General features: G+C 33.0%; 16 protein-coding genes, 1 non-coding gene and 2 pseudogenes across 23 annotated transcripts; 5 read left to right on the forward strand and 14 right to left on the reverse strand.

The window, feature by feature from the left end:
- The window catches only part of LOC107029709, a 3,651-nt pseudogene extending 2,894 nt beyond the window's left edge, over positions 1-757 (reverse strand).
- A 4,142-nt stretch (positions 758-4,899) lies between these two features.
- LOC107015142 (probable 2-oxoglutarate-dependent dioxygenase AOP1) lies at positions 4,900-7,701 on the reverse strand. Its single transcript, XM_015215325.1, has 3 exons — positions 7,325-7,701; positions 6,625-6,955; positions 4,900-5,516 (listed from the first exon to the last, which is right to left on the reverse strand). The coding sequence occupies exons 1-3, from the start codon at positions 7,699-7,701 to the stop codon at positions 5,274-5,276; spliced, it is 951 nt and encodes a 316-aa protein (XP_015070811.1). The 3' UTR covers positions 4,900-5,273.
- Positions 7,702-11,667: 3,966 nt separating this feature from the next.
- LOC107015151 lies at positions 11,668-16,652 on the reverse strand (annotated as a pseudogene).
- Positions 16,653-20,335: 3,683 nt separating this feature from the next.
- Positions 20,336-28,215, reverse strand: LOC107008601 (uncharacterized oxidoreductase C26H5.09c). Its single transcript, XM_015207707.2, has 12 exons — positions 27,945-28,215; positions 25,729-25,869; positions 24,858-24,906; positions 24,540-24,557; positions 22,976-23,091; positions 22,792-22,905; positions 22,075-22,125; positions 21,914-22,002; positions 21,766-21,826; positions 21,582-21,659; positions 21,389-21,499; positions 20,336-20,934 (listed from the first exon to the last, which is right to left on the reverse strand). The coding sequence occupies exons 1-12, from the start codon at positions 28,065-28,067 to the stop codon at positions 20,806-20,808; spliced, it is 1,080 nt and encodes a 359-aa protein (XP_015063193.1). The 5' UTR covers positions 28,068-28,215; the 3' UTR covers positions 20,336-20,805.
- A 5,969-nt stretch (positions 28,216-34,184) lies between these two features.
- On the forward strand, positions 34,185-37,386 carry LOC107016453. Its single transcript, XM_027917749.1, has 3 exons — positions 34,185-34,386; positions 36,608-36,967; positions 37,157-37,386. Exons 1-3 carry the CDS (start codon positions 34,185-34,187, stop codon positions 37,372-37,374), a joined length of 780 nt encoding a protein of 259 aa, XP_027773550.1. The 3' UTR covers positions 37,375-37,386.
- A 277-nt stretch (positions 37,387-37,663) lies between these two features.
- LOC114077574 lies at positions 37,664-43,075 on the forward strand. The gene is made up of 2 exons (XM_027917750.1): positions 37,664-40,414; positions 40,485-43,075. Exons 1-2 carry the CDS (start codon positions 37,691-37,693, stop codon positions 43,071-43,073), a joined length of 5,313 nt encoding a protein of 1,770 aa, XP_027773551.1. The 5' UTR covers positions 37,664-37,690; the 3' UTR covers positions 43,074-43,075.
- Positions 43,076-44,565: 1,490 nt separating this feature from the next.
- Positions 44,566-48,138, forward strand: LOC107014258 (ETHYLENE INSENSITIVE 3-like 3 protein). 2 transcript variants are annotated; one of them, XM_015214112.2, is made up of 3 exons: positions 44,566-44,820; positions 45,730-47,690; positions 47,784-48,138. In XM_015214112.2, the coding sequence occupies exons 1-2, from the start codon at positions 44,786-44,788 to the stop codon at positions 47,675-47,677; spliced, it is 1,983 nt and encodes a 660-aa protein (XP_015069598.1). In that variant the 5' UTR covers positions 44,566-44,785; the 3' UTR covers positions 47,678-47,690; positions 47,784-48,138. The 2 variants fall into 2 exon arrangements, with proteins under 2 accessions (XP_015069598.1, XP_015069608.1); XM_015214122.2 differs by having other exon boundaries at positions 47,789-48,138.
- A 1,907-nt stretch (positions 48,139-50,045) lies between these two features.
- Positions 50,046-54,354, reverse strand: LOC107009696 (CO(2)-response secreted protease-like). Of its 2 annotated transcripts, none has more exons than XM_015209055.2 (9): positions 54,182-54,354; positions 53,238-53,497; positions 53,045-53,156; positions 52,032-52,485; positions 51,832-51,938; positions 51,491-51,736; positions 51,299-51,413; positions 50,824-51,037; positions 50,046-50,721 (listed from the first exon to the last, which is right to left on the reverse strand). In XM_015209055.2, the coding sequence occupies exons 1-9, from the start codon at positions 54,337-54,339 to the stop codon at positions 50,162-50,164; spliced, it is 2,226 nt and encodes a 741-aa protein (XP_015064541.1). In that variant the 5' UTR covers positions 54,340-54,354; the 3' UTR covers positions 50,046-50,161. The 2 variants fall into 2 exon arrangements, with proteins under 2 accessions (XP_015064541.1, XP_015064533.1); XM_015209047.2 differs by having other exon boundaries at positions 52,032-52,554.
- A 2,146-nt stretch (positions 54,355-56,500) lies between these two features.
- LOC107003092 (UDP-glycosyltransferase 92A1-like) lies at positions 56,501-58,879 on the reverse strand. Its single transcript, XM_015201348.2, has one exon. The coding sequence runs from the start codon at positions 58,440-58,442 to the stop codon at positions 56,976-56,978; it is 1,467 nt and encodes a 488-aa protein (XP_015056834.1). The 5' UTR covers positions 58,443-58,879; the 3' UTR covers positions 56,501-56,975.
- A 129-nt stretch (positions 58,880-59,008) lies between these two features.
- LOC107003102 (lysine-specific demethylase JMJ30) lies at positions 59,009-63,438 on the reverse strand. 2 transcript variants are annotated; one of them, XM_015201368.2, is made up of 7 exons: positions 62,875-63,438; positions 61,419-61,628; positions 60,890-61,024; positions 60,642-60,785; positions 60,381-60,473; positions 59,374-59,452; positions 59,009-59,307 (listed from the first exon to the last, which is right to left on the reverse strand). In XM_015201368.2, the coding sequence occupies exons 1-7, from the start codon at positions 63,358-63,360 to the stop codon at positions 59,267-59,269; spliced, it is 1,188 nt and encodes a 395-aa protein (XP_015056854.1). In that variant the 5' UTR covers positions 63,361-63,438; the 3' UTR covers positions 59,009-59,266. The 2 variants fall into 2 exon arrangements, with proteins under 2 accessions (XP_015056854.1, XP_015056846.1); XM_015201360.2 differs by having other exon boundaries at positions 59,009-59,452.
- A 2,772-nt stretch (positions 63,439-66,210) lies between these two features.
- Positions 66,211-69,705, reverse strand: LOC107003084 (IRK-interacting protein). The gene is made up of 2 exons (XM_015201336.2): positions 69,320-69,705; positions 66,211-67,888 (listed from the first exon to the last, which is right to left on the reverse strand). The coding sequence occupies exons 1-2, from the start codon at positions 69,593-69,595 to the stop codon at positions 66,317-66,319; spliced, it is 1,848 nt and encodes a 615-aa protein (XP_015056822.1). The 5' UTR covers positions 69,596-69,705; the 3' UTR covers positions 66,211-66,316.
- Positions 69,706-76,646: 6,941 nt separating this feature from the next.
- Positions 76,647-84,625, reverse strand: LOC107008364 (protein downstream neighbor of son homolog). The gene is made up of 14 exons (XM_015207373.2): positions 84,279-84,625; positions 83,442-83,515; positions 83,231-83,366; positions 82,704-82,792; positions 82,451-82,604; positions 82,163-82,356; positions 81,205-81,413; positions 81,027-81,125; positions 79,817-79,935; positions 79,106-79,207; positions 78,355-78,464; positions 78,164-78,251; positions 77,549-77,745; positions 76,647-77,150 (listed from the first exon to the last, which is right to left on the reverse strand). Exons 1-14 carry the CDS (start codon positions 84,405-84,407, stop codon positions 76,934-76,936), a joined length of 1,917 nt encoding a protein of 638 aa, XP_015062859.1. The 5' UTR covers positions 84,408-84,625; the 3' UTR covers positions 76,647-76,933.
- An 878-nt stretch (positions 84,626-85,503) lies between these two features.
- Positions 85,504-99,978, forward strand: LOC107008265 (DExH-box ATP-dependent RNA helicase DExH3). Its single transcript, XM_015207225.2, has 19 exons — positions 85,504-85,785; positions 88,354-88,508; positions 88,599-88,686; positions 88,951-89,187; positions 90,774-90,869; positions 91,401-91,589; positions 91,753-91,912; positions 91,995-92,125; positions 92,553-92,723; positions 93,787-94,059; positions 94,339-94,533; positions 94,983-95,186; positions 95,331-95,400; positions 95,539-95,687; positions 96,580-96,888; positions 96,983-97,042; positions 98,074-98,226; positions 98,320-98,430; positions 99,357-99,978. The coding sequence occupies exons 1-19, from the start codon at positions 85,504-85,506 to the stop codon at positions 99,816-99,818; spliced, it is 3,495 nt and encodes a 1,164-aa protein (XP_015062711.1). The 3' UTR covers positions 99,819-99,978.
- A 2,118-nt stretch (positions 99,979-102,096) lies between these two features.
- On the reverse strand, positions 102,097-111,108 carry LOC107005982 (ABC transporter G family member 22-like). 3 transcript variants are annotated; one of them, XM_015204623.2, is made up of 11 exons: positions 110,966-111,108; positions 110,104-110,506; positions 107,937-108,007; positions 106,674-106,906; positions 105,901-106,056; positions 105,556-105,739; positions 105,170-105,478; positions 104,208-104,495; positions 103,754-104,038; positions 103,545-103,652; positions 102,097-103,092 (listed from the first exon to the last, which is right to left on the reverse strand). In XM_015204623.2, exons 2-11 carry the CDS (start codon positions 110,495-110,497, stop codon positions 102,871-102,873), a joined length of 2,250 nt encoding a protein of 749 aa, XP_015060109.1. In that variant the 5' UTR covers positions 110,498-110,506; positions 110,966-111,108; the 3' UTR covers positions 102,097-102,870. The 3 variants fall into 3 exon arrangements, with proteins under 3 accessions (XP_015060109.1, XP_027768118.1, XP_027768120.1); XM_027912317.1 differs by lacking the exon at positions 110,966-111,108 and adding an exon at positions 107,458-107,504 and having other exon boundaries at positions 110,104-110,174; XM_027912319.1 differs by lacking the exons at positions 107,937-108,007; positions 110,104-110,506; positions 110,966-111,108 and adding an exon at positions 106,990-107,451.
- Positions 111,109-124,393: 13,285 nt separating this feature from the next.
- On the reverse strand, positions 124,394-128,507 carry LOC107014935 (calcium-dependent protein kinase 20-like). The gene is made up of 8 exons (XM_015215063.2): positions 128,049-128,507; positions 127,207-127,609; positions 126,486-126,629; positions 126,233-126,385; positions 125,939-126,054; positions 125,551-125,718; positions 124,938-125,162; positions 124,394-124,795 (listed from the first exon to the last, which is right to left on the reverse strand). The coding sequence occupies exons 1-8, from the start codon at positions 128,505-128,507 to the stop codon at positions 124,715-124,717; spliced, it is 1,749 nt and encodes a 582-aa protein (XP_015070549.1). The 3' UTR covers positions 124,394-124,714.
- A 1,921-nt stretch (positions 128,508-130,428) lies between these two features.
- LOC107016005 lies at positions 130,429-131,286 on the forward strand. Its single transcript, XM_015216480.2, has one exon. The coding sequence runs from the start codon at positions 130,504-130,506 to the stop codon at positions 131,056-131,058; it is 555 nt and encodes a 184-aa protein (XP_015071966.1). The 5' UTR covers positions 130,429-130,503; the 3' UTR covers positions 131,059-131,286.
- A 533-nt stretch (positions 131,287-131,819) lies between these two features.
- On the reverse strand, positions 131,820-136,390 carry LOC107009907 (sucrose-phosphatase 1). Of its 2 annotated transcripts, XM_015209210.2 has the most exons (9): positions 136,220-136,388; positions 135,013-135,096; positions 134,546-134,845; positions 134,033-134,134; positions 133,715-133,909; positions 133,152-133,442; positions 132,855-133,041; positions 132,313-132,359; positions 131,820-132,232 (listed from the first exon to the last, which is right to left on the reverse strand). In XM_015209210.2, the coding sequence occupies exons 1-9, from the start codon at positions 136,313-136,315 to the stop codon at positions 132,134-132,136; spliced, it is 1,401 nt and encodes a 466-aa protein (XP_015064696.1). In that variant the 5' UTR covers positions 136,316-136,388; the 3' UTR covers positions 131,820-132,133. The 2 variants fall into 2 exon arrangements, with proteins under 2 accessions (XP_015064696.1, XP_015064702.1); XM_015209216.2 differs by lacking the exon at positions 134,033-134,134 and having other exon boundaries at positions 132,134-132,232; positions 136,220-136,390.
- Positions 136,391-139,029: 2,639 nt separating this feature from the next.
- On the reverse strand, positions 139,030-139,692 carry LOC107029775 (pectinesterase inhibitor-like). The gene has a single exon (XM_015231222.2). It carries the CDS (start codon positions 139,602-139,604, stop codon positions 139,134-139,136), a length of 471 nt encoding a protein of 156 aa, XP_015086708.1. The 5' UTR covers positions 139,605-139,692; the 3' UTR covers positions 139,030-139,133.
- A 1,354-nt stretch (positions 139,693-141,046) lies between these two features.
- Positions 141,047-141,118, reverse strand: TRNAC-GCA. The gene has a single exon. It is a non-coding gene; the product is annotated as a tRNA-Cys (tRNA).
- Positions 141,119-141,976: the final 858 nt, after the last annotated feature.

Here is a 141,976-nt window from a genome sequence, read left to right on the forward strand (position 1 = left end):
CTCCCCCCCCCCCCCCAAATCCTCAATTTATGTTGATAAAAAATGGACCTTGGGTCTAACTCAATTTCAAAAGACGAAATTTGTCAAAGAATCATATAAGAGGACAAACTGCCTCCGCGCACCTATTTGGGACAATTCAACACCCCCACACGCCCATAAACGACATCGAGTCGAGTGAAATAAGAATTGGTTAGGCACGACTCTGATACCATGATAAGAAGATGGATCTCACCATCGCAGGTCCGTCTCAATGTCAAAAGCTAACTCAAGAGCTGAGGATTGGACAGGACCTTTTATGGAGACAAGTTTCCTCACGGCCACCGATTTGGGATAATTCAACATATGTGAGCGTGTATAACCAGGCACGGAGTTCAAGAATAAAAAAATATTCAAACTTGTAGTCTAAAACAAGCTATACACAAATATGTCATTAAAAATAAGAATTTTAAAGTTAAATTGTTTCTAAATAAGAAAGCAAGACATCTTTCTACGAACAGACTAAAAAGGAACGTATACCACATAAATTGAAACGAAGGGAGTAAATAGCATAGATACCTTCAATATCAACTGATTCACACATGCCACCAACAGAATGATACTTCTCAAGAATAGTGATATTTGTATAACCAAGTTTTACCAATGCATAAGCAGCTGATATTCCACTAGGTCCACCTCCTATTATTCCTATCTTTGTGTTTGTAGCAAAACAAGGATGCAATTTTAAGAACAATTCATCTATTGCTTTTCTTGGCTCCATTTCTCTACCAAAAAATTAAAAAAAAATTCAACAATTAGTAACATACTTAGTATAATTATACACAAGTGGGGTCTGGGAACGAAAAGATGTTCGCAGATTTTACCGCTATCTTTGTAAGATAGAGGTTTAACAATAATAACATGCAGTGTAATTCCACAAGCAAGCTCTGAGAAAGAGAGAAAATGAATGTAGACTTTACCGCTACTTTATGGGGTAGGGAAGTTTAACAACAATAACATGCTCAAAAAAGGAGAAATGTATGTAGACTTTACCGCTTCCTTTACGGAATAGGAAGGTTTGACAATAATAATATGCTCAGTTTAATTCCATAGGTGGCGTCTGAGGAGGACAGATGTTGGTGTACATGGACTTTAATGCTATCTTTGCAGGAAAGAGAGGTTTTACAACAATAATATGTGGTGTAATTTCATTAGTAGGATCTAAGGAGGAAAAGATGTACACAGACTTTAATTATTGTTATCTTAAATTGTAGGGAAAAGAGGTTTAACAACAATAACATGCAGTGTAATTTCACAATATGGTCTTAAGGCGACGCAAATTTTATCGATATCTTAATTTGTAGCGAAAAAAGAGATTTAATGGTAATAACATATAGTTTAATTCCGCAAATAGGGTCTGAGCAAGAAAAATTCATTTATACCTTATTATTGCTACCTTTGTGATGTACAAAAATTATTTTATTAAAAAAAAATAAATTTTCAAACTATTAGTCAATCTAGTATTATTAAATGGTCTATAGTCTTTTACTATTAATTTTCTATTTGCAAAATTTGTTGGAAAAAAGTCATATAGTCATGGTTGGAATATCTATACTATTTTTATAAGGATATAAAATAAAGAAAGGAAAATGTACAAGTACCCCTTAATCTATGTTCGAAATTTCAGAGATACATTTATACTATATTAAGGTCATATTACTCCCTTAAACTTATTTTATAAGTAATGTTATACCTTTTTCGATCTGCGTGGTACTAACTTGAAAAAAAAGTTAACTAGGGTTGAACCCACAAAATAGTGACACGTAGACCGAAAAGGGGTAGAAAATTATTAATAAAATAAATTTAGGGAGGTAATAGAACCTTAGTATAGTATAAGTGCGTCTCTGAGATTTCATGCATAGGTTGAGCAGATACTTATGCATTATCCCAATAAAGAAATATATTTATAAAGAAGGCGAATATTTTTATGATCATGTGAAACTAGATATGCTTTATATATTATGTAGAATATAAAGGGATTATTCTTGTTTTCTTAAATATTAGAATGAGGAAAAAAGAATAATTTATTTGGATGTGCTTATGAGTGTTTGGTAAAAAAACAAAAATTTAGAAAATACTTATTTTTTAATTTTTTTCATATTTTGAATCGTCAAAATAAATTCTTCTCGATCGAGGAAAATGGTCAATATTTCAACTTAGTCAATTCAAAAAAAAAAGCTCCCTCTATTCCATTTTATGCGACATTTTTCATTTTTTTAGAGTCAAACAATTTAACTTTGACCAGACATTTGTGTATTGAATTTTTCAAATTATTTGAAATGAAATTTATATATTTGTAAACTACGTAATAGTACTATAAATCACAATAATTGATTGTTTAAAATATTAAAAGAATCTATGAAAAACTTACGATCAAAGATAGACTTATTTGAATCCCAAAATGCAAAAAATGTCATATAAAATGAGACGAAGGAAATCGTACATTTTTTTTTTCAATATAAAGAGTATTAGCTTGACTCCTTCTACAAAGTATTAGCAATAAACATCAAAAAGAAAAATTAAATGTACACTATATAACAGTATTCATCGATCTATTTTAATCATCGACCTCCATCGATATAACAACAAAATGAAAATATTAATGTTAATTCTATATCACATACCTTTGTGTAATGGAAATGCTACTTGATAAAAATCTATGAGGAAACAAAGAAGGAAAATTAGTACACTTTTATGTTTTATTTTTTTTTATTTCTTTTTTTTTTAAGAATCCATGCAACTTCTTTTGAAATCAACAAATGAACATTTAAAAGAAAAATTTAATTTTTTTTTTCTGAATTTTGAAATCAAGAGGTGATTCTCTTTATAGACATTATATTTAATATGCATGTGACATGCAACATGCCAAATGGAAGTATGCATGCAGGTCTATACGTTACAGATTTATGAACTCAATTTATGGGGGGTACGCGGCACTACTAGAAATAGAGGTTTTTTTATCGCGAATAAAAAAAATTATGTCATAAAATATAATTAATTTATTTAATTATTTTTTATCGAAATATTAAAAAGCTTTCTAATTTCTCTACGTATAAATATATTTTTTCACCTATTCAATTAAAATATACGTAAAAATAGTGGCTCAACATTTTTCACATGAAAGTTTCAAGGAAAAAATTGTTTTTTTTTTAAAAAAAATAGTAACAAAATATCCCGTGAGACTATTTTATCCCATTTTATATGAAAATAATAATTTCATCATTCTAATACAAAGTAGAAACGATAGAAACAAAATAGTCTCAAAATAAACTAATAGTTTAATACATTAACATCATAAATTTTAATTTTAACTCAAAATTGTTATACTTATCTCTTATATACTTAACAATCTCTTGAAATATGATAAAAACATATTTTCGTTTTAAATTTTTAAAATAACACTTATTTTTGGAAAAAAAATATATTGCACACAATTTTAATTATTATTTTTTATTATTACATATATTTTGTTTATTTTGTAGTGACGAAGAAGTCATGAAGAAAAAACAAAAGGTTCTCAGCTCATTCATTACCTCAACTTATGTGTCACTTTGCTGACGTTTATTTTGTGTTTTATATATTAACGATATAAATTAATATGGATATTATTAAACATGTGACAAGTATTTTTTATTTAATAGTAATATTTTTTATTGAAAACTTATGTTATATATATATATATATATATATAATTTTATTTTATTTGAAAATGTAATTAGCAGATTTTTATTGAGTCAAACCAGGACAGACACGTGCAGGCTAACTCATCTCTCATTATTTTTTCATTAAAAAATTATGTTATATAAATAGGTTAATTATTTGTGTTAAAGTGTTGTTGTTTTGAAGTATGACAAAGTTAAGGAATTGTAGAAGTAACATGGCATAATTAAGGAGTTTTGGCAGTAACATGACAAAGTTAAGGAATTGTAGCAGTAACACCACTTTTCAGCTAATCCAAGTCGCTTTTGGAAATAAAAGATTACCTAAACTAAGTCGAAGAAGAAGTTCGAGTAGGAGTTGGGTTAAAGAAGTTTTCTTTCTAGCGGCAAAGGCAAATAGGAGTCCAAGTTGAGTTCTACAAGGCGAGGCGGCAAAAAACAAGTTTTTGTATCTAATTAAGGAACATCACGTAAGAAGTTTTCCTGTCAACGCAAGTTGCTGGGATTTCAAGTTCGAGTCGAGTTTGGTTTAAAGAAGTTAAGTTCGAGTTGAAGATGCGGCAGAAGTTAAGTTCGAGTTGAACAAGGAGTTGAAGATGCGACAAAGTAAAGTTCGAGTTGGACAAAACTTTGAGAGGTTTATTCTATAAATATGGCAATAACTTCTTCAATGAAGCGCCCACTTACATAGAGAGAAGATCAAAACACGATCAAGAGTTTGAGAGAGTTTTGAGATTTATTGGAGAATGTTGTCAGTTTGTGACGAAAAAGTTGTAAGATTGTAATTAATAGTTTTGGTTACAATCAAGTGTGTGTGTAGGATTCTCTAACAAGTTTATTAAGAAACTTGAGGACGGTAGAAGACTTAAACCTGGGGATTTTTGTCTTGGGTAGCTAGAAATTAGAGTTTATAATTTCTTAGCTAGGAATTAGAGTTTATAAATCATTAGGTTACATAGGTTTGTAATCTTTTGTTGAGGCTCAAAGTTTAATGAAGTGAAGTTAAGTCCTGATAAGGTGTCGATCGTGATTTTTACCCTTTTTGAATTGGGGGTTTCCGCGATAAAATATTGTGTCATTATTTTATTTGCTTTACAAAACGTAGATGTTGTAATTTGCAAAGAAACATATAAAATATACTTGTTCCTCAGACGAATTTGAGGGTTAAAATTCCAACAATTTGCATAAAAAAACATGAATTTCGATAGAAATTACATATACATAATACATAGAATGTCAAGCTTAATAACTACAACAATTCAAAATAAGATACACACTATTAAAAAATACAAATTTTTGACAAATATTCTATCAGAGATCCCATATATATTAATGGTATTCGGACAGGAACATTCATCAGAAATTCACATTTTTTTATTTCATTATACATAAAACATAGAACGCAAAAGTTAAAGAACGACAACAATTCAAACATAAGATACACACTAGAAAGAAAACACAAACTCCAAACGAAATGATGGCTTGTTCAAGACATCTTCGACGAATCTTTTATCAGAAATTCCATATATGCTAGAGATACTCCGATAAAAATGTTCGTCAAAAATTGACTTTATAATATCAAACACCACAATAAGCCTGGAAAGCATTAGGAGTGCCAGCGTTTGAAGCAACATAATTTAATAATCCAAGCATTTCATATGGCTTGAAGAGTAAAGGGTGTTTCTCATCCACAAGTTCTTTTGGAGCCTCTATGAAGTGACCTGGTTTTGATAATGTATTAAACTGAAGGGAGAGTCTATCACCTTCTCTAGGCATTGCTACCCTGTGGAGGGGAGAATGCAATCGACCATTTGTCCATGCCTGTATAAATTCGCTTATCATCCGTGCATAAAACTTAAAAAAATATTTATTTTTAACTATAAATACGTGTTTTTTCTACATACGTTATTGTAGACATTGAAATTCTATGGGATTCTGCAAGATGTGTTCAATTCGAGTTAGGACTCTACAAATTGTGTTCAACTCAAATTAGGATTCTTGGACTCAACCCTAAACCCTAGTTTATACGTATATAAAGGATACTAAATTCTCTTAAAAGACATCTCAAAAATTTCATAAAGAGATCAACATTTCGAATGCTTCCCAAATTGATGGATTATTCATATAGAGGGTCAAATCTAAATCATCCTAGTTCGAGAAATAAGTCACTAACGACCCTCGAATCATGGATAAATCTTAGGAGAGTAGAATCAAAGAATCAACAGAATTACCCGCAATCTTTATTAATAAAATTATGTTTCTTCGTATTTTATTCGTAATAGCAATTTATTTTCTTTAAAATTATTCAAACTACAAAACATGGATACATATAACTCAAACATTTTTGAAAAATAAGGCAACATAAGTTCCAAAGAAATATCTAAATTTATTTTTAGTTTTTCACGAAATGTTGCTTTAAATCTTTGAAAATACCACTAAAAGTGTCAAAGATTCATTTTCATTATTTCTAGGAAATTTTAAATATGCAGTCCTAATTATAAACTATCATGCTTTGAACTCTTTACACAATGTGTCCGATCCTTCTACAATATGTATTTTTGAGAACAATTCAGCACGAGTAGGACAATATTTTTAAATATTCGAGAAACATAGGATCCACCAAATATCAACATACATTTTCAGTCTAAACATGTAGTTTCAATTGTAACCTATGTTGCTTCGACTTATCAAATATTATTTAGGGTATCAAATCCTTCTACGATATGCATTTTGGAAAATAATCAAACATGAGCGTAGGTCGGATCCTCAAAAATTAAACATGTAGCTAGTTCAATTGATGTCGCTTAGATATATATTCTACACATATATTGTCTAGTGTAGGTTAAGATCCTCTAAAAGCTATGTCTTCTTAAAAGTTTTAATATGATTCCAAAAAAGTAATAACACTAAAAAAATGAGTAACACTTACTTTGAAGGAATCACAAGACAGAACAATAAAAGAATTTGGTGAAATACTGGCATTAATCCACTCTCCATTTTTGTTGATTTGCAATCCATTGACTTGATTTTGTGCTATAAAAGTCAAGAAGTTATTATCTGTATGGGCACCCAATCCATCATATTTATCGTTTTCATCTTTATTAATAGATAATGATCCCTTGTAATGGGAAAATCTAAATAGGGCAAAATTATCCAACAATTCATTAATGTGCTTTTCTAATCCCAAATTCTCCAAGATCATCCTTTTGATGATTTGATCCAATTTCAGAAGTGAATTTGCATAAGATTTGACCAAATTGCTGCAAAAATTAATGCACATGTAATGTTAGTATAAAGTATAAACATAAACATATGAAGAAGGGTAAATAAGGAAGGAGAATCGAACGTAAAGATGGATCTTGGGACCTAACTCAACCCCAAAAGGTAGCTCACGAGGGGAGGTTTGTCCAAGTCCATATAAGGAGGTTTGTTCCAAAAATATGATGAAGAATAGACTCGAGAAATAAAAATTTTATATTCATCCTACCCTAATATGATTGTATACACATCTTATATTTGTGATTTTATAGACTTTATTGTTGTTGAAGTATATAATCTATAACTTATACAAAAACAATTATATCGTTGCTTTAAGGCTCTCATCGATGCATAAATTAAATTATACATACCAGAATTCAGGATTACCATGAGGCCAAAATATATTAGCAAAATTTTCAACACTTTGAGGAGCAAGAAAATCAGGAATACCCAAACTCTCATAAAATGGCAAGTGTGGAATTTGCCCTATGTAGCCAATATGATATTGTACTTCTGAAATATTTTTCATTTTGGTCTCTAAGGGAAATTCAAATAACTTTTTTGAAAAATCAAATAAACCCTCTCTTATTTCATTTAGATTTTTATCATATAATATTGCTTCAATACAACCATATTCTTGTAAAGCATCAAAAAGTTGAATTTTTGTGGATTCCCATAATGGAGTGTTTGGTTTTAGTTCTTGATTAGAAAAATCTATGGTGGGAATTTTAACTTTTGTAGATGCCATAAAGAAAGAAGGAATTAAAGACTTCACAATGTGAATAATTAAAGGGGGGGGATAGAGAGTATATATAGACAAATAATAAGGTAGCACTTTGTATTTTAAAAGTTGTACAATACAAGTTATAAGAGCTTAACACCTTGTTTGGATGGTTTGTTACTCATTGCACTGTATGGTTAATTTAAATATAATGTTTAATTTATTCAGATTGTTATTAAAATTTAGTGTATCGTATAGTTTGAATTCATTATTAAGTAACGACGATAAATTTCACTTTATGTAATGATTGATTTTGTGTTGATCGTGATGTTATCTTAATTTTTTTTTCCAAATTTTGAAATCAAGAGGTGATCCTTTTTATATACAAACTAGGTATTTGCCCGCACTCCACTTAGGTAATTGCATTGAACTTGATAGATTCTTATAAAAAATATTAGCAATATTTTAACATGAACTTGATTATTTATCATTATCATATAACTCAAGAACCTTTAATGAATAAATTATTGAGAAAATAGTAAATTATTGTGACATATGTCTCAGGGAAAAATTCAAAGATTTGTTAATATATGTAAAAAAGAAATTACGCTTGAACATGAAAATAATTATAATTTTTGTACTTGCATAATAAATTTCTTCACTTGACAAGTGAGAAACTTTATATGTATATAAAAATAGATAATATGTAAGTTTATACGTAGTAATTTTAAGTTACAGAATTTTATATAGAATATCAAAACATGAATTCTTTGAACTAACAATAATTATTTTCTGCAATGAATATACCTGATATACGTGTGTATATTCAATATAACTAGAGACAATAACTTTACAGAAACATAAACAACAGAGTTTAAAATATGTACTAAAAATAATAATTTATATCACAAACATAAATTAATGACTTTAAAAAAATTACTAGAATATGTAAAAATAGAATGAAATAAAAGGAAAAACTCAAGTCCACTGAATCCATATAATTCCCTTAAAAAATTATTCGTCTCTAACACCTGATATTTAAAGAATTAAATCAAGATATAACAATTTTATTCATCAATATATTGGTACAAAAATAATAATGTCAGTAAGTCACTCAAGCAGAGCAACGTATACGAATATTAATTGTATAAAAAAGGATAAGTAGTTCAAGATTTTCATTACTCTGAAATCAGAGGAAATCACTCTATCTATAAATAAAAACAGCAGTGTGAACAAATATTTATTGTGTCTTATCGAAAAGATCATCACTCTTTAAAAAGATCATAATCTTTTACAAAATCACAAATAAAAATCACACAATTTTATAAAAATAAAATACTAATTATCAAAATAAATAAATTAAAATTCTAATTTATGATAATACCACGTTAACATTAAAGGACCTAAAACTTTAAAATTAAATAATATGCATGTGACATGCAGCATGCCAAATGTAAGTTTGCATGCAAGTCTAAGAAATAGAGGGGTTTTTTTGCATTGGGAATCGAAGATTATAATAATATGATATGATTCTTTTACTTATTTTCTATCAAATCAAACAATTAAAAATGATATAATAAATAAATTATCATTAAAATTTTAAAAAGCTTTCTAATTTATTTATGTGAAGATACTACTTTTACTTATTTCACTGGAAAATTTCAAGGGAAAATAGTCTCAGAATAAATTAATTGTCTAATATCTTAAATCGAATATGAGGTAAAGATAATTTTAAATTTTTATCTCGAAATTATAATATTTATCTCAAATACCAAACAACCTATAAAATATATAATAAAAGCACATATAATTTCCATTTCTAAATTTTTCTAGAGTAAGACTTATTTTTGGGACAATATTGTACACCTTTTTTTTAATTATTTTATTATTATTATTATTATTATTATTATATATAGTTTATTTTATTTTGTAGTGACGAAGAGGTCAATTTAATTTTAGAATAAAGAAGTAACAAAAAACAAAAAGCCCTCGACAACTCATTAATTGTCTCTAGTTATGTGTCACTTTAATGATAAGTGACAGTCAACAAAGTTATATCAGCGGATCTAAAATTTTCAATGAAAAGATTTAAAATTTGAAGAAATAGACATGTTTCATATTTACTATATATATCTAAAAAAAAGTTTAGTTATATAAAAATAATATAATTTTTCGTTAAAGGAGATTCGAATGAACCGTCTCTAAACATATGGTGGTACCGCTACTCGTTATATACATTGATAATATAAATAATATCAACATAATTAAATTGTGAATTCAATGTTGATATTTTTGTCGTTGAAAATTATGGCATATTAAAAATAAAGTTATTCTTATATTTTTAACTTTATGCGAAAAATATTATTATTAAGTCGGGTTAGGATTAATGGCGGAGTCAGACATTTTATAAAAAGTGTGTAAAATTTTAAAAATAACTCATAAAATATTTAGTAAGTTTTGACTAATAAAAAATAATGTTAAAAACTTAATGTTAGTAAGAATTAAACCTTCGACCTCGTGCCTCAAAGCTTCTTACTCGCTCTTTACCACTGAGCCAGAGGCTCAAATTACATCAAAGTGTGTGCAAAATTGTCTATATATTATGTATTTCATTAATTTGATCTATATATACGATATAATTTTCCGGTGAAAGGTGTTCACATACACACCCATCACGGGTCGTAGTTTCGCCCCTGATTAGGACAGGCACGTGTAAGCTTACCTGTCTCTATTAACAAGTTTATATCGAGTTAGAATAATTCTTGATAGAAAATATTATTATTAAGTCGGATTAAAATAATTCTTGATAGAAAATGTTTTCTCTTCGAATAAGTTTTTACATAGTATGAATCTGACTAATTAAACAAGTGTGTTCTAAACATGAAATGGTTAGAAATAACAATATAACTCAAATAATTAAAAAAGAAAAAATCGTACAAGATACAAGTATTTTTCATAGTTCAATCATTTATGTTATAGTAGTGTGACAATGGTCATATTATTTAAACTTATATATAATAAAGAGACCGATAATGTTTTATGATAATGTTATATTAAAAGGGGATCGAGTAGACGTAAAATTATATCAAAGAAAGTTGACTTGAAAGACCTACAAATCCGATGAAATCAATGCAGACTTAACTAAAAATAGAACAGAATGAAAGAAAAAGATCCACATTGATGATATCGATTAGCTAGTTGGAAATAGGTTTTATAGACTTGTTAGAAAACTTTTAATATAAGTTATTACCGAGATTGAGATGTAATTATTGTTGTATAAAAACAAAAGGAATAATATATTCTTTTATAAGGTAAAGAATACGATCAACTTACACTCTCCCTTTCCAGACTCTATTTATGAGATTTCAATGGCATTTTAAGGTAAGGGATACGATCTACTTACACTCTTCCTCTCCTGACTCTACTTGTGAGACTGTAGTGGTATAAGGTAAGGATACGATCTACTTACACTCTTTCTCTCCAGACTCCACTTGTGAGATTTCAGTGGCATTATAAGGTAAGAGATACGATTTATTTACACTCTCCTCTTTCGACTCTACTTATGAGATTTCGGTGGGTGTTATAAGGTAAGGGATGAGATCTACTTACACTCTCTTTCTCCAGGCTCTACTTGTGAGATTTGAGTGACATTATAAGGTAAGGAATACAATCTACTTACACTCTCGGAGACTCTACTTGTGAGATTTCAATGGTCGTTATAAGATAAAGGATACGATCTATTTACATTCTCCCTCTCTAGACTCTACTTGTGAGATTTCAATAGGCGTTATTAGACTCTACTCGTGAGATTTCAATAGGCGTACTTGTAGTTTATTTCATTTTCTAAAAGATCAATAATATAGGTTAATCAAATTTAACAAATACATTAAACATTAGTATCTTCAAAGAAGTCAAATTATAGAAAAATTACTAAGGTAGAAATAACAGAACTTTGTGATCTCAAGTTCATTTTCTACATACTTAAACCAAATATTTACTCAACTTTAAGTCTTATAACATGCAATCTGCTCTTGCAGGCAGCCTCTTGAAGAAACTAGTAGACAATGAAGGAACTTTATGGCGAAATCTCGGGTGCCTTAACACGTAGATTCCAATGAGAATCGCGATAACTTGGAATGGTGTGACGTACATGACTATTGCAGCAAACAAACAGAATGTCACGAACAAAGCTGATGCCCTTGGATCTCTCCAACTTAACAATGAATGAAACCTTTCCCCTTGAGTCGCTAAGTCCCCTACCACGGTCTGAATCCTGCCTCCAATGCTCCTCAAACGATCATATCTCATCTTCACCTTATCCGAGCCTCTTGATGTTGGGAATGTATCGAATTCTTCATCCAAATCATCGGGGAAAACACCGTGAGCATGTGAAATATGGATGTCCATATGAGGTGGATGTCTTGGTTTCAATCTATAGTGCCAAATACCAATCAAGAATAGGTAAAGAAAGAATGTAGGAACAATCAATCCAGGGTAAAGGACTAATATAACAAAGAGTACATGGATTAGAATTGTTGTGAGTGGATTCTTCCAATGACATATTTGATCAAACCATTTTCCAATAGCCAATATTGGACTCACAACATACATTAATCTGAAAAAGTTAGCCTTAGCCCTCCTTACGCTCCATATATGCGAACCAACGTCTAGCATGTAGTCCACGACCTCTTTTTTCAAAGGTGGCTCTGCTCGTCCTAGCCTCGTTGAAAGTATTTGGATAGTTTGGAACCTGAGGAAATCTTGCTGAGTGATAGACATTGGATGAGCGTAATGCATCTTTGGAAACAACGGTTGAGTGTATTTAGACAACATATTGACATAAGACGTACACGAAAACCTCACAGCTAGTTGAACTTCTCCCATCTTTTTAACGCCCGATGGATGCAGGTCAATAAGAGGGTAGGAATGTGTGTATACCTTCTCTGTTTCAAGTGTCGAGAGCCTAATCCTCACCTTCCCAATGCTCGTACATTTCCCCCCTTGTAGGTATCCGTTATCAAACACTCCTACTGTGATTACAGTACAAGGATCATGTACTTCCCAAGTGTACTGCTCATTCCATTGTGGTGACAAGCTATCGATGATTGTCCTTGTACGAACCCATTTTGGCCCGTACTTAGCTACACAATAGGCATCTGTCGTCCCTCGTCCATCCTTGGACTTCATAGCTGACAAGCCTGTTGCACTTATTATCCCCAATTCAAGTAGTCCAATGCTGGATTTCCATAAAAGCTTCGACGTTGGCTTGAAATCACTACTGTAGTGTATCGATTCATCCAACACGTGATATCCTCCATCCAAACTAAGCCTCATATGAATCTTACTAGCAAATTTAGTCTCCTTTTTTTCCCCTTCTACAACTGTATGCTTCTCAAGATTGTGCCATTTAGAAGGAACAGGTTTGTTGTCAAGCCTTTTCGGAACAATGCTTAAAGGAAGCACACATTTTCCCAAAAACTCGAAATTTGATCCAACTTTATCCTCCACAGTTATAACCAAAGGCTCTTCAAATGGTTCAGCTACAACAAAAACCAAGTCCTCATTCCACGTTGGACTGCAACTTCTTATCGATGAAATCTTCGTTTTCAAGACCTGATTCCCACACATAACCTTCACACAACACTCGGGTTGTCGATTCTTTTCACTTGGAACCAAATCTTGACATTCGATGACATTAACTCTGACATACCAAAGTCTAGGAGAAAGATATACCTTTCCTCTAATTCTTGAAATCCCCTCACTTCCCACAGCTGCTGCATCCGAATGCCACGCATCACAAAACGCCTCGTCTGCTTGAGTTCCTCTCCAAACAGCAAGCATGATTTCCCCTTTTTTCAACTTTTCACCTCTTTTATCCTCTAACCTATACCATTGTGGGGCTAATGAACTATCCGGTGGTACTCTTCTCGGTACATCAACGAGATCAAACACGACTCTTCCTATCATATCATCCAACAGAACATCCTTATCTTTCACACATACTTCAATGTAAGAGGCCTGAATCCTATCCTGAGAGAACGCGAACACATAATTCCATTCTGTTGGGAATTAAACACACAACACACACAAATAATCTAGAGAAAAGAGAAACGGAACACAAACGGGACACACAAGAATTTAACGTGGTTCGGTTTCCCTACTCCACGACTGTAACAGGAGGATTTTTATTTCACTTGTGCTACTCTAGAATTACAAATACAAGGATCATATTTATAGGAAAGCCAAATGGTTAACCTAGGGTTTCAGTAATGGGTCGGGCCGGCTCACAAGCCTCCACAAAGCCCAACAATCTCCCACTTGGAGGCTTGAAGAATTTCAACTGCCATCCACTTAGAACACTTGTATGTCTAGTAATCTTTTTCAACTCTCTCCTGCTACAGCGGCCTTCTCATCAGTCAACTGAAAGGCCCGTTGAAGCTCCCCGAAGCTTCAACACATCAGTCACGGCTGAAACTGCCCTTGACTCGTCCTCGGTCCCTACCGGCTCCCACTTGAGACACGAACTGCCGGATCCTAGAACTCCCTGAGAACAAACACTCTCCATACTCAGCAAGAAATTTTCTGGAGACGTATCAACAGCTGGAATACTGGTTCTCTTGACCCACTGTCTTCTAGGAGCCTTGGCTGAAGCACGGCCGGTGCTCCCACTGCCACAAACGCCTCTGACTGGTCTTCCTGAACCTTTCCTTGCTCGTTCATCCTGAATCTGACCTGTGGCTCTGGGTTTCTTTCTTGCAAAGACAACCTTCTTCTGCCCACGAGATTCTGTGAACCGGACTTTGTTTTTCTTCTGAACTGGGACGGTCACTCCCTCAGACGGTAATCCGACAATATACAACGATCCTCTTTTTGTTCCACGAGCCATGACAAGATTGCCCCTCACGACCTTCCACTGCCCATTTCCGAACTTCACATGATGTCCCTGTTCATCCAACTGCCTAACAGAAATCAAACTTTTCGTCAAGCTTGGAACAACTCTGACATCCTTCAAGGTCCAGAAACCGACTGGCGTCTTCAGCACCATGTCACCCATGCCCGTAACATCAAGAGCTCTATCGTCTGCAAGCCTTACCTTTCCAAAGTCTCCAATAACCAGATTCTGCAATGCTTCACTGCTGTGGGTAGCGTGAAAAGAAGCACCAGAATCCATGACCCAGGAATCCACATTGCTCTCCGCGCAACAGATAAACAAATCCTCGTTGACGCTGTCTTCTGCAATGTTGACTTGTTTGTCTTTCTGGCATTGATTCCTGAAATGCCCCACCTCCTTGCAGTTCCAACATGTTACACCTGAGCCATCCCGAGCCTTTGACTGACTCCTTCTTCGGTTCCTGCTCCCACTACCTCTGTTATTTCCTCTGCCTCTGACGACGTTTAGCATATCACCTGATGATTCTCCAGAACTCCTTCTTCTGACATCCTCGCCAAGAACGAGATCACGAATCTTCTCAAAGGTGAATCCATTAGGTCCCACTGAACTGGCAACTGCTGTAACCGTTCCGGACCAACTGTCAGGCAATGATGATAACAGTAGTAAAGCTTGAACTTCATCATCGAACTTAATGCCAACTGACAAAAGTCTGGCTAAGATCGAATTCAATGAGTTGATGTGCTCGGTAACTGAACTGCCTTCCTTCATCTTTGTGTTCACCAACTCTCTAATCAGAAAAATTTTGTTTGCTGCAGATGGCTTCTCGTACATGTTAGACAAGGCTTCCAAGATGCCTTTCGCTGTCTTCTCCTTAAGAATGTTGAACGCAACATTCTTGGTCAACGAGAGTCGGATAACTGACATAGCTTTCCGATCCAAAACTGCCCACTCTGCATCAGACAATTTTCCTTGCTTGTCACCCAACACTACGTCCAAATCTTTCTGAACCAGCAAATCTTCAATCTGCATCTTCCACCAACTGAAATCTGTACCATCGAACTTCTCAATTCGGAACTTCCCATCTTCTGCCATCTCAAAGGACTTCGGCAATTCCCTTAACGGCGTCTACAGACAGCGGGCGGCGATTTGGACGATGCTCACGATCTGGACGCTCGCGGCTGGATCTGAGGCTCCTCGACGCGGCGGCCAACGGAACGGCGCGACGGACAGCACACGGACGACGGCTGTTCGCACCCTGCGCGGTTCTCCTAGCCGGCTGCTGCTTGAGGTTACCCACACGGTAACGGCGGCTACTCCTCCCTGCACACAGTTCTTCACACAAGAACCCTAGGTGACAATTTCTCACAGTTTGTGTTACAATGTTGTTGAAACCTCGCTCTGATACCAATTGTTGGGAATTAAACACACAACACACACAAATAATCTAGAGAAAAGAGAAACGGAACACAAACGGGACACACAAGAATTTAACGTGGTTCGGTTTCCCTACTCCACGACTGTAACAGGAGGATTTTTATTTCACTTGTGCTACTCTAGAATTACAAATACAAGGATCATATTTATAGGAAAGCCAAATGGTTAACCTAGGGTTTCAGTAATGGGTCGGGCCGGCTCACAAGCCTCCACAAAGCCCAACACATTCAGGGTTGATTTTCTTCTCGAAATGCTTCGTGACACCCTTGTAGTTCCCAACTTTTACTTCAACATAAGGATCACAGCTCCCTGTAACATCCTTTGTTAACTCTTTAGCCTTGACAACGCGAACATAGAGATATTCCATTTGCTCAACGAGGTCATAGGCAACGGTTACCTTATCTCCTCCTATCATCAACCCTGATCCAACAATTTTCGGAGCTGTTTGCTTTAAAGCAAACTCTTCATGTATTGAACCTTTCTGCATTTTTCCTTCTTATGATCAAACAATATTTGCTCCACGTTCCGTTTCCCCTCTAGCTTCAAGGCTCACCTTCTATAGGTTAATTTCCTCGAGACATCAGGCGATAAATAACTACTCTAATGAGCTCATTCACACCTATATCATGATGATATAGAACCTCGAGACATCTTTTTGACTCTGCGATCACATAAAGATATAAACTTTAGGCTCAAAAGCTATAAGTAAACACATTTTCTATGAAATGACACAAAACTTAGGTACCACAACTAAAAAAAATTAAGAAAAATTAGTAGGACAAGCTATCAAAAAGTGATCAAGAATAGCAAATTTTTTACCCTTTTTTTTTAATAGAAATAATATGAACAAATTTTATCTTCTAGCACAATAGTTAGGTTTTACATGTATTGACATCTTTTACAACTTCCCAATTAGAGATTTCAACAAATTCACAAGATATTTCCATACAAATGACACAAAATATGGTACGATAAGAACAACAACATACCGAATGAAATCCGACAAGTGGGCTCCCAAAGAGAATAGGGTGTACGTAAGAGGTTGTTTCTGAAAGACCCTCGTATCAAGTAACACGTATCAAAGAAGTTTGAAAAAATAATAATACAGAAGTAGAGAAGACCTAGCAAATGATAGACAAATAAAAAGATAGGAATAATAACAACAGCGAAATAATGTGATAACTGAAGCACAAGAAACTAGTATACCATTAGAAGAAATTCAAGAATAGCAAATGCTATTATATTATCAATACCTTTTTCAAGATCAAATTGCTTCAATAATAATTACTAGATAGAAAATTGAACAAAAATCTGCAAAAAGAAAAAATAAATAAAAGAAAGGGAAATTAAACATCAAGAACTATATAAAATATTTTTCTTCTACTTCAAATTATAGTAACAAACATCATATACCTTCTTTTTTTCAAATTTCTTGAAAACCAACAATTGCATAAAGTTCAGAAAATGGAAGAAAAATAATAAAAATATTTGTTTTTTAAAAGTAATGTATATAAAAAAATAATTTTTTCCACAATCTTATAGTGATTAGGAAAAGAAGAAAATTGAAGAATTGATAACTTACTTCAAGAAGCAGTTGAAGAAAACAAAGATTGAGTTGTTTTAGGTAGTTATAACTAAGGTAGTTATATTTTTATTGAGAAATGTGTAATTAACAGAAGTTTTGGGGTTGATATGTATTTTTTTAAATGTTTAAGTAAAATATTTGTTGTAGAATAAGTCTTGGATTTGCATTGTTCATATGATCTTTACAAGATACATAATTAAAAATAAATAAATAAATAACTTGATCCTTAATATTTTGCATATATATATATATATATATATATATATATATATGACATGTCCTATTTGGAAAAAAATGGATTGGTGGGTTTGGATCGGTGTTTTGAGTGTTTCAACAGGTTCGTAACGTATTTTTAGAGTGATTTACATATTTAATTTGTATCGCGAAGAAGATAATGAATTTGAATTTTACTAATTAATCAAGTCTGATATATAAAGGTCTTTTAGTGAATTAAGAGCACAGTAGCGTTTCTATTATCCATCGAGCATGAAAATGTAACTGTTTATCAAGAAATAATGATGAGATTGATGAAAAAGATATTGATAGACTCTTAAAAAATTGTGAATCAAAGATTATTTTTTTCAATGTACAAACTTAGATGTTATCTAACAGAAGTTCATCAAAAAATCTAGAAATTTTGATAAAAAATTCGTAATAAATAATTATGACGAGTATAATTTCGATGAAAAATCTATGAGAAATATTGTTGTCTCCTAGTAGTAATATTTTCTCTTTTTTCTTTAATATAGGATAAAATGACAAATTATTTAGACATAATAGGTTTGAACTAACATACATTGAATATGATTATAAATTCTATGAGTATGTTTAAGCTGATATTGGAATAATTATATGAAAGAATGTTTAAATTATGTTTAAAAGTCACCATCTTATTCAATGATTTAGACAACATTAAAATTGGACTAAAATGATGTTGACACATGCTTAATAATAAAGATATTATTAGTTGATTAGGTATACATATAACATATTTTTGAGTCAATGGTAAAAAAAATAAAAAAAAGCTAAAGTATTACTCTTTCGCAAGTTTCACATATCAATTATCGATTTATTTTTTTAAAAAAAAGAAGATAATAGCACAGTTGATAATTGAAATGTGAAATTCGCGAAAAAAAAATAGTTTAGATATGCCTTTCACCATTATCTCTCGTGTGATTAAAGAGATCCCTTAGGAAAATTACTTCATGCACATTGAGAAGTTAGACTATAAAAAGAAGAGTGAATGCTCAAAAACACATTCAAACTATTTTAATTTTTCGAGTTTCATATTTAAATTATTAGATGTGTGAGTTTTCTATCTGAACTATCACCAAATGTTTATCGAAACACACATCAACTATCAGTTGTTTCCTTTTTCTACCTGAATGGTGATGATATTCTAAGTAGGAGAAAAAATAATGGATAGTTAAGGTGTGTTTCGATAAACATTTGGACTTCGGTGTGATAGGGTAAGTAGAAAACTCACGAAATTCAAATAGAAAACTCAAAAAATCAAAATACTTAAAAAGGTTTTTTTTTTTTTAACCTTTTAACTCTATAAACAATTGAGTCTAAAACAAGAATCATCTTGTTCCTAACAACTTTTTTTTTTTCTCTATTTCTTATCTATCTTTTCTACCCACACAAAAAAAAAATTGTCCAAACTGAAATTACTATTATTTTCATGAAGGAATTCAATTGGTCCAATCTTTCAATTTTCAACCCCAATAAAATAAAATTTAATATAAGAGATTGCTTTCAAAATGGGTCCAAAATCATCTATCTACTTGACTCAATAAGTAATTTACTATTTTTGTCAATAATCTTCAATTTTCTTGGTAAGAAAATTGTCTTTTTTAAGTTTCTCTATAAGTTAGGTCTTAGGTGTGGTTTGGTTTAAAATATAAGTCATTTTCTTTCTATCTACTCTCCCCTTTTTCTATTTCGATGTTCGATATTCATATCAAAGGTTCGTTTAAATTCAAATTTTATGCATTGCAAAGCTTATTTCTTGAGGCAATACACATACTAAAAAAGATCCATTCCCATTGACTTGAACCTGTGATAGTTTTCATTTTCGAGAGACTCGAATTCAAAACCTCTGGTCAAATTTACGTATTGCGAATCTTATTTCTTGAGGTGATGCAAATAGTAAAAAATATCCATTCCCATTGGCTTAAACCTATGATAATTTTCATTTTCGAGAGACTCGAATTTAAAACCTCTGGTCAAGGATAGAGGGATTCATGACAATAACTCCCCTTTTATTTATCTTCTTCTGACAAGGAATCTTGTTTTGGTTTTCCTTTATTGGTTAATGCAATAAGATAGAGTTTTTTTTGTTTTGCATCTAGTGTTTAGGGCCCGATTAATCTAAATTTGCATCGTGTAAGACCTATTACCAGAAAAGCGCTTCCTTTCAAGATTTTTTCTATACACTATATTCAAATCCGAAATCTCTAGTTAAGAATGGAGAAATCATATCTCATCACAACCCTCTGCGATAATGTAATAAAACTTCAATTTTTCTACAAACAATAATTCAGAATCCGAAGCCAAAAGGGCCACTTTTTTCTACCAAAACGCATAAAGGGTCACTGTTTTTTTTAGTACCAAAACAGACAAATCGCGGCCCTTTTGACTCCGGACTCCAATTATTCACTCTTGTTGGTAAATATAAGCAATTCTAACTTGTTTGACCTCAGAGTAAAAGTGACCCAATGATGTAAAAATAATAATTATGCAGATGATGTACATAACTTAAACTCGATAAATAATAAGCAAGAAAAGATATCTATAGTTTAGAAGCTGCTACTTCTTTACATCAATGAAACATTTAGCCAAAGATGTTAAAATAGGGTCAAAAAGAGTACAATGACTCTAACCAAGGTATTGAAAACGCCCTTTTTAATGAAACTTTAGCCTTAGCTGGTCATGACCACGAAACTACATGTTTCGTTAGGTGGGCCAGGAATGCCCGACAAATCAATTTATCCGGTAAACTACTAGTCGAGTTTATAGACAACAAGATAATGAAACCAAGATGTAACTCACAGAAGAGAGAGAGAGAGAGAGTGATCTTCGATCGATCCTTCTTCTTCTTTTTGTTATGTAGCCTTGGATTATGAATCGTTTATTTCCAGTAGTGTATTCGCTTCATGGTACGAAGATCAAGAATCATGTGCATGACATATTTAAGGAGCGTAAGGCCTGCGTAAAGTTAGAACTTTTTTACTTGAATCAGAGCTCCTTGTCTCTTTCCTGATTCGAGCATCGCGTCCAAAACAGCAACATCACGAGCACCTTCAGCAAATGAGAGACGAGGATCGATGTGTGAACTATGGTCCTTCTGCACGAAAAAAGAAGTTGAATATAGCGAGAACGAAAGCAAAAGATCAATTATCTAGAATATCAGGTTAACACTGCAACAACAACTGTACTATTACTACTATTATGTCGCCTCTGATTGATACAAGCTAGGGTCGACTATATGAATCATTGACGACTCTGTCACTCCACTTAAGCTCATTTCGGATCAATATTATACAAAAACATACGACTTTTAGAAAGAGTAAAAAGGACAATATGGATGGGGAAAATGACTGTTCATTTCCATAGACAAATGCAGAACGTGAGATGTCTAGCTGTGCACACTCAGTGGGAGCGTTTACTTGCCAGTTGAGAATGTTTGTGTATGTATTATGCCTAGAATATATGTAACCTTCGCGAGGTAGAAATCTATCCGACTAATAATTTGTAGGTTACTAAAAAAATAAGGAAATGAGATCTTCAGGAAGCTTTACCTTCAGGTTGGCCGTCGATACATCTGATAGAAATGTTTTCAGTTCATCAGTGACACCGCTAAACGGATAAAAGAAGCTCTTGCTTTGACCATCAGCCATATGTAGGGAAACCTGGGACAGCAATTTAAAGACGAAAGATATGTGAATTGTCATCTGTGAAGGGGATGACATTATATAAGAGTTTCCCAATTACCGAGTAGCCATGCTTTCCATCCTTGTTACCACGGTCAACTTGCAGCACTCCGTTTAAACCCACAACTCGCCAGATTACCTAAATATGTTAAAAGCATATATTAATCAGCAATTACCGCTCTACAGATATGTTTGTCACGTAAAATATTTTCTGGAGAAAACAGTTAAGTTAGTATATTACTTGCCTTTGGTGACTTCGAAGATACCACCATCACAAAAACTCCTGAACACCCATTTTCCAGTTGACTACATAAAAGAAAAGTTCATCATGATTTCATTCAACTTCATTAAGTCCTATCCGTAGTATGACGAGGATATAAGTGTTGAACTCACAACATTGACGAGATGTTATCCGGAGGAGGCAAAGTCTTATCTACATGAGAATTCATGGATGACAATGATGCAATCTCACATCCAACAAGCTGTTCATTTGGAGAGGACATTAGTTCTTATTAATAATCGAAGATGCTTTGAGTTGTAAGAGAGAAGATTACCATCCTAAGTCCGGCTACAAAATGTACGCCCATGTCTAGAATGAAACCACCCTGAAGAAATTAAATGAGATTGTCACAGAGAAAATAATGATGTTAAACCAAAAGAGAGTAGACAATGCACAGAACGTACATGCTTCCATTGAACATAAAACTACACAAAAGATCTTTGAGTCCAGAACCGACATGACGCAAAAACACAACTTTTGTGATGAAATAAGAAAAATAATGTTAATGCATGACTTTCATGTGGTAAATGTGCCAAGTCTGACATTCCAGGCTAACGTCTGTTAGACCAAGTTTGACCAACTATATAACACATGAATTTTCAAGTTGTGTGTTCCAATTACGGGTAGCAGGATAATCTGGTCAATAACGCAGTCAGAAATAATTGAACGTAACACATGGTCAAACATGGCCTAACAGCTGTTAACTTGGAACGTCAGTTATGTTTAGTTTTTGGCACTCATTTTCTTCACACAAATAGTTCTGGCGTCATTTTGGTTCGGGACTCCAACTATTCAACACTATACTAATTTGTGCAAATATTAGATTTAAAGTTATTAGCATGTACTTTGACAGAAGAGCACATCAGGATCTATACTAAAATGAAGCCATTTTTAAAAGGAACATTTTCCTCATTGATATTCAAAAGGTCAAGCCGACTCTTAATTTTTTATAAGATAGAGAAGCTAATATATCACTTAGTGAAAAACTCACAACAAACTGGCGTCTCCAGGAGCTAGCGAAGTAAGGGTTTGAGCTGTTCATTGCTCCTTCAACAATTACTTGGATATTCATCATTTCTCCGATTTCAGAAATTAACCTCTTGCCCTGTATAAGACAATCATTAATTCCCAGCCTAGTCACATTAAAAATCAAGATCATAACACCATTACATTACCTCAATGAAGGCAGGTTCAAAGCGATAATTTTCTGCAACGGCCCATATTGGTTGCTGAGTCAATGTGGTGCTAAGAGAATTATAATGAGTCAATGCTTTTTCAGCCTCGTCCACAGCTGTATTAATAGACCAATCTCAGATATATAAAGGTGAAATGCATTCAAATGTAGATCATAAAAAAAAGAAAACATGATCTTTGGTTTTCCTCGACTTAATTTCAGATCTTTGGTTGCAGAGATAGGCTGAGGACTGAGGAGTACTGTTGAAATGAGCCAACCCAATCCTCTCTTACGGAATGCATTCTAATCTACAACACGTACCAGTTTTTATACAGAAGACAAGAAAATGACTAAATTATGATTCACAAACTTCTCTGTCAATTCTAGCTGCTTATAGTATGTGTGGTTTAACAAGAAAAGTAGCTATTTCTTAGTTGGCATCAAAGGTAAGGATAGAGGAGGATAGTCCAGAATCTATTTGGCTTCACTAGAATTGCGAGCACGTGAGAACTCACAATGTGCCTCTTTCACATGGATAGGAGCACGCCAAACTCTGGTAATATACGGAGGAGAGAGATAAATATCTTCAGTAGATCTTTCCTGAGTGTAAATTTTGTTGAGTTCCCAGACCATCTGTTCGTTGGTTGCAGATATAGCTGTTTGTAGATTATGGTATGTTTTTAAATTTTCAAGTAGCATAATGGCCGGCCAAGAATAGTGAAGGGAACTCTAGTTCTTCCGGCAAGGACAAAGGATCGACCAGTGTTGAGGCAAAGCAAGGCTTTCTTCTTTCTTTCAGAGTGAGAAAGGGAAAGCAAACGAATCGAAGCGGGGAGGCTCGTAGACGCTACTAGTGCAATGGAAGATCCCCTTTAAGATCAAACAATTCCATCGAATTGAGTATGATTGTATGTGTGATAGCATCTACTATACCAGGAATTTCAATGAACCCGATTATTGCAATTGCTCAGGATAGCCTTTTTTAGCTTCTAGGGTCTATTTCTTAGTTCAAGATCCCTCTTACTAACTGGAATCAAAGAATTAGTAGATCTGTTCCGCCCAAAATGGCAGGGAAGCGTGAAGCGAAAAAAAGCGATAAGGCCCCGCTTCTCGCTTTAGGCAATGAAGCGCTCATATACTCATTCTAGTCTGTGAAGCGTAGAAGGCTCGCATCGCTTTAGGTGATGAAGCGCTCGCTTTCCTGAACACTGGATCAACAAGAAACTCAAGACCCTATGGGAACCATTCCTGCATGTATCTTTTGGAATGTAGAGGAAGGAATGCAATCTCAGACGTTTCAAAGGAGAAATGGAGCTGTACACAACGAAAAACATAGATTCTCACTTTTTCTTTTTCGGGTATACGGTAAACTAAAAAAAATGACATTGGCTCCTTAGATTGTAGAGAAGTACTATCAGAATACATTTAATGTAGAGAAGTCTAATAGAGGGATGGAATGATTCCAGAAGTTGGTTAGTTAAATGCATTTCAAACAGATATAAAATTGATAAGAGAAACATCGGTATTCATAACTTCAATGAAATAAAGCTGTGCATCTTACTTACTTGGGGCAGCTGGTTTCTCTGGAGTTTCCCAATTTCACCAAGAGAGGATATGCAAATACACACTGGTTAGTTAATTGCACATCACACAGAAACGAGCACGTTATTCATAGAGCACTAAAAGCAAGTATGTGTCCTGCTTTATTGACAAGGTAAAAAACATTGAAACTTCTATAGAAAATGAACTTCTTCAAAAAACAAATGACTGGCCATTATCCATGCCCCGTCCAACCTACTTAAGGTAGATTCATCCAAATATATAAGTACAAAAGAAAAACGTTAAAAAAATACATCATTTATCACAACTTTTTATGCAATTACCTTGAAGGACATGCTTTCCTGCCTTAAGCAACCTCAGTGACATATCCACCTGCATGAATTAATGCAAATATCAAACACAATTTTCTGAAATATCTCGTGTAATTCTGATAGTGAAGACATTTCCCCTTTTGCGTGATAGAAAAAGTTCTTGTGATTTAGGGTCCTCTTTTATTAAATAGTACAGTCTCGACATATTTGATAAAGAATTCCTCATCCCAGATATTGCAACTTCGACATCAATGATTTTTTAACTATGTTCTTTTTTGCTGTTTCTCTAAGTATTTCACAAGTTACTGAGCTTCCTATAGTAATCTGTAAAATCATTGTAACCAAAAAGGAGAAGAACTATGTTTGTTGATAAATAAGTGTTACAATTCATAAAGGTCCTGAGAAATAACAACTAAGTCGACAAAATATAGCATGAAAATCAACATACGGAAGAAGAATTAAGTGAATTATTGTATGCAATTCATTGTCTTCAAGAAGCTCTTAATGAAAGTATGACACTTTCTTTCCTACTTCAAGCCTATGTTGCTCGGAATTCCAAAAATGTTGCGGCACCCGTTGATATTTTTGAACAGTCCAAACAACATAGCTTCAAGCAGATTGGGTTATCACTTTCAGAAGAAACTTTGAGGATTGAGTAATAGAGATTCATGAAGCTATTACAGAGACTCCAGAAAGTGAGCCTCTCAGAATACTCCATATTCACTTGAATGGAAATCACGATAGTCTCCTACTCCGTGATAACCACCTTGACATGAAATAAAATAGAGGGGGTAACAAGATGCAAGCGGCCAACATTAGTTACTTTGAGCATGAGGAACTTTGATGACATATAAAAGCATACAGACAAGACAGAGAGATATACCATGGTTTGTCCAGCAAGAACCACAGCAACACCAGTAATGGAACTATCCTTAATGATCTCCTCGAGTCCAGCATCTCCCCACTTACATTCCACATTCGGGAAATGCTTCTGTGCTATTTCAACAGCACTTCTGGCAGATTCCTAACAAACATATACACATTCTTATGACTCTTTAAAAGTAAAGATGACGACAAATAATAATTTGATAGACAGAAAAGGTACACAAAGAGATTCGGTAGATATTATCTAACTGAAACTTTTATTTCAAGAAAGTGCACAAAATACACAAAGTTTTCATTTTCAAATCCACAACAAACACCAGCAAATAAGTATTGTGCATTTTTCTGGCAACCCAATTTTCACTTTCAAGAACAATGCTACACTAGACTGCATAAAGTTTACATTTTTATCAAATAGGGAGGTAAATCCACTAAAAAATGCATGCAAATAGCAGAAGTTTTATAGTTTATAACTTGTAGTTCCCAAACAACTCAATTCTTGCTGTCAAGGTCAATGCAACAACTACCATGGTGGGCCTGAGGAGAGGTAGACGTAGGCCTAAAAGTATTGGAGAGAGATGTCTTGAGGTGATTAGGCAGGACATGGCACAGCTTCAGCTTACTGAGGATGTGACCTTGATAGGAAGGTGTGGAGGTCGAGAATTAGGGTAGAAGATTAGTACATAGGCAAGCTCATTTCTTTTCCATATCAGGAGTATTAGTTTTATTCGTGTATTTTCGCACTCTTAGATTTATTACTACTCGTTTCTTTTGCTTCGATTATCATATTATCATATGCAGAAGATTCTCTTTCCACAAAAACCCAGTGCATAGCTTTGAACAATGATTTAAAAAAATGGAAGAAAACGAACAGCTAGACTACATAAAGATTCCATTTTATCAAACCCCGAAAACTAAAATCCCTAAACAAATGCATACAAATTCAGAAGATCTTTTCTTTCCTCAAAATAAAACAGTTCTTAGCTCTGAACAACAACATATGCAGTGTTATCCCACAAGTGGGATCTGAGGAGGGGCAAATGTACGCAGACCTTACACCTACCTCATGCAGATAAAAAGGTTGTTTCCTATAGAAAAATTCAAGAAAATGGAAGAAAGAGAATATCTCCACAATTAGACTACATAAAGATCCCATTTTTATCAAATCACCAAACATATGCATACAAAGACGGTCCCACTTCATAGCTTTGAGCAATGATACAAGAAAAAAAACAATTCCACAGAAAGACTACATAAAGTTCCCATATTTATCACATCTCACAAACTAAAATCCCCAAACAAATGCAGAAGATCTTCTCTTTCCACCAAGGACCCAGTTCATAGCTTTGAATAATGATTCAACAAAATGGAATAAACAGAACAATTCACGGCTAGACTACATAAAGATCCATTCTCTATCAAACTCCACAAACTAAAATCCCCAAACAAATGCAGAAATAACTTTCTTTCCAGCAAAAACTCAGTTCATAGCTTTGAACAATGATTCAGGAACAATTCTACAGCTAAACTACATAAAGATCCAATTTTTATCAAACCCCACAAACTAAAATCCCCAAACAAATGCAGAAATAACTTTCTTTCCAGCAAAAACTCAGTTCATAGCTTTGAACAATGATTCAGGAACAATTCCACAGCTAAACTACATAAAGATCCAATTTTTATCAAACCCCACAAACTAAAATCCCCAAACAAATGCAGAAATAACTTTTTTCCAGCAAAAACTCAGTTCATAGCTTTGAACAATGATTCAGGAACAATTCCACAGCTAAACTACATAAAGATCCATTTCTTATCAAACCCCACAAACTAAAATCCCCAAACAAATGCAGAAGAAACTTCCTTTCCAGCAAAAACTCATTTAATAGCTTTGAAAAATGATTCAGGAACAATTTCACAGCTAAACTACATAAAGATCCAATTTTTATCAAACCCCACAAACTAAAATCCCCAAACAAATGCAGAAATAACTTTTTTTCCAGCAAAAACTCAGTTCATAGCTTTGAACAATGATTCAGCAACAATTCCACAGCTAAACTACATAAAGATCCATTTCTTATCAAACCCCACCAAACTAAATCCCCAAACAAATGCAGAAGAAACTTCTCTTTCCACAAAAAAACCAATTCATAACTTTGAACAATAATTCAAGAAAATGGAAAAAAAAATATTAAAAGTGGAAGCAAAATCATTATTTACCTCAGTTCGACTCCAAATAGCTCTGAGAATAAAAAGATTAGAAATCTCAGCTAATCTAGGAATATATTGAGTTTTAACAAAAATGCCAGCTCCAAGAATGGCTATTTGAGGAAGCTGAGCCATTGCAGATCTTAAAACACTGATTGATCTAAACACCTTATTCTTCAATTTCACCACTGCTAATCCCCTGCTACTCCTTTCTAATTTTTTTAATTTATTTATTTTTATTTTAGTCAATTTTTTAATAAAAAGTATGATTTTTTGTTTATATTATTTGAGTGTTATTCATGTGAAAATTGATATAAATACTAGAATCTAGATAATACTCACAACAATCTGAATTAATTTTAGTTAGACTTTCTCAGTTTATAATTATTTTTTTTAAAAAAAGGGATATGTTAAACACATATTTTAAGCATAATATATAAATATAATTTTTAGATGACATGAGTTTTTATTAACACGCATTAGTAGGAGTGTGAAAAATCGGAAAAAAAATGTTATTAGGTCATTGTTATTATGTTATTGGGTTAACGATTTTTTAATGGTTTTATAAAAGAAATTATCGAATTATCGGCTTTTAGTATTAGATAAACCGATAAATCATTAAGACGATAGTAAGTTATTATTGTACCCTTCATAAATATTAAACATTTATAATTTAACATTATTAGATATTATATCAGTACTCTACATAGTATTTCTACTTTACATAAAAAAATTCATATTATGTTTTGGTTGTAACATGTTATTTTAATCTTTGTACTACATCTATTCTGATTGATGCATTTTTTTATTATATTTCTTGTTTCACTATATCAAAGTATTTATAGTTGATTTGTTTGTCTCACTGTATCGTACCAAATTATTAGAGAAGTGAGAAATTATATATTTATTTTATGAATATTTTTTTATTGGGTAAATCGAAATTGAATCATCAATGACCAAAAAATAATGAATCAAAAATCGATGAAAAAATATCGTATTGATTTATTATTGATTTAACATATTTAAAAATAGATAAATCAAACCGATAATACATAAAGTCGAACAAAATCAATCGATCCATTTTTTAATCGATTTTGTTACCATACTCAAGTAATGTAACAATCAAGGATGAACTTGAGATGACTAGCCTGTAAAGTAAGTTTTATTGATAGGAAAAGGTTTTAATATGATTGAATTTTCACAAAAAAGATTTATTTATGTTATTTGTTAAAAATTTGGCTTATCTATGTCATTTTCGTTTAAGAAAAAGTTCATGCATGTCATTATTTGTTAATTGAAATGACATAAATGAGTCAAAATTTTAACTTATAATTTTTTTTTAAAAGTTCGATGAAAAACTTTTTCCCTTTTAAAAAAATGATTTAATTAATGGCATAACCGAATTATAATTGACCACATATAAAAGAATTTTTAACCAAACTAAGCCATTATATAAAATAATTTACCAAAGTATACATTTTTTTAGAATTTTACAAAACTAATATAAACGTATTTCACGGTAACGTTTTAGGGTATATTTTATTTTTTAAAAACTAACAGCATTAGGTTGATATACGTTACTGTAAGTAACGTTTTACTCCTAAACATTATTTTCAGTAACGTTTTACTCCTAAAACGTTACTATGAGTAACGTTTTAGGAGTAAAACGTTACTGTGAGTAACATATATCAATCTGACGCCATAAAAAATAAAATATATCCTAAAACATTACTGTGGAATACGTTTATACTAGTTTTGTAAAATTTTAGAAAAACATATTATTTTGGTGAATGACTTTATATAATGGCTTAATTTGGTCAAAACCTCCATATAAAAACATATGTTGCATAATGAAAACTATTTTAGTTAACAAATAATATCATAGATGAATCAAAGTCTGATGACATATTATAAAAAACATATGTTGCATAATGAAAACTATTTTAGTTAACAAATAATATCATAGATGAATCAAAGTTTGATGACATATTTAAGTATTTTTTTTTCCTTTTTATTAATTAGCTAGAGGTGACTAACTTAGTTAAATAGTGTTATTATTGTCTCACAAGTCCTCGAAATTCAGGGCACAAAGATCATAATCATCTTGATCACACAAAAGACTAAATAGGGATGCATAATATAATTTTATTCGTTAATTTGATATTTAATAAATATCAAATTGGTGGATAAGATTATGATACGTGTGTGTTCGTACGTATAAAGGGTAACGTAGTTTAATTTCCTGACAACACATGGACATTAGTGTTCCAAAAATATAACAAAGATATCTGTATACCATTTACGATGATTTGATTATTGATGATATATTTATTTGTTTTCCTTTTATTGTTTTATTTGAGCAATGCTTGACTATTTTAAACATTTTCTTTTCTAGTTGGCTTTTACAAAACATACTTTTTCTATTATTGAAATTAATATTAGTATTCTTTCTTCTCTTCTTTTAAACTCACTTCTAGATTAGGTTGCTTTAAAATATATAGGAATAATGCATAAGTATCATCTCAATATATACTCGAAATATCAGAGACACATTTATACTATATCAAGGTCCTATTATCCCCCTAAACTTATTTTATTAATAATTTCTATTCCTTTTCGACATATGTGACATTATCTTGTAGGCGCAATGCTGGTTGACTTTTTCTTTAAGCTAGTGCTACATAGGTCGAAAAGAGGTAGAAAATTACTTATAAAATAAATTCAGAGGTAATAAGACCTTAGTATAGTATAAATATATCTCTCGGATTTTAGGCATAGATTAAGGGGGTACTTGTGCATTTTCCCAAATATATATATTGGAAGGAATAAAATCCAGGGGGAAAAAAGGAATAAATATTCTTGTTATTTTTGTTTTTTCTTCTTGTTTTTATATTTAAAGTTATTACTTTTACAAATGTTAGTTTTTCATGTTTTGAAAATTTTGATGATAAATGCCGGCCTATTTGTGACATAATTAAGTGTGACTAATTATGTCATCTTCAATTAATTTGATAATAATTGTTCCCCAATCATAAACCAAAACTTTGAACTTTAATAATAAAATATAAATTAGTTAAATTTAATATGTATTAATAAAGCTAGAGTTCATTAGTTTTAGTTAAGTAATTTTTTTAATATTATAATACAACTAACAAGGATATAATGAGGAATATCCATAAAATTTTAGTGATTCTAAGCCGAACTTATAAAAGATATAAGTTGATGAAAAATGTAATTATAGTTTGAAAAATAAAAATAATTTAATTTTTTTCAGATTGAAGGTTTAAAAATCTCCATCGATTCAATAATATAATTCTTGATTTCTTTTTCATCGGAATATAATTTGACAATATTGTCATATAACTTTTTTAAATATGAGTTTTAATCTTAAATATAAAATATGTTATCTGCTAGACTAAATAAAGATCACCTAAAGTGAAATAATAAAAATTTGAATTTATGATTTCTGAATATGAAATAGGCATGGTTTCAACCAAAGTTAGTTATTCTTTAGCTTTAACTTCTCTTGAAAAAGGCGATTTGATAATGTAAAAAAAATTTATTTACACTAATAGTGTATGTTACTTCATTCATCTCGAATTATCTATCGTGATTTTTATAAAAATAGTTATCTCAAATTATTTATCATTTTAAAAGTTTATCAAGACAAAATTAATGATTTTCCCCCGTTTTATCCTTAGTAGTGATTGTTTTAGAGTATTACAAACATATCAATAGAATAAATATTTAATGAAAAAGTGATTATACCTTAAGACATAATAGAAATGTGTAAAAGAAAAACAAGAAAAAATAATTTAAGACGGAAAGAATATTTAATTATTTTAAACTTGAAAATTATACCTTTTCACAATTTTTAAAATAAAAACGGATTTCACAATGTTATGAGTGAGGCAAAAGATGGAATATCCCATAATAATATTCATAGTATAAAAATTAAAAAAATACAGTCAAAAAATTAATTAACGGAATTTACTAAGAAAAATTAATAACTATATATATACACTTTGTTACCATTGTGAAATTAAGAAAACATCTCTTTTGTGTTTCTAAAAATCCTTTACTATATACTCTCAAGTTGAATTAAAAGTTGTCAAAAGGTTTGATTTTTATTAATTATATATTTTATTTTAATTTTTTTTGCCACTTTGTCATTTAAATGATCAATATGTGTAATTATTTATTTATTATAGATGCTTCATGATTTGGTTTTAATTTTTTGCTCACATCACATTTCATTTTCAAGTTAAGTTTGAAAAAATAATTAAATTGTGGGTTAGTTGTAATTCTTTTGGTATTGTTTTCTTTTTCTTGTGTTGTGTTTTTAAATTAGTTCATTGTTTATGTTTCATGTATTAATCATCATCACATGCATAATATAATTAGGGTAGGTATAACATATTTTTCAAAAATATTTAGTGGTATTTAAGTTAATATCATTGTATTCAGATTAGCTAAAGTCTTTATCAATATTTATATAAAATATTGGTTATAAATATTCATATTTGTTTTGGTCGTTAAATCTTTTATTTCTTGTAGTGAAAGCATCACTCGTTAGCAGGGTATGAAAAAGGGTGAGTCGCACCTTAAGTAGCGTGATTTGTAGTTCGTCTACCGTAATACAGTAACATTGATTGCATAAATAGATACATTAATAAAGAGTGGTAAAGTCTTTACCGACATTAGTTAAGTGTCATTCGATTCAGTATCGCTAAAGGCTTTAGAGACATATACAAAGAGTGTTAAATGCCGCTAAAAATACATATTTAATGACAATTAGGCTATTGACGTTGAATCATTTTTGATGTAATGTCGTGTTTATCAATTAAAAATGAGTGAGGGGTCAAACATACACTTAAATATCTCGATTTTTTTTAGTTTCATACATGTAATTGAGTTTTTTATTTGAACTATCATCAATTATTTATCAAAACACATCTCAACTATCGATTGTTCCTTTTTCCTGCCTATATAATGGTGATAGTTCAGATAGATAGGAAAATGGAACAATTGATACATAGTCGAGGCGTGTTTTGATGATTAGTTAGTGACAGTTCAGATTAAAAACTCGTATATATAATAATTTATGCATGAAACTAAAAAAAAATGCCAAATAAAATACTTAACAAGTGACAAATAGAAGAATATTATGTTGATTCTATTTTTTGAACAATGTCTTGTTGAGAAGAGACTTTTCTCTTTGTTTGTTTCTTCTTTTATTTTGAGATTTATTTATATATTGGTTTTACATTGGTAAGTTGACTATTGTTTTAATCAATTAAATGTTTTTTTTATCAACAAGTTCTGTTCTTTTCTTTTTGCCATATGTAGTTTTGGTCATAGAAATATTCAGCATATTCTTTATACTTTAAAAATAATAACATCATCAAAATTCAAGATTACATCTTAATTTTTTTTTTTTTTAAGTTTTCATTTGAAACTTGGACTATAATGGAAGTTGAAGTTAGATGCTAAAATTCTTAATAAATGTAGAGTTATCTTATTAGTGTACTGACAGTCGTTAGTATGAAAATTCTTCAAAGATATTGTCTTAGTTAGAATAGTTCAAGGGCAAAACTGACTTTTTCCCTTGTTCTGGTGGGATTATTTAACGGGAAGGGTATTTTTGAGCTATTTGACTTGTTGGAAGGCATTTTTGTTCAAAAAATGAAGTGGATGGGAGAGTTGTTCTATTACGAATAGTTCAGGGGTATTTTGGTCATTTTCCTTAATTACATAAAGTAATTATAATGATACACTTGAAATATTTCTCACTTTGATCATCAAAATTCAATATTTACATCTTCTTGAAGTCGAAGGGCTAGAATTCTTAGTATATGTAGAGTTTATGATTCGTGCACTGACAGTGTAATGAGCTATAGTCGGTTATATTTGTCGTGTTAGTATGAAAATTCTTCAAGGCTATTGTCTCATTTCGAATAGTTCAAGGGAAAAATTGTCCCTTTTTGAGCCATTTGGCTTGTGGGGAAGGCATTTTTGAGCCAAAAACGAAACGGATGGAATAGTTCTATTACGAATAGTTCAAGGGTATTTTGGTCATTTTCCCTACTTAAAGTAATAATAATGAAGGCTTGTATTATCTCTCACTTTGATCATCAAAATTCAACATTTGCATCTTCTTGAATTCCCTTTGTTTTCATTAGACCATAATGGAAGTTGAAGTTATAGGCTAAAGTTTTTAGTATTCTGTTTCAGCAGATGGCGAAAAGCGCAATGTATGATCAAAAATCAATTGAAGATAAATTTTCAAAGATACATCCATGTTTTCCAGTGAACACAAGAATAGCTATAGTAGGAGCAGGTCCGAGTGGAATATCAGCAGCTTATGCATTGTGTAATCTTGGCTACAACAATGTGACAGTAATCGAAAAACATCACTCAGTCGGTGGCATGTGTGAATCTGTTGATATTGAAGGTATGCGAAAATGTCTTATATAGAATTCATGTTATGTGCACTGACAGCGTAATATACAGTAGTAAACTTGCTATAGCTGGTTAAATTGCATATAGAGTTCATGTTATGTGCACTGACAGCGTAATATAGAGTAGTAAACTTGCTATAGCCGGTTAAATTGCATATAGAGTTCATGTAATGTGCACTGACAGCGTAATATATAGTAGTAAACTTGCTATAGCCGGTTAAATTGCACTACTACTGTATAAATTCTTTATGCTGTCAATGTGACAGTGTGACAGCTCATCGAGAAATATCACTTGGTTGGAGGCATATGTGTATCTGTTGATGTTGAATGTATACAGAAATGCCATTTATAGAGTTTATGTTATGTGCATTGACAGCATAATGTAGAGTACTAAACTTGCTATAGCCGGTTAAATTGCAGTACTAGGGTATAAATTCTTTATACTGTCAATGTGACACTGTGACAGTCATCGAGAAACATCACTCGGTTGGTGGTATATGTGTATCTGTTGATGTTTGAGGTATACACAAACATCATATATAGAGTTTATGTTCTGTGCACTGACAGTGTACAAATCGCTATAAACTCGTTTTATATGTAGGTTGTTTTAGTTTGAGGTTCTGTTATATGTAAAATAGTTTGTATGTTGCAGGAAAAAAATTATGATCTTGAAGGTATACACAAATGTTGTATATAGAGTTTAGTCCTGTGTACGTTGACAACGTAAAATAGAGTAGTAAGCTGCTATAGCTGGTTAAGTTGCAGTACTGGTGTAAAGATTATATATATTGTCTGTGTATATAGTTTAAACGCGTTTTATATGTAGGTTGTTTTAGTTTGAGGTTCGAGCGGTGACATATCTTTTGTTTTAACAGGACGAGTTTATGATCTCGGAGGTCAAGTTCTTGCAGCAAATAGTGCTCCAACAATTTTCCATTTGGCAAAAGAAACAGGAAGTGAGCTTGTAGAATTAGACTCACATAAACTTGGATTAATTGATAGCCAAACAGGGAATTATCAGGACAATAAAGTTGCAGATGATTATGTATCTGTTATATCACTGACATTAGAACTCCAGGTCAGTTCATCTTGTTTAAACTACAGTCAAACCACTCTATAACGTAGATATATTCTGTCTGCTGTAGCAAAATGTTGTTAAAAGAATACATAATAAACAGACACTCAAACTTGGCTTCAGCTAGCCTAGGAAGCACTTAAACTTTTTGCGTGCACGTCTAGACACCTCAACTTGATCTCAACTGACAACTAAACACTCCAACTCATGTCTGGTGGACACCTGATGCTGATGTGGCACATAAATTTTGGAGGTGTCTAGATGGTCATTTTGCAAGTCGAAGTGTTCAACTAACACAATGGAGACGAGTTGGGGTGTCTAGATCACTAGATGTGCATGTTCAAAAATAGAGAGTTTACTCGTTAAATGAGACTAAGTTTGAGCGTCTGTTTATGTGTTATGCCTATAATATAACATAACATGAACAATCAGTTCCTACAATAATTTGGCCGTTATAGTGAAATGTTGTTATAGAGAGGTTTGTATTTTAACAGGACAAAGGAAAGGATTCAGGTAGAATTGGAATTCATGCTGTGAGTGATCTTGCTTCTGATATGACACCTGCATTTCTTGAAAGCCGCGGATTCAAGTCCATTCCAAAATCTGTTGCATATGGCTACACTGCTTCTGGATATGGATTTGTTCAAGACATGCCATATGCCTATATTCACGAGTTCACTCGAACATCTATGGCTGGGAAAATTCGACGTTTCAAAGATGGATACACTAGTCTGTGGAAGAAAGTCAGTGAATCATTGCCAATAACAGTCATGTTGCAAACAGAAGTGCTTTCAGTCAGACGCAACAGTACAGGTGTCGAAATTGATATCAAAGACAGCAGTAGTGATTTAGAAAGTACGGAGTTTGATAAAGTGATATTATCCGGGGCATTTCCTTTTAGGAGTGGGAGGACTTATAGATCACCATCTTCCATTTCAGCAGGTATGATAAGCTATGTTGCTCGGACTATTCAAAAATGTCAGTGGTAGTGCATTTTTTTGGAGGATCCGATAAGGGTGTTGCAACATTTTTAAAGAGTTCGAGCAACATAGATGATAAACTATATGTCAAGATTATGCAGCCTTGTTTGTGTTTGAGTTTCCGCTACCTTTGATGCTAATGTTAGTTTGATCCAACAGATCCTGAAAATGGAGTGCTGCAATTGAGTGAACTTGAAAAGGAGTTGTTCAGTCAAGTACAGACCATCGACTATTACACGACGGTTCTGAAGATTAAAGGACTAGAACACATACCAGTTGGATTTTATTACTTTGAGGAGTTTATGGATGATCCTGCAACAATAGGAAATCCAGTTGCCATGCAGAGATTCTATTCCGATACAAACGTCTTCTTGTTCTGGTCTTATGGTAACTCAGCCAACGTCAAAGGTTCAACAGTTTTACAGCTTGCGGTTGATGCTGTCAAAAGAATTGGAGGTGAAGTTGAAATGGTTGTCCTGCAACGACGATTCAAGTATTTTCCTAATGTAAATAGCCAAGGTATATAATGCTTATTACTAAAAGACCATGATGCTCGAACACTCCAAAAATGCTCCCGCACTGTGTCGGATCCTCCAAAAATGCACAACTCCTAGAGGATCCAACACTCGCCTGGTTGAATTTTTGAGGAGTCCGAGTAACATAGCTAAAAATTTGGTGTAACTAACCTTCTTAGGGACTCGAACACAGATATGAAGGACGGTTTCTATGACAAAATAGAAAACAAATTACAAGGTCAGAAGAACACTTATTATGTAGGTGGATTAATGGCATTTGAGCTTACTGAAAGAAATTCATCCTATTCCATGGCTTTAATTTCCAAGCACTTTGCAAATACTGATCCACAACCGGGATTTCCTTATGTTAAGGTACTCGAAACAGAAAATGACTTAAATACTGCAGATTAAGTTGCATTTGAAGTGTGGAGTGTGAAATAATTCAATTAAAAAATCATTGATTTTGCAGAGATTATTCCCCCTCTTATCAGATTGCTCGGATAAGAATCCGAAAGCTCTGAAAGAATCTCAGCAAGTGGAATTCCCGGAATTGTCTAGCCTTGATGGTTATTTGAAGTACTGGTCGAATCATAACATCACCTGCAAGAAGACATTGTACAAATGGATTAGTGAAGAAGGACAAGTAGTTAAGGAGAGGACGTATGAAGAACTTAACGCTAATGCTTCTTGTATTGCTCAGAAGCTGTTGTCTAGTCGAAAACCAGTAATGAAGCAAGGTGACAGAGTTCTCCTAGTTTACGTCCCGGGACTTGACTTTATTGATGCTTTCTTTGGGTGCTTCAGAGCTGGAGTATTGCCTGTCCCGGTACTTCCATCAGATCCAATGCAAAGAGGAGGACAAGCACTACTCAAGATTGAAAACATTGCTAAATCGTGCAACGCAGTGGCCATTTTGTCGACTGCAGGTTATCATGCAGCTGTTCGAGCAGGTTCTGTGAAGAATTTGATATCACTGAACCGTAAAAATGGATCAAGCTCCGGTCGCTGGCCTAATCTTCCATGGATACACACAGACTCTTGGGTTAAGAATGCCAAAGAAATGCATTCTAATAGAAATGACAAGTTTGAGCCTCAATCGGACAATGTATGCTTTCTACAATTCACATCAGGGTCAACAGGAGATGCTAAAGGAGTTATGATAACTCATGGTGGCTTAATCCATAACGTGAAGTTAATGCGGAAAGTATACAAAAGCACATCAAACACAGTATTAATAAGCTGGCTTCCTCAGTACCATGATATGGGACTTATTGGTGGCCTTTTCACAGCTTTAGTAAGTGGAGGATCAGCAGTTTTGTTTTCTCCGATGACATTCATCAGGAACCCTCTCATGTGGCTCGAGACGATGAGCGAGTACAAAGCAACTCATAGTGCTGGACCAAACTTTGCGTTTGAGCTCGTTGTCCGTAGGTTGGAGGCTAACAAAGAGAAGCAATGGAAGTATGATCTTTCATCACTCAAATTTCTAATGGTTGCTGCTGAACCAGTAAGGCAGAAAACTCTCAAGAATTTTATTGAGCTCACGAGACCTTTCGGTCTTTCCCAAAGAGTGATGGCTCCTGGGTATGGATTGGCAGAAAACTGTGTGTTTGTAAGCTGTGCTTATGGGGAGGGAAAACCAATCTTGGTGGATTGGCAAGGAAGAGTAGGTTGCGGCTACGCGAATCAAAATGAGGCGGATGTTGATATCAAAATAGTTGATCCGGAAAGTGGCGAGGAGCATGATGAATCCGGAAGGGAAGGAGAAATATGGATCAGCAGTCCTAGTGCAGGCATTGGATACTGGGGCAGGGAGGAACTGACTGAGAAAACTTTCAGAAACAAACTCGGTTCGCATTCTGAAAAGGTATACACAAGAACTGGAGACCTTGGAAGGATAATTGATGGGAATTTGTTCATAACTGGAAGAATCAAGGACCTCATCATAGTTGCTGGAAGAAATATTTACCCGTCAGACATAGAAAAGACTGTCGAAAGCTCATCCGAAATCCTCCGCCCAGGTTGTTGTGCTGTTATTGGAGTTCCAGAAGAGACCTTATCCAGCAAAGGAGTACCAGTACCTGATCACTCTGACCAGGTTGGCTTAGTTGTCATTGCAGAAGTAAGAGATGGTAAACCTGTTAGCAAAGACGTCGCCGAGGAAATTAAGGCAAGAGTTGCTGAAGAACATGGTGTTACTTTGGCTTCTGTTAAGCTGATCAAGCCAAAAACTATCAGCAAAACAACATCTGGAAAGATAAAGAGATTTGAGTGCTTGAAACAATTCATTGATGGAACACTGGATGTGGTTCCAGATCAAATCTCGTCAAAGCGAAAGCTTCTTAGATCTTTTACCACAGGTTCTTGCAGGGAGGGAAATACACCAAGGCCACATTTGAATACAACATCCTTTTCACCAACTCCAGGACTGAATAAAAAGGAGATTGTCGAGTTCCTGAAGGGACTCGTATCGGAGCAGACAGGAATCTCTATCAGCAAGATTACTACTACTGAAAGTTTAGTATCTTATGGTATTGATTCTATTGGTGTAGTCAGGGCAGCTCAAAAACTTTCAGATTTTCTTGGAGTTCAAGTTGGTGCAATCGATATCTTCACAGCAACTTGCATTGAGGACTTGGCAAGCTTCACAGAGGATTTGGTTATAAAATCTCGACCTCACGATGCAGCAAATCCTTCTTATCTTCCAGACTACTCAGAGGATGATTCCTGTAATTTGGTGGCTGAAGAAGTTTCCCCATCCCATCGATTCGGTATCATTTTATTGCAACTTCTTGCTCTTGTCTATGCCATTTTCATGCTGGTCCTTCCTGCATACTCATCCATATCTGTCTTTAAGAACCTGATTTTGACAAATGCAACTCTAGTGACTTCATTTCCTTGGGCTGTTTATGCAATTTCCTTGATCTTTGCACCATTTGCTTGGCTTCTATGCATATCTACCACCTGCATATGCATCGGTACTCTTGGAAATTTGGTCCTTCAACCAAATTATTCCCTGACCCCAGAGGTGTCCATCTGGTCATTCGATTTTGTTAAGTGGTGGGCTCTATATAAGGCACAAGAAATTTCATCTAAAGTTATGGCAGTGCATTTGAGAGGAACAGTTTTTCTGAAATACTGGTTTCAAGTATTCGGAGCTAGGATAGGATCATCGGTTGTACTGGATACCGTCGATATCAGTGATCCAGCACTTGTTTCGATTGGAGATGGAGCTGTTATTGCAGAAGGAGCTTTAATTCAAGGCCATGAAGTGAAGAATGGAATCCTGAGTTTCCATCCAGTTAGGATTGGCAAAAACTGTTCAGTTGGTCCTTATGCTGTACTCCAGAAAGGAAGCGTTTTGGCAGAAGGAACTGAGGTAGCATCATTACAGAAGACGGCATCATCAAAATCAAACAGTCGTAAGAAGGTGAGGACTTCGATCTCAGATGTTAAATTTATTACAACATCCTGTGAACTTTCTTTGAATAGAATGACATGCATTTCTATTGTATTTTCAGGTCGTTGAACCGGCAAATGAAATAGAACATGGTCTCATTACAGCTATGTATCACTTGATGGGAATCTACATTGTCGGATTCATAAGCGCCCTCTCAGGAGCTATCCTTTATTTCTTGTACATACTGTTAGCTCAAAAATCTCCATCTCTTCATCACTTCTCCTTAATATGTCTCTCTGGAGCATTCCACTGGCTTCCGTTCACTATCATCGCTTACATGTCCATTATTTCTAGTACCACTTCAAGTCCGATAATCTTCGCTATCTCAGTTGCAACTGTCTACCTGGCTCATGGCTTGACTTTGAGCATCCTTACCATATTTGTAAACACTTTTCTCTTACGAAACACCAATGATTCACTGAGAATATGGTTGAAACATAGAATTAACATTGCCTGTCATCTCAGATTTGCTAAACTCCTTTCTGGAACTGAAGCTTTCTGCATGTACTTGAGGCTCTTGGGAGCAAAAGTTGGAAACCATTGTTCTATCCGAGCCATCAACGCGGTTTGTGATCCGAAATTGATGTCACTAGGTGAAGGTGTCCATCTAGGTGACTTCAGCAGGATTATAACCGGCTTCTATTCCTCGAGTGGATACACGAGTGGAATAGTTGAGGTACAAGATAATTCAGTTGTTGGGAGCCAAAGTGTTGTCCTTCCAAGATCACTTATCCAAGAAAATGTTATTCTTGGTGCACTTTCAGTTGCTCCAATTGATTCTGTTCTTCAAAGTGGTGGTGTTTACGTTGGATCTCAATCCCCCGTCATGATAAAGAACACACGACATGCCATGGATGAAAGGATAGAAGATATGGATCCAAAATACAAGAAGATAGTTGGCAATCTAGCTGCAAATTTGGCTGCAACCACTCTCAAGGTCAAAACAAGATACTTCCATAGAATTGGTGTTAGTGGAAAGGGAATGCTCAAAATATATGACAACATCAAAGGATTTCCAGACCATACAATCTTTGTATCCGGCAAACAATATCCTGTCATAGTCCGGCATAGCAACAGCTTAAGTGCCGATGATGATGCAAGGCTCGATGCTCGTGGTGCTGCATTGAGAATACTCTCTGATCATGCAAATTCTGATGATGAAAAGCCACTTCTAGATTTGACATTGAAGACAGGGGAAGCATTCTATGCTAGGACTATCTCTGACTTCGCGACATGGCTTGTTTGTGGCTTAGCAGCAAGGGAGGAGCATGTGAAACGCGTGCCACATGTTCGCGATGCAGTATGGACATCACTACGTGATTCGAACTCATATACAGAGATGCACTATTACTCAAATATATGCAGGCTTTTCAGGTTTACAGATGGACAGGAAATGTATGTGAAGTTCAAGTTGAGGCCCAGTGATGAAAACATTGGAAAGGATTCTGGTAAAGTTGAGCCTATTGGAATACTTCCTCCAGAAACAGGTGCAATTCCTAGGAAAGATAACGACACACGCCCGTTACTTTTCCTTCTTGATGATTTCAAGAAAAGGGTAAGTTCACAAGGCGGTGTTCGCTACATTTTCCAACTACAATTCAGGTCTGTGCCTAAGGATGAAGCAACACAAGACATTGCACTTGACTGCACTAGGCCATGGGATGAAGCTGAATTCCCATATGTTGATGTTGGAGAAATCGTCGTTGATCAGAACCTCACCAAAGAACAATCAGAGCAGCTGGAATTCAACCCCTTTCTTCGATGCCACGAGATTGATGTTGTGAAGGCAACATCAGCCTCTCAAAGTGCATCCATCGATCACGGTCGTTCATTGATCTATGAAATTTGCCAACATTTGAGAAATGGTGAACCACTTCCAGAAGCCTGGAAGAACTTCATAGAACAATCAGATGTAAAAGTTGATCTCTCTGGTTGTCCAATTGCATCAGCAGCACTACAAGTAAAACATCATCAAGAAGTAGCTCTATCAAGAACATGGTATCAAACTTCTTGGTCCACTTTTGCTCAGCCAATACTCCAAACATTCTTACCATACTTCCTCTTCTCATATTCAATACATAGTCCTCTAAACTGGCTCATATGTTCAACAACAAGCCATCAACTATACTGGTTTTTCCCATTCTTTTGGATATCCTCAGGGGTGATAGCAGCATTGACTTGTGTGTTAGCAAAACTAGTTTTCACAACAAGAAAGAAAGATGGAGGAAAATCACTCATATGGAGCAAAGGACTACTAATGGAAACATTATGGCAAGCATTTAGGACACTTGTTAGTGACTATTTCATGGAAATGACAACAGGATCATTCTTGTTTGTCATATGGATGAAACTTATGGGATCAGAAGTTGAATTAAGTCATCATCAAGGGGTTTATGTAGATAGCAATGGAGTTCTGTTGAATCCTGAGATGATAGAGATTGAAGGAGGAGGATGTATAGGCAAAGAAGCATTGTTATTTGGACATATATATGAAGGTGAAGGTGAAGTGAAATTTGGTAAAGTTAGAATATGTGAAGGAAGTTTTGTGGGGAGTAGAGCTGTGGCAATGCCTGGTGTAGTAGTAGAAAGTGGTTGTTGTTTAAATGCTCTTTCACTTGCAATGAAAGAAGAAATTGTTAAGTCAAGATGAAATGTTTGTTGTTGGCTTTGTCATTGAATAAATTACCATCTATTATAGTTTTTATATGGTTTATAAAAGATAAAAAAGAGGTGGAAATGAAGGGAAAATAGATATGTTTTCCTTTTTTAAAGTCTTCCTTTTCACAATGATGACAATCGCGATTCAGTTCTAAATATGTTGGAATCGATTGTATGATGATATCGTTTTATTTGAAATTTGTCTGTAGCCAATAGTTCGACGCTGGAGCTAGGAGGTACAAGGGGTTGTTGAAAATTATGTTGTGTATGTGAGGTCTAGGTTATTTATTTTGTATATATTAGATGTTGAATTTGCTTAGTTTTTCCGTACGTTTACTTCTTTATATATTAAAAAATCTTGATAAGTTTATTGTGTTATGTTGATGGATTGTTTTTAGTGATCGTTGCACTCATGGCACCTCTTGGGAAAGTAGGCCGATGGACAAATCCCTACCTGTCGCAATATTGTCGGACGTGAGAGATTTTTACCCCTTGACCAACTCAATGGGGTTGAAGTTCGAAGCAGGATTTTTTGATCGTTAAGTTAAAAGCAGAACTAAAAGCTTTTACTATACAAATTTAATATTTTTTTAAAAAAAATTGATTACATTTTTTTTTAAAAGAGGGAATAATTTTTTTTTCCAATTCCTTCCCTTGAGGGAAAAAAAAAGGATAAATGGTCAAATAAAATAATGACTTCAAATAAATCAAAAAATATATTATTTTTTTTTAAAAAAAAAGAAGAGATAAGTTCATTGAACCTGGATGCATTCATAAATTCATTGAATTTGGACATTTTTTACATGTTTCTTAGCTTTCCCCTTTTGTTCCATTATGAGAATAAGACAAAATATAAGATTTGTCAAACTTTGTCTCCTCCTTTGCCACATCATATTTTCTTTCTATTAGATCACGAGTTCAAGTCGTAAAATACAAAAATTAATTATATTATTAAGAGAGGGTAATTATTTATATTATATTCAGTAATTAAACTATATTTTTTTTAAAAAAAAAACTTTACGTAAATATGAGATATTCCACACATTCGATCTATCCAATATATGATCGTATCAATCCATTATATATGACATTTTTTACACTACTTAAACTTACAAGATTCAAACATGCAAAGCATAATTTTTTCCATATATTTATTCAGTCAAACTATATCATATAAAATATAATTAATTACATAATCTATGTAAGCACTAATCATAATTATTTTCTCATAGTTGACTAAAGTATTCAACATTATTTTCCTTCTTTGGTCAAAAAATTATATTGTGCAAAACAAATAAGGTATAAACATTATTCTTTTCTAATTTAAGTTATTGAATTTCTAATTTAATGACTAATAAAAAGATTATATATATAACAATAATAACTATTATTATTATTTTCTTTTTGTCCCTTTATTAGAAGAAATCTTTGTCTAAGAAAATTAAAAAAAAATCTCTCATTTTCAAATCTTTTTTGAGAATTTTCAGCCATTTTTAATCTTTATCTGTGTCCCCTTTCTGTGTTTTTTTTTTCCTCTGAAATTCTGAGTCTTCACTGTCTCTGTTTTATTAAATTTTCACTATTAAATATTCTTGATTTTAAACCATTTTTTATTTTTTTTTAATTTTTTTGAGAGATAAAAGGTATAAAATCTAACACCCTTTTCAGGTTTGAATCTATCTTGCTGCAATTTGCTGTATTAACATGGCTGTGATGGATGAGATTGGAATTGATGTCAGGTATACACACACCCTTTTAACTATTTGTGTTTTTTCCCCTCTTTTTGAGGTTTTGTTGTGTTGTTGTTTCATCAAAATGGCTAAAAGCTTTGATCTTTACAATCTTGAAGAGATGTATGGGTTGTTGATCATTTGTGTATGTTGATTAATTTTTTGTTTTTTTGTTAGTATTTGAGGATTTGGGTATATAAGACAAGAGGGGTTTGCTCGGATGTTAAGCACCCTTTGCCTCGAACCCTAAGGATGTAGGTTCGAGTCACCAAGGGAGCAAAACGGTGGGAGTTCGTATGGAGAAGGGGGTAAAGAACTAACTTGAAAGTGGAGATTTTGCTCAATTGTTGGAAATTGAGCAATTAGCAATCATAAAAATTGAATCTTGGTTTTGTTTTATTTGCCTCTTTGTTTGTATATGGTGTTATATTTTTTGGGTTGTGATGTTTTATGAGCTTTCTGTAAACCCAATGTGAAGTCTTTTTTGTTGTTGTTGATAATCGTGGTGTACGGGCTAGCTTGCAAGTACAATGAGTCTTGACTAATTCCACAAGATATGTGCCCAACTTAATATCTTGGATTTGAAGGAACGAGTCCTTTGTGTTTTCCAGTGTGAGTTTGTTGCTTTTTGTGGTTAGCTTGGTCGACAAAATTGGTCGAGGTGCACGCTAGCTAGCCCAGACACCATGGTTATAAGAAAAAGTTTGTTGCTTTTTGTGGTCACTTTGAAATAGCTTTTAGTCTTTGCCTCTTTGGTGTTTGCAAATCTGAATTGTGTGTATACTTTGACATTGAAGTTTGCTGTTTTTACGAACAAAAAAAGATTTGGAGTTCGGATAGTGTATCTTTGTTGGATGGATAGATATTTTGCTTTTGATTTGAGTGATGTATGATTAAAGCTGATGTGTTTGGGAACAGCTCGGACATTGAAATTGATGACATAAAGTGTGATATAGCCGAAAAGGATGTCAGCGATGAAGAAATTGAGCCAAACGAATTGGAGAGACGGATGTGGAAGGACCGTGTCAAGCTCAAGCGGCTCAAGGAAAAACAGAAGCTTGCAGCCCGGCTAGCTGCAGAGAAGCAGGACAATAAACAAGTTACTGATCAGGCTACGCGGAAAAAGATGTCAAGAGCTCAAGATGGGATTTTGAAGTACATGTTGAAGCTCATGGAGGTCTGCAATGCTCGAGGATTTGTTTATGGAATCATTCCTGATAAGGGTAAACCTGTGAGCGGTTCGTCAGATAACATAAGAGCTTGGTGGAAAGAGAAGGTGAAGTTTGATAAGAATGGTCTTGCTGCAATAGCCAAGTACGAAGCAGAATGTCTAGCAAGAGGAGACGGTGTAGGCAGCCAAAATGGGAACCCGCAAAGTGTCTTGGAAGACTTGCAAGATGCTACCTTGGGGTCCCTTTTGTCTTCTTTAATGCAACACTGTGATCCGCCTCAACGGAAATACCCGCTGGAGAAAGGTATCTCGCCACCATGGTGGCCAACTGGGGATGAGGGATGGTGGGCTAAAATGGGACTACCTAAGGGTCAGAAACCGCCATACAGAAAGCCTCATGATTTGAAGAAGATGTGGAAAGTTGGTGTTCTAACTGCTGTCATAAAGCACATGTCACCTGATATTGCAAAGATCAGGAGATTAATCCGCAAATCGAAGAGTCTGCAGGACAAGATGACTGCTAAGGAGAGCTCAATTTGGCTGGCTGTTTTAAGCAGAGAGGAAGCAACCCTCCAACAAGCAGGCAGTGAGAATGGATCATCTAGCGTAGAGGAACCAGCTAGAAACCGTGGTGAAAAGAAGAAACCTTTAGTTAGCAGTGACAGCGACTATGATGTTGATATCACTGATGATGGTATTGGCTCTGTATCGTCTAGGGACGAGAGGAGGAATCATGTTCATCCTCTAAATGCCATTCCTCAATCTCACCAAAGTACGGAGAAAGGAGATGGACATCATCGGAGGAGAAAACGAGCTAGGTCAAACCCTACTGAGAAACAGATTCAACCATCTCAGCTACATGGTGACGAGCATAGTAACACATTACCTGATATAAACAGTTCAAAAATGCTATTGGCTGGATGTATAACGAGTAACAGCCTACAGGGAAATGACAAGAGTGAAACAACAAATTCTGTAGAGAACGACTTAGAGATTCAATCAGAGTTACCGTTACAAGACTCAAACCTATCATTGGTTCCATCAGCTAATGTAGTCCGTAAAGAGGATACATATATAGGTGCTGGGCCATCATTTTATCCGATGTCTCAAAATTCTGCTGTTGTCCCTTATGAATCAGAGATGCATCTTGAAAATCAACGCTCTATAGTTCAGCATCAATTTCAAGACACTCAGTTCCATGGTCTCCAGAAGATTTCTGGTATAAATGATGGACCACAAATTTCCCTATCGCATTATGAACCTCCAAACAACGGGTTGCAATATGGACCTCACAGTTCCATCACACACACTGAACTGCAAGTTTCTGAATTTGCTCATGGGTCTCAATTTTCTAACTTCAGTCAACCACCTGTGTATCACTCTTATTCATCACCTGAATTTGGGGCGACACATGCAGAACCACAGTCCCACTTGGCACACAATGAACTTCATATTACGCCAAGGCATTCTGGTGTTGGTCCATCGCTTCATGGAAGTGGAAATGATATCCCTAAAGTCAATCACCATGATGGAAAAGACATGTTTCAGAATAATCACGACAGACATATTGATATGCCTTTTGCATCTCCACTCGGCAGTCCATTTGACTTGGGGCTTGATATTGAAAGTCATTTTGATAATTCGGATTATGATTTAGATTTTGACAAAGAACTAATGTCATTCTTCGCCTCATAGACAAGTTTAGAATGTGAGTGCTACTAAACTGAACTGCTTTTAACTCTTTCATTTGTTCGAAATGTAGTTTTGTGCTTATGTTCTCATTACAAGATTTTCTCTGCAGGACAGTAACTAAGGTGGAACAGATCTTCCTATCATAATGTCAGAAGTTCGACTGTAAGTTATCAGCTTAAGTTTCTTTTCGAGAAGTCAAATGTAAATCCAGTGCGACAGCAAACACAATTTTTTACATGTTCAAGAAAAGTACCTCATGTGAATGGGTTAGTTTCATGAGTAGTAAAGGCAGAAACAATACATAGAGTTCTTTTTAGCTTCTTTAGAAGTTGTAACTTGCTCAAAATATACTTGACTGTGCTGCACAAGTGATGTAAGTGAAGGATTTCATTGTTACATTAGGATGTTTCTTGGTTCTTTGTCCCTATAAAGTTAAGGCCTTAACTGATGCCCAATTTATCACATTTCTTTTTGGTTTCCCATGCGGTGTCCGGTACCCACATTGGAGCCCAACTAAATCCGGATTCGCGTCGGAAGTCCCACATTGGGGGTAAAGCGCTCCCTAATATTGTTATTGTTCATTCATTTATCATTTTATTTTGTAGAGATACAAAATGCACTAGCAGGGTTGGCTCGACAGTGTTTAAAAAAAAAAGACATGTACATGTCTTAGGCCTCAAAATTTAAGAGGCCTTGTTTTTAATAATAATAGGTAATAAGTTATTATGTTTTAAGAAATATTGAATACTATTTGTTGAAAAAGTAAATATGTCATGGATAATAAAGGGATTATTAGAAGAAATTTGACATATTTGGAGTACTATATCGCATGAAAAATAATTTAAAATAAGAATGGTTATATTATCGGATGAAAACTAGAAGAAATCAATTATATAAAAGGTATTAACAATTTTAAGTTTAAGGTCCCGTTTGATTTTTGTTCTAGGTCACTGATATGCTTGAGCCGCTTCTGTACACTAGTAATTACTTTGTCCCGATTAGTATGGCGTTGTTTGACTAGTTACGAAGTTGAAAAGAAAAAAAGGAAGATTAAAACCTTATGGTCTAAAACAAATCGTAGAAATTTGAGTAGCTATAAGTCTAAGGATAAAATGAAAAATTAAATTGTTTCTGAATAAGGAAGTATAACGTAATTTGTGGGACAGACAAAAAAAGAGTAGAACATGTGAAGATGACACCAAAAGGAAAAAACTTATCCGCACCGGATGTTTACACCGAGCCAATGCAATTTTCATTATCACGTGATTTAATGAAGTAAAATGAACTATAAATTTAAACACATGGCATGCATGTACTGATTTGGTGTAAACACTCGGTACGGATAAGTTTTACCCGACACAAAATATTTACTTTCTGCAACCTCTGCAATTTACAAACATTAGAAGCAAGCTCAAAACAACTGCATTTTCATCCAATCATCCTTCATCAACTGCTTCTATCTCTGGATTTTGATTGATAGAGCTTCAGTTTCAGTGTCGGACTTAGGATTTTGAGTTTGACTTTTAGTTTCTGATAAAAATAGTTACGGGGTTCACAATAATTATTTATACATATTAAGTAATTTTTTAATACAAATATAGAATCTACGCGAGAGCTATTGGGTTCTGCCTAATCAGTAATCAGTATGCTTGCTCTGGTGTACTCTCATGTACATCTCATTTCTGTTCATTACGTAGTACTCCCTCCGTTCCAATCTCTTTGTCTAGTTTGACTCGACACGAAGTTAAAGAAAATAATGAGAACTTTTGAATCTTATGATCTTAAACTAAAAATGTGTGTCACGTACCAAAATGTAATTTGAATCTATGTTAGGGGGTAAAGAATTACTTTATAAAGAAAGTGACATTCTTTTTTATACCGACTAAAAAGGAACTAAAAGACAAACAAATTGAAATGGACGGAGTATATGTTATAGTGTTTTTTGTGCTTTTGAGACTGTAAGAAATGTGAGCACATAGTTGGAATCCAACAGCTCTACTGCACTATAATTGTTTTCTATCTACGGCGAATCCAGAATTTAGAGGTTACGGGTGTCACAGTAGATATTACCAATGACACCTCGTAGATATTTACTTTACGGTGCCGATTAACATCAAAAGGGTTTGTGTTGTTCATGTCGATGGTGCCGATCAAATAGTCGACACTCTTACCAAGGCACTGCCTAAATCTGCATTTGAGAATAACCTATTCAAGTTAGGCTTAGTGACCCATCGTTTCATCCTTCATTAATACAGTATCGTTTTTCAGAACTTATTCAGTCTAAGAAGGTTGTGAGGTTAGGTGCTCTTTAGTTGTATTAGTTTTTGTTCATGGTAATATTTACATTCGTTATCGAAAAACAAGAAGAATATCATGAAATCTTTATTGAGAACCTTTTATTCAGGATTCATATTGGTGATACAATGTTTGGATGCATTGCATACACCCTTTTTCTTAGACTAGTAAAGTAGCAGATTGATGAAAATGTTACCCAAACGAGGCGACGAATGGACTTCGAACCTTGTACTTACCATTCGACCATGTAATTGATCCAAAAAAGTCTTCCTCTCTAGACATTGCTTTGAAAGTCACTTGATAGCTCAGTTTCTTCTTGTCACTTGTAAACTTCAATTTCTTTGGACGAACTTCGACTCTCAACGCATCTGGTGTTGTTATGGTTGCTGTATATTCTGATTCTTCATCACCAATTCTAGTTAGAGTTCTGACAACTTTCTTTGTTTTTCTTACTTTGGAGAGAGTAACGGCTATTGATGGGTAATTCATGTTAGACATCAACTCATCACTCGCGTTGGCGTGGCATGAAAAGTTGGCTGGAAGTTTCTTCAAGATGAGTTTTATTGTTGATGTGTTGTATCCTTGAGAGCAGAGGAATTGCAGGTAGTCTGTGATCTCGGTCTCGTAAACCAAACCTGGTTGCAATGGTCCAGACAGAGTTGCTACTCCTGCACCAAAATGATATGGCGTGGCAAGGAATTCTGCGTCTCCATTGAGATCTATTGGACTCTTTGTATTGCTTTGCTGAAAAGCTATTAAAAGGAAACAAAAGGGGTCGAAAAAATGAGATTTGTTTCCGTAAAATCCATAAATGGGAGGCACTGATATACTTAAAATTATTATCTGGTTACTACCTGTGGTCATTATAGCTGATCTGATTGCTGACGGACTCCACGAGGGATTCTGAGACTTCAGTGTTGCAACAATTGCAGAAACATGAGCACAAGACATGGAAGTACCTGACTCGATGTTAAATAGTGGTGGTTGTTGGCCAAACCGAGTTACATCTGTGTCGTTACTAGCGGTCCAAGCTGCAAGTATTGCTGTCCCTGGAGCTGCAATGTCCGGCTGCAAGTACATGTCAGAAACCATTTGGTACGGTAATCTTGCATGAAACATATGTTCAGTTTTATGACTTAAGTATGTAAGTAATCACGAGTCCTTACTGTCTCTTCGGAACAGTACTATCATGGCACTGTGCAAAAGGGCACAGATCGAGCAACAACAACAACAAACCCAGTGTAGTCCCGCAAGTGGGATCTAGAGAGGGTAGTACGCAGACTTACCCCTAAATATGAAAGAAATGAAGTTAGAATAAGGAATTCTTACTTTTAGGAGGTTTCGAGTGTTATAATTAGGGCCTCTTGATGAGAAGAAAGCCACAACAGGAGCCGGTTTGAAATTATCTACACCAATAGTTGGTAGAATTGTTGCCACCGGGTTCCTTTAGAAAATATGAAGGTGAAATTAGCAAGTCGGTTTGTTACCCCGGAAGTTCTTATTGAGAAGTAAAGTGAGTACATTGTTGAGTTGATGTAAGAATGAATCTTTATGCCGTCTCCTTGAGTGACTACTGCCCCCGGAAATGATCCCATTTTAGGTGCTGTTATGAGCTCATCATCAGGAAGACTTAGTATAAATCCGATCCCACCCTTTTTCTTCACTTCATCCAGCCTTTGTTCGAGTGAATAGTCATCATCGAGATGGTCACAGATAATAATTTTTCCCTTGACTTTGTGTTCGTCTAGTGTATCTGGTTCACAGTCACTGAAACATTGCCCAAGTTAGTTTGCAAGTATGCAAAAAAGTTATTTCCGTGAAGCCCCAGAAATGTAAACTGATAAATTTCAATTTCCAATTACCTTGCTTCACCGTCATAAACAAACTCCGAGTCTATTTTGACCGATAGACTGTCTGCCAACGGATAAACTGGAGATTTCTTGAGATCGGAAAAGCTAATACCTCCACCCTGAAAATTGAAAAGAGCATTAGGAAATGTTCTTGAAAAGATCGATAGCTAGTGGATATATCGAATAACTTTGTTTTGTTTTCTTTTGAAAACCTTAATTAGTATGTTTCCACCCAAGGGAATATGTGTTTCAATGTTTCTGTCAATAGTTGTTGCAGCAACTGTGAAAATCCAAGGAGCAACATTGACAACAGATTCCGATGAAGGCCCATAGTTTCCACCAGAGGCAACAACAAAAATGCCCTTCTGTATAGCATGGAAGGCTCCGATGGCAATAGGATTTTTGGAGAACTCAAACTCTGCTCCAGCTGGTTGACCAAATGATAAGTTGATGATATCGACCCCGTCTGCAATAGCATCATCAAATGCTTTCATAATTTTTGATCCACTGCATCCAGAATAAGGCGTGCATGTATGGTACACTGCAATCCTCGACCCTGGAGACCCGCCCCTGGCTGTTCCTCCTGCTATGCCGTAATAGGATGCACCTGCCACTGGACTCCCTGCTGCTATGGCTGCAACGTGAGTACCATGCCCGTCGTGATCCCTAGGTGTGCCCACAAAAGGTGTTTTTAATTCGCCAGGTTCGTCATAAAACCTTGCTCCAATCAGTTTCCTGATGCAAGTCATTTCTATCATTTACTTACTTTTCCAAGACTGTGACATACTGAGACGAGTGATGGTCCTGAACTTTTGACCTTGCTTGCCCCGTAGAACAAAACTTCAAGTTTTGATTTTTAACCTTGAAGATTTGTTCATGGGGCAAACGTAGGTCGAAAATTCAAGATCATTAGGTATGACACTACTACAAAAATAACTTTTAGCGGCATTAAATATTGACATTAATAAAAAGTGCTAAAGTCTTTACCGACATTAATTAAGTGTCATTAGAACCAATGTCGCTAAAGGCTTTAGGGACATATACAAAGAGTGCTAATTGCCGCTAAAAATACATATTTAGCGACATTTGAAAACACAAACAGATCCAAGGTTCAAATATTTATAGGTTTCTACAACAACAACCTCAATCAAAAGCTACTAAGTTCCCGTGGACTCAGGGTTAACACATTGGATCGGTTACTCAGGACGTTTAACAAGACTGTTACCTGTTACAGCTGGATGATTTGAAATCATAACCTCTGGTGCAAGTTCCTTTCCATCGCGATGGGACTGGACCGATACCTTTGTCATTGAAACTCTCTGATTCAGGCCATATTCCTAAAACATAACAAAAAGTTAATACTAGTAAAGAATGAACAAAGTGCAATGAGAGTTTTTGGCAGGTCAGTTCCTAGCTACCAGTGTCGAAAATTCCAATTATGGTATCTGCTCCTTTCGAGGTTGAATTTGAATGAGAACCGTAAGGGAAGTTGTGTACAAGATTGTATTGATCTCTCAGAAAATCCCATGATCGCGTCGTGTGGAGTTGAAATACTGGATCTGGAAAAACAGATACTACTCCGGGATGTTGAGCTATCGACTGAGCTTCATCGTCTGATAAACGTGCTGCGAATCCTGAGAAACTGTGTTTGTAGCTGTGTACCACTGCATTCTTTCTCCTGATGAAGCTCTTCTTTGTCATATACAAAAGAAAGATGTAATAACAAGCTATGTTGTTCAGACTCAGGTGCGGATATCCCTAATGTAGGTGTGGATCAAAAGGTCGGAATCTTCATCACATAAATTTTTAAGATTCGGGAGTGTGAATACAGGTGTTGAGATACAATACCTTAATCTCACTCATGTCGTGTCGACACGAGTGTGAAAAGGATTTGGAAGAGTCTGAGCTAGTTATATATCTGGGGGCGGACCTAGAGTCTGCCGAGCGGTTCACTGAACCCCTCGACAAAAAATTATGTTGTATATTTAAGGTATTTTTAAGAATTTTTATGTTTATATATTGATTTTGAACCTTCTGAATACAGGATTAGAGGTTGGCTTAGTGTTGGAGGCGTTCAAACCTCAAATCTTAGCACTAATCTTTTTTTTCCGAACCCCCTTAATGGAAATCCTAGATCCGCCACTGTATATAACAAAGTAAAAGTCATTAAGTATAAATAGAGTCAGTGGTGGAGCCAGGATTTTTCATTGAAGGGATTTAAGATATTACAACTAGTCATTATCAAACTTTTTTATAACAGTTATCATTTCACTAAATAAGGATTTTTCTCATATAATGTTATGCTATATTTATATATAACAAGATTTCGCTAAAAAATATTCAAACAAACGATGTCATATACCTTGTTGTCAAGGAGCTCATAAGTTGAGTGTGATCATTAGATGAACCCTTGGCACCCATGTAAACAATGTATACTCCATGGCCTTCTTCTTTGGATTCTCCTAGAAAACAAGATATTAAGAATAGACAAAACCACAAAAATAAACAAACCTTTTTCATATTTGTGCTAAGAATTTGATCAAAGTGTGGTTTATATAAGTGTGTGTGAGAGGGGTGAGGGGGGGAGGGTGAGGGGGTACTTGTTTTATATTGCTCATTTTCTTATTTATTTCCTATTTATTTTAGAAAAAAATGTCAAAAATTTCACCGTTAAGTTCTTTTATTACCATTAACTCCTATTAGTTTTATAAATTCTTAAAATTCTTCATTTTCACGCATCAGATTAATATATCAACGCATCAAATTAATGTATCTTGCGCATCAGATTAATGTATCTCGCACATCAGATTAAAAGTACATAATTTATGTCCTTTAACTTTATTTTATTTTATTTGTTAAGATTAAATATGCTTAGATTGAACGAACGCCAGAATAACAAGGTTGCTTTAAGTTTACTGAATGTCTAAACTTGAATATTAAGTTATTGTATTAATATTTGAATACAAAAATTGAGACTTTATTATTAGTTTAATACATATAGCAATACAATATTATTTAAAAATAGTACTTAATGTCAATTGGTGATGATGATGACTATTAGTGGTGATTGTGGGCACAATAGATAGTGACTAGTGGTCAATGGTAGTAATTGATATGGTGGTGATCGATAATTATTGTGGATGATAATAATGTGTAGTGGAATGTATAGTTAGCAATGTAGAATGATGATTTATCGTTGCGATTGTTGATTATTGGTGCTCAGAGATGATCATTACAAATGATGGTTAATGGTGCTTATAGTTGACTATATTAATTAATCGACGATAATATGTGTTGAAAATAGTAACTATAGATATTGATTTATCGTTGTGATTGTTGATTATTGGTGCTCGGAAATAATCATTGCAAATAATGGTTAATAGTGCTGACGGTTGATCATATTGATTGATCGACGATAATATGTGCTGAAGATAATAACTATAGATATTGATTATGAATGATGATACTTGATAATAATGAACTAACAATAACGCTCATTCATATTCTTATTAAAATTAAACTTGATAATAAAATTGAAACTAGAAAAATAAATAATTTTAAATTTCTAAATCTGGTGTGCTATTTTTAATGATCACATGACAGATCATGAAAAAAGAATATTAATAAATAATTTTAGGAGGGCCAGAGAATCTCATTTATTATTTTTTAAAAAAGTGGCATATCTTGAAATTAGAGATTAGAAATATAAAAATAAAAAATCAATATGGTACATCTTGAAAAAAATAATAAAAAGTAAAAATATGTGGCAGATAATAGTAAAAAAATAAAAGTGTTGTCCATGTGTATTCCATTTGGAAAAAAAGATAATAATTAAAATTAAAATGTGCGTTCTTCTTTTTAAAGTTTAAACTAATAAAAAAAGAACTTCATTTTACGTAGAATCAAATTATTTTTTTATTATACAAATAGTGTTTACAAGAGTTTGTTGTTTAATTCTACAATTTCAAACTTATGTGTTTTTCTTTTTGCGTAAAATCACGTATGATATGTGTATCTATCTGTTTAGTTTTACGAGTTTTTAGACATGTGCTTTGCACGTGTATTTCATATAATTTTAAACTACACAAACACAATATGTGAATATGTGTGCTTCAAACATAGTCCATGTCCACACTTTAAAAGTTAAATACGCAAAGGATTTCACGGATCAATTATTTCTATTTAAATATAAGTTTTATTACAACATAAGCTTTTTAGAAATACGTATTATACTAAAAGAAGTGCATATGTTGCTAGCTTAGCAGTGCTACAAAAAGTGATAATAATTTGGAGCTAAATCAATTGTAATATATTACATGAAGTAGACTCTTTTTGAAGGAAAAATTTAATCGAAAGAAGACGAATGAAATAATGGGACAAATACACCTTATGATGCACTTTATAGCGTATTTTGAAGAATATGAAAAGATTGACCAGAATAAATATCATGGAGAAGATAAAACTACACCTACGTACAACCAGTAAAAATCTAGAAATTTAATATTAATATAAAGGGAAAATGCACAAGTACCACAATCTCAGATACACACTTATACTATACTAAGGTCTTATTACCCCTGAACTTATTTTATAAGTAATTTTATGATATTAAATTCTCGCGCAAAACGCAAATAGCTTTATTAGTTTTCAATAGTTGTAGTTAGAACTTGAAAGTTTTCCCTAAGAACAGATACTTATAACTTCAATATGCACTCAATATATTGTTACAAGCTCAATTCCATCACTCTTAAAACCAATTACAAGTCATCTCATTATCCACAAATTTAGACATTTTCTTTTGGTTTCTCATCTGATATTCGCTCGTGAAAGGCTCGGGAAACGCTCACTTGTTTAATATTCACATTAAAGTCACGACTAATTAGAGTCTATGCCACTCAAAGCTCATTTAAGAGAGAATTACTCCCTACTAAGATCTTCACATATCTAGGATTAGAACAGTTCAGCTCGAAACTCCTGAATAAAGATGTTAACACCTTATCTATCCCACCGCAACATCGATCATTTCTTTTTTCAAAAGTATACTCTGAAACATCCAAAAAAAATTATATATATATAATAAAAAAAGTAAAGAAAGAGCTTGAACTTTTCTTCTAGATTTCTCTTTCTTTATTTTATTAACAAAAAAAAAAAGTCAATTATTGTGAGCCAATCCTTTCTTTCATCATCAAATTAAAAAACTCATCCATAGCTCTAATAGAAGATCCTTTGTAATCATCTTCATCTCTATTAGCATCTTTAATCATTTCTTTAACTTCACAAGCTTTACCTCTTAATCTTTTCCCCTTTTCACCTTCACTACCCATAACTAACTCAATCTTTTCAATTACATCCACATAACTTACATCAAATGTAGTCCCTCTAGCCATTTCAACACAAACACCAATTTCTTCAACCAAAAACTTAGCATTAAAAAATTGATCAGCTGCCATTGGCCATCCAATCAATGGAACACCATTAATCAATGATTCAAGAACTGAATTCCAACCACAATTACTCAAAAATGAACCTATTGATTCATGAGCCAAGATTTCAACTTGTGGTGCCCAATCAACCACTACTAGTCCTCTTTGTTCTTGATTTCTTTCGATAAAACCTTCTGGTAACCATTCTTCTGGTCTGAAATCAGCATTTACATCAAATCCTAAAGGTGGTCTAATCACCCAAATGAAGTTTACTTCAACCCCATCTAATCCTTTTGCTAGTTGCATCATCTGTGACGCGGAAATCGTGTTTTGTGAACCAAAACATACGTAAAGAACCGAATCTTTATCCTTGTTATCTAACCATTCTTTACATTTCACTAAAGAAATTCCAGGTTCTTTCCTAGGATTGACATTTTCTTGATGAAGTATTGGTCCTATTGCCCAAACAGGTATACATAACTTCCTTCTAAAATACATCAATCCAATAGTATCAAACTCCTCAACAGTATTAATCAAAACCCCATCTGAGTTTTCCCAAAGTGGAAGATTTTTCATCTGAAAAACTGAGTAATCATCATTTCCATCAGCTATAGCAAGACTAGGTGACAACTGTGTGACATGAAATTTTCCAGCTTCTTGAAAATCAGGCAATATAAACTCAAGATTATTAACATCTTTATGAGGTAAATTTATCCACATAGAGTAATAGCAAGCTAATCCAAAACCACCAGCACCAACAAAAATAGAATGAAAAATACCAAATTCATGAGTTACCTTAGCTGACCAACCAAAAAAGAAATCTGACACAACACAATTTGGGGGTTTCTTGAAACATCCAATCTTTAGGTTAACAAGATGAGAAAGTATGAATCTGAAGTTAGATTCAAGTGAAGGGGAAGCTTGAAGAAGTTTAAGGGCAAGATTATAAGGTAAAGAATCAGTGATTTCAGCATCTGGTGGAAGATTATGTTCAGTAGTGTTGAAGGGTATTTCAAGAAAATGAATTAAAGGGTTTTTTGATGATGATGATGATTTGAGTTTCTTGATGTTTAATGGTGTGTTTATGAAAGTGATTTGGTAACCTTTTTGGGTAAATTTTGAAGCTAAAGCTAAGAAAGGGATTATATGACTTTGTGACATGAAAGGGAAGAGAACTATGTGAGGTTTTTCACCTTCCATGGTGTGGAAAGAAGAGAGGAGAATGAAAGATTGCTATTGAAATGTTGTCTTTGTTGGATTATATTATAATTGATTGATGATTGAGTTCCTATTGAAGATTTTTGACTTTTCATGTGTGATGATGGAGAGTTTATCGAGTGTTTATATCAAATTATATTAATGTTAATGTATCGATTTGATAGAATGAGTTGAAAGTTATTTATATTGTTTTTTTTTTTAAATATTTGAAAAAAGAGCTAAAAATATCCTTTAACTTTTTATTTATTAGTTAATTTTATCGTTATTGTTAAAAGAAAGTTATTTTTACCCTCGTCGTTACTGTACCTCGATTGGATGAAGTCCCCAAAAGAACTAAAATTATCCAATTTCGATTAAAATGAGCCAATTTTCTATTTTAATCAAAATCCGACTCACTATACCTAACGAATTCATACCAAATTAAAACCCCAAAATATGTTTGTACACACTTGTTGTCGATCGAGCACAATATTTGGCCAACTTAGCATTAAAATACTGATATTTTAGATAGATAAAAAACGATGACAGTAAAGGTATGAGACTCGTGAAACCAATAATTCTGAACCTTTTTATCATTTCATCCGTGAAATCCTACAACAATAACTATACCTCAGTTCCAAATAAGTCGAATTTCATTTTCACCTTATTTACTAAATTCATGATAATGATCAGACAAACCTTTAAGTAATAAAGCAAGATTGCCACTCTTTGGAAATTCATCATCACAAGTCTCAAAGACAACAAGGCTATTTGCAGAAGAATGATGGTTGGACTGGTTCCCTTTTGTATACACGAGACGAGACCGATCAGTCGTCTAATTTTTCAGCATCACTCCACCAAAAGCTAACTGAAAAGCTTGTCGTGAGAGAGCGGACGTAGTGCCACCATTTAGGGGGGATGTAAAGCATCTCACCTTCCTCTAAAATACAGTCCTGGAATTCGAGGTCTAATATATTTGGGAACTCTTTCTCGTCAATGTTGTCTAGATCAACCTTCAAACAAGATTTCAAATGCGTATCAACCATCTAAAGATATCAACAGCCATACAATTGGCAGGGAAAAACGATATTGTAAGTTCATCTAAGAGAGGTATGATAATATGTAAGTGAAGCAGAACCTTGAGATGCATATAGTAGTTAGTTCTCTTCTACCCTGACGTGTGTTTTCGAGTGCAGTTATGTGCAGCAGAGTAAGAATGGAAAGAGAAATCGGTTACTTTTTCCCTAAAAGATACAGTATTCACTATTCACTCTGTTCTAGAAGTATAGTCGGACTTCCCCTTTCAGCCATCCTAAAATTTCGATAACCTAAAAAGATCTGTGGAACCCATTTTTTCAGGAGGACTTTTCCTTTGTCCTGCTCTCTGAGAACACTAGTCAATAGGTTAGATCATCTCCAACAACAACAACATACGCAGTGAAATTCCACAAGTGGAGTCTAACGAGGGTAGAGTGTACGCAAACCTACCCCGTGAAGTTAGAGAGGCAATAGGTTGGATCAGCTCGTGTTCTCCAATTGATGACATTTTCTATGTTAGAACATTGTAAAATGCTTGTTACAGTGCCATCTCTATATAAGATCTACAGCTTTTTAGGAAGAATTAGTAGTATGTAAACTTACACAAATTTTAATATGAACTTTTCAACCATCGCTAATCTATTCTTTCTGATATGCAACTCAAATAAACATCTTAAAACTCCGTGTCTAGCGAAATACCATCATAAAACAGAACACACAAGGAGTAGTACTTACTACTAACAACTATTTTCAAAATTTCTTTTAAATACTATGCCGAGTAAAACAAAGACAATAGCATAACTGGAGTTGGTAACAACTAACTATGGTTAAAAATACTGAATAACAGACCGTTGAAATGACAATTCTGTTGAACTGCAATTTAAATAAAGGAGAAGCATATACCTGGCTGGAATTACTAAGCATGGTTTCACTATGTGGGTGAAGCTCATCCGAAAGTGATGCAGAGTAAAGCCGTACATACTTTTTGCCAACAACCTGTAATTGAAATGCAGAAGATCACAAGAAATAAAAATGAAACATATCAACATGCACACAGTAACAGTAATTTTTTCCCCCTAAAGATAATCAATCAAAGCAATAACCAATGGTTCAACCTGATTTACTTTTTGTTAAGCTCAGGAAGCTTATAGTAAAAATATGTACCTGAGCAAGTATATTATGGTGCGGATCATGATGCAAAGGCGTCACAGTCCCGGCTGGACCAAACCAAGCATTAAGCGACCTAATTTCCCCACCTCCAGTAAAACAATAATCAGGAATAACAATATCTTGTTGTAGCTCTTGTATCTGTCATTTAGCTACAGAGCTAAGCCACTAATTCCAAAAATATAAGTTCAAGGTAAAATAGTTTACACAAATATACAGAAATAAACGTACAGAAGAAATTACACCTGATCAAATAATTGATGCTGAGCTAAGTACGTAGTTTCCACAGAGGTAGTATCATTGGACCGTATCCTCTCAAGAAATTCGGAAAAAGTGATCAGCTCTTGCTTCCATTCTGGGCACAAATAGTTCTTTCCGACCTGGAAGATGGTTCAAGTCGATATCAAGTTTTGAGTGAAGGGTAGAATAACCAGGTCGGAATTAATTCACACATTGATTGCATTAGATCTTAAATAGCACACAAGAGACACCTTTTTAATACATATCACTTATATCTATTCCACTCATAACATGGAAAGCTAGCTACAAGTTTGGACTCGGTAACAATATTGTGAAAACTAAGCCCTGAGCTCGTTGGTTCTCTTTGCACATGCTATATGTACACATTCTCTTTACACATTTCAAGAAGAAGGGACTTGCATCCCTGTCATTTGCTTTAAAAAGACTTATTTTCTAGATAAGGTTATAAATCTGCCGATCAATTTAATGTTGGAATATGCAACAGTTATTGAGTTCAGTTGTAAATGTAATCACCTCAACCGGGACTGTACGGAAGCCAGCAACCCTTCTAAGATAATTCATGTCATTCCACCTACTCTTAGCAGGCCAGTGATCCATGGAATCTCTGATTACCACCGGAGTTCCTGATAAATAATGCTCTCTTAGGAATGCCTCCAACGATAAGGCTGGCCTTTTCCCTACTAACTTACAAGACAGAGACTTAATAGGTAGCGACTGCTGCACCTGCAAAGTCAAAAGATAAATAAGCACACTTCTCATCTCAAATACACAATTAGCACTCAAGTAAATGCTAGACCACCTCAACTATGTGAAAGCTTAGAGGCACTCACTGATGACCTCACCTAGAAAACATGTATTCACTGATATAAATCATAAAATGCATTCAATTTTTCAACAGACAGCTAGAACAAATAGACAAAAATGTTATAACTGATGATTTAAAAAGACAAAAATGGTACAATCAAGCCTCCTAATCCTTCATAATGGCCTCCTAATCCTTCATAGTGCCATGAATAAACTAAACCCATTAATTACAAAATGCAAACAGGATTCCAGAAATGGATGCTTTATCCTACAATTAGCTAAAATGGATGTGAAACTATAAAACATTTCTAGATTTAGAACATCTCGCTAGTAAGATTCAGATAGTAGATTCCTTGACCAAAAAAGACTCAGAAAGTAGATTAACAAACCCAAAGTTCCTGATCGTGTTTATTCCTAAGCTTAAGCAAGGAAAGAATCTACGTACTTCCTTCACCGCTCAACAGTTGTTCATTCATATCATACCACATAGCACAAAACATGAAGAGGGGGATTAACACTGACTTGATCGAAACTATTTACATTTCTCAAGTTCAGTAAATTGTAAAAAGACTAATGATAGTCACAATTTCATCCCCCATTCCACGGGCTTTCGTCTAGTGGTAAGAGCTCAGTTTGTGATGTGTGGATTAGGCACACCGCACACATCACATATTAACTAAAACCTGTCCACCAAAATTTGAACCATGGCCTACTGGCACACGAAGATTTCTCAGTTATCAAAAGAACAAATCACTCTCCCTCCTAGAATTTTGTTCGGTTCCAAAAAGAATGATTTTTTCTACATTTTCAAACAATTTAACTCAAAAAAATGCTAAAGTATATACCATTAACCTTTTATAAGCACACATATAAATGACATTCAAAACCATAAGTATCATAATCATTTTTTGGTGAAGTATTAGTATCATAATCCTTACTTCCTTGCCTCTTTTCTTTGTTGGCGAACCTTTTAATTTTAGCTTTCAAAACGTTTACGACCACAAGATTTAAGTGACATTTTGATATCATTTCAAGTCAACTCCAGACAAACAAATGATTGAATGATTACTATCAAAGTCACATTTTTTTTGTTCAAACAAAGCTTAATACTTAATAGAAAGCTGAACAATACAACAAATCGTAAATTGCGAGGGACGAACCTCACCTCCGCCACGTTAATGTCTTGAGAAACAAATTTAATCTCTGATTCACCTTTTTCCCCGAGATCACTCTTCGCTTTCTCCTTCTCCGACGCCTTTCGAATCGCGAGGTTCAATTCATCCCTAAGCATCATTCCTCCCATAATAATCCCCATATCTAAAGCTTTAATCGCTTGATTAAACTCACCATTAGCATAATGAAGTTTCGCCAAATGCATACACGCCATTGAATACGCATCCCTCCATATAGGAACAACCGAATGCCATGGACCTGAATGTAACTGTTCCCACGCCATCTCTTTCGCGGCCTCCGCTGCTCGTATATCTCCGGCCGCCGCGAGCGACGTCATGGTTGCGTATGCGTAGCCTCCTTCCTCCGTTATACTCTGGAGGATGTTCCAACGTTCAGAGTCAAGGAATGGAGTTTCTAGAACGCCGTCGTCGGTACCGGTGATTTCTCCGGCCACGGCGTCGGCTGGTGACGTGGACATAGTGGAAATGCTGTTGTGTTCTAGAAGGTTCGATGAGTAAAGAAGATATTTTTGTTTTTGCTTTTTGGGTCCTTTAAATATGGGAAAAAGTGCATTGGATTGATTGGAAATATCTAAAAGAGTATCTAAGATATTATTTATTGTATAGTAACCATCATTAGTATACTTAGAGAAAAAAGGGCAAATATAGTTCGAACTATCGTAAATGGTATACATATTATATTTGTCATACTTTCGTGATATTGATGGTCCTGTCGTTCAAAAATTAGAGCGTATATGCCTTTCACTCTAACAAAAGATCAAATAGGGACACGTGGCGCAATCTTATTCATCGATCCGATGTCGGATCGGTGGATAAGATTATACACGCATATGTCCGTTAGTTAAAGGGTATATATGTTCTAGTTTTGAATGATAGGAGCACCTATGTCCCAAAAGTACGACAGAGGGTATCTGCATATCATTTACGATAGTTCGGAGGTTTATTTCCTTTTTCCCAATTTTTTTTTATAAATTTTCATAAAAATATTCAAAACCAAATTTTTGATAAAATAAATTAAAACTTGAAAAAAAATATTGATAAAAAAAGAAAGGTAAAGAAAAAAAATTGATTTTGATATAAATAACGAGCGAAATTAAAACAATCTGAATCGTGAAAGTTCCAAAAAAAATATTACTACATAACCTAAAAGTTTTCACTAGCAAATAGCGTGCGATGTGAAATCAGATTAAATCGTGAAGCTCGAAACTCGTTACGTGCATGTCTAACTTATGCAAATTTCACAAGCTATCCATATGGTGGGTTAATTATGTAGTCCATGAATTTGCTTCTTTTTTTATAGTTAAGAACATTTTAGATTACGATTAATTATTTATTGGATTGATTATTATTTCTTATCTCACGTATAAAAAAACGAGCCCTAATTATTATTATTTTAGTTTGGTATATATTTTTTTTATTTTTTATTTTTGCAAGTTGAGTAGTTTTCAATGATACACGTATACAATAATATTGGGACTCATGATTCATGAACTTGGACATGTATGGACCAATTGTTATACAAGTACTATCAATTTCTATCATACATCATTGGCTAGATTTGATTAATTTTTTATATTCATTTTAAGATTAAAAAAAATCTATTTTAAAAGTATTTAGCCTATTAAAAAAGATAAATTTAAAATTAAAATCTCTACCTAAAGATAAACGTATACTTATTATTTCATTATAACATTTGGTTGTATTTCTTTTTTTTATCATTCGAATAACAACATATGTATAACATGACATGTAAGTTTACTAAAAAAATATAAAAGGTTTTTTTTTAAAAGATATTTTATATGTATTAAGAAATAATCCATCCAATATTATAAATATTTAATAGCTTGTTGTTCATCTTTTATTATTTTTTTTTTTTAAATTTTAACTTTTTATTGAGTTCCAACATGCAACCTTCACGATTATCGAACTCTGATAAAAGGGCTCTTTTTGTTAAAAGATTGGTTTATTTATATTATTTTTTATTTGAGAAAATGCTAATTCATATCATTATTTGTTAATTTAAAAACAATTTCATTTTTCAAAATCATTTTATATACGTGATCGATTATGATTCAATCATGTCATTAATTAGATCATTTTTGTGAAAGAGAAAATGTTCAAATATGTTTTCGACTTTCGAAGAAAAGGCTCATCCATGCCGCGAAAATAGCACAAATGAGTCAAACTTTTAATGAATATTATAAATGAACTTTTTTTCAAAATTTAGTGACAGATTTGAGTCTTTTAACCGTTATAAATTATAAGTAAATTCAACCACTTAGGAATGTATTCCATTCAAGTAAGATTTACTTCATCATTTAATTTTTGTTTCTTTTCTTTGAAATAAAAGTTTTGCGAATATAACTCTTGAGAAATTATTCTTCCATATAACGTTAGACTCTGATATAATATTTGCTCGTGTATGACCAGCCTTATAAATAAAACATTACACTATCATGTATGTTTTGCAAAATTACGAAGTTTTAGATTATAGTCGAACGTTTTCTCACAAGATTTTAGTTTGTTCAAAAATGATCTTTTAGACCATGATCTAAAAGGTTCATAAGTTGCGACGAAAATAAAAAGATCATTTACTAAACAATTAGCCCAAAAGATTTCACTTTCTGGGACACTAACATAATTTTCCTCAATAATTATTGGAAAAATTACATAAATTAATACATTTTGAAAAATAATTACTGATTTTAGCGATACTTTTTGTTTATTACCATTTATAGCAATATTGTAATAAATCTGTAATATGTATTAAAAGTGATGTATGCAATATATTTGAATTATAATTGTTTTTGAAATATATTATGTTTGTTTGGTAAAAAATTGTCACATTGTATTATAAGTGTATTAAAATGTGTGATAACTGTATTATCCATCATTAAAACTTGTATTATATGTGAATAATAAATTGTTCTTTGTAATATGTATTAACCTTGTATTATAAATGAATTAAAAGTGGTCAAGTGAAAAAAAATATTATTGCTATAAATGGTATATATTTTTTTTATTATAGTATATTTATGTAAGTTTCCCATTATTATTTGCCATATATTATTTGATGAAAGTTTTTATTTTAAAAAAATAAAATTATAGTCACTACCCTTTGGATGCACACTCGGAAACCTACTCTTGTGCAGTAACTTGCAAACCACATAGAAGGATATAACCCGTATTAGGCAAGTTTATTATGACGAGCTCGACCGAGAAGACATTGATCCACCTCCCTCGTGAGATACCACACGTTGCACCAACTCAGTCACCCTTACGACTTACGAGTTTATTTGATCACAATATATATGGCAACTATTTATAGAACTCACTCAAATCAAATAATCAACAAGAGAACACTATTACAAGTTAGATTACTAAACAAGAAAAATGAGAAAAGAGAAACCCTAACTATGATACATTTTTGTACCTGCATATAACCTTACACCTAAGTACTCTATCATGCACATAAAAACCAGGCATAACCATGACCTTAACCTTGCTAGGACCTTGTGATCTTTGCCTATCCGCGAAGACGTCCTCCATGTAATGCATATCGAAAGTTCTATTCTCTTCCACTCGTAGAATCCCGAGAGAAGGATTGAACGAAAAGGCTAACAAATGCAGCAACCAGATGCACTTAGCAGCAACGAAGAACGCTTGGAGGAGTTGTTCAGGCCATGGTCTTGTCCAATTAAGCGTTGCGATAATGCAACTCATTTTCTGATCACAGAACTTACTGAACTCTTCACTATAGTACTTTGTACCTTTCCTCAACACCTCGTTCCAACTTAGGTTCCTCAACGCGACAAATGATGAGAACTGAGCGTGGCGATCTTGTTGAGGGTCTAAGTGTTTTGCTGAGCCATTCTTTTGGAACACACAGTTTTCGAAGTCTTGAAAAAGTGATTGGTTTATGATGGATTCAATGTGGTATAGTACTGCTTTCGAGTACTTCGAGTTGAGAGAGAGCTTGTAAGGTTGAAGCAAAAGGTTCAAGTTATCGGTTAACAAATTGTCTGTTTCTTCAATCTGTCCTATTAGGGTCTTGCTGAACTGTTTCACCGATAATCTTGACTCCGATACCATCTGTAAGAACCCTTCTAGCATTACCTCATCATTAACCGGGATCACATTTTCTCCGTCCCCATCGATGGATTTTCCATTAGGAATAGTTCTTAGCTTGTTGGAGGATACAGGGGACTCTGTAGCTTGAATTGCTTGCCTTAAGGCCTTTTTCAGCTCTTCACAGTAAGTTTCTAAGTACTCTAACTTTTGCTTTAGCTCACCTAAAGACGACTTCATTCCCGAGACTTCAATCAACGCTGCATCTCTGCTCTCGTTTGCTTCCATTAGCTCTTTCTTCAACGTCTCGATTGAAACCATCCCTATATGATGATCCTTTAACACCTGAGAAACCTCATCGAATTGATCTGTTCGGTTTGGTGAATTCTCAACCTTGTTTTTCTTCTTTAGCTTAGGGAACAGCCACGACAAGTTCATCCCGCCTTTACTCTTTGGCTGCGATTGAACAGAAACATGTGAGTCCGTCAATGGCACGATGACATTCGAGTTCTTACCACTCTTGCTAGTACTACTACCACCACCATCAACCTCAGTACTAATTGTTGCAGGCTTACACTTGTTGCAAGATGAAATCGAGTTCAAGTCCCCTAATGAGTTTCTCCGAGACTTGATGTAACGAGCGATGGGAGAGGCTTTACGCGTAGTGACATGATCAGTACACGAACTCGTGACCGATCTCTGATCATCAGCTGGACAAATGTGGGGTTCTAAGTTGATCAGACTGTTAGTAAATCCATTTTTGAAGGTCGAATTCGCCTTTCTGTAATCCGATAAAACGGATTCATTGTTACCATTTACTACTCCTCCAAATCCATATTCATCCCAAAGTTCAGCATAGTTTGGATTGTGATCTAAGTGTAGTTGTTTGTATCCTGGCAATGGTTCATCTTCATAGCTCTGCACACAAAATGTTGATTCAAAGATCATAAAAAATGAAGTGATCATAACCTATGTTGCTCGGACTCTCCAGAAATGTTGCAAGCACTTGTCGTATCTTCCAAAAAAGCACCTTTTTGGAGGTTACGACACGTGGCCATCGGCTTCTTTTTGAAGAGTATGAGCAACATAGATCACAACTAGTCTTGATGAATAATGTTGATTCAAAGATCATTAAAAATGAAAAAAAAAATTCGAGATTTCGACCTATAGAAGCTATACAAACCTATGTTATGATGCTCGTACTCTCAAAAAATGTTGCAAAACTCCCATTGGATCCTTTAAACTCTTCAAGTCAGCCATGCACCTGATGGCTTTTTTGAAGAGTTTGAAGGATCCGACAATAACGTTGTAGCATTTTTAGAGAGTCTGGGCAACATAAATCACAATAAATCTTGATCTCAAGTGAAAACAAGAGTGGCTAACTTGTTTTGGTACTACGAAATTTGGTGTTAATTTCACGTATAGTCACTGATCTTTGTCTGTATAAAGTAAGTCACAAAATTACTTTTTATCTTGTTAAAATAATCAAAGTTCACTATCACAGTAAAAGTCACTAAACTTTACCTAATATAACAATAAAGTCGTAAAACTACTATTGTCACATCAAATTAACTAAACTTTACTCACTATAACATTTATTAATTTTACTATTATATAGTTATAAAAAGTAGTATTGTGCAATATATATATAAATATAAATACATGAATTATTAATTATATCATATTTATTTCAGGTTTGACATTTAATTCCTTCATTTGGAAGCAATATCTAGATAAGATTGTCTAAGCTTGAAGTCAAGATTATTTAGTATTTGGCAAACACATAATATATTTTCATAAATCAGATAAAAAAAATGCAATTTGTACCAAAAAAGAAAAAGAAAAAAAACTCATGAGAATTTACAAAAATAGTCTTACCTCTAGGTAGAGAGCATATTTCCTAAGTAAAACATATCAAAATTAATATATTTAAAATTTAAAATCTTACAAAAATAACATTATAGTGCACTAATAATACATGTACACTCTAATAAAACATATTAAAATCAATATCTTTAAAGGTGAAATCTTTACGACAAGAACATCATAATCGGTCTAATCTCATAACGGGGTCCAAAAAAAGTTGTGTATACAATCATACCCCTAGGTAGAGTTTGTTTCAAACACATCTCGACTCAAGTAAAATATATCAAAAAGTTAATATCTTTTGAAGGTCGAATCTTTACGATAAGAAAAATATAAGACAGTGTAATCTTATAAGTGAAGTCTAAAAAAAATGGTAAATAATCTAACATATCAAAGTCAATATCTTTAAAGATCGAATCTTTAAATTCTGAATCCATCTCTCGTCAAAAACCAAACTTAAAGCCAACAAGAAGGAGGACTTACTGGTGTGAAAATAGGATAATCTTGAGAAGAAAAATGGTGAGAATGAAGTGAAACAGTTGGAGAAGCAGAAGAAGGGAACTTCTTGATAGGACTATTCCCTTGTTGTTGTTGTTGTAAAAGGGCAGCATGTAAAGCTCTTAATTCAATTGCTTTAGCAATTGCATCTTTAATTTCTTGTCTATTAACAAAAACTTCACAATTCTTGTTTTTGTAACTTGTAACTTCATCATATTCTTGAATTTTATTTGTTGATGATGATGTAGTAGCACTTGCCATTAGTGAAAAATGAAAGAAAAATATTTACTAATGTTTTTTTTTTGTGTGTGTGTTTTGTGGTGTTATGTATATCTACATTCTTGGAATTCAATGGTTGGTTTTTTTAGGGGTTTNTAAGGGAGTGGGTGGGGAGTGGGGAGTGGGAAGAGGCAATTTTGTCTTGGTTCTTAAGAGTATTTAATGGGAATATGAGTGCATGTGAAGCAAAGAGGGAGAGGTGAGGAAACAAAAAAAATAGGAGGGGTAAAATGGTCATTTTGAAAAAAAAATTATGTGGATTTTTGTTATTTTCTATTCGATGTTCGGTATTTAAAAATACAAGCAAATATGAAGAAAAGAGGGAGAGGCGAGGAAACAAAAAAAAAAAAGAGGGAGAGGCGAGGAAACAAAAAAAAAAGAGGGGCAAAATGGTCATTTTGAATATTTTATGAGGATTTTTGTTATTTTTCATTCGCTGAGTCGTACTCGTTTTAAAATTCCCGACTAATTCAGATTTCAGAAATTAGATCATGATCGAAATGTCTTTTTTGAGCAAACTGAAAATTAGCGCTAGACTAGGGTCTTAAATTCGATAAGTTATGATTTCTCTTCATTAATATTATGAATAATCTATCGCAAATGAATTTTTGTCTTAGCAAGTTAGGAATAATACTCTATATACATCACTTTTTCTTATTTCACTTATATAATTTCATTGTTATTGATATTGCAAACAATAAAGATTAGACGATAATATACATTTTATAAGATTAAAAATATATAAATAAATATCACAATCCAATTTAACATTATTCGAAAAAGTAACTTCCAAAAAAAATAGAAACAAAATATAAATGTCACTTTAATTTTAATTTATTCTTTTTGTGTTGATTTTGCTGCACTTGCAGTAGTTGCCATTAGTGGAGAAGCAAAAAAAAGATAGCAAAATAACTAATAATGTTATAATTTTTATTTTCTTTTTCTTTTTTTTACATCTATCTACATTCTTGGATTCCAATTTTTGGATTTTGAGTTTTTTTTTTTTAAAAAAAAAATAAATTTCTTTTTTGAGGAATACATGATAGAATTTTGGAGGACCAAAAAAGAGAGGGACACAAGAGAACACATGCTTCCTTCTTCTTTCTTATTATTTTTATTTATCAATATGAGTTATCGTGGGATGATGGACATTCTTCATTCTTAATCAGAGATTTCGATTTTATCCTGAAAATGAAAAAAGATCATAAACGTTAAAACTGTCGCGCCTAGAAATGAATGCTAAACGTGTGAATCTAAATTTAATCGAACTTTAACATAAATATCAGATACTGAGTGAAAAATATGTGTATGTGGTGGGGTTGAGGAGAGTGGAAGATAGCTAAAATCTTCAATCCTTCATTCTTAATCAGAGATCTCGATTTTACCCTGAAAATGAAAAAAGATCATAAACGTTAAAACTGTCGCCCCTAGAAATGAATGTTAAACGTGTCAGTCTAAATTTAATCGAACTTTAATATAAATATTAAATACTGAGTGAAAAATATGTGTATGTGGTGGGGTTGAGGAGAGTGGAAGATACCTAAAATCTTCAATCCTTCATTCTTAATCAGAGATCTCGATTTTACCCTGAAAATGAAAAAAGATCATAAATGTTAAAACTGTCGCCCCTAAAATGAATGTTAAACATGTGAGTTTAAATTTAATCGAACTTTAATATAAATATCAGATACTGAATGAAAAATATGTGTATGTGGTGGGGTTGAAGAGAGTGGAAGATACCTAAAATCTAATCTTATGAGCTCTTATTTGTCTTGGTTCTCAAAAGTATTTAATGAAAATATGAGTGCATGTGAAGCAAAGAGGGAGAGTTGAGAAGGATAAGACTTTGGGTGAGGAGGGAGGAAAAATAGGAAGGGCAAAATGGTCATTATAATATTATGATTATTTTTTTAGTATTCGGTGTTCGAAGTAAAAACTTATCCACAGTCGATGTTTAATAAATGTGATAATATGTGTTTGTTAGTAAATTGTTATCACTTGATTATGATTAATTAATTAATATATATTTTCACCTTATTTTAATCTGAGTAAATTAATACTCTTTTAGTTCCTTTATAGTTGTCATGTTGCGATTTTTCGAGATCAATTTGATTAATTTTCTAAGCTAAATTAAATTATATTAATTTAATATTTTAAAATAAAATTTTAGATATAAAAAATTATACAGAAAACACTATAAATTGTTAATATGATAAAAAAAAATATATCATAAAATGCTAGTTAAAATTTATATTGTTTAACTCTCAAAAAAATTATGAAAACTAAAAAGAAACAAAAAAAAGTACTATTTAGTGGGATCACTTGGTGAAACCAAGTACATTTATATTTGATATTTTTTTCAAATGTTCGATTAATTTAAATTCATATTAATTGAAGGGTGAGAAAGTTATAAGAATGTTTTTTTTAAAAAAAATAAATAAAACACTTTAAATAAATAAACTTTTTCAAAATTTGAACTCGAACAATGTAATTGTTTACCTAAAACGTTTTCTAACTAAAACGACATTGTAATAAAACTCGATATTTAAGAATGAAATAATACAGATCACTTTATTATAATCGTATTTTGATAGTTTAAAATTAAATTCAACTTACATATTTAGGTGAGATGTCATTTCCCCTCACCCCACCCCCACCCCTCACCACCACCACCACCCAAAAAATAAGTAAAACTTAATAAAAGGAATAATGAACTAAAAAAATATCTTTTTTCTCAAACTAATGAAATTATAATGATGACAATAGTGGAGAATGATTATTGAAGTTGACCCATTAAACTTTGATGTAAAGTTCATAAAATATGGAATATAAAAATTATTGAAATTTAAATCAACTTATAAAAATTAAAATCTAAAAGTAAATTAAGGGCAAATAGAAAGGTACTTTTGTTATATATTAAAGATACAATATAATGATTGTTTTTTTTGTTTGATAAATACATTAAATCATACATATATCATAAAGTTAAGCAACAAATTAAAATAAAATTATGTCATTAATTACGTATAATTAAGAAATAAATATTATATAGAAAACACACGCAGTGAATTTATCTGTGATCAGAAAATCGCTAATTTATTATGAATGAATTTGACTTGTTAATAAATTTATTTTTATGCATTTCCTAGAGAAACAATAATTTCTTATTAGAAACCTCAACGATAAATTGAATGTGATATAAAACTTTTTTATGATAATATTTTACAATATCGATACTATTTGTCAATAGTCTCGCGATCAATAACCACCATATCTAGAATCATCATACGGTTCAGCGATATGGACTTAATTTTTGAATCTTTAACCAAATATTCGAGTTTGAGTCGTAAAAATAAAGAAGTGTTTATGTTAAATTAAGTGGCAAGTGGTGCAATGAAATAATAAAGTATATACAAATGTATATTTAATTGATTAAACTTAAAGGGTCAATGATACTTTAATTTAAATATAATATAACCAAATGGAATTCCAGGTAGGAAAATTTAAAATATTTTATATTCAAAGTCCTTTAGTATCCCATAACTACTTTTTTTAGATAGAATATTTTTATTGAAATTTAAAACTTAATTAAATCAACCACTCCACCCCCTAAAAGTTGTGAGTTTGTCAAACCTCCACATGGTATAAAGTTTGGATCTTACTCTTTTATCTCAATATTTTTTATCAACAAATTGACTATATTAGCGGAATTGTGGTGAACTGATAAATACTTTTTCATCGTTAATAAAGACTATAAACTTTGACTTAACATCTAAATGGAAATTTATATTTACATGACTATCTATTTTTATCTCCAACTTTACCAATTTTCAATCATAAATTTTAATTTTTATTTTAAATTCCTTTGATCGTTGATCGAGCTGATGTGATGTAATAAGACTGATCAATGTTATGCGAAAAAATACAACATAATATTAAAAAGGTTAATTAACTTTTATGTATAAAGTATTTTTAGCATATACACAACGTACGAGAATTAACAAATTGATTACACGATTAAATTCATGACTTATAGATTACACGAAAAATAATTTTACCTTTATACTAAAAATAATAATCATGACATAATAGTACACTATGGTATAAGGTCCAATTAATGTGCATGTGTATACCAATTAATAGTTTTCTTTATTATACTTATTATTTTGCATATTTGACAATGACTTGAGCAAAAAAGATTATCACTTTGCAGTAAAACTTTTTCTATATGAAAAGAAAATATACTTTTTTACTTCAAAATGAAAAAAAAAAACTTTTTTTTTACTTCTAGAGATTCAAAATAAAGCAAACACTTTTGCTTTTAGAAAGAAAAAATAAATCATACTTTTGACCCTAATTTTATGATAGAATTTGTCAATCTAAATCCTAAAAGCAAACTTTGAGTCTTGGATTCTAGACTTTTTTTTTAGAAAGGAGAAAATTAAAGTAACAATAAATACATGATAAAATGAAAATAATAATAATAATATAATAAAATAATAAATAAATAAATATTTAATTATATGATGAGAAAAACACAATCTTTTCACGAGATTACAGATAAATTTTTCGAGCTTATAAATTTCAAATATCAGATGATTTTCGTAAAAGACCAGAAGTATTGAACTTCCTGAAAAAGCAAAGAGAATAGTACTTAAGTAGACATTAATTAATTAAATAGAATTAGCCAAAAAAAGGTTCATGAAAACCTATAAAATTATAGCTAATGATCATTATGTGCCTACTAATTTTGGTCTGCAGAGTGCATTATTTGTCTATGTTTATATTTTTATATTCAAAATTATTTTCAAATCATTGATTCATGTGAAGATATTAATAATCATTAAAACATATATTTAATCTCCTTCCATTTTTTAGAATTAAAAACATAGCTAAAACCATATTTTTTTTAAAAAAGAAATCTTTACTTTTTTTAATGACATTTTTATAATTTATAAATATTAAGGGTTCAAAATTCAGCATATCTCAATTTAACCTACTTGTTCGCTCTGATTATAATTATTAGTGAATAAAAAATAACGAATCGTAATCATTTCTCGGATTAACTTTATAACTTTTTTTATTGAGATTGACGCTCAAAAAATTGTAAATCTCTCCCTTGCAATGGTCACTTTATTTTCAAAACTGAAATTCGATACTCAAAATAAATATCTATGATAATAAACATATAGTAAATTATTAATACTCTACTACTTTCACTATCAAGACGTATAAAAATAAAAAAAAGTATTAACTCTAATAAATTAAAAATAATTATTTGTATACCACAAATAACTGCCACGTGGAATCACCAGAAGGTTTGTCTAATCATCAAGGCATTTGTTGTATTTAATTTCTGGCAGAAAATGATATCACAACCTTCAATGTTTTGGGTCTCTAACATGTGTGCACGTGACATGCTTTCATTAGTCACGTGCACTTCACTATTATTTTTTCAAACTTTCGACTCGATGTTGATGTTCAGTGTCTATATTTAAAGTCTGATTAATTCAAGTTTGTGTTGCATAAGACTCGTTTAACAAGAAAAACGCTTTCGAACTACACTTTTTCCCTATATTAAGGCTCAAACTTCCCCTCTAATCAAGAATGAAGAGATCTTATCACGATGATAACAAGCAACGGGCATATTTAGAAGAGGGCGAGGATTTTCGCTCGAAGCCTCTTGATGAAAAACTAAATTTACGTATAGAAAGTTTGAGATTGGCTCAGTGGGGACACTACATTTTATTTTTCGAGCCCTTTTAATTCTGCCATTGATAAGACGGATTAAAGGAAACAAATGATCACCAACTGTTCTGGTGAAATCACGAGTTGAAATTTCATATTTGATTTGTATAAAATTATCCTTAATAAGGAGTATCTTACTCTTAACAGAAGACGTTTCAATATGTTTTAAAATTTAATTAGATTATTATATAAAATACTGAACACCGAATAGAAAATAACTGAGTCGTGAACTACTCCACTAGAAGTTGCAAACCTTATTCCTTATTTTATAATATATAGTAATAATTTACAATAAAGCATAGAAAAAGATATTTGGCTCCATTTTCCTAGTTATATTGCTTTTAACAAATTTGTCTTGTTTTACTTGTTTCATCTTATAATAATTTGGATTCCTATGACTTTGTTTCCATCACCAATTTAATCTTTTTATTTTGTTTTTCTTTTTACTATAAACAAAGATTAATTTAATTTAAGTTTATTAACCGGCTTGGTGATTATTTTTATCTTATAATTTTGTTACATTCTTAACTTTAGCTTATAAGAAATTTAAAAGGTACAATCACAAAGGTCAAAGGTGAGCTTATCTCTTTTTTATTTTTCATCCGATCCGATGTTACGTATCTATTATTTGACTTCACTAAATCTAAATTCGCCCTTGACACCTAAATGAAATCCGAAGAGAATAAAATGTACCCAGATCCTATCAGTTTCTCGTCGGAATAGAAAAACTATTTTAGAAAGACTGTCGAATCAAAATAAAGTATTCCATACCAAAGAGATGCATGCAAAACTAGTAAATAATTTAGTTTTAAAACATAACTTATTAGAGGAACAATGTTAATTTAGTGAATAAAAAATGGTCATTTAATATTTAATAATTAGTTTTTTACAAAAAAAAAATGATTTAGTACATATATATACATAATTAAATTAAATATACACATAACTTATAGATAATAAATATTATTAATTTAGATATCTTAGTTACGAATTAATCTAAGAAAGTTACAAAACCCATTAACATTTTTATTAAAATAATATAATTTAATAATTAATTATTTTAATAACAATTTAATTTCTAGTATGGATATACAAGATGGATTTTTCCAGGGTGTGTGAACTTCCTTATATATTCAGCCGTAATTCAACTTTTAATTCTTTTGGTTCCTATATATATATATATATATATATATATATGATATTGCTATCTCATCCCACGTACCAAACGAGCCAAAGAGTTAAAAGAGGTCAATGAAATGAAAATGAGAAAGGAAGGGATGATGAACTTAGAGCAAAATCTGCAGATTTATGACAGCATAATAAGCTCAATCAAGTGCAATGTATTTCAGTACAGCAAAAACCCCATACACCAGAAATCAAAAGTATTGATCATCAACATTTTGCAAATCCTGCACAGCTATAATGCTCGAACGATTACTGAACAATTTTACAACAGGAATTTGACATAAGGTTGTTGAAACACGAACAATTTTTACAACGGTAAAGATGTATTGCAGCAAAAAACAGATGATAGTTTATAATTTACCCAGAATGTGTTGCAGACGGGGGGTGTCAAACCGGTGAAAGAAAAGCAGTGTAAGAACCACCATTGTACTTCAACCCCTTTAAGAAACCTGAATTCATCTGGGAACAAGATTTGGTATTTGGGATACCGAAACAAAGGTTATCCTTGTCCAAGGCTTCAGTTGCTGAAACTTGAGGATCAGAATATTTCCCAGTAATGCCGAGACTGGCATTCAAGTTAACCGAAGCTGGCTCTGTGATAAAACTGCCAAGACATAAAATTCCGACGTAAGAAGGGGAATACATAAGTAAACAAATAGATAAAATGAAACAGCATCAGTACAATAGATTAAAACTTCTGAAAAGAATATAAATACAAAAAGTTGCTGGTTTAACCATTTGGACACTACAGTAAACTCATTTCAAACAAGCAGTTTTTTCGTAATACTAAAAGATTTCTCCCGGTTGGATTTTCACTAAATGTTCTATCAGTGGTTCTTTTTGTAATCAAAATACCAGTTTCTGGATCTCCATAATTCACCAGCAACCCCAAGGGACATCCCCTTCCAACCAGTAAAGAACATGCGTTAATAGACTACGCGCAAAACTATGTTATTGAGAATGAAAGATAATTTAGGTAAAAAATGTCATTAGACAGTATACCTAGCCTCAAAACTTGTGCTGTTAGAGCTGAAAGCATCACATATAGCAGAGGTTACCCATGGGGCAAGGTATCGGCCCTTAATTTCAACACTATAGCACATCCCAGAAGATGGTTGTTGATTAGGCTCACAAGTCACATTTGACTCCATTCCTTGAAAAGCTGCCTGATCAATTCTCCTGACCTCCTTGCATTTGACCTGCAAAGTAGGTAAACTATCTATTTAACACACTTGTAACACCATAACCAGCTTAAGACGGAATATTTTGAGAGATTATACAGGATAAGACATTTATAATGCAATAACGAGATCAAGACTAACATTGAGAAATATATTTTTAATGTAATTAAATAATAGCCAGTTCCATTAAAGGGCAAACAAGAAACAGTGTTATATTGAGTCCACTCGTAAGGTCTTTATCACAATAAGACAAGGACGATTGCAAATGTATGCCCAATTAAATCCACATACATATTGTCTTATACTAATCATACTGTACCCATCTTATAATCATGTATGATCTTATCTCCATATAAACGACCCTAAAGTATGGCCCGAGCCAACTACCAGACAAGATAAATGAAGAAACAAGATTATGAAAAAGTCTTAAACCAACCTCAGGAGCAGTGAGTGCAGCATTCTCAAATGGGACAGGTGAATACAATTCAGGGACATCCACACCAGTTAGAGAAGTCAAGAAATATCTGAAAATTTTGAAAAATGCAATTTAGTGTAGTGAAGATCATAAACAACTATAATATGATGGAATGAAGTCGACTAAACATTCGTCATCAATTACAAATTTACCGATAATTCAACAGAAAGTCATATAAAGAATGAACAGTCTTATTTCCAGTGAATGCCAGCAAAGAATCTGGCCTATTATCCACATCGGACATTGCACTCCGACGCCTAGTCTGCACAAAACATTATATTCACCAGTTAGAAAATATAATATAACAAACCAATATATAAATGAAGGTCCTCCTTTTTACAGCTTAAGTTTTTAAATCAGGTTATTCACACACTTCAACAAATTAAACAAGCAAAGGCCCTTAGTTTGGCCTCACCATCACCTACTATTGAAATATTTCCATGTGGTAGGCCCAAGAAAAAAAATCACAAAATTATGTGGGGTGGTTAGTACTGTGAACAAAATTAAGTAAATAATAGTATCTCGTCTATGATAGTTAAGCTTTTAAAGAAAGCAGTTAACATACCTCAACAGTATCAGAAAATCAAGGTAAAAGGGGAGACTAAATAATCCACCACTGGATACACCATGAGAGTTTCTAGCAAGCAGTAGACTTATCATAAAGCACAATTCATCACTATAATTATTCCAAGATTTCCACATTGAGAAAGTTATGTTCATCAAGGCAAACGAAGACAAGACATAAAAAAGATACTCAAAGCGTTGGACAATTCTCCCTTTCCTAAAACTTGGAATGAATAAGTCAGTCCAAGAATCGGACATCAATAAATACAAAAGCTTTGCAGGCAAATTTCACTGCTGGATATATTTATCCAGGTGAGTATCAACAACCTAACATTTTACCTGGCCCAGATTTTGTTTCTCAATCTCTGAAAGCTCAACCAGTTCTTCTGTATTAAGCTCCTCCAACTTTGAGTGGCAAAGCGGCATAGAATAAGAAACATCCTACCACAAAAGATTGCAATACATAATCAGCTTAACAAATTATGTATCAAATAAAACCACATACAGAGTCAGAAGATAGGAAATGTGTTTTTCCCTTTATTTTATTGTAAAAGCTGAAGATGATGTTCCAGCACAGTATATCAGTACTGTATCACAACAACATACCCACTGTAATCCTACAAAGTGGGTCTAGGGAGGGTAAGGAACACATTAATCTTACCCCTATTTGGGGTAGATAGGCTGTTTCCATTAGTATATAGTATTACAAGTGCCTAAAATTGGTGCTGAATCTTAATGAGCTAAAAAAATGATAAGTGGAGTGAATACAAGAAAACAGATGGACTATTTGGCTTTCCACAACCATTGAGTTAAACAAATAAAGTTGGGGAAAATTATTTAGAACCGATGTTGTGTAACCATCTCATTTAAAAGCTAAAATTGTTTGAGAGCAATTTTTTTATTTACTACATTATTTTCTCAACACCCATATTCAATACAACAATACTGTAAAAATTGACACCAAATAGGCCACAAAGAGCAGGATAATACAAGATAATGCTTGAAGAATACTTGAAGATATAAGCAAAATAAGAAGTGTCATATACTTACATGTTCTTTGAGTAATGACCTCAAACCCCGGGTTGACTGAGAAATATATGCATTACAAACATATTTGTTCTCCTCTGAATAAGAACTGGTGAACATGATCACAAACTGAGCAGTGCAAACTGCAAAGTTTAGAACAGAGAGAACATGAATACATAAAATTCAGATCAATGTAATGAGGCAGGAAAAAGATACTCCCCACATTTCAGCTTATATTGGTGTTAGACTATGCAAATAATTTTGTAAAGAAATTATTTTTTTGAAAAGTACCCTTAGAACTTGTTGCCTTAAACATACCATGACATTTCAATGGTTACGAGAACAAGCTATTCAGAGCAAAATGAGAAGTTGTAAGTTTTCCAAATATATAATGAGTCCTTCTTTGTCAAACAGACTAAAAAGGAAAAAATATCATATAAAATGGAACAAGGTGAAAAACCCTTGAGCTATCATGAAGTTGTATCCACAAAAAAATTGCAACTATGTTCAGTTGTACAAAGTAGTTACAGTACAGAATTAAAATAGGATGGTTTACTCATTTATGCTAGATTATGCATCACCTCATTAAAGGAAATCCGATCTAATTTAAGAGTTGCCTTCGTGGGTTTTTTGGGAACAAAGTGGGGTAGTCGGGCAAAATAAATATAATCATTGGAGTGGACTGTCATTAATGCCACCATTCAGAAGTTCTTCAAAGGACATAGGCAATACAAACTTTAGTATGTGTTCTTAAATTGACTAAGAATAGAGCTCTCAAAGGCAACTTATGTACAAGCCAAGAAAGTTAACTAACATCAGAAGTACCAAAAACCAATAAAGTTAAACAACAATTATTAACATGTAATATGGAAAATGCACATGAAGGACAGAAGAGTAGGTAGTAGAAACATTGCTTCCTTCTGAAATATAATCTGCTGGAATCACTTTGAATAGTTTCTGTCATTACAAGCAACAGGGGCGGATCTATTAAGGCCTGTGGGGGTGCCACTTACAAAGCTATATTAATGTTTTCACAAAGGACAATAGTGGAAAGTATAGTTTAAATTATGTCCTTGAATTATTTTTCTTAATATTGTGCATTGCCTCACAAATCAGTTAATATGGAATAGAGGGACTATTTCATAAGTGTGAAATCACATGAAATGTGAAGAAAATAAGAACTGCATGTCAGTTATAATGGAACATTGAAGGTGGTCATTAAAATGATCATTACCGTAGAAGATGCTGCAAACATTCTTCCGAAGCATGTAATATAAACTTCGAAACGAATCCTGCCATGCTAGCTGCCTTTCACTTAAAAAGTCCAGTTGCCCTAGAATTAAAAGACAGATTATACGGTCGGGAGCGAAGACAGTAAACAAAGGTAGGACAACAGAAGAATCCAGCAATACCTCCCACTGAAGCAGACAAGGTTAAAGCTGATATAACTGAAGGCGGTAGAGGAGACTGAGGATACATCCAGGAATGCAATGACATTGGATTAATCGCTTGGGAAACAGAAGTCACTTCAGATAAACTGGTCATCTTTAGTTTCGTGAAACAATTAACTGAGGACCTCGCCACCACATTGTTAGCGCCACAATTGATCAACCTATGAAACCTAAAGGATCATAGAAGACTTAATTAACCTTCCCAAAACAACATCGAGGGACATAAGAGAAGAAAAGTACTGCATAACAATTAATAAGTATAGATAATACACAGAAGAAAAAATAAACGCTACTCAGATGTTAGTCTTTGATTTACTGTTACATAAGAAACATACAAGAAAGTGTCAATGTGTTAGTCCAAAAAAAAAAGAACACCTTGGACAAGGGCCCAAAACACGGTCAGCCACATTTAGAATTCTTTTCAGCACTTCTATAAATGGACACATTTAGACAAGCGGCAACACTAACCTTTTTATTTTGGAGCACATTTCATGGCATGGCTGAAACGATATGTACATCTCTCATTTCTTATTTGGTTATGCCAGACATGGTTTGGCGATATGCCATCAAGTCTTACTAAAGTGTGTGATACGAGTCAACTACAAACTCTTGTGAAAGAAGTCGTATATATCAGACACTTCATTTTTTTTTTGACAACGGTAACAGATATATCAGACACTTCATTATAAACTTAGACCAACATCATAAACAAGCTCTGTCACTCCAGGTCCAGATAGTATGAGTATTTAAACTATCTTGTCTTATTTGGTGGTAAATAAACTTCCTGAGAAGCACAGTTTCTTTTTAAAAGTTAACACAAAGAAATGCACACGGACAGTTTTTCCAACAATTAAATGAAGGCATGAATCGATATCAAAATGGCTCATTAAATAACAAAATCAATTAACTAATTACTCACCAATTGATGGAAGATGAGGATACAACTCGTATGTTAGTTTTCATCGTCAAATCCAATGGGGTCATCTTGCATGGGACATGGAATTCTGGGCAGAAATTTTTTGACCTAATACCACCATCAGTTTCAAAGGATTCAGCAATTTTAGCAGCAGCACCTAGATGCTCATGAGTAGCCAGTCCTCTTAAGGCTTTATCCTACCAATGCAAGATAAAAAGTTAATTCTTAGCTTATCAAAATTCAAAGTATACAGAAGGATTGAAGAGGATAAGTGCAGGCAATAGTAATTACCATATCAACAGTAGACAAGCCATGTACATCTACACTACCCAGTGACAGCTCAGTGACACTGCGGAAAGTATTCTCACTGCACCTTTCACTTGTGCTACAAGTTTCGGTAGCATGATCTTTTCCAGTTACACTTGAAGCAAGAGAGAATTTTGGGCTTTTGATGACAGTATACAAAAAAATCATTAAATCAGCAGCAAGAAGAAAGAATAGCCATTACATTCTACAAACATTGAATACAATTCTGTCTCCTTACCATTTAGATCGCTGTTGATTCTCAGCAGGGAAAGCTGAAGGAATAGAACAATTTTTAGTATTACCACTATTCTCTTCTTGAAAATTTTCCTGCCAGCAAGAAAAATATAAATATGTGAAACTTGTGTAGATATATAATGAGTTCTTAGTGGAGGAAACCAACAAAAGACTACTCCCTTTATTCAAGTTTATGTGACGCTTTTTCTTTATTAGTAAATTCTAAAAAAATGACATATTTCTATTTTTGGATCAACTAACTTTGTACTTCCCGTTTACTGTTAACGAGAAGCTTTTACAGTAATGCAAATGTATGTCATGTTTAAGATCATAAGTTGCAAAAGTTTTACCGCACAAATGTTATGGCATGGTTAAGACCACGGATTTCAAAAGTCTTTATTTCCTTGAACTTTGTGCCAAAACAAACTATTTCATATAAATTGGAACGGAATGAGTATCAGCTAAAGCATTTGCTGAATTACATAGATTCCCTAAAAATATATACTTTGAGAAAAAGTGAAGTAAACTGACCTTGCCATTTTCTTTTCTTGAAACCAATTTAAGCCTGATGCTACTTTTTCTGGCAGGAAATAGCTCGTCCACACGAGTATCGACATATCTTGGGTTCTTCGATACATCGCATCTCTTGGGCCCTGGGAAAAGACCACTGCTTTCAAACAAGTGAATGAACTTTATGAGTTGCACTCAAACAAATAATAATACATCTGGGAACAAAAATTACCTCATTGGGACACCATTAGGGACTGTTGATTCATCCACAAGCTCCACAATATTCTTTTTCTTCAATTGTTCTCCCTATCAAATTCAGTGTTTGTCAAAGACAGACGCTCATAGTGAGAGATCAGGTCTAATTAGAAATTTTGACAGTTATTTTTATTGTCAAATTTTCTCTTGAAAATTAACAAACATATTTAATTTATGTGTCTTATGGTCATTCTTTCAATTGCTTAAACAGATTTACCCCAGGGGATTCTACTCATACAAATAAACCACTAAAGCAAAATGTACACTCCTACTACTCATCCAGGAAACAGGTAAACAGCAACAACATTTAATACGACAAGGGCCCAATAGCCACACAAGCTAACTTCCTACAATCATCCATTCCATTCATTTCCAAGAATCCAAGTCAAGCCACTAAAACACTTCTCTTACCACATTATTACGTTAGTATGAGCATATAACAAGGGAAGCATAAGAGCAACAATACAATTCTCCGTCTGACCTATATACATCACAGGTTCAAACTGTGGGGAAAACTTACTAATTCTTGCAGTAAGCTAGGTTATCTACTTCACACTCATTTGGCTGCAGACTTTCGACATACCCTGCGTTAACACATGTGATGCTTTGTGCACTAGGCTACCTTTTTATAGTTAAGTTATTATGCAAAAAGGGTGTAAAAACAGCCGGTTAATTCAAACAGAAAGGACCTGAATACAAATGCTCTCTCCACCCACAAAATAATGACAGTATACCTCAAATCCATAAAAAAAGATCTACTTTCATATAAAAAACTGAAACTTTAAAGTTAAATCAGAGAAAAAAAAATACTCACCCGCAACTCCGATGGAGTTTTTCGTTTCAATGTGGTAGTAGTGACCTTAGAACTACCACCACCACCACCACCAAAATTAAGTGCATTTGATTGATGTACCATACCCGCAGCAGCAACCTTCGCAGCCATCTTCTTCCACTTCAACTTAGCAAATACAACCAAAACAAATTGTTCAAAAACCTATCAACCTAAACATTCGAATCATCTATTGCCCTCGATAGCATTAAGAGTGAATCGACGGCACCGGCAGAGGCTGAGCCACGGCGGAGTGATATCTCCGGTGGGGGGAAGAGGAATGGTGAAAGAGGGAAAACGAAATTGGAAATAAGGGATTTGGGGGATTTGAAGATTTTCAATTTCCCTCGCAACTGTTTCGGGTTAACGGGTACCGGGTAGGGTATGAGACAATAAATTCAAATGTTTATATTTTTAATTGCCACGTCATCTAAATGAGTCGTAGACTCATAGTACATCGTTGAAATTATTTCATTCTTAATCAGAAGTCTTAGATACGATAGTTGATTTGAGCATACCACCTATAGTTTACACTTCGATTATAATCATACTAACGATGAAATTGCAACATCATCCAAATGGATCGTAGAGACGTATGACTCATAATGCACTGATGAAATTATTTCATTCTAAATAAGAAGTTTAGATTCGATAGTTGATTCTTTTTTAAAAAATTACAATGAAATTGCCATCTCATCCAAATGTGTCGTAGACTCTAATATTACAGTCATAAAAATCATTCTATTCTTAATTAAAAGTCTTAAATTCGAAGTTGATTTGAACATACTACAAAACTTATATTTATGCGGGTCATTATTTTCATATTTTGCGTTTCATATTATTATTATTTTCATTTTAGAGAAAAAGTTTGAAATATCCTCAAATGTTGATTAAAAATGCTATTAATTACGATATTATATTTTACAAATAATCAAATTTGATATCGTAATAATAATTTCGATTAAAGTTCGAATTTCATGTATTATAAGTTTGGATTTATTTGTTTTGGCTACCATATAATATTATACCGGTCCGCTACTCTACTACAGTGAATTTACCGGCGCCGCTGCTGCTCCACCGTTTTTCCGCCGCCGTCATCAGAGCTACCATTTTTTCCGGGGAAAACTATTGCTTTCTTCAATCAAGGTTGAAGGAGAAAAAATTTGAAGCACAGCTATGATCATAGTAATCATTTTATCAAACACATAGAATGCATTCGAGAGTAGGGTTTCTCTTAGCATGCACAAAAAGGAGGTCTTCTTCGTCTACGTTTCTTCTATCTACTCTGTTCTCTTCTCATCATAATCGGAAGATATTTGTTGCTTGTCACCGTCGGATTTTGATTGGTAGTGATATAAGTAAGATTTATTTCTTCGAAGAATCGAATTTTCGTGGATTGCGACAGCTGCGTGGGTTTTGTAGATACCCTGGTATAGCATCTTTAGAGCAATTCTCCGATGATGAGTATGAATGCGACTACGAAAATCATCCGGTAAGGTTACAGCTAGCTTTAAACATATAAAGTTGTTTTCTTTCATGCTTCAAAATTGTGGTGATTTACTTATGCTATGTGGTGTCTGCTGTGGTGGTAGTATCTTGTAGTGTGTTGCTTTGCTTTCTACCCTATCTGTTTTTATGATGAAGATTATTGAATTATCTTGTTGTTACTGTTTTCCGTAGTAGTTGCTATATTTTGTCCTCTGTCGTTTTCGCTTTTTGTATTTGCTCTATTTGCTCTACTCGAGTCTAGGCTCTTTCGGAAACAACCTCTCTACCTCATGGGTAGTGTTAAGGTCTGCGTACATACACTCTATGCTTGGTTATGTTTATTTGAATTTCATATTGACTTTAACTTTGAAAATTAACACACATGGATTATGATGTTTAATGTTTTAAAATGCTTTTTGTAATTCGGAAATTGAAACGGGAAGTAACATTGTTTTAATACTGTTTCTTCAAAAGAAGTCTTTTTTTTTTAACATTGGGCTGAAGCAGCTTAGGGGTGGGTAGTATACGGGAAAAGAGATTAGAAAAATTAGTTTTAGCTTCATTTCTTACTTAAAGCTAGCAACTTTGAGCAATTTTCCATTTTGAAACCTTTAGTTAGTCTGGAAGGAAGGGATGACTTTAATGGTGACATCACCTTTAGGCGGAGGACCAAAGGAGTATTAGTGTTTGGAATCACAAATTGTGTGGGGAGAATTCGTTGAGGATGTCTTTCCCAAACATTTACGTACACCTTTTCAAACCAAAGGGGGTCAACAGTCCACCAGACTAGGAGAGATGGAAGAGTGCCAAAGTCTATTGGATAGTTAAATAATGAAACTCACAGAAAATGATAATTTAGTTGTGTTTTCCACCATTAACTCAAAAATCTGATCTTTTAAATGCTATTTGTAATTTGGATAATTGAAATGGGAATCAACATTGTTTTAATACTATTTCTTCCCTTTTTCTCCGGGTCGGGCCGAAGCAGCTTAGGAGTACTGGAAAGGAGATTAGAGAAATAGTTTTAGCTTCAGTTCTTACTCAAAGCTAGCAGCTTTGAGCTATTTTCAGTTTTGAATCATTTAGTTAGTGTGGATGAAACATTTACAGTGTAGTTGTCTTGAAAATTCTGAATTTTCATTTTCTGTTCGTGATGTGATTGGGGAGGAGTAAGGGTAGTGTCAATGGTTACAAGAGATTACATTGTGGGTACATAACATCCCTCTCTTTTTATGTTGTCCTTTACTATTGAGGAACCACTTGAACTGGTCAGCATGTACAAGGATCGTTTCAGTTGGAATTTTCTTACCTCTTAAAATAATGTTAGGCAGTTTTTTTGGTTTTTGTTAGCTCTCTGTTCTTAGCAGACACTCTTCTACTCAAGCTAACCTTTTTAATCTCTCCTTTGATAAGCCAAATAGATTGGTAGTGGTCTTAATTTCTTTCAACAAATACTTACAATTTTCAATTTATAGTCCTATGAGAGTGATACTGTATGTCTTCATAGATAAGCTCCACTTTTGTTGATCATATGGTGAGAGGAATGAAAGAGCTCTTGAGGGAGTACAGAAAGACTTTGTATACTTGAGGAATAGCCTATTTTCTCTTTTTTCTTTTTGGTGCAACCTTATGATTTTTACATGTATGATGAGTGGGTGTTATTTGTAGAAAACCATGTCCTCTTGTAAGTTTTCTACCTTTGGTGTGCTTCTTGTATACGGGCAAGTTTTTGCCCTTAATGAAATTTATTACTTTATTGAAAAAAAAAGAGAAGGTTGACAACAACTAGGCAATCTGTTTCTATGTCCAATTCTTTATAGCCTAGTTCTTCTGCTAATTTTAGTCCTTGTTTGATGCTCCATGCTTTAAAGTTAGGCTTGTGGTAGGCTTTATCTTACCTGAGTAACTGCAATTACTTCCATTGATCATGTCTAAAAATTCCTCCAAAAGCAGCTTCTCCAACTTGAGTCTTGACACTGCCATCAATATTCAATTTGATCATGTGTTATTTAATACCACCAACCAAAATCTGCTTTGCTTATAAGATATTGTTTCTTTTGCAGCCAATCAAACATTGTATTGTTTTACTTTTGAAGTTTATTCTCTGAGTGTTTCTGTTACTTGCATGGAGATAGTATACTATATCCTTTTATTTTATGTTCTTCTAAAAACAATATGCACGACAGTTGCAATTGGTATGCATATTTGCCCATTTAATGCTACAAAAGATCATGGAAAAGAGTAGGGTGAGTTGACTTGAAATGCGTTCATGGACTTCTATTTTAAGAGATTCTGTGGCTTTTGAAGGGCTTGACGGTGGATTTTGTTGTCAGTGGTCAACTGCCGTTGGTTTTGTTTGTTGTAACTTAATTGAAAAGCCAAGAAAACGTAAGGAAAGAAGAATGTTGATCTATTTGTCTTTATTATGTGTGCATTTTGTTTCTTCTTCTTTAATAAATTCATATGTATAATTCAATCTTAAAAAATAAATAAAATTTCTGTGCAAATTATTTCTTGTATGAAAGATTTATCAGTTAGAGCTTACTTGGGGAATTTGAGAGTTCAATGACAGGCTTCGTCATCAGTGGCCAATGTAGATGAGTGGAAATGGAAACTTAGCCTGCTGTTGCGCAATGAGAAGGATCATGAAATTGTATCCAGAGATAAACGGGATAGAAGAGACTATGAACAGATATCCAACCTTGCTAAAAGGATGGGTCTCTATAGGTATGGAAGAATGTTGTTGATGATTTCTCGTCACGCTTTTTGATATCTTGTTTCGTGCTTTATTTACTCTCTTCTTTTTGCATCTTGCAGTGAAATTTATGGGAAAGTTGTAGTGGTGAGCAAGGTTCCTCTTCCAAATTACAGACCTGATCTTGATGATAAGCGGCCTCAAAGAGAGGTAATTTATCTCCTTAATCGTACAATTATTCCTTCTATTGTTACATGTTGATGAGGACTTAATATCTATATGTAGAGTAACAATTGGAGAAACAAACTTTTAAAGTTGGCACTTGGATTTGGTTTTAAATTTGTGTTAATCAAAAGAGTAAATTGAGATGTAGTTATCTGAGTATGTCCTTGCAAAATTTCGTGCTGCTGAACATTCTTGATTTGCTCTCAAGTTTAGTAAGCAAAAGCTGAATTTTTGATTGCATTGATGCAGGTAGTAATCCCACTAAGTCTGCAAAGGAGAGTAGAAGGCTTGCTTCAAGAACATATTGATAGAACACAACTCAGCAGGGGAAAAGATGACAACATTTTAGATGGTACTAAATCCTCTGATATAGTTACAGATGCTAATATGGATGAAAATCCAGATTCATTCTTAGATGGCTCTGTCATGGAGAAGGTTCTTCAGAGGCGGAGCTTACGCATGCGTAATATGCAGAGGGGTTGGCAGGTCTCTTTCCGTGTTTCTATTTTTATTGTGTTTTTCTTATATTCTGTGGAAAACATTACTAGTTTCAAATGCATTTCGCATTCTATGTTCCCAACCTTAAATTTAAAGATAAAGGATGTTGGCTCACACTAGCAGCCTCTTGGAAACATCTTAAGGAGTTAGAAGTAATCTTAACATTGAGAAGTCTTATGATCATGTTAATTGGAAGTTCTCAATCAACTTGCTCAAGAGGGATTTGGTTAGGAAATGGCAGAAGCACTGTTAAAATTCTGCCCTAGTTAACGGGCCACCAGTGAGCTTCTTTGCAGCTCAAAGGGGTCTATGACAACAAGACCCTATTTCTCCTTTCCCATTTTTATTGGTGATGGAGTGCTCCAGTATTATGTTATCTGTGGCATAGAGGAATGGTTGGATAAATGGTTTCAGTGTTCATAACATCACCCACAACATTCTATAGATCTTTCACCTGTTTTAAGAAAATGCTACTTTGGTGATGTGTGATGCTGAGGTTGATCAACTAAAACATGTGAGGGTGATTCTAGTAGTTTCTGAAGCTTCCTCTTAGCTTGAAAAAGTTGCTTATATCCAGTTAATAAAGTTCCTAATTGCTGCTTTCTGTCTCCACCTAGGCTGTCAAGTTGTTTTACCAACTAATTATCTTGGATTGTCATTGAGACCCAAGCACAAAGCTTTATAACATGTGGGAAGTAGTGTTGGAGAAATATGAAAAAGTTTAGCCGGGTGAAAGAAACAATATCTACCAATATTTTCTCGGGAAGGAAGATCGGTTCTAATTATTAGTGTGTTGGATTCATTTTCTACGTATGTAATATCTCTGTTAAGAACTCTCCTGTTCAGAAGATGAGAATTGCATGAAAGTTCTGGAAATGAGTATGTGGTTGTGGATGTGTAGGTATACTAGGAGAGATAAGATTAGGAATGAAGATATTCGGGACGGGTAAGAGGGCCCTCGTATTGGACAAGATGTGGAAGGTGCGATGGTTTGGGCATGTGAAGGGGAGATGCGCAGATGCCCCGGGATTGGTACAGACCACTCTACAGTAAGTTACTGTGGTGGAATACTATACGTCCATACCTGCATGCATTTGTTGGATTGCCTGCGTAGAAATGGGTGATGCTTTGGAAATTCTGCGAGCTCCAACAAGATAAGAGTCTAATTGTATGTTTTTGTTTTGCTTATGATGTAGGATGGAACATGTAAATGAAGCTAAAATGGTTCTACAAACATTACAATCCCTACAAGATTAGACGTGGCATTACTGGTTTTAGTCAATACAAATGCATGTTACCTTTCTCAAAAAGAAACAAGATTAGACGGGGCACACTTGTTGTTTTTTCTTTTACTACATTGTACAAATATGTTCTGTTCTAATTTATAAAGTTACTTTGCCTTCCACAAAAATATTCATGCTCATCATAGTTTTAACAGATCCCCATATGGCCTGCAATAGTTAGCATTCTATTGTCCTGAGGTGAACTCTTTTTGTCCTTCAATATCAGTATCAACAAACTTTTGTTGGATACATATTCAATGTATTAATGCTTGTTGGATTTATTTCTCGCAGGAATCTCCTGATGGCAACAAAATGCTAGAATTCCGGAAATCTCTTCCTGCATTTAAGGAAAAAGAAAGGCTGCTCCAAGCAATTGCACGTAATCAGGTCTTACTTTGATAAACTTATTATTCTTTCTCTGTGCAATCAAAGCATGTATGGTGATTGCATATGACTGACATGTAGCCCAAGTCAATGCCCTTTATTTATTATGAAAGATGTGGTTGTGCTGGAAGGTTCTCTTGCAAATTGCTAGTCATTTTTGGTATTCTTGAACTGCTGATCTTTTAAAATGCATCTAAGTTTTTGCTCTCCTATTTGCACTGCCAAGAAACTCAAGCCCCTTAATAATTTAGTGATTGTGCTTATAGACTAGTAACGTTTAAATGATCAGATTAACTGGTTTGATTTATCTTATATTTGGAGGATGTCCAGGGAACAGACTAGGACATACTCGTAGTGCATAAACCTCTTTTAGCATTGGGATAAACAGAGAAAAAAACACAGTTTTATAATTATTGGACGTGATGATTCTTGATGTTCGTGAATTGCAGGGTAGGAACGCAAGGAACTTAGAATTGTCTGTAATGTGTCAATTTGTTTTATGTCTACTTAGTCCCCTTTTGATTATTACAACAGGTGGTAGTAATTTCTGGCGAGACAGGATGTGGTAAGACCACTCAACTGCCACAGTACATTCTAGAGTCAGAGATAGAATCTGGCCGTGGAGCATTTTGTAGCATAATTTGTACGCAACCTCGAAGAATATCTGCTTTGGCTGTTGCAGAAAGAGTGGCTACAGAAAGGGGAGAACCTCTTGGTGACTCAGTATGCTACTATTCTTCTCTGCTCTGAATCTTTTTTTTTTACAGGCTTTTGGTTAAGCTTTCACTGGATGAGACAGTCATAGAAGTTGAAATTTTATTTGTTACAATTAAATTTGGAAGCTTCTTTATGTTAGTTGCTGTTCTTCACAGAATATTTTTGGTAGGTTGGTTATAAAGTACGATTAGAAGGGGTGAAAGGAAAAAATACACATTTGCTATTTTGTACGAGTGGTATTTTGCTTCGTCGTCTTCTCAGTGACCGCAATCTTGACGGTATAACCCATGTTTTCGTTGATGAAATTCATGAGCGAGGCATGAACGAAGGTAGCTGAATTGGCAACTTAGGTCTCTGGTTTGGTTTTCTTCTGAAAGCTGCATTGATAATTTGCTTCATATTCTTTGTCAGATTTCCTGTTGATTGTGTTGAAGGATCTTCTTCCACGACGCCCAGATTTGAGATTGATTTTGATGAGTGCTACTCTTAATGCTGAATTATTTTCCAGTTACTTTGGAGGAGCTCCTATGATTCACATCCCAGTAAGCTGCAACTTGGATCACCAGTCTGTTAGAGTTTATACATGTTGTTGGTGTTTGGGTACTGGTTTCAATGATAGTAGTCGTTTTTACTCTGCCCAGGACTCTATGATTCCCCTATATGTTTAATTTTTGGAATTTCTTGATGTAGATTGAAAAGAACGAGCTTTCCAGTTTTCTGCCTTTAGATAGGCGCATATATGCAAAATGTTCATCTTTTTATATAATTCTCACTTCACTTGAGATTTCTTATTCATTTTTGTTTTGTTATGTAAAATTTACTACCATCAATTAAGGTCATAGCATGTTGACTTTTCATTCCAGAATAACTTTTATCTTTCTATATTGTTTTTGTTAAGGGTTTAGGCTGTTGAGCTTTGCTGGCTTATTTGACATATTATGTTAACTTTTGGCATTTTGTATGATGTAGGGCTTCACATATCCTGTAAGAGCAAACTTTCTGGAAGATGTGCTGGAAATTACGGGATATAAGTTGACTTCATTCAACCAAATTGATGATTATGGCCAGGAGAAGATGTGGAAAACACAAAAACAGTTAGCACCCCGCAAAAAGAAAAATCAGATAACTGCTCTTGTTGAGGTTGTTATTCTGTCTGCTTTGTGTACATGAGATGATGAACTTCCGTATTTGCTAGTCATGTATTGTCTTCTTTAGTCCATTTCTGTTAGATTTTCAGCTTCCTTTATAATTTTTTTACAACTTTGCTCTACGTTTTTTTTCCGGTGCTTGTTTTCTGATTGTCTTTTCATTTTCTTTGATGTCCCTCTCTAGCTATGAACATCTAATAGGGATAAAAAATCATAGTCTTTTCTTATTTTCAAAATTTGGAAATGAAGACAGTGATTCAACTGAAGTTTGAGCTTGTTTATTGTATTGAATAAGGTGTTCCTCATAGATCATCAAACAATATGATAGAAATAAGAGATGGAAGTTACATGTTCTTCATATGCTAACATGTTAAGGCCATGAGGGAAGCTAAAACCCCTTTCCTTGACCGTTAAAAGGTGCGTGTCATTTCCTCCAAAAGTAGTATAGTTTTGGAGGATTTGACATGGGTGCGGCAACAAGTTTGGAGAGTCCGAGCGACTTAGCTCCTTTTTGTGTAATTATGTGCCACTTTAACATACTTTTCTCTTATGTCACCTTTCAACAAAAAAGACTTGCCATTCCATCTGCATGAACCATTTGGTATTGTTCTCACAGATATTTACTATCTCAAAAAATTTATCCCCGAAACAAAGATTTTCTGTTTGTTTAAATTTTTCTATTTTTTAGGTATACTTCTTCTGTACAGGCGAATACTTTGCCTGGTTAATGTAATTTGTTACTTTATATATAAAAGAAGGAAATAAAGGTTTCCTCTCCACAAATCATCGAGAAATGCGTAAACTTTCACTGGAAAAAGGGGTTGTCGGAGTTAGTTTCGGTGAGAGATCAAATTACTGAGTGTTAGGCACATTTCCGAAGAGAGAGAGCTACTCATTGTTGGTATAGCTCAAATTTTTCTCCCATCATTTTCTTTCTTTCTTAAGTAGTTTTATCTTGTTGGTTAGATGCTATAGAAAGAAATTGTCAGATTGCTGGGACTGTAAGAGATGATACAGTACTAATCTTGTATAAATGATGTACTTCTATGTGGCAGGATGCTGTAGAAAAATCAAACTTCGAGAATTATAGTCCAAGGGCACGTGATTCACTAGCATGCTGGGCTCCTGATTGTATTGGATTCAATCTTATTGAGGCAGTTTTGTGCCATATATGTCGGAAAGAACGTCCAGGCGCTGTACTAGTATTTATGACTGGTTGGGAAGATATTAGTTGTTTAAGAGATCAACTTAAAGCACATCCTCTCTTGGGTGACCCAAATAGAGTGTTGGTGCTCACTTGTCATGGTTCTATGGCTACCTCTGAGCAGGTAATAATGCTCTCTCCTTATTTTGATGCCTCTTTGGGTTTAGCAGTTTTTGCTTTTCTTTGAATGCTATGTTGCTCAGACTCTTCAAAAATGTCACGGGGTGCATGTCGGATCCTCCACAAGTAGTGCATTTTTTAGGATCTGGCACAGTTGAGACAACGTTTTTTCAGAGTCCGAGTAAAACATTTGTACTGTCAGTTCAGATGTATTATTACTAGAAGTGTACTTCTCTTTCCTTGTCCGTTTAATGTTTTGACAAACTTAAATTGTAATCTGCAGAAACTCATATTTGAAAAGCCACCTCAGAATGTACGTAAAATAGTACTTGCAACAAATATGGCCGAGGCAAGTATTACTATAAATGATGTGGTCTTTGTGGTGGACTGTGGAAAAGCGAAGGAGACGACTTATGATGCTCTAAATAATACTCCGTGTTTGTTACCTTCATGGATTTCACAAGCTTCTGCACGACAAGTGAGTTCCTTTAATAAACAGCACCTTTTTTATTAAGCCTAAACTTTCCGTATGTAATTCGATTTTCCTTTCCCGTCTTTTTACAAAAAATTCTAGAGAGAATGAACAATTTCTCCCCCTCATAAGTAATATGAAAAAGTTCTGTGCTTAGATGTTACTTAAAAAACATGATAACATTACCCGGGAGAAAAATAATAACGTTTAGTTTTTGGATTGTATTGGATGATTGCAGCTGATAAGGCATGTGAAATGCGAATCTGTTCAAACGACTAGGTTGTGCATTGTCTTGCAGTAACATCTGTTCGATACTTCAATTTATTTTGAATATCTGAATTCTGATGATAAAAATGTGAATTCTTCTCACTTTTATCTTTGAGTCAGATTTTGATGTTATGGTGGGTGTTATTGTCGTTGTTTGTTTATGAGCTGTCATATCTCTCATGTTGCAGAGAAGGGGTAGGGCTGGCCGTGTCCAACCAGGCGAGTGCTACCACTTGTATCCACGATGTGTGTATGAAGCTTTTGCTGAATACCAACTACCTGAACTCCTGAGAACTCCTTTAAATTCTCTTTGCTTGCAAATAAAGAGTTTGCAGGTTGGAAGTATTGCTGGATTCCTTTCGTCTGCGCTTCAGCCTCCAGAATCATTGGCTGTAAGTGCTTCCTCTCTTGATGCTTATTCTATTTTTCTTATGCTCTTTTATGGATCAAGTTCTTATGATGCTATACACATGCCACTTAGATTTTTGCTTCTTAGTTTCCAAATATGATTGAAATGTAATGTCCATATACTGCAGGTGCAAAATGCTATTCAGTTTTTGAAGATGATTGGTGCATTAGATGAAAATGAGAATCTTACACATCTAGGTATGTATTCTTTTGAGGAGAAAAATAATCTGTTTCATGAAAAATTGTATTGCTTCTATGATGTTCTTTTTACTAGTTATATTTATGACCTTTATTCTGAGGTTTATAAGTTATATCTTCGTCATTTCTTACAACCAGGCAAATTTTTAGCAATCCTCCCTGTGGATCCCAAGCTTGGGAAAATGCTCATTATGGGTACTATTTTCCGTTGCTTTGATCCTGTTTTGACTATTGTAGCTGGTCTTAGTGTACGGGATCCATTTCTGTTGCCTCAAGATAAAAAAGATGTAAGTAGAAAGCAATTTGCGCCACTAGCCTTGCCTCCTTTTAATTTCATTTACTACTAGTTGGATTGTATCTACTTTCGCTTTGTTATACATTCTTTTTTTTTAGTTTTATGTCCTTGATGTTCCATCACTTCAAGATTGTGCATCCCTGCTTCTTTCCATGTTTGCTCAATGGATAGTTGTACCACTTTGCCAATAATTTAACTTTTGCCATTTGAAGTGCATTTTTTTGAGAAGTTGAAAGTGTTTTAGGTTGAAGGAGTTCTATATGATATTTTCCGGGGTGTATTTCTTATTTAGCAGTTAGACATTGATGTGACTTTTCCCAGATGAACACAAAATATTTTTGAAGGAAGAAGGAACAAGAAGACAGATAGAAAATGCATGTATTTATGCCCGATTAAGATGGTAACTTTTTAGAATAAAAGGTTACTCTCCCCTATATATAGAGGATAACAAAGGAAACTAGGGTCGATCAAAATACTTTTTGGTTCTGTTCTTTTGCTAAATATGTAAAAAGTTTATTAATGTCCAAATCTCACATAAAGATAACACTGGGTTATGGATAAAAAAGTTTTGTAGAAAGAAATTTGATATCTTCTCTTTTCTTTACTGAATAGAGAAAATTTTGCAGTGCATGTATCTCTTGAACACCTTCCATATAACTAATTCGGTAGACCAGTCAACCTCATTTTCCCCTGTGATGGTGGCCTTATGCAGGGCTCAGGACATTTTAAGATCATACTAACTTGGCATATTCCCATCTGATTCATCCTCTCATTTTTATGTCTAGCTAGCATCGAGCAGCCAGCAAAATGTACACTGTACTTGATAATATTGTTTTGGTTCAACTAAATCTTATTCACCAATATTGATCAACTCCCATTTGTAGTTAGCGGGAACAGCAAAGTCCAGATTCTCAGCCAAGGACTATAGTGACCATATGGCGCTTGTCCGTGCATATGAAGGATGGAAAGATGCTGAAAGGGAAGGTTCTGCCTACGAATATTGCTGGAGGAATTTCCTCTCTGCCCAGACTCTTCAAGCTATCCATTCTCTTAGAAAGCAATTTATCTTCATCTTGAAAGATGCTGGATTGCTTGATGCTGATACTGCAACTAACAATAAGCTAAGTTACAATCAGTCTTTGGTTCGTGCTGTCATATGTTCTGGATTGTATCCTGGAATTTCTTCAGTGGTGGTATGCAATGGTTCTACAGTTCTGATCTAGTTTCATGAATTTATGTCAGTCCAACTGAATACCTATTCATATAAGTTATCATGTACATGTGCAGAATAGAGAGACATCAATGTCCTTCAAGACTATGGATGATGGACAAGTCTTTCTATATGCAGTAAGTTCAATGAACAGTTCTTTGGAAGTTATTAGATTATGAAGTTGGTGACAGTTTTTGTTTCTGCTCTTTTCCTTTTTGCTGAGCCATTTAATCTATGTGGGGTGGAGGTTCCTTGCACAAATAAAAAAAATTCCAAATTTTATTTGATTGGACATCAATCCAACAAATTTTCTCTCATCTTGGTGTCACCTTCAATACAAGATAATCCCATAAAATGGAGAAAGAAAATAAAACGATGGAAAATTATAATCTGGGGATAATGTTTTAAATTCTGAAGAGGAAAGCATTTATCCCTTGATTTGATGCATCTGGACCTGTTAGGAAATTCAAAGTTTTGGTTTTCACTCTTCTTTTTTAGGTTGCCGAATTTGTTTTCATATCTGCTGTCTCATTTCATGAATTCTCCCCAAATAAAAATAAATCTGCATATCCTCAATTCTCGACTCTCACAAAAGCTCTTATTCTCCCATTTTCCCTTGCCCAAGCATTTGATCTGTTGCTGTTGGTAGTCATGGTTGCTGTCTAGTGTCTATGTTGCCGGGCTGTGTTGCTTTGACTCTCTAAGATGTGGTGTACCCGTGTCGGATCATAAAATACAGACTACTTTTGGAGGATTGGACAAGCATCCATCAGCATTTTTAAAGAGTCCGAGCAACATAGTTGAACGGGATCTGCTCTATAGGCTTGTACCAATGTATTCTTGAGTTCTAAAAGGAGACAGGAAATCTAGTCTGGTGGATGAACCGTGGCCATGAGACCAGGGTATGATGAATAGCCTCCATGCCCTTCCGGGTCATGGTGCCATAGATGATCATTTTCAGCCTGGTTGTCATCAAAAAAAAAAAAAACTACTCAAGTTCATTGCCGTAACATGATATTTACACAAATTTCTTTGGACAATCTCTTTCCAGTAGGAGGGTGGACTTGCACTTCAGCAGTTGAATTGTTGTGTTACTTGCACATGTATATTTCAATTGTTATGGTTTTCATATTGATGAAGATGTTTAACATCTCAATTTTGTCTTTAGAATTCGGTCAATGCTCGCTATCAAACGATTCCATACCCTTGGCTGGTGTTCAGTGAAAAAGTTAAGGTCAATACAGTCTTCATACGGGATTCTACTGGAGTATCTGATTCGATTGTGATCCTATTTGGTAGTGCTCTAGACTGTGGAGATATGGTAACTTTTCTCTGCCTAGATGCTTACCGATTCACATTCTTGATGCTGTTAACAGCTGTGGGTTCCTAAATCTTGTGATTATATTTTCTTTAGGCTGGGCATTTAAAGATGTTAGGTGGATACATAGAGTTCTTCATGGATCCTTCTCTGGCGGATTGCTACATAAAGCTCAAAGAGGAGCTCGATATACTTTTGCAAAAGAAGGTGAATTTTCCAGGATCTTGTTTCCTTCTCAACGCATACTACTCCTAGTTATGAACCATATTATTTCTGCTAACTAAACAGCAAACAGACAGGTGTTTACTAAACTACTTTAAGCATGGTATTTAGGTGAACTCTCTTCTTTACCTTTAAGATAGTGGAACTCTAATGAGCAAAAAGATAAGAAACCAAGTTGATACATTAAGTTTCATCTTTAAGTTACTGTTCAATGTTTCAGAGAAGCTGACGCGATCTTACTCAAAATAAACTAGCTGTACATAACCACAAGGGAAGTTTATTTCTAACCAATTGAGAGTACATCTTTGCCTACTACAAACAAATGCCGGAAGTACTCTCAATTCGAGGTCTTACTGTAACTACTGCTTTCTGGAGATTGGCCCAATAATTTGTTTGATATTTTAGACCGATTTGTGTAAAGGGATTTTAAGTTTTAGGTTTTGTTATTAGTTAGATATCTGTTTATTCATTTTGAAGGTTATCTTATTTTTCTTGTTGTTGTTTCTTTTGTTTTCTGGGGGGGTGGGGGGAGTTGGAAAGGGGTCAACCCAGATAATTTGTGAAGAAAGTGAACCAAACTGATGTATGAATGAGAAAAAGTGCAAGTGCTTATCCATTTGAATTATTGGGCCGATCTCCAGAAAATTGGCCCTTGACTAACCAATACCATGATGACTAAACATGTGTTATTTTCTCTTAAGATATCCTACCAAACAACCACATAAGGTTCGTTATGTGATAATCCCGTGTTTTTCTTTAAATAACAGTCCTGGAGTTTTGAATTTTTGCCTTGAAGACAGAACATCTTAGCATATTAAGTTATGTTTTGTCCTTCTTTGGTTGTTAATTTACTGGTTTTGGGATGATTTACCAAAAACTAAAAAGAGCTGCACTGATTTTGGATGATGCAGCTTCAAGATCCTGAGGTAGACATCCACAAGGAAGGCAAATACCTTATGCTTGCTGTTCAGGAACTGGTTTCAGGAGATCAGTCTGAGGGCAGGTTTGTGTTTGGTCGTGAAAACAAGAAGCCTAAAGATTCTGACGCTGATAGATTTACAAGGGACGGGACAAACCCAAAGAGTTTGTTGCAAACGCTACTTATGAGGGCGGGTCACTCCCCTCCCAAGTACAAAACAAAGCATCTAAAAACAAATGAATTTAGGGCACTTGCAGAGTTCAAGGGAATGCAATTTGTAGGTAAACCAAAGAGAAACAAAGCCCTTGCAGAAAAGGATGCTGCAATAGAGGCGCTAGCATGGTTAACTCAAACATCTGACAAGAATCATGATGAAGATGATAAATCTCCTCCTGATGTCACCGATAACATGCTGAAGCTTCTTGGTAAACGCAGGAGATCAAAGCGTCGCTGAGGTGATAGACATGGGTGTAGGGCCTTTCAAAATGAACAAATGCAAGTGGACAAGGAAGCATTTACATGTAACTTATTATTCTCAAATCTACTATAGAAAAAAAACACTTTAAAGATTGTATTCTTTTACATCATAGATTAACATGTATACATATATAATANTCGTCAAGCTTCTTGAGGCCAGATTCAGAGTTGACGTTCTGAAATGCAACAGCCATTGCTTGGAGATAATATATATAAGCCTCTCTGCAATTGTACAAGAATACCACATCAACACTTGCATTGTCCAACAATTAATACTAACATGTTGCGTATTTCACCAACCAACTCGGTGCACAAAAACCATATTATACTACCCGACTAAACTCGACATTCCAGAATCAATGGAATTGTCAGAACATGGATTCTAGGTCTCCTTGACCAAAAACCCGTTAAAGTCGCAATATATTAACTTCCACTCAATAATATCAAAATGCGCTCAGAACCTTCTGAAAATTTGACCAAAACCTCACCTACGCCTAAAATCATCACCGAACGCAATGGTGTAATTAGGTGTGCCTAAATTTTGATAGGCAACTACAAATCACTAAACAGGTATTAATAATAATATAAGAAAAAACTATTCCGATCTGGGTTTAGCTTAAACTCCTCTACCGATGAATGCAACCCTGAAGGCGTCGCCGCCACTAAGCAGTGGTTATAGGCCCAAGAAAAGTTACAAATCCGAATGAATAAAATTGAATTCAAACAAATACACAAGGATATATCATATGTTTCATGAGACTCAAATCTATATACATACGAAAACGCAGAATTGCACATAAAAGAAACAAATTCGAGCAAGAGGCAACATTAAACGAAGAATCAGTAAAGCGAATAGATGAAGGAGATACATACATTGGAAGAGATACAACAGAGCTGAGCAAATCTGATGAACTGTGTGAAGCACCCTATTGAGCAATACTTAGCAAAATGTGTGCTCGGAAAGACCAAAATACCCTGGCTGAAGCCCTAACATCGAGATGTGTGAGGCCCATTAAACATAACTCTGTCATATTGGGCCTGCCTGAAGGACTTCCCCTGAGAAATAAATATAAGAAAAATTGCAAATATGTGTTATGTATGTACTATACATGCTATAAGTTGGGAAAAGGGTCTGATATACCCCTCAACTTTGTCATTTGGAGCTGATATACCCCTTGTTATGAAAGTGACTTATATATACCCCTACTTGTAAACAAATGACNCTTTGTCATTTAGAGCTGATATACCCCTTGTTATGAAAGTGACTCATATATACCCCTACTTGTGAACAAATGAATCACATATACTCTTTTCCTCTAACGAAAATGAACAAAATAATAATTTTAATCTAAATTTTAANTTTCCTCTAACGGAAATGAAAAAAATAATAATTTTAATCTAAATTTTTATTATTTTTTTCTAATAAATATTANTTTTTTTCTAAAAAATATAATCCCATATGAGTAAATTTAATTCTCGTCAAACATATTTTTTTTCGACTTTTTTTGTTTCAATGACTAATTTATAATTATTATTTTGAAAATCAAATTTATTTATGTTTCACTAATATTTTTGTAAAACTTATTGCAGATGATCAAATTTTTTCTTCGAATACGAAATTAAATTACAATACACACAAAAAAAATAGTTTAATTTTTTATTCTTTAAACTAAGGAATGAAAGAGAAAAACAAAATAAAAATAAGAAATTCAAATAATTATAATAAAAGAAGTCAAAAAATAATTTATGTATGAAAAAAATTAAAATATACCTTGAACTTTGATAGAAGAATCATATATACCCCTAAATAATTTTTTAAAAAAAATAAGAAGTAATAAATATAAATTTAAAACTAATTTTTTGACTTCCGTTAAATGAAGAGTTTATGTGAGCCATTTTGTAACGGCAGGGGTATATGTGAGCCGTTTGTATAACGGTAAGGGCATATATGAGCCACTTTTATAACGAGGGGTATATCAGCTCCAAATGACAAAGTTGAGGGGTATATCAGACCCTTTTCCTTTTAATATAAAATAACTATTATAAATAGTATCAAAACTACCTTAATCTATATCTCAACTATATAAATATAAGTATATTAAAATATAAGATGTATTATCTTTAGAAACTTGCATTAAAATGTAATTAATAGGAATATACGTGCAATGCACATAACCAAGACTATTAAAAGAAGTGTACATAAGAGCAGGGGCAGACTCACATGGCTCGGTAAGGGTGCACGTGCACCCGCTAACTTCGAAAAAATGATGTATATATATGTATATCTATCTCAAGAAATTAGCAAAAAAAAGATATAATTAACAGTGCAACTATAAATAACATAAATGTGCTCTTGTGCAGTTGGTATAAGCTAGTGGTGTCACTTACAAGACTCGAGTTCAAACCCAACTTAGATGTTATGGAGCTACTCATACTTTGGTCTAACTCAGTCTCCGGGAGGATTTCTTGAGTCCATATAAACAAATTACCAATCCATTCCTCAATCGATGTGAGACTCTATTCCACTCTAATATTGACTATAAATTCTAGTATCCATAAAAATATGGCACTCGGCTCTACTTTAACTGCAATTGATTCATGTCCGTAACTTGGGTCTAACTCAGTCTCAGAAACTAGCTTGTGACGGGTGGATTTCTCGAGTCCATATAAACATAAGGCTTCACCAGTTTATTCTTCAACCGACGTGAGACTCTAATTCACCGTACAGTAACCTCTCGGAACTCAGATTTACTTGAGAAACTTGTTACAAACATGAAAAGCTACAATTGAAACCAAAAATTCTGAAGGAGTAAATCATGTTGAACATTTTACACACACTTCATTCCTACTTCTAAGTTTCTAATACATTAAATACAATCAACTCTTCTTTCCTTCTGCTAGCTGCAACTTATATCAGCTGAATCAGAGTCTCTTATCTTTATAACAACAATCAGTAGTGGTGTAAGCTGCAAATACTACTAGTTCTTTATTCTTTTTGAAGTTGAACCATCGTTTTCATCATCGATCATCTAAGCCCCTGAGTGAAGCTTCATTCTCCGTAAAGATATGTATGCTAGAAGCCGATAGCCAAACACCATAGCTAGTAATGTACTTACTTCCTTTACACCATTGCCTACTTTGATCCCATCCACCCAATCATTTTTCTCCTTGTATTGAACTTTTAGTAGGAGTTTGTACGTTTGATAGTTATACGATAAGTATCTTAGCCATGATATGAATACCGGTACTTCCTGCAGATCATTTCAAAATCATGTATCAGTAATTGAACTGATATGAAGGCAGGGAAAAAGAGGAGAGAATGCTTTTGTCGCGTCTTGATTCTGAGATGAGATTTGACCTACACTCGATGCCTTAACTTCTATCGAGCAAACCAGGTAAACATATCTAACCATATAACCATGAATGTGCATGTAGCACTTTTATGAGAACATTCATGTATGCAATAACAACATACTCGGTGTAATCCCATGTTTGTGGAGAGTAGGATGTAAGCAGACCTTAATCCTTATCCCTACCTCGTGGAGGTAGAGAGGTTGTTTTCTAAAGACCCTCGGCTCTAGTGGCGGAGCCAGGATTTTTACTAAGGGGTTTCAAAAAATGAAGAAGTAAACACACTAAAAAAAGCGTTGAAGGGGGTTAAACATCTACTATATATACATCAAATATAACTACAAATTGTTACCTTTACGAAATATCCACCAGCTAACATGAATGTCATTACTGTTACTGATGCTAAAGTTGTTGCCTTCTTTAAATCCATTAGTGTAGCCCCGATTGCTAGTCCTAATCCCTGGAAACAATGAATTAAGCAACGATTAACAGACGATTATTATTGAAGTTACGAATGCAAGTGAGTTAAGCATTACGTTAGAATTGAAGAAAATGGAATACCTGAGCTGCTACGATGCAGAGGAAAGTCGTGAGAACGGTTAGGAAAAAGGCACAAACATCATGTTTCAAGCCTGCCATGAAGTAAACTACTAAGATAAAGAGTACTGGCAGTATAAGATCCAAGGGGATGTCACTGGTGGTTCGCGCCAAAAAATACGCGCTTAATCTGTACATATCAGCAGATCTTTCTTTATTCAGCATTGCCCTTTCTTGTGGAAATGTGAAGATTGCTGTAAATACTGGAAAAAATCCCCAGAACACCGCGATAAAGAACAGCAGCCCCGCCTGCAATGAAGTTCCACTGATATGATAATCGGTTGCAAATGTGCTACTAGTGCATTAATATAAAGGTTTCGTAAACGTTTCAGTTAGTTTCTTTAGAACCATAGACTGACGGATGGTCAGTTGGAACACCCTTCGTCGGAAGATTATACTGTGTGTATATGTCAAATACCTGTTCTTGCATATGTTTAGGACTATCACCACCAGATTGCCACCACAACATGCCTAAGATAACTGCAGTTGCAACAACTTGAGTGATTCTCAACCAGCTAAAATAATCGTGGCGTCGTTCTTTAAGTCCTCTCCAGAACAATATGGAGTATTGTGTCCACCAGCTTGCTCCCCATTCTCTCTTTGAGGTAACTACTTTTGACTTCAATTCCTCATCAATCATCATGGGAGCCAAAAGTTTCTTTTTTTCGCTCTCAGCAACTCGCGTTTCATATGCTTCCACTAGATACTGTTAAAAATCGAAAAAGAAAATATGGTGAGGATTCATATAGTCGACCCGAACTTGATGTAGATTGAAGAAGATTTGTTGTTGATAAATTGCTTTGAAAAATAGTTGAGCTCTTCCTATGACTAGTTGTGTTCCAAGGCATAGAGGTGATCTATCTGGTTCTCTGCATTTTTTATATGTAAACGACTCTCCAAAAATGTTGTTGCACCTGTGTCGGATCCTCCAACAATGCACTATTTATCGAGGATACGACATGAATCCATCAACGTTTTTAAAGAGTTCGAGCAAATAAGGCCGAAAAACTCAGAAAGACAAAAAGGAACAGAAAACAAAAATTAGATTTATGCTAAGTGATAGGTTGAGTTATTTTTTCCTCTGAGATGATTAAAAAACTTATGTACTTGACGATGAAAAACGTAAGTTGCTCGGATTCTTCAAAAATGATGCTGCCCCCATATCAGATCATCCAAAATTCGAAAATGCACTATTTTTGGAGGATCCGACATGACTGGTTTAATGTACCAAAATGTCCTTTCATGTTGCAGTCTTAGACATGACGTGTGGAAAGTTAGAATGAAAGAGTTGTCAAAAAAATGGAAAGAGACATACATTCCTTTTGAAACGGAAAGTAAGATAAACAAATTAAAACGGAGAGAGTCGTAGAATTTATTCACCTCATGCACAATTGCTGGTGATGGCTTTCCATTCCTTGTTTCAGTATCTGAATTCCCAATCTGTACTTTGTCCTCCAACTCTGATGGAACGGAAACATCGTTTAAGTTTCCGTTCGCGAGATCCAGCAGAAATTCTGCTGGATTCATTGATATCAAAGGTGTACATCCTATAGTTGAAAAATAGTCCATTGCCTCAGATGCCTTCCCAAAGTACAGTAAACTCCCTTTGCCAAGAAGAATCAACTTATCAAACTTGTGGAATAGTCTACTAGACGGTTGATGGATCGTTGTGATCACCGTCTTTCCAGCCTATAACCACAGAATTGTAAGGACATATAACTCGTGCTATGACGATGTCTAAGATAAAAACACAGAGAAAGTCATACCTCAGCGATATCGTGTAGTATCTCAACTGTCCTTAAAGCTGTCGTTGAATCCAAACCGGATGTAGGTTCATCGAGGAACAATAAGGAGGGGTTGATTATGATCTCATTTCCAATACAGACGCGTTTTCTTTCTCCTCCTGATACTCCACGAACGAAGGAGCCACCGATCATTGTATCTTGGCATCTGTAAAAGCATCACATTCCTTATTCAGCTTTCACAAAATGAATTCAGTAAGTTACCTTTTTCTTAGATTTTAGAACTCATAAACTCAAAATTATGGTTCCGTCTCTGATCACATGAAGATTACTTCAAAAATTGTCAAGTATATAGAAACAATTAGTTACCTCTCTAGTCCTAGCTCGTATATCACATCGATGGCTCGTTTTTGTTTCTCCTCCTTCGTCAGTTTCTTTGGTAGTCGTAGGCGTGCTGCATACGTTAATGTTTCTCTCACTGTCAAGTGAGGAAATAGTATATCATCTTGAGTCACAAATCCAATCCTGCCAAGAATTTCACATTCATATGTTACATTCGAGTGAAAGAAAATCAATCGAATCCTTCAAAAATGCACTACGTCCCGGAGGATCCACTAGGGTTGGTGAAATGTTTGCTATGTTGCTCAAAACTCTCCAAAAACGTTGTAGCGCCTATGTTAGATTCTCCAAAAACAAAATGTACTAATTCTAGAGGATCCGACAGGCATCAGTCAACATTTTTTCTAGAGTCCGAGCAACATAGTCACTTGATGAATATTGTCTATATATGTTGTTCAGACTCTCACAAAAAACGTTGTCGCACCTATGTCAGATCCTCCAAAAATTATCTACTTTTGGAGGATCCAACATCATACCAGTCAACATTTTTGAAGAATCCGAACAACATAGTCACTTGATGAATATTGACTGTATATGTTGTTCAGACTCTCCAAAAATGTTTCCCACATCACACCAGTCGATATATTGTTGTTCAGACTCTCTAAAAATGTTGTCACACGTATGTCAGATCCTCCAGAAATGCACTTATTCCGGAGGATCCAACATCACACCAGTCGACATTTCTGAAGAGTCTGAACAACATAAAAAACTGCCAAATGAATTCCGGAGGGTAATTCAATCACCTGCTCTTTAAATGCTTTGAATATGGTTGTTCATTGTAAGTGATTGAACCTCCTGTTGGCTCTTTCACCCTCCCTCCAAGCAGGCTGAGCAACGTCGTTTTTCCGCTACCGGAAGGTCCCATCATGGCTAAAACTTCCCCTGGATCAACAGAACCACTTATTCCTGTCAAAATTTCCTTCTCTCTTGTTGATGTTACACCTTTGATAACCACCTTGTAACATACCTCAGTAAACTGCATAATTTTTGTGAAAATAAGTAACTTCACAATAAGTTCATACAATATAATTAACTAAAGTTTTAAAATAACACCTATACCGAAATTTACGCCCCTCGCGTATGTTGCCTTGTGAGCAGTGGCGGATCCAGGATTTTAAAATAACTGCATACTATACTCTATTATGTGGTACATTTTTGTGCAACACTTCTTCTAGGGTTGTTAAAAGAGTTAACAATCAAAAACATACCTGAACTGTCGTTTTTTCACGAGTTTCACCCCTCCAACTATTGGTTCTTTCCTTTTCCTATATGAACTACGACCATCTATGTATTAGAACACACTCAACTATCGATTGTTCCCTTTTCCTACCTGAAAGGGAATAACTGATAGTTGAAGTGTGTTTTGATACATAGATAGTGATAGTTCAGGAAGTAAAAGGGAAGAACTGATAGTTAGAGTGTGAAACTCGCGAAAAAATATGTTCAGATGTGTTTTCGACCTTTAAGTGGGAGGGGAAGTCTTGTACAAAAATACCTCATGAAATTAGATTTTGTACAAGACTGAACCTGATATTTAAAGGATCGCTTCGTAACATTAACCTCCCTCCTTTTGCCTGTCCAAATACATAGTAGTACCCAATCAATTCGTATTTCCAATAGGCGGTGTCAGAAATTTCACTAAGGATTTTCACGATAACATACACTACTAATAAAAAATTGATATTAGTGACCATAGACAAATATTGTAACTAAACAACAAAAGTCGTCACTAAATAGTATTAGCAACAAATTATATATCAAAAAATCAAGTCAGCTACGAGCAATTTAGCGATAAATTAGCAACAAAGTTCATAGCTAATTCTAATTGCAATTTTTTTTATGTTAGTGACTATTTGACCTATATATATATATATATACACACACGTATTACTATAATTTTTCAGTAAAAAGCGTTCAATTGATCACCCTTTCGTCTATTTAGACCTAAACCAAAAAATTCAAAAAAAAATTTTTTTTATGAATTTTATAATAACTTAGGTTCACACCTTGAGATATATTGGTAAGGTAGGTTCTGCTTGAATCTTCATTTTTCTTGTGCCAGCTTCAATATCTTCAGCTGCAATAAGTACATAAATATATATATATATAATAAAAGCCATAATCAAAATTTGAAGTTTATCGTTACATAACTACTTAATGTAACAATAACTCGGCTCATTGTCAAATATTTACATATATTTAGTCGATTTCTCAATAAATAGCAAAAACTATTGAGTTCATTTAAACTCACATACACGTTAGTTTCCTACTAGCATATCCGTTTTATAACGTTAATAGTTTGATTCGATATGAAATTTGTGATCTATGTTAAAATATTTTTTGTGGCTATAGAAATTTATCAATAACAAAATATAAGGTTTAAAACTATAATAGGTTTTAAATTGATTAAATTACTACCTTCCTAATAATTATACATTAACCAAATACATGTTGAAAAAAGAAATTTTGCAACTACATGTACTTAAATGAAGCAATGTGACAATCCTTGTGAGGGCATGATATCAACATTACAAATAAATACTTTTTTATTCTTAATCAGAAATCAATCGATCTCGACTTCAAGAAGTATATAAAGGTTCTTTTCTTTGTCAACATTTTACACAATTCAATATAAGGCGTTCTAACATAAACCTAATCAAATTTTAATACGAGTACCAAAAATAGATTGAGATACCTCACAAAAAGTTATTAGTCATGATAATAATATAAAAAGTAAAAATTCATTTTTTTTTTTTGCTTTAATAATTGCGATATCCCATTCAACTCTATCAAAAGTAATGTATGTGCACAAAGTGGGCACCATGACAAGACTTAAAACCAACCAACTTTAGTGTAATTTTCCTATTTAAACCAACAAAATTGGCAACACACATTATTTGAACAAGTGTCTAATTGATAATTGTGGAGGATGACAACTTTTTGTAGGCCAAAACTTATCCCATTATTATAAGTGGTCAATATTTGAAACAAAAAAAAAATATTTTGAATATAAGTTGAAAAAAAAGTGTTTGGATATAATATCAATTATTGATTTCATATAAAAATATTAAAATTTATTCCTATGGATATATTTTTTTTGTTTATTAAAGTAATTAATGAAAGAAACTTTTCACTATGGACCTCATATGACTACCATAAAAAAGTAGGGGGTCCACTTTTCACCAGTTTCTTACTTTAGGGACCTCTAGAAAAAAAAAGTCAGTGTGGCAGTGGTTAATATTGACCCATGCACATGAAATAGGCTAGGTCATGGCTTTTTGGCTCTCCAAAACTAGTGTTCGATATTCGTTTTTGAGTTCGATTAATTCTAATTTTTATTATTTAGTCTTGTTTTGAAAATAAAGCGTCATAATCTAGACGATTTTATATATAAGGCTCGAATCAAAAAGTATACGCTAAAAGTCTCATTTTCATGAGGCTAATGATACACTCATATACTAGAAGACGACACACGATTTAATACCTAGGGCTCGAAATACGAATCTGAGAAAAACAATACTGACCTTCTTTGGGTTATACAAATTAATTTGAGCTGGAAAGTTATAGTTCGATGCATGTAAATACTAAAGCATTTCTATCGTAGGCATAACTTTATATTCAGAATTCAAACCTGAAAACTCTTATTAAGAACAGAAGAGTAATTATCACTTCATCACGACATTTCGTGATTAAGGTTGAACTTCTTTATTCCCTTTTTCTTCTATATATAATAAAACTTCCCATTTCTTGAACCAATCATTTGACTTTTTTTAAGCCTTGAACATTATTAATTTTTTGATTTGTTTCTTAATAAATGCTATATAACTTCTTATAGTAAATATTTTATATTTTTTTTTGTATAGTGATGGCTTTAATTATCTATACATGCCCTCAAGAGAAGGAAAACAAAAAGAAAGTAAAGTTTTTAAATGTGGCAGCCTGTTGAGAGGATGTATGTGAATTGACACAAATACCCTTAGACATGTAGGGTTATGAATATTTATAACCAAGAAATCTCTTTGTTAACAAGGGTATTTATGTCTTTTGAAATGATTGAACTTTTTGTGGTGCACAAATTAAAGAAATGTTGGTAAAAATATGCCAATAATTTGAACTTCCCTTTTTTCTTTGGATAAAAAAAACTAAAAGATTTAAAAATAAATATTTACTTACCAATATCATCATCATCACTAAAGGGTTTCATATCCGCGATCTCATCTGAGGGCACCGTAAAGCCCGTAAAAGAGAAAGATAAGCCCAGACTGGCACTAGAGGCGCGGCTCAGGGCCGCGCCACTACTGACTTCATCTAAGTCAAACTTCAATTGAGCACTTCTTGACTTCCTAATATGTGTGTTATTTCTCCCTCCACCACTCCGTCCTGGAGATGCACCCGTTAATCGTCTGCTTGACTTTCTCGATAACGTCTCCGACCCTCCTCCTCCACCCGCCACGTCACCGTTCATCGGCGACGACTTTGTTCCTCCTCCCATTGCTGCTGAAATTGCTTCCACCAATTGATCTGACTTTGTACGTAGTAAACTAGTGGTACTTGGCTTATCCATCATTTTTTTTCCCTTTAATGAAAAGGTAATAGTGTTAATTATACATGCATGCAATAAAAATAATAATAATTCAACTTATTGAAAAAATAAAAGAAGAAAGAAGTCAATTTTATTAAAGTAACAAACCATGCATATCTACATATAATTAACTAGCATTTTCCTATATATATACATATAAAAGAAAATTTTTATTTTTTAGATTTACTAAGTTATCAAAAACAACAAGAAAAGGGGAAGGAAAAGAAACAACTATAGAAAGGAATAAAAATATGTCATCTTACCTTTCAATAATTCTATCAACAAAACTATATACTATAAAGTTTCAATGATATCATAGTGTTGGAGCTAGAGGGACGATCGAAAGGACTCATTCGAACCCTCGTCATTAAAAAAATTTATGTATATTTAACTGATTATGATGAACGAACTTCGTAAAACAAATTAAATTATAATTGCAATATAGGATCATACCTTTGCACAAATAATAATAATAAAAAGAAAGAAAGTTGTTGTGGAGAGAATACTCAAATATTATTTCACTAGTTCTATGAACTCTTTATAACAATTTTACTTGTCCAAAGTGCAATTCATTATTTTTCTTTTATAGCTAGAAAAATAAAGACATGAAAAGTTAAAATTACATAAATACCCTTGTCCAATTACCCCCACAAAAAATAATAATATATTTTTGCATAATTTTACACCAACGGTGGAAAACCACTTAGCATAAATGCAAAATAATATTATTCATAAAACATGAACAACAACATTAAAGTTTTAATTTGTCTAGTCCAAATCATCCTTGTCATACACGTGTATGTATTGCTTTTCTTTTGAGAAATCATCACTTTGGAGTCTTTTCATTATCCTATAATATATTTATTGAGTTTACGTTCGTATACATCGTCAGTATAAAAAATATATCGATATATTATTTGAACAATTTAATAGTATACATAAACATCTTCCTATAACAATAATAATGTATATCACTTAAATTTTACTATACGATACTTTATTTTATATTGATTTGAATTCGATTAATTTAAAAAAAATTATTTTTGAGAGAAAATATTCATATTAACTCAAAACCAAAATTTGTGAATAATTAAAAAATGGAAATGTTACCATTCAAAATCTTTGGTGATAATATTATTTATTATTCTTGTTTAGTCCTAGCACTTTCACTATTTAATGGTCTTATTCTTTTCATTTAAAATAACATTATTAAAGAAAAATTCACTTTTTCGAAAATAGTTTTTTTTGGGGGTTTCATTTATAAAATTACAGTGAATGAATATATTCTTGTTGCTATTTACATATCAACATTACTTTAATTTTTTTTAGTATTAGTACATATTGAGTACAAATTCATGTACAATATAAAGCACCTATATATTGCCTAGCTATTTATGTGTATTCGTATTAGACATGTTTCATCCTATTTTTATTTCTAACATATATAAATAATATTTCCTTGTCAAGGTGTTAAGTCTCCCTCTATCAATTTTATGTGTCCATGTTTGTCTTCTAGTTAGTCGGTCATAAAAAGATGTCACATTTTTATAATAAATAATAGATCTGTTTCAAGTTATGTGGACGTGTTTAACCAAATACGAATTTAAAAGAAAAAAAAGAAATTAAAATTTGTGACTAAAACAAAATTGTGGTGATAGATCGTCTAAAAGAAAATGTCATTTTAGAAGAAAGAAAATGTCACATAAGTTAAAACAAACATAATATACGTTTTATAACAATAAAAACATCATTAACTCGTTTTAAACTATATAAATCTTGAATTTTTAAGTTTTTTTTTATAAAAGTTAAACACTGTCATATAAATTAAAACAAACACATTTTGGGATGTTATGTTTATTTCTTTTTTCTTGAGGCTATTAAGATAGTTAAAATTCTGCAGATTTGATTTATGAGAGAAGAAATCGGAATATATAATTGGTCCCATTGGATTTATTCTTGATAAATTTTGAATATGAAAAATTAATTACAAAATTAGTTATGGTGGTAAATATTTTTCTTTAAATTTTATTATTGTGTCAATTTTATGAATAACTTATTTTTCTTTTCCTTTTTTTGCATTAATGAAATTTAGCCTTATTAGGGTAAGCACAATGCCGCCATTTTAATCAAACGGTAGAAGATGACAAAGAGAGAAAAAAATAATAGAAATTGAAAGAAATTTGTCAATATATAACCCATTAGGCCAATTGTCCCATTCTCATATTACCTTGCTTCAAGGGCAAAAGAGTTTTTTGGAGTTTTTTTGGAAGGGTAGGGGTAGGGGTGGGGTGGACACGTTTTTTTTTCATCCGTCATTCGATATACGTATTGTATTTGAATTCATGTTGTGTAAGGTCTCATTCGAAGAGAAACGTTTTTCTATTTGATTTTTTCATATTTAAGATTTGAAACAAGATGAGAAGCAGTTCTGATCGCTGCACAATATTCCCGTCTTCAGTTATAAATATTATCAAATGAAATTAGAAATTTTTGTTATTATATAAGATAATTTCATTCACTCTCAATTAGAGTAATAAATAATAAGTCTGAACTCTTTATAATTTTTAGAATTACAACAAATTCAACGTATAGAAGTTTAAATTAAGTTTATCGAGTTTAAATTCAAAATTCACCTTTAATATTAAATTATGTAAGTTTATATTAATTAAAACTCCAAAATTTATATAAAAAATAGATGAAAAATTAAAATGTTCTTTTTTTGTTTATATGTCATGCATGATGCATGCCTATCCAATATTATGATTCTTCTTAAAAAGAATATATTGAAGTGCAAGTTTCTTATTTTCTTTTCTTGTTTTATCATGATCATTGTCATTATTGTTGTCATTATTAATCTCCTAATAAATTCCTTTTCATGAATTATTTTTATTATTATTATTTATCAAGAGATTGATAGATATAAGCATTTATTAAAATAATAATTACAAAATAAAATATTTGTAATGAATATAATTATTTTTAGTCGATCAGCTAAATTAAAAGAATTATCTTATAATATGTCTCTCAATATACTTTCTTTAATATATAATATTCGATCAAATGACTTTTATCATTAAAATTTCATTATCGAAATATGTATGAAAAGAAAAATATTCGATCATTAACATATATATTCTCTTGTATTTGATACGATAAAAGTAAAATTCAAGGAATTTTTTTTCTATGAAAAGTAATATTCTATTGTTTAACTATCAATTTTCATTGTCAAAATATATATGTAATATTTTTTCTCACTTATAAATGGAAGTCATTTTTGTTTCACTTGATCCAACTAATATTGAAATACTACTATATTTTATTTAATATTAGTAATGAAGAAAGATCACTTTTAAAACCTTCTTATATAAAAGGGTAAAAATGTCATTTTCAAAAAGCAACAAGAAAAGTTGTGGTTTGATGTATGAGTGGCTATAAGCATTTTTATTTTCTATAATTGGATGGGTTGATCAACGTGAGTTGTCGTGCGGTGGTCTGATCATTTTGTTTTTAACCAGAAATATCATATTCGAGTTTTAAATATGAAATTTTTTAAATTGAAAATGTGATCTTTGGCTGAGCCCCGTAGAGAACAATTCAGATTTGATTGAAACAATATAAACTTCGAAAACCAAACGAGAAATTGGAGGTTGTGGGGTAGGGGTGGGGGTTGTGGGTGGGGTGGGGATAGGGAAGGGGTGGATTTAGCCAAAGTGACCCCCAAAAGGACATTTTTGGGGGGTTTTGATAAGAGATTTGTCTACTTGTCTTTGCTTGGGTGGTATGGTTGGTAACCACATAGTCTATCCTAGGTGACACGTGTCGTCCCAAGTCATCTCATCCACTTGGTTTTAGTTCTCTAAAATTAAAATGTTTTAAGATAAGATCATAATATTATAATAATAATAATAATAATAAAAACATAAGATATTTAAATTTATTGACTCGATTAATTTAAATTATCAAAATAAAAATAAATATATTATCGCAACATATAATTCATATAGGAAAACACGCTCTTTGTGAAAAATTTCTCATTCTCAAAGCTTGAGTTTCAGACATCTAGTTAAGAATAAAGACGGAATATTATAGATTTGTAAACATATAACTTCCAAATATGTAAAATTTTCCTTAAAATTTCATAAATATTAGACTTGATCCTATTGAATTAAAAAAAATTGTCTCTGATTAAAAATTGAGGACTCCCATTGACGGAATAATATGTATCTATCAAATAATTGTAGAAATGTATATTCTAGTATTTCTCTGTATAATTATATGTATTTAAATTAATCCATTAAGTTTAGATAATATTTATATTATATATTAGAGAAACAAATAATAATATCTAGAAGTGAGAGGGAATTAGACTATCAAAATAAAATAATGTGGAAAATTTGCAATATCAATAGAATAAGGTAAACAAATATACGAGGATTTATATAATTGATTCGAATTTATTTGTGATCAAAAAGAGTAATATTGTTATTACATTTTAATTAAATAAATAATTTATTTAATCAAATTTTTAAAATTTATTTTTTTAAAAAAATATTTTTAATTAAAAGTGACTAATATTCCAAAAATACTTACGAGCAAAAAAGCTATTTATTTTTTAAACTTCGTGTGCTAATTACCCTATAATATAATTGATTTTATACCAATTAAATTACTCATTATTTTTTCCTTTTCAATATTGTTTTTATATATCTTTTTTTTTTATTTCTCGTCTATCGTCTACCTTTCTCATTGAGTTTCGAGTAAATTTATCTCACGAACTATAGAGTCTATCAAAAATAATATTTTTAACATAATTTTTTTATATTTAAAATTAAAATTCAAAATTATTAATTAAAAATGAAATAATCTAACCACTGTACCTCAACTCATGTCGACGTTTTTATATATCTTACATTCATCACACAAGAGTACTGTCATAACATTTCTCCTATTCAATCTTATAATAATTTCATTCTCCTTCTTCCATCTTTATCTAGTATTAAATATCATTCTATTTAAAAATTTAGATATATAAAATGATATATTTAAATATATTAAAAATCCACTTGTTTATTTATTCTACCAAAAACATATTCTAAATATAAATTTAAATTAATCGAACTTGAAAATAGATATAAGACAAAAGAATCCGAACATTCTCTAAAACCAAATTCTACATTTGACAAAAAAAATACATTTAGCATCGGAACCAAAATTTTAAATAAAGGGATTTAAAATTCGTAAAAATAGACACACGGAGTAATCGAAGAGGATTTGACATCTATTATATACATATAAAATATTATTTTAATCATGTAAAAATAGTATAATTTTCCGTCGAAGGGGATTCGTTCTACCAAGGTGACTCCGCCCCTGAAAACATTATCCACTTATCAAAATAATCCAATACAAATGTAAATCAATCGAACTACAAAATAAATGTCGATAGAATAACCTCATATGTCTAATAAAAAACTCTTTATTTTTAAATAAAATTTATATTTAAATTAATCGAACTTCAAAACACCGTTCATCGACTAATAAATCTTAAAAGGAGGGGGGCGGTGCCGGCCAAAAGAGGGAAAAGCACGTGACTAAGACCGCACTGCATGGCAGACAATAGAAGCCAGTATGGCTAGTGACATTATTAGTAGTTTATTTGGTCACATAAATATTTTTTAAAAAAAATAAAAAAATTTTTTTATATAATTTATTAAAATTTGATCAATCTTTTTTATAATAATATAGACTCAAAATCTCTAATTGAAACAATATTTATCACTTTATCATAATTTTTATCGTAAATGCATAGCCAAATAGGAATAAAAAGGGCAAAGTCAGAAAATTTGAGTAAGAGTATTTATAGGGAAGAAGAATAAATATATCCTCAAACTATTGTAAACGTCATACTTTTGCGATATTAGTGCTTCTACCGTTCAAAAACTAAAGCATATATAGTCTTTACACAAACGGACATACACGTGTTCTAATCTTATCCATCAATTCGATATGTATTAAATATCTGATCGGTGGATAAGATTGTGTCACTGTCTCTATTTAGTCTTCCGTTAGAGTGAAGGACATACATGCTCTAGTTTTTGCACGGCAGAGACACCAATGTCTCAAAAGTATGAAGAAGAGTATTTGCATACCATTTGCGATAGTTCAGAGATATATTTATCCTTTTTACCTTTAATATATGTAGCAATATACACAGTAAAATCCACGATTGAAGTATATATCTACGAAAAAATAATTGATATATATACTTCGTAAAATTTTCTATATTCTTTCGACAAATGGTGTTCGACTCTTCGACCTTAACTACATGTTGCTACACCACTAGATAATGGATACATCTAAACTTTATTAAACAGAAAATTACATTATTTATATATTGAATCATATTTTAGTGAAAATTTTGACTCGACGTAGTCGATCCCTTTTTATTTTATTTTTTCATGAAAAAGATTTCAATTTTTTTTAGTGATTATATATATGCCACGTGTTTGAGTGGCCATAGCACATGTTAGGCTGTCAAAATGGCTATATTTGCAACATTTGGCATGTGGAATCATTTTTGAGACCTAATTAATGAATTATATCACGTATCTTTTATGATTTGCTTCTTATTTATTAATTAAAAAAAGTAGGTTTTTGTTTCTTACTTTACAATTGTCAATTTTATTTACATGGATAATGACACTTAGCTTTTAGCATTCACTATTTTAAACTTTTTTTTAATTGATTTTTGTCGTTTTAAAAAATTATGTGATGTACTTATGATTTGGAATTTGATTGGAAAAAAAAACAAAAACTTGTTGCTTAAAATATAGGATATGATTTTTTTTTTTATGATTTTGTTTTAAGTTATAAATCGTCTTATAAGTAAATAAAAAGGTTAAAATTAAATTGTTATCAAATATAAATATTTTAAAAAATAAATTTACTAAAAACGAAAATAATGTCATATAAATTGCAATCGAGGGAGTATGTGTTTTAGAGGATACACTTTCTCTTTTTCTTTTTAAAAAAAAAAGCATTTCCTTCGTTTAAATTTATTAATTTAATTTTTTATAGCTAAGTCAAAAGTTAGATTTTTTTTCTTTCATAAATTAATATTTGTTTGACTTTAGCCATAACAAATAGTAAAATTTGTTAGAGTAAAATTTATATATGTCAAAGTTACCTTGTAATTGTTGAGATCTCTTTATTTTTAATAAAATATTTTAAATTTGAATTTAAGATTAAAATTTTTTATTAAAAATGTCATTTTTCATGAATAACTATGTAATATATTAATTTAATTTAATTGGATGTTAATATAGATATCGAATAAAAAAAATCATTAGTGATACTATATAATATCTTTGAACTAAAGTTGGTTGCATATTCAATATTATCTATTATGTATCATTATTATAAAATTTCAAGTGGCAAATCATTTGGGATATTCTTAGTGCTACTTTATGTACTAGTGTGTTATTATAAGTGGATACTCTTCGTTCGGAATTATTTGTCATGTTACACTTATCGAAAGTCAATTTAATTAATTTTCAAAGGTAAATTAGATTACATTAATTTGATATTTTAAACAAAAAAATTAAATATTCTAAAACTATATGAAAAATACTATAAACTACAATTTTTTGTACATTAATAAATATTAGTCAAAGTTTTTATAGTTTGACTCTAAAAATCGTCAAAGTCGAATTCAAAATTTGAAAATTATAAATAATGGTATTAAATAATAAATTGAGTTAAAAAATAGAATGAACTGAAATTAATTGAATAAATAAATAGGTTATTAAGTCTCAAGATTATTTGACATGAAATAAAATTATGTCAAAAATAAGTTAAATAATAAGTTCTAATTTTGATGTTATTGTTGCTTTCTTGTAAGTGTCGATTTGAGTAATATACCATTTTAATCTTTGAAATTATAAAACAATTTAGATTATATTTTAACCTTAAATATATTAATTTTAATAAATAGTGTGAATAAGTATAAATTGATTATCTAAAAGGTTTAATTTTGTTGAGTTAATTTATTTATTTTTGAGCTTTAAATTACGGTCAACTTTAAAATATATCACTATATCCTAGTGAGCTAGATTAGGGCTACACATAAAATAATGCAATATCAAGTTAAATTAAAAAAAAAAGTCAAAAAAATATTAAGATTTCTTAGTTAAGAAAAAAAAAACTAATAAAATTGCACCACATATATAAATGACATATTTCGTCCAATCAAATACAAATTTTATTTGTTATTTCAATCTAATTTATTGGTGATTCAAATCACATAATTAAATCAAAGAAAATGAATTTTCAATTATCACAACTTTTCTCTTCTAAACATAACTCATAAAAACACCATAATTCATAGCAAGAAATAAGAGATTGCCGTAGATAAAGTTATTAAAAATTTTATCAATCGTAAATTTTTATCTACGTACAAATTACAATACTCGAAAATTATGAATAAAATAGAGCAATATCAATGTTGTGAAGTTGCTCATTGATAATTGACGAATCTTTATTGATTAAGAAAATAAAAATATTTATCACTCTGTTCATTAATGATTTTGACGGATCTCTAATATAGTACTAAAACCGTTAGAAAATTATATTAATTATTACAATTGAGTTCAAATATGGTGTCCTAGAATTTAATGCCTATCATTTTCTTTGATAGTATAATGTTTGACTAAAATCATATTTATATTCAATATATTTCCAACTAATTGGGAATTCTCAAGAGAATATCCTTGAATAAATAATAACTAAAAAATAGTTTATTCACATTGACAATATCCTTGAATAAATATATTCAATTTTAATTAGAGTTATTATATACCAAAGTCATATATGAATTAAAAATGTATTTCAATTATAAATAACATAATACAATTGAACCAAGTATGTCAATGGCATTAAATCATTTATAATCAAAATTATGTGGACATATCTTCTTTCTCTACTAGTCTGCATGGTTCGAAATTTACTGGTTCGATTAATATAAATGCATATCGTATATTATGGGTGTATTTTGTCAACTTTTATCAATAAAGACTTCATTTTCAATATTTAAACTCAAAAACTTCTATTAAAAGAGAGGAACTTTTACCATTTTATCATATCCTATAATCATTATATGGATAAATATATCTTTTGATTCAAGATTAGACTTAAATTAAAAGAAAAATTATATCAATTATTGTTATTGTTTAGGTATGGTAAAACCTATTTCTTCCAACAAACTCTTTACCTCCCAAGTATTCACTTAAAAAGAATTAGAAATTATATAAATAATAGTAAATAATAACTGCTAATCTTATTTAATGATAAATTAGCAACAGATTATTCAGTGATCCTTAGTCACGAGCAATTTAACGATATATTAGCAGTAAATTTCGTAGCCATTTTTTATACTTTATATATATATATATATATATATATATACGAAAATGGATAAATATGCGTTTACATGCTTTAAAGCTCGTTTGAACATGAAAAATGCGTTTGTTATCTCAGCGAGATGAACTGGATACATAGTTAACGTCTTATTGGACGTCCATGAAACATTTCGGGAATTGACTATCACGAAAAATCCATACACTATAGCACACGAAAATCGGTAAAACATGTGTTTATCTGCTTTGACACTTGTTTGAACTTGAAAACGCGCCCGTTTTTCCCTCGGGACGAACTGGGTACATTGCTAACTACTTAACAGACGTCCATAAAAAATTTTGCCATTTCATTTCAGGAACTCTGGATCACTAAAACTCCATGGACTATAACACACGAAAATCGATAAAATCTGCATTTACGTGCTTTAGCGCTCGTTTGAACTTGAAAATGTGTCCATTTTCCCCGCGGGACAAATAGGGTACATTGCTTACGTCTTACCAGACATCCATGAAAAATTTTGGCCATTTCGTTTTGAGAATCGACGATCACAAAAAATCCATGGACTAGCACACGAAAATAGACAAAATCTGCATTTACTTGCTTTGGGGCTCGTCTAAACTTAAAAATGCACCCGTTTTTCCCGCGGGATGAACTGGCTACATTGCTAACGTCTTAACAGACGTCCAATGTAAAACTTTAGCCATTTCATTTCATGAACTTTGGATCACAATGAACCCATAGACTATAGCATACGAAAATCGGTAAAATTTGTATTTACATGCTTTGGGGCTCGTTTCAACTTAAAAATGTGTCTGTTTTCACCCGGAAGGAAATGGATACATTGCTAACGTCTTATTGGACGTCCATTAAATACTTCGGTCATTTCATTACAGAAATTGATGATCACAAAAAATTCATAGACTATAGCATAAGAAAATCGACAAAATAAGTGTTACCTGCTTTGGGGCTCATTTGAACTAGCCCCAAAGCAGGCAAAGACAGATTTTATCGATTTTCGAGTGCTATAACTCATGAATTTTTTGATCCAAAAATTCCAAAATAAAATGGCTAAAATTTTTTATGGATGTTCCTTAAGACCTTTGAAATAGAACCAGTTCGTCTCGCGGTGAAAATGGTGCATTTTATAGTTCAAACGAGCCTCAAAGAAGATTAAATGTAGATTTTATCAATTTTCTTGTGCTATAACCAATGAATTTTTTTCATACGAAAATCCCGAACCAAAATAGCAGATATTTTTTGTGGACATCCATTAAGACCAAGTGGAACCATTTCATTCCACAGAGAAGAATTGTGTATTTTTAAGTTCAAATGAGCGATAAAGTAGGCAAAGACAGATTTTACCAATTTTCGTATTCTATAGCCCTTGAATTTTTTTTATTCGAAAAATGGCCAAAATTTTTCATGAACGTCCGTTAAAACCTTAGAAATGGAATCACTTCATCGCGCGGGAAAAATGGTGCATTTTAAAGTTCAAACGAGTCCAAAGTTGGCAAAGACATATTTTACCGATTTTCATGTGTTATAGCCCATGAATTTTTTTTATCCGAAAATCCCAAAACAAAATCGCTAAATTTTTTTATGGACATCTGTTAAGATTTTAGAAATGAAACTAGTTCATCTCGCGAGAAAATAATGATGAATTTTCAAGTTCAAACGAGCCCCAAAGTAGGCAAATGCAGATTTTTCCAATTTTCGTGCGCTATTGTTTGTGGACTTTTTTATCCGAATTTTCGAGACGAAATGATCAAAAGTTTTTATGGACGTCAATTAAGAACTTAGATATGGAACCAGTTCGTCCCGCGGGAAAAATGGTGCATTTTCAAGTTCAAATGAGCCCGGAAGCAGTAAAAGACATATTTTTATCAATTTTCGTGTACTATAGCCTATTAATTTTTTTAAAACCAAAATCTCGAAATAAAATGACCAAAATTTTTCATGAACATTTGAGACCTTATAAATGGACCAAAATCATCACGCAGAAAAAATGGTTCATTTTGAAGTTCAAACGAGTCCCAAAGTAGGCAAATGCAGATTTATTCAATTTTCATGTGTTAATCATGGATTTTTTTGATTCGGAAATCCCAAAATAAAATCGCCAAAATTTTTTTTGGACGTCCATTAAGACCATAGAAATTGAACTAGTTCGTCTCGAGGGGGAAAATGGTGCATTTTCAAATTCAAACGAGCCTCAAAGAAGGCAAAGATATATTTTACCGATTTTCGTGTGCTATAACCCATGAATTTTTTAAATCTCGAAATCTCAAAACAAAATAGCTAATCTTTAAATGGACGTCCGATAAGACCTTAGAAATGGAACCAATTCGCCCCGCAGAAAAAATGGTGCATTCTCAAGTTCAAACGAGCCCTAAAGAATGTAAAGACATATTTTATCAATTTTCAATCCACCTTATATGATTCAAATCAACCAATTAAATTAGAGAAGAATAATTTTCAATCGTCACAACTTTTCTTTTCTAAACATATAACTCATAAAAACACCATAATTCATAACAAGAAACAAGAGATTGCTCGTAGACAAAAAAATTATAGATTTCTTTACAAATTACAAATGTTCTCTACGACAAGTTTTAAATACTTGAAAATTAAAACTGAAACATAGCAATATCAAGTTGCTTGTGGTATAATATTTATCACTTTACTATAATCTCGTATGATTTTGATAGATATCTAATATTGAACTAAAACTATTGAAAATTATATTAATTATTACAATTAAAGTCCAAATTTGGTGTCCTAGAATTTAATGCCTATCATTTTCTTTGATAGTATAATGTTTGACTAAAATCATATTTATATTCAATATAGTTCCAACAAATTGGGAATACTCCTTGAATATAAATATTGAATAACTAAAAAATAGTTTATTCACATTGAGGAATAAATATGTTTCTATTTTAATTAGAGTTATTATTAACCAAATAGAAAATCATATAAGTAATTAAAAATGTATTTCAAATGGCATCAAATCACTTATAATCAAAATTATGTGAACATTATCTTCTTTTCTTCCGGCATGTGGTGTTCGAAATTCATTGACTCGATTAATTCAAATGCACATTGTAGAAAATTTATCATAGAAGTATTTCGTTGATCTCTATCGAAATGACTTTATTTTCAACGTTTAAACGCAAGAATTTTGATTAGAAGAGAATTTTCTTTTTACCATTTTACCATACCCTATGATAATTATATACATAAATATATGTTTTAATACTTGAATTAAAAGAAACATTATGTCAATCGTTATTGTTTTGGTATAGTAAAACCTATTTCTTCCCACAACACTAGAAATTAATTTAAATAATAAATTACATAGTTTAGTTAGGTTAAATTTTTTAAATTTTATGTAGAAATATAAGTCAACTGAATTTATTTTTTACTTGTCTACTTTTTTATATATATATTTTGATATCTCTAAATAATATTTCTGACTCCGCAATTATCAGAGTAAGTGAAAATAGGCAATCAAGAAAGAAGAGAATACTATTTTTTCAAACTATGATAACTATCACCTAAGAAATAGTGGCTTAATTGGCTGCAATGAAATGGACATTACACATGAATTACTAAAATGTTCAAACAAACAAAAAAAAAAGAGTTGCCTTAAATACCAAAACTAAAATTTACAAAAAACAAATAAATATTTATTACTTATTGAGCTTTGATGTGCTATATCAAGAAAAAGGTAAATACAATATAGGGCTAAAATTATTGTCTTTTTCCTTCTTTTGTGTATATAAATACTAACAAAGGATGAACACAAAAAAATATTGGAGGTTAGATAGTTGAAAGTGAGATGTGAGTTTTTTTTTTTTGTGTGTTTTTATCTAGTGTTTGATATTCGCTTTTGAGGTCCTATCTAATTTAGATTTGTGTTACGTAACATACATTAAAAAGGTAAGCCATTACTAGAAGTGAAGAAATTTCTGACAAAATCGATCAAACATCTGTCGAAAATGTTATTACCAAATCAAATTCTGATGAATATCTTAACATGTGTGAGATAGTTTTTTTTTTAACAACATGCGTTCCGATAACATATTTTTACTATATCTTAGGAGTTGGACGCGAAATCTTTAATTACTAAAGAAAAAATTTTATTCGTTCCGTCACAATCTTTCGTGAATTTTTAGTTTTGGAAAGTTAAGGGGGTAGTTGTGCTTGAAAAAAACAAAGGTAGTGAGTTAGGATAGGTTTCATGTGCATTGGGCCCTTTATAGGGGGAAAAAGTTGTACAAGATTCAATAGAGTTGTAGATATACAAATGCTAAGATGGAAAAAGGTTAAAAAAAAATAAAAAAATTCGAGAGTGTACATCTAAACACCTCAATTAGATCACTAGCAACTAAACACTCAAACTCATTCCCAGTATGTCTCGTGGATATTCAACGCTGATGTGATACACAAATTTTGAAGATGTTTAAATGATCAAAGTGTTCAAAGTCGAAATGTTTTATAAATCTAAATAAGTGAAGTTATGAAAAATAATTTCAAAGTATTCTTACAAAGAAGTGAAAAAAAAAAGAAAAGAGGAGAAATATACAAATAAAAAGATACAAAATGGTAATGCTAATAAGCAAGAAAAACTAGCCTTCCCCTCTCCAATTGCCTGACTAATCTTTACATGTATGTATGATATATACAGTGAAACATTCTCATGTTCATGTACTTATGAACACGAATACGTAGAGATGTACGCGAAGTATGATTTTATCGAGGCTTTTAACGTCTCTAAAATACCAACACTTACCTCCTTCTGCTCCCCAGCTCGCCAAAACCGGTGTCTTGCATCATTGCTACAAACTCATTGTAATCAATGTGCCCATCCTGAAATATCGATAAGGGTACATAATGTTTGAGTTTGAGCAACGATATCTAAAGAACTACCACGTTAATTCATAGGCTTAACGTTGCACGATTTTGCAAAGATGTTAGATGAAGTTCAAAGAAAGGGGACAGAGGGACGTACATTGTCTTGATCAACTTCACGCATAAGTTCTTCGATGGGGATATTGCTCATCCCGAACTTCTCACAAGCTTGTTGGAGCTCGTCCTTTGTGATGTACCCGCTACCATCTTGATCGAAATAAGAAAAAGCAGCATACATGTGATCTTCCTTCTGAATTTTATTTAGATGGAGCATAGCTGCTATAAACTCGCCGTAGTCAATGGTACCACTATTATCAGTATCTGCCTGCAATTGCACAAAGAAGTTCGTTTGAGAGTGTATCAAACCCCGACCATCTCATCAAAAAGCTTAAACTGTTAGAGAAAACACATTTCAAATCAATTAGATTATGTCTCAACGATATGTGTATATATCTTGACGAACGAATATGTACTTGATTAGGCACCCTGATACACAAAGGTTTGTTGGGGCGTTTGTCAAGTCTACAGCTTAAGCTCTACTCGTGTTATGACATAAATTCGATTCCTAACTCTAGCAATACCTCAATATTTCGAATACTGATTCCTAACTCGTGTAAATGCTATTTCAACGCACCTAAGATTTATCGTAAACATCATCTTTTTCATGCAAGGAAAAGAAGTTCGTAGACAAAATAGAGAATTTATTTACTTACCGCTTGCATTAAACTAGTTATTTCTGAATCCTTCAGATCCGCACCTACTCGTTCCAAACCTTTCTTTAGTTCCTCCAACGTAATATTTCCACTATTATCGGTATCTATCATTTTGAACATTTCCTTGAGTCCTGCAATTTCCTCTGCAGACAGGCTTTCAGCAATAACCTATAAATAACGGAGGGATTGGTCACCGACAAAAATATTAGTTAGAGGATCACAGTGTTCAAAGGCTATGTTGTTCGGGCTCTTAAAAGCTGCCACGAGGTGCATGTCAGATACTCCGAAAATAGTGCATAATTGGAGGAACTAACACGGGTGAGGCAACATCTTTGGAGATTAGTCCGAGCAACAAAGTGTAAAGGTCCTACGAATTAGAATAACTTACTCTAACTGCTATCTTTTTTAATTTGTTCATTGCAGAAAATTGATTGAGACGAGTCAGAACAGCGGAATCAAGAGGCTTATCTGGAGCTACACCGCCAACACGGACCCATGGATGACCTGATATAAAATGCAGATATTTGGCACATTACGGATAAGTTTTACCACGGTTCTATTCCAAGAATGAAATGCAGACTCTACGATCATATTATACAAAGGAGAAAGGACGATAAGTATCACAGTCAAGGATTAATGAAACATGACGATGCTACGAGCATAAATGAAAATTGTATCTTACAAAGGACTTCATGAGCTGTTAGCCGCTTTTTCGGATCTCTCACGAGCATCTTTCTGACAAGATCTTTTGCACTTTCTGATATAGATGGCCAAGGTTCTGATACAAAGTCAAGTTCCCCTCTTAAAACCTGTTCAAATATTCCTTGCTCCGTCTCTGATTCATAACAGCACGATACATGTAAGATGGACATAATCATGTTTGCTCCGAGAATGATATAATCAAATCAATAAGGATGAGATTCACGAGATCGGACCTTCCCAAAAGGGGGGAACTCCACTTAGTAAAATATAAATGATCACTCCAGCACTCCATATATCACATTCTAAACCATAATGCTTCCGCAAAACTTCCGGAGCAACATAATAAGGGCTTCCGACAACATCAGTGAAGATTTCACCTGGGGGCACAGAACTTTTTTTCTTGATCAGGTGTAAGCTAATGAAACAGCTAGAAAAAATAGACAGATAATTACTCTAAAAGAAGAAAAATGCACGGCCTACAACAAGGATTCGACAAACATCCATTATAAAATAAGCTTAATGTGAAACAAACAAAGAACAGAATAGATGTTCCTTACCTAAGTCGCTCGGACTTGGGTGCAGGTGTCTAATATGGGTGTAAATCTAGAAGTCGGATCCTTCATGATCTAAATTTTAAGATTTTAGGGTACAGATACGGGTGTGCAGATCTAAAATTCGTGGGATCTAAAGCATATCTACACAATATTGCTTTCGCTTTGTTGACATAAATGAGATCATAACGTTTCTAGGAAGTACTGAATATCTATGTTGCTCGGACTCTTCAAAAATGTCAAGGAGAGCGTGTCGGATAGGCCAAAAGTAGTGTATGTTTGAAGAATCTGAGACGGGTGCGGCATCAAAAATGAAGAGTCCACGCAACTAAACCAAATAGATGATAAAACCAATAAGCTAGATCGACACCTTTTAAAAGAAAAATGTTTGCAAGTAGACTACCTGGCTTGAAGAATACCGATAACCCAAAATCGATTGTCTTCAAGGGCGAATCTTCATCCTGGTTGATAAAAAGAAAGTTTTCGGGTTTGAGGTCCCTATGCATGACACCCATGGAATGACATGCTTCCACGACACCTACAATTACCCTAGCGAGTTCAGCTGCCTTCTTCTCACTGTAATGTCCTCTCTGTAAAATCCTGTCGAAAAGCTCCCCACCCGCACAAAGCTCCATCACGACATGTACTTCAACAGCATCCTCATAAGCCCCTACTATTTGTACCACACTAGGATGCCCTGCCAAATGGTGCATAATCTGAATCTCCCTTCTTACATCCTCCACATCCTCCTCGGTATTCAACTTCCTTTTAGCAATGGACTTACACGCCATTTCCCTTCCATGTACCTGTTACGATTTTTTTACCGAGAGATTGTATCATTTTCCGTCGTTATATAATGCCACACATTCAGCAATTTGAATGAATATGATGCAATAGGTAACAACCATCCAAACAAACGGTACGAAACTGAATACTCGAGTGAATCAAGTATTAGATTCCTCTTGCAACTAAACAAGTAATTACAACAACATACCGAGTGTAGTCCCACAAGTGAAGTCTCGGGATGGTAGTGTGTACGCAGACCTTACCCCTACCATGGGAGGTAGAGAGGTTGTTCGGGAGTGAAGAAACTAAGACAAAATACTACACAAGACATGACAAAGCATACTAAACGTACAGTAACAACAACAAAATATAGTGTTAGAAATCAAATGAACAAACTACGACTACGAGTATAGAAGTTTAAACGATACTAACAGTAAAATATACAGCATTCAACAATACCTTATCCACACATAAATACGTAGTCCCGAATTGACCTTGTCCAAGCTTCCTCCCTAAACTATAAATCTCCTTCAAATTACCAGTTTTTCTTCCCAAAACAGAGTCGATTTTAAGCCCAATGCTCGATACTCGTTTAACATGACTAGGTTTATTCTGTTTCACTCCTTCCACTGGCTTATTACTAACGTTCGGTGACGAGTTCTTCTCATTAGTATCATTTCCACTAATCTTAAGGTGTGGGGGTGGAGTACTCTGAGTACCACCAAATCTATCAGTATCATTTCCATCTACATTCAACGACGAACCAACCGATGAATGTTCTTGAGTTTTATGGGAATTTGAGTCCCCTTTATTTGCAAGAGGTAAATGTTGTTGTTGTCTTGTTTTCCAAACAGCTGCTGTTACTGATTGCAAGAACCCATTGTTACCTAATTTGGGTCCTATACATGTATTCCCCATTTTCTTACAATCAAATACTTTTTCTACCTCGTCGAGAGGTAGTGTTAACGTCTACGACTCTGCATACATACACTCTACCCTCTCCAGACTCCAGACCCCGATTCTTGTTCTTGTTCTTTCAATCAAATCCTTACATTTTCTCATTTCCCAAAAAAAAAAACCTTTCAACAAATCTATAATCTTTTACCCCACAAAAAGTTAAATTCAAGAAAAAAAATACTTTCAAGAACCTATAATCTTTTACCCCAATACTAAATTCAAGAACCCTAAATTCAAGATTTTTTTTTTCTCTTCCAATTTTTTTTTTTAAAAAAAACTTTCAAGAACCTATAATCTTTTAACCCCAAAAATTTAATACTACCCCTAAATTCAAGAAAGGAAAAAAAAAACAATCTTTTGCCCCCAAAATATATATATATTCAAGAACCCTAACTTAAAGATTTTTTTTTTCTTACAATCAAAATCCTAACATTTTCTCTTTAATTCCCAAAAACCCCTTTCAAGAATCTATAATTTTTTTGCCTCAAAAAGTTAAAAACTTTCTCTAAATTGAAGAACCCTAAATTTCAGATTCCTTTTGGAATCTGAAATTCAAGAATTCATCAATAAAGATGAGTTCTTTTTTTTTTTTTGAAGAAAACAAAAAGAGAATTGAGCTTAGTCTAAAAATCAGCCTCAAAATTCGAATTTTTTTAAAAAAAATAAATTAGGGATTAAGAGAAATTAGGGGAAATATTAAGGAAAAATATTTGGGGGAAAAAAAATTAAGGAAATGTAAGGTGGTAAAATGGATTGTTTAATTTTTGTAAAGTTTACTTTCATGCATGCATGCGTATGTACATTTTTTTTCCCTTCAAATTGTGCATCGTTTCGCGTTTTATATCCATAAATACATAAATAAATGCTCAAATTTATTTTAAGATGATATGTAAACTTTGAACGTACTTAAAATATTCCAATTTGTCACCATTGTGTCTCGTGGTCACCCAAGACTGACGTGGCATAAATTTTGGCGATATTTAGATGGTCATTTTGTAAGTTCGAGTACTGTTCAATAGGCACAATGCATTTACTTGCCAACTGAGATCACCAAGTGTTATGAACCAGCCTCGGTGCAATGTCGTTACTTAATTACATAGATGCCACACAACTAATTATTGGGCTGAGAAGAAGCAACATAATCGTACACGCTATTACAAGAACTTATGTCTGATGGATAGTAAAAGTTTTCACTAGTGAATATTTTTAAGTTAGGACAAAAGTTCAAAATCATGCGTTAATTCTATTTATGCAATTAATCATTAATGATTTGCGCCCATTATTTATCAAGTTAGTCCTTTTGACACGTCCAAATTCATCAAGTTCAGTCTAATATGCTCATTTCACACCCCAATAGGCGCAAAGAAGAGTCGTTACGATATGCTTTGATATGCTATACCAAGGATTAGTTTGGGACCACCGATAATTCAAAGCACCATGTCTCAACTGGATATAGGCTCGAATTGTGACAATAAACTAAATAAATTAATACATGCTAAATAAAGGTTACAAATTATACTAATTACCATATACATTTAAGAAAATATCCATTTTATAACTCTCTATTTTAACTCGCCCAAATTTTAATCCATCTATTTAACACCATAACATGCACCAAGAAACCTCATCTACTATGGTCCATAACAATAAAATATACATATATATATTCATCTATTAATTCTCTATTTCAATCCGTCCATTTATCAGCTCAACGTAGCCTAAAAACAACCATCTTCTAACAATAAACTAAAAAAGAGAGGTGCTAATAGTAATCACCATATATACTTAATAACAATCTATTTTTAAGCATAACCACAAAAGACAAAACCAATTTTTTTATTAATTTTTGTATAAATACATCCCTTACTTTCTACATAATCATATGATATTTGATTATCTCCATTGTTTTTTCTCCTCTCCAACAAAACAACAATAAAAAAAAGAGGAATAAAAAACAATGGCTCCTCTAACAAAAATAACATTTCTTGTTATTGCAATTTCCTTCTTCCTCACAATTCCATCAAATGCATTTGATTACACATTAAAAGTAGCTCTTTCTACTCCAAATACTCCAAAAACTCCTATTATTCCAAAACCCAGACTTCCAGCACCAAAGGTCGTTGCTGTAAGTCAAAACGTACCAGCGTTTGTTAAAGCATCATTGGTTAGCACAATGGCCAAGACACAAGATTTTATCAAAAATGTAATTGATAAAAGATTGGCTTCAAGTGCACCAATAGATCATTATAAGAAAGATTGTTTTAAAACATGCAAAGAGGTGTATGAAGATGCAATTGATTCAATGAAAAAGGCAACACAAGATGTTAAAGAACTAAATTATTACAAAGCAAATATGGATATTGGTGCATCATATACATACCTTGACACTTGTCGTGATTGTATTGTTGATACAAAAGATCATGAGCCTGCCTTTGAAGCATTTGATAGGTGGGCAAAAGCAATTGCTAGTGATTGTCTTAGCAAAGTTTCTAAAGAATACTATAAAAATTAATAAATATTATAGTATTCAAGTTTAGTGTTTTTAAAGTTATATACATCGATCGATCGATCATCTTGTCGTCTGAAAATATTTACGAAGATGAGATTTGTAATCTAAGCTTGAGAAATAAGGTGACATTAAGAATTTCTTACACTTGCGATGTATTTTGTATTGTCTTGGTGGACAACATGAGAAGGGAAAAAAAGCAATATTTTTAATTTATATGTTGTATTTTTCTTTTGATTTTGTTCAAAAATATCATTTTTGTATATTTAATAAATTCTTCAATGATTACATTTCATGTGTCCATATTTAAGATTATAAGATTTAATTTTTTAAATAAGATACGCAAAATAAGTAGAATAGAAAAAATAAACAAACAATTTTTTCTTTGAAATGAATTTTTTTTGTGTTATATTTTCTCTTTCTATGATAAACTTTTTATGTTACCTTTTTATAACATACTCAGATATTTACCTATTTTTTATTGGTGATATAAATTTAATAAATTTTATGTAATAAGTTCTAACAAAGGAAATTGAAATGTCAAAAACTCTTTATGAATGTCAAATGATATTTTATAGATATATAACATGTAATAACTATAACATTGACCTAACTTCACCATTTTAACCTATCTAAATTCGATTCAAGTCGTTCATTTGTCACCTCTCGATATTAGGCAATTGAATTAAGTTATCTAGAAAGATCTCGAAGATTCCACTTAAGTTTAAAGAGACTCTTCCATGAAATAAATCTAAAAAAAGAGAACGTAGAGATGATTATATGCAATTTTTCACTATGAACAAGAATTCCTTTTAGTGTGACACCAAATCATAGAGCATAGTTACAAAGAGGAACTCGAATTCCTTATCTCGAGAGCACGAGTCCCAAAAATGCCACTAAATCAAACCAAAACTCACACTTTGAAAATTTAGCATACAACTGACGTTCTCTAAGGATAAAATTCACAACTACAACTGTCGAAAAGAAGAGCAATACTTATTATTACCTAAACGATTGCCCTTCTTTTCGGGAAGAGGGACAATGTGCATTTGTTTAAAAGGCCAGATTTCCAGAGTCAAACCTAGAAGAACCAGGTCGTGGAGTCACTTGCTGACTCCACGCCCTGCAGCCAAGTCTGATGCACGTGTGTCCAAGTGAGTCCGTCTGCAACAGTCACATTCTGGAAGCGAAAAAGCAAATTATAACAGGCTTTGGATTGTATGACAACAAGAATTGCAATGATCCTTCAACAAACTTCACCTTTGAGCTTAATAAGACGGTAGTTATACAACATTGTCTCTCTTCACCTGTAAGAAACAACGTATTTTGAGATATTACAATAAACATAGCAAGAATGGAAGAGAAAGGAGATGTAAATTGTCTTAGTATTGGATCATTCTCGCAGAAAATAAGTCATTTCCATAATCGCTTTGGTTAAATATGATCATAGTTTCATAAGTCTAAGTAATTTGGGGCACAGAATCTGTCATATGAATGAAACGATTATCGTCTTGTTTTTGTTATTATCGGTTGTTTCTTGTTCTACTATTACTTCTTGTTCGGGATAACTTTGGATTGTTTTTCCTTTAAACCGAGGGTCTATTGGAAACAGTCTCTCTACCTCTAAGGTATGGGGGGTAAGTTTTGCGTACTCTCTACTCTTCCTAGACCCCATGTCGTAGGACTACACGTATGTTGTTGTTTGGAGGCTACAGGAACTGATGCTATAAAATCAAGTCAGAAGAGACTAGAAAAGAAGAAGTAAATATAAAAGACCGTCTTACGAGACAAAAGACACTTACCGCAAAGCTCCCATTTCTTGAAACTTACTAGCCATGAATCTGAACCAACCTGTGTAGGTAAGACTTGATCAACCCAAATTCGATATTGTTTACCCTTTTTGTTGCCATGACACTTCTTCAATGTATTTACGCATTCCTCAAGAGATTTCTCAACTCCAGACGGGTGCACTAAAGTACCAGATGGTCTCTGCAGCAACAAAAAGAGTTGGCAAATTAGTATTTTCAAGCGAATAAAAAGGCATTACGGAACAACCAAGACAACAACACAACGGTAGTCGGTAGGTATAGGGTACATACACAAACTGCTTTCACGTTCGCCAAGTAAAGGTCAGAATTCTCTATCTCTCCACGCCTCCATTTCTCGAAAAACAGGTAAAATTTGACGATTTCATAAGCAGGAACAAAGTTCTCCATCTTACTGTCTGACATATCGGTAACGTCTCTAGGAGAGGTACTTGGTCCCAGGTTGAAACGCCCAATGGCTTGTATTATACCCGCAGCACATCTCTCTGTTGCATGAATTACTTTCGGGTTATCTTTCGCATTTGCAGCATGCCATTGTAATAATTCCTCCTGTGCATTCGATACCTGCAAAGCGAATTTACAATTTTAGAGCAGTTCTGAACTCAAAACAACAACAAACTCATGGAGTCTCATATCGGTAACGTCAGAGGTATGGAGATTGTTTCCGATAGACCCTTGGCTCAACGAAAAACAGTCCAAACCAGGCTAGAAAAAGAAGTAACGGGAGTACAAGAATCAACAGATCATAACAAAACAACAGATAGTAGCAAAACAGAACAACAAAACAATACGATAATCGAGGTACAAGGAATCAACAGATAGTAATTAGCCACTACCATCACACCGTAAACATCCGGGATGCTGAAAAGCTCAGCATCATTTCCAGAGTCACCACAGACAAGCGTGTTGTTTGGTAATTTCCCCTCACTCTTTAATTTCTTCAGCAAATACGCAAGTGCTTGTCCTTTGCCAGCACCTTGCGGCAAAATATCTAAAGCCATCCCTCCACTGTAAATTAATTTGACATCCAACTGATCACAAAAATACAAACATTAAATATTAGAACAAAAAGATATCGAAACCTTATCAAAGTTTTGCTCACTGCAGCATTGACAAGAAAGACATGCTATCATTTTGATATTGTCGCATCGTACCCCACGTTCTTCCAAGCGTTTGGAAAGAGTTTTCATTATATCTTCAGCCTTGTCTTTTGGAACGTAGAAACTGACCTTGTGAGGTCGTTGCTCCGTTTCTGACTGAAGTGTGTAAAGAAGTTTATATATGAGACATCAATTACGATAACAATATTCAACATACAAACTGGTTTTACACCGAATAGCAAAATGAGTTATAGGTGAAAAACACATCTAAACTATCACTTTTCACGAGTTTCACACCCCAAATATCAGTTGTTCCTTTTTCTACCTAAACTATCATCATCTATGTATTAAAATTTAAAACAAACCTCGGAGCTGATTAGACTAACTATCAGCTGTTAGTTGTTGTTTCATTTTCCTACCTGAACTATCACCATCTACTCAACTAGGTGAGTTTTTTAATACATAGACGGTGATTGTTCAGGTGTGAAACTCACAAAAAAAGTGATAGTTCAAGGTGTGTTTTTGACCATTATCTCGACATAAAATGATGTAAACATCTGTATGTACCTGAAGTGTGAGTTCAGTAAATTTTTTCGTTTCCTCTGTCACTATTTTCCGATCCCATTTGTCATTTAAAAATGCTTCCCAACCATCATCTGGCAACATAGAGTTCCCATATGTTATTTCAGTCCCGACAGACATAATGGTAATATCTGGAGTTAGCATGGGCTTCTTTTTTCTCAACTCCTTATAAAGTGTTGGTGATCTCCCAGTTGAGAACACTAACAAGGAGTTTTCGCGGTAATTGGCTTCCCATAAAGCATTGAACCTAAGCAGAGAGAGGTTCTCGGGATCATGATGATCAATCTGTAAAGAAAGTCTCATGCAAGTTACAGCAACATAACAAAGAAAAGGTTCAAAAACGCCACCAGGAGCATGTCGGATTCTCCAAAAGTAGTGCATTTTTGGAGGATCAAACATGGGTGCGGCAAAATTTTTGGAGAATCCGAGCAACCTAAACTACAACAACCCACCATTGTATAGTCAAGATCTGAAACTATCATGAGACGTGCTGCACTGGTTAGCCGATCCATGGTTGATTTAATATTAGCTTCACTCTGAAACAAGACAACGAAGTCTCAGTCAATTAGTTCGTTTTGGTTATAAGGTCTAAATTTTAATCGTTCAGATGTCAACCATTAAATATGCTCGTTTTTGTTATGTCACATCCACTTAATAGGTCTGAATATAACTGAACGATTAAGATTTGTAACTAAGTCTTAATATCATTAAGAGATATCTCCACTCTGCCCCCACGAAGGCCTCTCTACATCATAAAGGCAGAAGTAAAGTCTACGTACATTTTATCATTTTCAAATCCTACTTGTGGAATTATATTGGTATGTTGTTATTATTGTTGTCCATTTAAACATTTCTACAAAATGATACTTCACAAATTCCATCCGTTCAAAGCTATCGACATCACCTATCATTATCAACTACTACCACCGGGCGTGGTCAACGATTATCAACTATCACCACCACTATCAATCACTACAATTAGTCATCGCTACCACTCGCCACTATTTACAATCATCACCACCAACCACTATAACAACAACAACCGCTCACCGCTACCAACAATCACCACCATCAATCATCACTATATATCCCCAACCACCGTCATCATTCAAAACCATTAGGGCTCTACTATCAACCACCATCTCTGCAAATTACCACCGACAACACCGCCATTAACTAAAAAAGTGTTGATTAACACATTTTTAGCAAACGCACTTACTGTTCATTTCAACACTTTTATCCAAATTCATAACTATTTACCGCACTTCACATGACTTATCAACTACTCATTCAACTTCAATTTGTTTGTATTACTTTCCTTTTTCAATCCGTTTCAACAAACAATACATCTTTCATTTTTTTAAATAACTCTTTAATTCTAACTTTACAACTGACATATTTAAAATCACAAGATACAGCATTTTCTTTTATTTTCTTAAATTCCGTGCATCCAGTTAAAATCGGATAAATAAATTATAACAAAAGCAATAGTACTTCTAATCAAAACTAAATCATCACAAAAATCACAACACACCCATTAAACTTTCATCCCTAAAATCTTAATAGCACAGTTAGTCTACTATCTGAACTTCCCTACCCCAAATTAAAAAAAAAAGAAAAGAAAAAGTTTACTCAGTAAAAAAGAACAAAATGGGTTACCTGAAATGAAGTGAAAGAAGGGATTTTGGGAGTGGAACAGCAGTAGCAGCAGGGATGGAAACCTGAAAAATTGAATCTTAGCTTAAGAGAAGGCATAGATTAGAAAAAGAGAGTTAATTTTTGTACTTTACAAAAAAAAAAATTAATTCCTTTGGGTTTCTTTTGTAAAGGCTAAAGAGAGAGCATCTCAAAAATATTAAGATGAGATTTTTATTTTTTTTAATGGTATACAGATATCTTCTGTTATATTTTTAGGATATTTATATTCATGTCGTTCAAAAATTAAAGTATATATATCATTTACTTTAACGGAAGATTAAAACACGAACATGTAATCCAATCTTAACTATCCATTTAATATTTAATAAATATCGGTTCGGTAGATAAGATTATGACACGTATATATCTGTTAGTATAAAGGGTATATATGTTCTAGTTTTTGAACGGCATGGGCACAATGTCCCGAAAGTATGATGGATGATATTTGCATACTTTTTACGATAGTTCAGGGTATAGTTGTTTTTTTCCTTTTATATATATACTTCTTCGGTTTCAAAAAGAGTGGCCTAGTTTGAATTGGCACGAATTTAAGAAAATAAAGAACTTTTGAATGTTGTGATCTTAAATTAAAGTTATGTCAAATATATAAAATTAATCTTTAATCTTGTGGCCTTAAACATGTCATGTAAAAATATGAAATTAAAATGTTATCAAAAAAAATTGTTCTCTTTTAAATAGACTAAAAAAAAGTAATGGAGTATAAATAAATAACGATGGGAGTTAACGATCGAAAACACAAGTGAAGTATTGTTTTTGTTAGTTTAAATTTGGATAGAAAAAGGAAATTACATATAATTTAAATGTGTTTTGTAAATTATTGTTGATCGTTCAAGTAAGAAAAAAATTATATAAATTGGTCATAAAACTCAAAGTAATTACATTTTTCATACCTTATTTCAAAGTAATTCAAGAAATATCTATTCTCTAAAAAAAATAGAACCCATACCCCTCATTCATATGCTGATAATTTTCGCTTGACTGATACAGTATTATATATTATATTGATATCATTAAAACGTATAATTTATTCATTAGTCAATAATAATATAAAAATATTATGTACATTATTATAATATCACTAAAAAAATTTGTTTAGAAATTATTCATTAGTTAATTATCTTGTAAAAGTATATACAATACAATTTATATATACTAATGCGAAATTATTATTTAAATCCATGTTGAAATGATATTGGAGGTAAAGATAGCAAACAAGTTCAGGATGAATTTTATATATATAAATATATAATTAGATATTTTTACAAGAGTTATCTTGTTTGAAAATATTTTATTACAGTGATCAGTTTTTTTTTTTTAAAAGTTATCTTATATTATATTAATATTACATATACATAGATAGAGAGAGCGTTAATATGTCAGTTTCATTTGTGTGCTTATTCTCATATTGAGTTGTTTGGCTTACTGATTTAAGCTTGCCATTTTAAGCACGGGGTTTGGGGTTCGACTGAGGCAAACAACATTTTCTAATTTATGTTTTTATAATTTTTACTTATTTCAAGCTTTTGACGTTTCGTATTATATAAATATACTTCGTATTCATATTTTAATCATTCCATCTTTTATTTTACATAAAAATTTTGTTAATTTTTAAATTTCATCTACATAAATGATTTACTATAAAAAAAAAACATATCAAATAAATACTATTTAATTAAGTGTAGCCGATATCTACGATGTTATAAATTTGAATTTTGATTTATTTGTCCATTTTTTATCTATAAATTACCTTTTAATTTGAATATTCATATTAGATCGTTAATATTATATTATCATTAAAAAAAACAAATATCTAAAAGTATCACAAATAAACATTGCGAATTTCAAAACGATTATGATTGGGATATATAATTCTTATATTATATTATTTTTATATTTAATGAGCTTATCAATATTCATTGTTTAATAATGTAAATACACCCCAACAACAATAATACTCCTTAATCATAAAAGGAAAAACTACATAAATTAATACATTTTAAAAAATAATTATTGATTTTAGTGACACTTTTTGTTTATTATCATTTATAGCAATATTGTAATAAATTTGTAATATGTATTAAAAGTGAATTATGTATTCAATATATTTGAATTATGATTGTTTTTGAAATATAGTATGTTTGTTTGGTAAAAAATTGTCATATTTCATTATAAGTATATTAAAATGTGTGATAAATGTATTATCCATCATTAAAACTTGTATTATATGTGAATAATAAATTATTTTTTTATAATATGTATTAAACTTGTATTATAAATGAATTAAAAATGGTCAAGTGAAAAAAAAAAGTTATTGCTATAAATGGTAAATATTTTTTTATTATAATATATTTATGTAAATATCCCAATCTTAAATATGTAATTTTAGGCCTATTTTCTCCAAGAAACTTTAGATATTTCGAAACAACTTTATTCTAATATTCCATTTAATTTTAGGTCTATTTAGTCAAATTTCATACCTATAAAACCAATGTATTTTGTATATTGGACATCCAATTGCTTCGATTTGAATTATTCGGAGAATGCAATGCCTGATATATATCAAAAAGATGGACAATCAAACCTATTTCTCGATTCACTCAAAGAGGTGAATAGGGTCCCAATAGAGATATGTAAAAAGCAGATCTGATTACGCGTATTCCTAATCCTAAATGGAATGTAACGATGTAGGGATTCATATGTAAACTGATCTACATAATAATCAACCAGTAAAGCATGGACATTTGTCATCGCGAAATAATATATTGTGTATATATTAAATAAGTATATATTATTTGTACATACACAAATATCAAATTTTGAAAAAAATTTAAGGAAATTTTCTAGATTTCGTTTTTTAATGAGCAACACTAGCAATTTTAGTTGTAGCATCACTAATAACACCATGTGACCAATCCTCAAATTTAGTCATTTCAGGATTAACATCACAATGTATCTCTTCAATACTATCTTTGCATGTTCCCATGAATGATCCCACAGCACTAACATGCACAAGAGCTTCTACATAATTTCCTTCATCTACACTTTTTAATGTTTTTTTCATGGCATCGACCGCGTCCTCGTACACTTCTTTGCATGTATCGAGACAATCTTTATTAGGATTTTCTTTAACGGTAGCTAAACGTGTTATGATATTTGTCTTTACGAACTCCTCGGTTTTCGCTATGGTTGAAACCATGAGGGGAGTGACAAGATTTTTCACATTTGCTTTGTCTACATTTGGATCATTTGCAATTGTTTGTTGTGAAATGGAAATGGAAATTAGGGTTGTGAGCAAAATGGAAATTTTGTTAATGTGGATGGCCATTGTTTTTTTTGTTTTTTTTTTCTTTTTTTTTTTTTCAAAAAGAAGAAGAAAAAAAGTAAGGGGAAAAAAACAATGGGATATAGACAATATACCAAGCAATAGGAGGTGTTAATTTATGAATTTATATAGAAAAAAAAATTGAAATTTGGTTGGTGATACATGAAGATAGAGTTTGTTAGTGGTTAAGGTTTCATTGGATTTATAGATCTCTCACTTTTTATTTTTAATTTACTTTTGTTTTTAATTATGAGTTCGTTGAAATATTGTTTTTCAATATTGAGGTGTATTAATAAATAAGAGGTAAGGCACAAGTATACTCTCTAGACTATGTGAAATCGAGATATACCTAAACTAAATTAAGGTCTTATATCACCCACCACGACCATCCCCGCCTCGAATTTTTTTCTGCAATTTTGTATCATTTTTTGCCTATGTGACACACTCTGTGACAGTACTTAGTTGAGGCGCGTATGAGATGTTTGGAGGTCATGTTAACCAAAAAGGTGTATAAATTTATCAAAAAAATGGGTACGGAGAGTAATAGGACATAAATTTAGTTAATATGTGACTCTGAGATTTCGATCATAGTGTAGGAGATATTTATGTTTTATCCTTAAAATAAAAAGGAGTGATAGTTTAAATAGATAAAATGGAACAATGAATAATTGAGATATCAAACTCTTGAGAAAATAATAATTTAGATTTGTTTTTTTATCATTAACTCTTTAATGATTAGTTGATTATTACATAAAACACATAATCAACTTCTCATTTATGGTGTGTCTCTAAAATTTATATTCAAATCAAACTAATTTGCATTTACATTAAATATCTTATTTAACGATAACATGTTAAATTTCTATCAAAGTCAACTAATTAATTTCTACAATTAAATTCAAAAATTTTTATCAAAGATATGTTGGCACAATAAATTTGAACCACTCATATAATAAAAATAGATTCTTTCTTAATAACTAAATTTGTTTGTTGATTGATTCCTTTTTACTTATTTGAACAATATCGACATCGTTTATAAACTTTTTTTTTGTATACGCTAGCTAATGCACAACACTATTCACCATTTAAATATTTTTCTCTGAAATTTTTTTTTGATAACTTTCGACTCAAAATTAAACAAACATGCAGAAATAATCAATCAAACCTACTATTAACAGCTTTATATCTCAATTAATTAAAAATATAAAAAGAATTACAGATTAAAAAGTGAAAAAAGGGTCCAACAGGGTTCGAACCAGTGACCTCTTGATCTGCAGTCAAATTACTCACCATTTAAATATTCTTCTCTCAGAACAAATTTTGATAAACTTTCGACTCAAACTTAAACAAACATGCAAAAAATAATCAATCAAACCTACTATTAACAGTTTTATATCTCAATTAATTAAAAATATAAAAAGAATCAAAGATTCAAAAGTGAAAAAAGGGCCAAACCGGGTTCGAACCAGTGACCTCTTGATCTGCAGTCAAATGCTCTACCACTGAGCTATGGACCCAATTTGTTTTTTATTTTGACTTAAAATATTAAAATATAAAAGCTGAAGTTTTTTTTTACAAAATCTTTACCTTCTTTTTATATTTTTTGCATTGAGTACATGCGTTTTGAATCAAAAATCTATTCAGAAACAATTTATGTATAATTTTATCCTATAATGATTAATTGGAATAAAATCTAGCAAACGATTTTTTGGGTGATCCGGATTCCGACGTCAAAAATGCCAAATTTTTTTGTGGACGTCCGTCAAGACCTTGTCTATGCATCCGGTTGGCCCTCACGGCCCGTACGACCCATTTTGAAGGTCAAACGAGCCCCGAAGCGACCATACCCCTCATTTCGACGATTTTCGTGTGCTATAGCAAACCATTTTTTGGGTGATCCTAATTCCGACGTCAAAAATGCCAAATTTTTTGTGGACGTCCGTCAAGACCTTGTATGCCCGGTTGGCCCTCACGGCCCTTCCGACCCATTTTGAAGGTCAAACGAGCCCCGAAGCGAGCATACCCCTCATTTCGACGATTTTCGTGTGCTATAGCAAACCATTTTTTGGGGGATCCGGATTCCGACGTCAAAAATGCCAAATTTTTTTGTGGACATCCGTCAAGACCTTGTCTATGCATCCGGTTGGCCCTCACAGCCCGTCCGACCCATTTTGAAGGTCAAACGAGCCCCAAAGCGAGCATACCCCTCATTTCGACGATTTTCGTGTGCTATAGCAAACCATTTTTTGGGGGATCCGGATTCCGACGTCAAAAATGCCAAATTTTTTTGTGGACATCCGTCAAGACCTTGTCTATGCATCCGGTTGGCCCTCACAGCCCGTCCGACCCATTTTGAAGGTCAAACGAGCCCCAAA

This window comes from Solanum pennellii, chromosome 1, assembly GCF_001406875.1.
Source record: "Solanum pennellii chromosome 1, SPENNV200".
In the NCBI taxonomy this organism is placed as follows: Eukaryota; Viridiplantae; Streptophyta; class Magnoliopsida; order Solanales; family Solanaceae; genus Solanum; species Solanum pennellii.

What these genes read in the sequence shown, in the direction of transcription:
- LOC107015142 (XM_015215325.1), bottom strand. Translation starts at nt 7,701, where the DNA reads ATGGCATCTACAAAAGTTAAAATTCCCACCATAGATTTTTCTAATCAA. An exon ending in CATGGTAATCCTGAATTCTG is followed by an intron (nt 6,956 to 7,324) that starts GTATGTATAATT and finishes TAATTTTTGCAG; the next exon opens with CAATTTGGTCAAATCTTATG. An exon ending in TGTCTTGTGATTCCTTCAAA is followed by an intron (nt 5,517 to 6,624) that starts GTAAGTGTTACT and finishes GAATTTATACAG; the next exon opens with GCATGGACAAATGGTCGATT.
- LOC107008601 (XM_015207707.2), bottom strand. Translation starts at nt 28,067, where the DNA reads ATGGCTCAGCTTCCTCAAATAGCCATTCTTGGAGCTGGCATTTTTGTT. An exon ending in TTCTTGCTGGACAAACCATG is followed by an intron (nt 24,907 to 25,728) that starts GTATATCTCTCT and finishes TAATTCATGCAG; the next exon opens with GTGGATATGTCACTGAGGTT. An exon ending in CCTGGAGACGCCAGTTTGTT is followed by an intron (nt 22,126 to 22,791) that starts GTGAGTTTTTCA and finishes TAATTTCTTCAG; the next exon opens with GGTGGTTTCATTCTAGACAT.
- LOC107016453 (XM_027917749.1), top strand. Translation starts at nt 34,185, where the DNA reads ATGTATGATCAAAAATCAATTGAAGATAAATTTTCAAAGATACATCCA. An exon ending in TGAATCTGTTGATATTGAAG is followed by an intron (nt 34,387 to 36,607) that starts GTATGCGAAAAT and finishes TTGATCCAACAG; the next exon opens with ATCCTGAAAATGGAGTGCTG. An exon ending in TCCTAATGTAAATAGCCAAG is followed by an intron (nt 36,968 to 37,156) that starts GTATATAATGCT and finishes ACTCGAACACAG; the next exon opens with ATATGAAGGACGGTTTCTAT.
- LOC114077574 (XM_027917750.1), top strand. Translation starts at nt 37,691, where the DNA reads ATGAAGCAAGGTGACAGAGTTCTCCTAGTTTACGTCCCGGGACTTGAC. An exon ending in TGAGGACTTCGATCTCAGAT is followed by an intron (nt 40,415 to 40,484) that starts GTTAAATTTATT and finishes TTGTATTTTCAG; the next exon opens with GTCGTTGAACCGGCAAATGA.
- LOC107014258 (XM_015214112.2), top strand. Translation starts at nt 44,786, where the DNA reads ATGGCTGTGATGGATGAGATTGGAATTGATGTCAG. An exon ending in GAGATTGGAATTGATGTCAG is followed by an intron (nt 44,821 to 45,729) that starts GTATACACACAC and finishes GTTTGGGAACAG; the next exon opens with CTCGGACATTGAAATTGATG.
- LOC107009696 (XM_015209047.2), bottom strand. Translation starts at nt 54,339, where the DNA reads ATGAAAAAGGTTTGTTTATTTTTGTGGTTTTGTCTATTCTTAATATCT. An exon ending in AATTGGAATTTTCGACACTG is followed by an intron (nt 53,157 to 53,237) that starts GTAGCTAGGAAC and finishes GTTATGTTTTAG; the next exon opens with GAATATGGCCTGAATCAGAG. An exon ending in AAATCATCCAGCTGTAACAG is followed by an intron (nt 52,555 to 53,044) that starts GTAACAGTCTTG and finishes GACTTGCATCAG; the next exon opens with GAAACTGATTGGAGCAAGGT.
- LOC107003092 (XM_015201348.2), bottom strand. Translation starts at nt 58,442, where the DNA reads ATGGAAGGTGAAAAACCTCACATAGTTCTCTTCCCTTTCATGTCACAA.
- LOC107003102 (XM_015201360.2), bottom strand. Translation starts at nt 63,360, where the DNA reads ATGTCCACGTCACCAGCCGACGCCGTGGCCGGAGAAATCACCGGTACC. An exon ending in AGCATCAATTATTTGATCAG is followed by an intron (nt 60,786 to 60,889) that starts GTGTAATTTCTT and finishes GCTAAATGACAG; the next exon opens with ATACAAGAGCTACAACAAGA. An exon ending in TGCTTAGTAATTCCAGCCAG is followed by an intron (nt 59,453 to 60,380) that starts GTATATGCTTCT and finishes TCTTGTTTGAAG; the next exon opens with GTTGATCTAGACAACATTGA.
- LOC107003084 (XM_015201336.2), bottom strand. Translation starts at nt 69,595, where the DNA reads ATGGCAAGTGCTACTACATCATCATCAACAAATAAAATTCAAGAATAT. An exon ending in ATTATCCTATTTTCACACCA is followed by an intron (nt 67,889 to 69,319) that starts GTAAGTCCTCCT and finishes TTTTGTGTGCAG; the next exon opens with AGCTATGAAGATGAACCATT.
- LOC107008364 (XM_015207373.2), bottom strand. Translation starts at nt 84,407, where the DNA reads ATGGCTGCGAAGGTTGCTGCTGCGGGTATGGTACATCAATCAAATGCA. An exon ending in CCTAATGGTGTCCCAATGAG is followed by an intron (nt 83,367 to 83,441) that starts GTAATTTTTGTT and finishes GTTTGAAAGCAG; the next exon opens with TGGTCTTTTCCCAGGGCCCA. An exon ending in CTGCACTCACTGCTCCTGAG is followed by an intron (nt 77,746 to 78,163) that starts GTTGGTTTAAGA and finishes CCTACTTTGCAG; the next exon opens with GTCAAATGCAAGGAGGTCAG.
- LOC107008265 (XM_015207225.2), top strand. Translation starts at nt 85,504, where the DNA reads ATGCATTCGAGAGTAGGGTTTCTCTTAGCATGCACAAAAAGGAGGTCT. An exon ending in CTCCTATGATTCACATCCCA is followed by an intron (nt 92,126 to 92,552) that starts GTAAGCTGCAAC and finishes TGTATGATGTAG; the next exon opens with GGCTTCACATATCCTGTAAG. An exon ending in AGCCTCCAGAATCATTGGCT is followed by an intron (nt 95,187 to 95,330) that starts GTAAGTGCTTCC and finishes CATATACTGCAG; the next exon opens with GTGCAAAATGCTATTCAGTT.
- LOC107005982 (XM_015204623.2), bottom strand. Translation starts at nt 110,497, where the DNA reads ATGATGGATAAGCCAAGTACCACTAGTTTACTACGTACAAAGTCAGAT. An exon ending in TAGTGATGATGATGATATTG is followed by an intron (nt 108,008 to 110,103) that starts GTAAGTAAATAT and finishes TACTTATTGCAG; the next exon opens with CTGAAGATATTGAAGCTGGC. An exon ending in CTAAACATATGCAAGAACAG is followed by an intron (nt 104,039 to 104,207) that starts GTATTTGACATA and finishes ACTTCATTGCAG; the next exon opens with GCGGGGCTGCTGTTCTTTAT.
- LOC107014935 (XM_015215063.2), bottom strand. Translation starts at nt 128,507, where the DNA reads ATGGGGAATACATGTATAGGACCCAAATTAGGTAACAATGGGTTCTTG. An exon ending in TAAAAAAGATAGCAGTTAGA is followed by an intron (nt 125,719 to 125,938) that starts GTAAGTTATTCT and finishes CGTTATTTATAG; the next exon opens with GTTATTGCTGAAAGCCTGTC. An exon ending in GTGAAGTTGATCAAGACAAT is followed by an intron (nt 124,796 to 124,937) that starts GTACGTCCCTCT and finishes TCGATATTTCAG; the next exon opens with GATGGGCACATTGATTACAA.
- LOC107016005 (XM_015216480.2), top strand. Translation starts at nt 130,504, where the DNA reads ATGGCTCCTCTAACAAAAATAACATTTCTTGTTATTGCAATTTCCTTC.
- LOC107009907 (XM_015209210.2), bottom strand. Translation starts at nt 136,315, where the DNA reads ATGCCTTCTCTTAAGCTAAGATTCAATTTTTCAGGTTTCCATCCCTGC. An exon ending in CGAACGTGAAAGCAGTTTGT is followed by an intron (nt 133,042 to 133,151) that starts GTATGTACCCTA and finishes TTGTTGCTGCAG; the next exon opens with AGACCATCTGGTACTTTAGT. An exon ending in CCGTCTTATTAAGCTCAAAG is followed by an intron (nt 132,233 to 132,312) that starts GTGAAGTTTGTT and finishes TTTCGCTTCCAG; the next exon opens with AATGTGACTGTTGCAGACGG.
- LOC107029775 (XM_015231222.2), bottom strand. Translation starts at nt 139,604, where the DNA reads ATGGCCATCCACATTAACAAAATTTCCATTTTGCTCACAACCCTAATT.